General features: G+C 39.4%; 5 protein-coding genes, 1 non-coding gene and 1 pseudogene across 16 annotated transcripts; 4 read left to right on the top strand and 3 right to left on the bottom strand.

Annotated features, from left to right (window-relative positions):
- Nucleotides 1-15,646: 15,646 nt before the first annotated feature.
- LOC120110035 lies at nucleotides 15,647-15,755 on the top strand. Its single transcript, XR_005510812.1, has one exon. It is a non-coding gene; the product is annotated as a small nucleolar RNA R71 (small nucleolar RNA).
- A 20,486-nt stretch (nucleotides 15,756-36,241) lies between these two features.
- LOC103696283 lies at nucleotides 36,242-52,395 on the top strand. 3 transcript variants are annotated; one of them, XR_005510734.1, is made up of 8 exons: nucleotides 36,243-36,541; nucleotides 38,818-40,128; nucleotides 40,216-40,491; nucleotides 41,214-41,373; nucleotides 47,847-48,769; nucleotides 48,891-49,071; nucleotides 49,170-49,270; nucleotides 51,691-52,395. XR_005510734.1 is itself a non-coding variant. In XM_039123681.1 (5 exons), the coding sequence occupies exons 2-5, from the start codon at nucleotides 38,836-38,838 to the stop codon at nucleotides 48,491-48,493; spliced, it is 2,376 nt and encodes a 791-aa protein (XP_038979609.1). In that variant the 5' UTR covers nucleotides 36,242-36,541; nucleotides 38,833-38,835; the 3' UTR covers nucleotides 48,494-48,651. The 3 variants fall into 3 exon arrangements, 2 of the variants coding, with proteins under 2 accessions (XP_038979609.1, XP_026656633.2); XM_039123681.1 differs by lacking the exons at nucleotides 48,891-49,071; nucleotides 49,170-49,270; nucleotides 51,691-52,395 and having other exon boundaries at nucleotides 36,242-36,541; nucleotides 38,833-40,128; nucleotides 47,847-48,651; XM_026800832.2 differs by lacking the exons at nucleotides 48,891-49,071; nucleotides 49,170-49,270; nucleotides 51,691-52,395 and having other exon boundaries at nucleotides 36,244-36,541; nucleotides 40,234-40,491; nucleotides 47,847-48,651.
- LOC103696284 lies at nucleotides 51,637-56,521 on the bottom strand (annotated as a pseudogene).
- A 26,985-nt stretch (nucleotides 56,522-83,506) lies between these two features.
- Nucleotides 83,507-95,803, bottom strand: LOC103697214 (mitochondrial outer membrane protein porin 6-like). Of its 4 annotated transcripts, XM_026801166.2 has the most exons (8): nucleotides 95,461-95,803; nucleotides 92,968-93,058; nucleotides 90,224-90,277; nucleotides 89,341-89,408; nucleotides 87,946-88,056; nucleotides 87,589-87,675; nucleotides 85,842-86,050; nucleotides 83,507-84,033 (listed from the first exon to the last, which is right to left on the bottom strand). In XM_026801166.2, exons 3-8 carry the CDS (start codon nucleotides 90,231-90,233, stop codon nucleotides 83,709-83,711), a joined length of 810 nt encoding a protein of 269 aa, XP_026656967.1. In that variant the 5' UTR covers nucleotides 90,234-90,277; nucleotides 92,968-93,058; nucleotides 95,461-95,803; the 3' UTR covers nucleotides 83,507-83,708. The 4 variants fall into 4 exon arrangements, with proteins under 4 accessions (XP_026656967.1, XP_008777256.1, XP_038979608.1 ...); XM_008779034.4 differs by lacking the exon at nucleotides 90,224-90,277; XM_039123680.1 differs by lacking the exon at nucleotides 90,224-90,277 and having other exon boundaries at nucleotides 92,968-93,039.
- A 1,107-nt stretch (nucleotides 95,804-96,910) lies between these two features.
- On the top strand, nucleotides 96,911-103,712 carry LOC103697213. Its single transcript, XM_008779032.4, has 6 exons — nucleotides 96,911-97,366; nucleotides 99,902-99,999; nucleotides 101,249-101,320; nucleotides 102,159-102,283; nucleotides 102,520-102,592; nucleotides 103,321-103,712. The coding sequence occupies exons 1-6, from the start codon at nucleotides 97,081-97,083 to the stop codon at nucleotides 103,423-103,425; spliced, it is 759 nt and encodes a 252-aa protein (XP_008777254.2). The 5' UTR covers nucleotides 96,911-97,080; the 3' UTR covers nucleotides 103,426-103,712.
- A 1,723-nt stretch (nucleotides 103,713-105,435) lies between these two features.
- Nucleotides 105,436-115,113, top strand: LOC103699033 (lysine-specific histone demethylase 1 homolog 3). 6 transcript variants are annotated; one of them, XR_005510733.1, is made up of 3 exons: nucleotides 105,436-107,581; nucleotides 111,938-112,779; nucleotides 113,677-113,944. XR_005510733.1 is itself a non-coding variant. In XM_008781074.3 (2 exons), exons 1-2 carry the CDS (start codon nucleotides 105,880-105,882, stop codon nucleotides 112,693-112,695), a joined length of 2,460 nt encoding a protein of 819 aa, XP_008779296.2. In that variant the 5' UTR covers nucleotides 105,436-105,879; the 3' UTR covers nucleotides 112,696-113,096. The 6 variants fall into 6 exon arrangements, 1 of the variants encoding a protein (XP_008779296.2); XR_005510732.1 differs by having other exon boundaries at nucleotides 113,616-113,944; XR_005510729.1 differs by lacking the exon at nucleotides 113,677-113,944 and adding an exon at nucleotides 114,307-115,113 and having other exon boundaries at nucleotides 105,437-107,581.
- A 422-nt stretch (nucleotides 115,114-115,535) lies between these two features.
- Nucleotides 115,536-122,392, bottom strand: LOC103714141 (thioredoxin-like 3-3). Its single transcript, XM_008801297.4, has 3 exons — nucleotides 122,168-122,392; nucleotides 122,047-122,072; nucleotides 115,536-115,964 (listed from the first exon to the last, which is right to left on the bottom strand). The coding sequence occupies exons 1-3, from the start codon at nucleotides 122,315-122,317 to the stop codon at nucleotides 115,745-115,747; spliced, it is 396 nt and encodes a 131-aa protein (XP_008799519.1). The 5' UTR covers nucleotides 122,318-122,392; the 3' UTR covers nucleotides 115,536-115,744.
- Nucleotides 122,393-138,526: the final 16,134 nt, after the last annotated feature.

Raw genomic sequence — 138,526 nt, 5'->3', positions numbered from 1 at the left:
TCTTGATCGCAACTTACCAGAAAAATAGATGGAAGCGGGAATCATATAAAAGAACTTTTGCAAAGGTTCAAAAGATTTTTTCAAAATTGATTTATCATGTAAGATCTTCATTCTCGTTCTTGCAAATTTTAGCATTATCATAAGCATCTCTGCGAATCTCATTAAGCTCGTTCAATTGCAATTTTCTAGCTAGACCGGCATCATGTAAATCATTCAATTTTAATTGCCCAATACGATTTATGCTCTATTTCTACAGGCAGATGACATGCTTTTCGGTAAACTTGCCGGTAGAGAGACATGCCAAGAATGGTTTTGTATGCAGTACGATAAGCCTATAATGCATCTGATAGTTTCAAGGACCAATCTTTCCGTGATGGGTTCACTGTTTTCTCGAAAATACGCTTGATCTCTCTATTGGCTAACTCTACCTGGCCACTAGTTTGCGGATGATATGGAGTAGCAACTCTATGGGTGACACATACTTTTTCAATAAGGTCTCGAAAGGCTTATTACAAAAGTGTTTTCCACCGTCACTAATTATAACCTTAGGCATCCCAAATGGTGAAAAAATATTTTCTTTTAAAAACTTCAGGACAAGTTTGTGATCATTGGTCCTACAAGCGACAGCTTCTACCCATTTGGACACATACTCGACACCAACTAAAATATATTCATATCCAAAAGACGGTGGGAATGGGCCATAAAATCGATGCCCCAACAATCGAAAATTTCGATAATAGTAATGGGTTGAAGAGGCATCATCTGCCTACGAGTTAGACTTCCAATACGTTGACATGGATCACATGTCCTGCAGAACGCGTGGGCGTCTTTGAACATAGTAGGCCAATAGAAACCACATTGCAAGACCTTTGCGGCGGTTTTCTTAGAAGCAACGTGTCCACCACAAGCATCAGTATGGCAGAAAGAGAGTATGCTTTGTATATCATGATCCGGTATGCATCGTCTAAAGATTTGATCGTTGCAATATTTAAATAAATAGGGTTCGTCATAGTAATAATTCTTGACTTCGCACAAGAAAATTTTTCTATCTGTCGACCACCAATGTTCTGGCATCTGGCTTGTAACAAGAAAATTTACAATATCTGCATACCATGCATACTAGAAAGTGCAAACAACTGCTCTTCAGGGAATGAGTCCTTGATGGAAAACTGTGGCACTGAATCATGAAAAACTAGACGTGATAAATGGTCAGCAACCACATTCTCTACTCCCTTTTTATCTTAATAGTGATGTCAAATTCTTGGAGTAGAAGTATCCATCGTATTAAGCATGGGTTGGCCTCTTTCTTATCCAGCAAATATTTTAACGCTGCATGGTCTGTGAAGATAATAATAGGAGCACCAAGAATATAAGAGCAAAATTTATCTAAGGCAAATACTACTGCAAGCAATTCCTTCTCGTGGTGGTGTAATTCATTTGAGCATCGTTTAAGGTTTTGTTTGCATAGTAAATGACATATGGCTTATTGATTCTTGCTTGTTCTAGGACAAGCTCCTACGCATAGTCCGCTAGCGTCGCACATAATCTCAAAAGGTAATGACCAATTGGGTGGTCGCACGATGGGTGCAGTGCTAAGCATAGACTTTCAACTTTTCGAATGCCTCCTGACAGGTTTCAGTCCAATTGAATGGTGTATCAAAGGATAGGAGGTTTACATAATGGTCGAGCTATGACACTAAAGTCCTTGATGAACCTCCTATAAAATCCGGCGTGACCCAAAAATGATCGAACATCTCTAACCGTCTTGGGTGCAGGTAGCTCAGCAATTAAATCGATCTTAGCTCTATCTACTTCCATGCCCTTCGATGAAACATATATCATAGGACAATTTCCTTTGGTACCATGAAGTGGCATTTCTCCTATTCAATATCAAATTCTTTTCTATACATCGAGCTAAGACTGCTTGTAAATGTGACAAGCAATCATCAAATGAGTCACCAAAAATGGAGAAGTCATCCATGAACACTTCCCAAAAACTTCTCGTTTCATGTCTTCAAAGATGCTGAGCATGCATCTTTGGAATGTTGCAGGTGCATTACACAACTCGAATGGCATTCGTCGAAAAGCAAATGTGCCAAAAGGACAAGTGAAGATAGTCTTCTCTTGATCTTCTGGTGAAATTTCAATTTGATAATATCCCGAATAGCCATCGAGAAAACAATAGAAATTATGCCCTGCAACTCTCTCCAACACTTGGTCTAGGAAGGGTAGAGAAAAGTGATCCTTTCGTGTGACCAAATTCAGCTTTCGGTAGTCAACCACACATGCACCAACTCGTCGGGACACGAGTTGGAACTAGTTCACCTTGTTCATTTTCTACCACCGTCAAACCCGGACTTCTTAGGAACGACTTGAGTAGGGCTTACCCACTTGCTGTCGGAAATTGGGTAAATAATACCCCACGTCAAGCAACTTGAGGACTTCTGCCTTAACCACATCTCTCATCGTTGGATTTAACCTTCGTTGCATTTGCCTTGTGGTTTTGGCATTGTCCTCCAAATATATCCGGTGCGTACAGATTAAGGGGCTAATCCCCTTCAAGTCGGCAATAGACCATCCTAAGGCTCCTTTATGATTCTTTAGAATACCAACTAATTTTCTTTTCTGGGTATAATCAAGTTCAGACGAGATGATTACAGGAAAAGTGTCCTCGGGTCCAAGAAATGCATACTTAAGTTCCTTCGGTAAAGGTTTTAACTCGAGCTTAGGCACTTGCTCATGGGATGGTACTATCTTTACTTCTCGAGATGGCAACTATTGAAATTTTTCTACTTTTGGTCTCCACCCATTGATCATCATGGCGTTCGAAAAATTCATACTAAGTTTGACCAACAAATCCTCTTCATTGGTGCCATTAGAGCACCAATCAATTAAACTATCGCCGGATGGATCGTTAAATGCTTCAGCTAACAAATATTCCTCCGCGATGGTTTTAACCCAATCAACCTCCTTATTCTCTTCGTGATCATTGGGTTGCTTGCAAACATTAAAAATGTTAAGTTCCAGGGTCATGTTGCCAAAAGAAAGCTTCATGATGCCATTCCTACAATTAATCAATGCATTAGAAGTTGCAAGGAATGGACGTCCTAAAATGACCGGAATCTGAGACTGTGAGTTCGAAGCTGGATGTGTATCCAATACGATAAAATCGACAGAAAAATAGAACTTGTCTACTTGGACCAATACATTCTCGATAATCTCCCTCGGAATTTTAACTGACCTATCAGCTAATTGCAAAGTGACGGAAGTTGGCTTTAATTCACCTAGACCAAGTTGCTCATATACAGAATATGGCAACAAATTCACACTTACCCCTAAATCTAACAATGCTCGCTCTATCCTAAAGTTGCCTATGATGCATGAGATGGTTGGGCAACCTGGATCCTTATATTTAGGGAGAATGTTGTGCTGCAAAATAGCACTCACATTTTCAGTTAAAAATGCCTTCTTCTTAACATTTAATCGACGTTTGACAGTACACAAGTCCTTCAAAAATTTGGCATATGAGGGTACTTGTTTGATTGCATCAAGAAGAGGTATGTTGATCTTTACTTGCTTAAAAAGCTCAAGAATTTCAGAATTAGGTTCAAGCTTTTGCAACGGCTTTCACCGTTGTGGAAAAGGTGGAGGAGAAGGACATTCAAACTTTCTTGGTAGAAGTTGGGACCTCAACTTCTTCTTTTGTCCCCTTTCATCGACTTTGGGAGCATCAGAATTAGAAGTGACCTGCGGTCTCAATGGGACGGTCTGATCAATGACTTTTCCATTACGCAAAGTCCATGATGCTCTTTGCATGTTCTGTATGCGAACTAGAAGGAGCCGTATTATTACTACCGTGCACTTGTGGGTTAGGTTGGGGTTGAGCTGGAAAGCTTACCCTTCTCTTGGGTACTTAGGACGGTAGTCAACATTGACAATTGGTTCCTTTATGTCTTCAAAATTTCGAGTAATTTAAGCATTGATATTAGCTTGACCTTATAGAAAAGTTTGTATGGATTGCAAGGTATCCTCGATATTTGGCTTCTGAGAGGGTGGTGATGCAAAAGTAGGATGTGCAGGTGGAGGAACTGAATGGTGTGACTGTTGAGGATGATCATTTCTCTACTTAAAATTTGGATGATTCTTCCAACCAGGGTTATAGGTATTCGAGTATGGATCGTTATAAGTGTTGACCCCCTAATGGATTTTGATGAATACAAAACACTAGAGTATAATTCCATTTATCTTAACAATTTAAATTGAGGAATTCATGTGATTAATTGAGAATATTGTTAAGAAATGTCTAGGCAAGTTCCCATAATTTTTATGAATTTATTGAAGAATATTTGAATTAAAGAAAACAGATCAGGGACAGCCGAGACGTCTTCGGATAGTTTCAGAGACGTCTCTGGCACAAACAAGAAGAACTGAGACACTTGGAGACGTCTCCGGCACCTGCCGAGTCGTCCCCGTGCTAGCGGAGTCGACTCTCTCTCAGTAGCGGAGTCGACTCTCTCAGTGGCGGCAGAAGGCAATTTTCAAGAGATATGCGCGAGACGTCCCCACTGTACGCGGAGTCGTCCCCGCAAGTAAAAGGAGACTTCCCGAGTCGTCCCCAAGATAGCGGAGACGGCTCTCTCAGGGTTTTCCAGAGAATGGTTTTTTCGGTGATAAGGAAGCGGAGTCGACCCTGAGACAGCGGAATCGTCCCCATGCATAAAGTGCAAACAAGCCGAGACGTCCCCTGAAGGAGCGGAGTCGACTCTCTCAGGGAATTCCAGAGGACATGTTTTTTCAGAGATAAAGAAGCGGAGTCGTCCCCAAAGCAGCGGAGTCGTCCCTATTCAAAAAGTACAAACAAGCCGAGACGTCCCCTTAAAGTGCCGAGTCGACCCCAGACAACGTTAAAAAGTAAAATCTTGTAGCCGAGACGTCTCTCGTTGAAGTGGAGACGTCCCCGGAGCGCCTGGGACGCGACTGACAGCTTTTCAGATTTGGTTTGAATTTCAAATCCTTTTTACCTTGTCTCTAACGGCTATATTTGCTTTTTTGGGCTATAAAAGGGACCTCTTAAGTGCTTCTCAACAACTCTTCACCAACCAAAAGCTAGATCATTCAAGAGAAAAGTAAGAAAGAAAAGTTCAAGGGAGTTGAGTGCATTCAAGTGAAGAAATCAAGTGTTTTCAAGCTTCCCAAGTGATTTCAAGCTCAACCTCTCTCGTACGCTCGGGATTCAAAGCTCACACTCAACCCTACGCGGTCCACATCGGAAGAATCAACATTTCTCACGCTTCCAATGGCAAAAGGATTCTTCCGGATTCTATTGTTCATAATTGTCATATTTGCTTTTTAGAGCTTTACTTTTCCTTTGTAAACTCTTTCATTGTGGTGCTTGTTCCAGTCAAGGGACTTGGAACAAGGGAAAGGCGTCCCAAGCCTAAGTGAAATTGGGGGTTTTAGGGTTTGTTGTGAGCCCGGTGTAAAACAACGAGTTGGGTAGTGAACTCGCAAAACTACCGTACTGTAATCTTGGATTATAGTGGAAATTCCCAAAGGTGATTTGGGGAGTGGATGTAGGAGCAGTGGAAGCTCCGAACCACTATAAAACCCTTGTGTTTGCGATTGACCTTTCTTATTCCTCCTTCTTTACTTTAGTGCATATATTTGTGTGTTTTATTTTTAATTAGTCAAAAGCTTTAAAACAACCCAATTCACCCCCCTCTTGGGTGACCATCTCTGGGCAACAAGTGGTATCAGAGCAGGTGCTCTGTGTATTTCTTGAAAGACCTAACCGTCTTAGCCAAAGATCTAGATGGCAACACCCTTTAACAATGTTCCTGCCGAGGGGCAAGCAACCAATAGACCTCCACTCTTCAATGGGACAAATTATACCTATTGGAAGACTAGAATGAGAATCTTCATTCAAGCACAAGACTATGCCTTGTGGAGGGTTATAGTCAAGGGACCACAAGAACCATCACACATGGTTAATGGCATTCGAGTTCCCAAACCTGAGGAGGATTGGGATGAGAATGATGATAGGATGGCTCAACTTAATTCTAGAGCCATGAACTCATTATTTTGTTCTCTAGATGTAAATGAGTTCAATAGAGTCTCCACATGTACTTCCGCTAAGGAAATATGGGATAGGCTTGAAGTTACCCACGAGGGTACAAATCAAGTCAAAGAGTCTAAAGTGAACATTCTAGTTCACAAGTATGAGTTGTTTAAGATGGAACCCAATGAAACCATCACATGCATGTTTACTCGCTTTACCGATATAATTAATGGTCTAAAGAGTTTGGGTAAATCTTATACTAACCCAGAACTTGTGAGTAAAATTCTCAGGTCTTTGCCGAAAGCATGGGAAGCAAAGGTCACAGCGATCGTAGAAGCCAAAGACCTCAACACTTTGGGATTAGAACAACTACTGGGCTCATTGATGACGCATGAGCTCACAATGAAGCAACATGAAGAAGAGTTGCCGAAGAAAAGGACAATCGCACTCAAGGCTACCTCAAGTGTGTGTGAAGAAGAGAGTAGTGAGAGTGAAGAAGAAAGCCAAGATGAGGACTTGGGTTTGATAGTAAGAAAGTTTAAGAAATTCATGAGAAGAAAGAAACCTTTCCCAAGAAAGAAATTTGGAGGGAGAAATGATTGGGAAAAAGAAAAGGAAAAAGAAAGAGATCCAATCATATGCTATGATTGCAAGAGACCGGGACACGTTCGTTCCAAATGCCCTCAACAAAAGAAGTATTTTGGAAAGGAGAAGAAGAAGGCATTGAAGGCAACATGGGATGATAGTGACACATCATCCTCCGAGGAAGAGAAGGAAGAGACCGCTAATTTGTGCTTCATGGCGTTCGAAGACGACGAGGTATGTCAAAACCCAACTATAAATTTTACTTTAGAAGAATTATATGAAGCTTTTCAAGAACTTATGGGTGATTGTAGTATGTTAGGAGCAAAGAATAAAGAGTTAAAAGCCTCCAATCAAAAACTAAAGGAAGATTTTGAAAACATATTAATTGAAAAGGAGAACGTTAAAAATATTAACACTACTAACCTAGAAATCAAAAATTCAAAACTTAGCATTGAAAATGAAAAGGCAAAAACACTAATTAAGGAATTAAATCTAAAAGTAAAATCCCTACTCGATAATAATACCTCACTTGCACAAAATGTTGAATCCCTTAAAAAAGATAAGGAAGAACTAGTTAAAGAAAATTTGAATCTTAAGAATGAGGTACATAAGTACAAACCAATTGTTGAAAAATTCACACAAAGCTCTGAAAAATTAAATCTTATTCTTTCAAATCAAAGAGCTGTTTTCAATAAAGCCGGATTAGGATATAAACTAACACACAACAAAAATACCTAAAGAATTTCTTTGTAAAAGCAAAAAATGTAAAAACTGAAAAACCTACATGCTTTCATTGTGGGAAGAATGGACATAAAGCCTACTCTTGTATTCAAAGAAAGATCCAAACTAACAAGAGTACATTTGTGAAAGCTAAAAACATAACTAAAGTATGGGTGCCTAAGGGAACCAACCACACTAACCACGAAGGACCCAAGAAAACTTGGGTACCTAAGAGCTTCACATGATCATTTTGCAGGTATGCCTTGCAGCCGGAAACAAAAAGAGAATGTGGTATCTTGATAGTGGTTGCTCAAGGCATATGACCGGTGACAAGAGTCTCTTCGTCACCTTGGAATCAAAAGAAGGAGGAGTAGTCACATTCGGAGACAATGCTAAAGGTCAAATCATTGGTGTTGGTAAAATCTCCATATCACCCTCCTCATTTATTGATAATGTATTGTTAGTCAATGGACTAAAACATAATTTATTAAGTATCAGTCAATTTTGTGACAAGGGATTTAAAGTATCATTTGAATCATCACTATGCATAATTAGTAGTCCAATTGATAATGAGATCATACTCACAGGACATAGGCATGGAAATGTTTACATGGTAGATCTTGATGATCTCACCATGAAGGATGGCCAATGTCTTGTAGCCATGAATCCCAAAGTCAATGAGACTAGTTGGTTATGGCATCGTAGGTTAGGGCATGCTAGCATGGATTTAATCTCAAAATTAATTACAAAGGATCTAGTCAAAGGACTACCAAAAATAGACTTTGAAAAGAATAAAATTTGTGCTGCATGTCAATTAGGGAAACAAACAAGAAGTTCTTTCAAGTCTAAGAACATAGTCTCAACATCAAAACCCTTAGAACTAATTCACATGGATTTGTTTGGACCCACTAGAACTGCTAGTCTAGGGGGTAAGAAATTTGGTCTTGTAATTGTTGATGATTTTTCACGTTTTACATGGGTTTCATTTCTTGCACACAAAGATGAGTCCTTTTCCGCTTTATCAAGTTTCATAATAGGGTTTCAAATGAACTCAATCTTAAACTAAAAGCAATTAGGAGTGATCATGGTACTGAGTTTGAAAATCAGTATTTTGAAAAATTTTGTGAAGAAAATGGTATCAATCACAACTTCTCGGCACCTAGGACACCCCAACAAAATGGGGTGGTAGAAAGGAAGAATCGCACACTAGCAGATATGGCTCGTACCATGTTGTGTGAATCGGATCTACCAAAGTATTTTTGGGCTGAAGCAATAAATACTTCATGTTATATCTTAAATCGTGCTTTAGTTAGATCCATCTTAAAGAAAACACCTTATGAGTTGATAAAAAGTAAGAAACCTAATATAAGTTATTTTCATGTTTTCGGTTGTCGATGCTTTATTTTGAACAATGGAAAGGACAATCTAAGTAAATTTAGTGCTAAATCAGATGAGGGGATCTTCTTAGGTTATTCCTCATCTAGTAGAGCATACAGGGTCTTCAACAAGAGAACTTTCGTTGTTGAAGAATCCATTCATGTTGTCGTTGATGAAACTAATGGAGATTCTTCTAGAAAAGAAGAAGATGGTGATGTAGGTATACTTGAAGACCAAATGAAGGAACTCTCCACTCAAGACAAACAACATGAGGATGAGATCAAAGAAGATACAAATCAGCGAGATGAAGAAGATCAACCTCCATCAAGAAATCAAGATCTTCCCAAAGAATGGAGGTATGCACATGGTCATCCAAAGGATCTAATCCTTGGTGATCCTTCACAAGGTATAAGAACTAGATCCTCTTTAAGAAACACTAGTAATTATCTTGCTTTCGTTTCACAAATAGAGCCTAAATCACTAGAAGAAGCTGAAAAAGATGATAATTGGATGAATGCTATGCAAGAGGAATTAAACTAATTCGAAAGAAATGAAGTTTGGACTCTAATGAAAAGACCCCCTAATGTTTCAATCATAGGAACCAAGTGGGTGTATAGAAATAAACTAGATGAAGATGGAATAGTAATAAGAAACAAAGCTAGGCTAGTGGCCAAAGGATATAATCAGGAGGAAGGAATAGATTTTGATGAAACTTTTGCTCCTGTTGCTAGGTTAGAGGCTATTAGACTACTTTTAGCATATGCATGCTTCATGGATTTTAAACTCTATCAAATGGATGTAAAAAGTGCATTTTTAAATGGTTATATAATGGAGGAAGTTTATGTAGGACAACCTCCAGGTTTTGAAAATCACTTACATCCAGATTATGTGTATAAATTGCATAAAGCATTGTATGGCCTTAAGCAAGCCCCTAGGGCATGGTATGAAAGATTAAGTAATTTTCTAATTGAAAACAAATTTAAGAGAGGAAATGTAGACAAAACCCTCTTTATTAAAAGAAAAAGAAATGACTTATTGCTTGTACAAATTTATGTGGATGATATAATTTTTGGTGCTACTAATGACAGTCTTTGTCAAGAGTTTGCCAAGCTTATGCAGGGAGAATTTGAAATGAGCATGATGGGTGAGCTCAACTTCTTCCTTGGGCTATAAATAAAACAATCAGAGGAGGGCATCTTCATCAGTCAGTCCAAATACATCAAGGAAATGTTGGAAAAATTCAAGATGAAGGATGCAAAGGAAATCAGCACACCCATGGGCTCAAGTTGCAAGCTTGACAAAGATGAAAAAGATAAAAGTATAGACTGCAAATTGTACAGAGGTATGATAGGCTCTCTACTTTACCTTACTGCTAGTAGACCAGATATATTATTCAGTGTTTGTATGTGTGCTAGATACCAAGCATGTCCTAAGGAATCACACTTGCAAGCTGTTAAGAGAATTTTTAGATATCTAGTAGGGACATCTAATGTAGGCTTATGGTATTCTAAACAATCTGACATAAATTTAATTGCTTATTCCGATGCTGATTTTGCTGGGTGCAAACTCGACAGAAAAAGCACAAGTGGCACATGTCAATTCTTGGGTGCCAATTTGGTTTCTTGGTTTAGCAAGAAACAAAATTCAGTTGCCTTGTCCACAGCTGAGGCTGAGTACATTGCAGCTGGAAGCTGTTGTGCCCAAGTTCTTTGGATTAAGCAACAACTTGAAGATTTCGGTATCAAAATGGATAATATACCAATTAAATGTGATAATACAAGTGCAATTAATTTAACAAAAAATCCTGTCCAACACTCTAAGTCAAAGCATATAGAGATTAGGCATCACTTTATTAGGGATCATGTGCTGAAAAATGATGTGATGATTGAATATGTATGTACTGAAAATCAGTTGGCTGATATCTTTACAAAGCCCTTTTGTAAAGAAAGATTCAACTTCTTAAGGAATGCTTTGAGCTTGTATGATCCTAGCAAATGAATTGAACTTGTATTGCATTGTTTTGCTGCGCAAACTAGTAATCAACCTCAAGGTAAACATAAGTGAAAACATGAATTCATGTAAGCTAAATGACGAACTGTTTGACTTTCCGGAGGATGGTTACCCTCCCTTGGACTCTTCATGGAGATATTTTCAGAGCCTATTTCATAGGTATTCGAAATTTGGTCAAACATTCCTCATTTCAATATTAATAATTCAAAAATTATTATCAAATTATTATAGGATGTATCATTAAGGGGGAGGATCACAAACAAATTCACTCTAAGTTTATCAAAAGAGATCATGTTGATTAGGGTGATTAAACAAAAATTGGGAGAAGATAGAATTTAGTCTGAAATTTTTCAGTGCCGGAGACGTCTCTGGCAAATCGCAGAGACGTCCCCCCAGGGGAGACGTCTCGGGGACCGAATGAGGGCTTTTAAAATAGGTCGAAATAGCTCGAGCCGACCCGAGCTTTCTCCTTCATCCCCGACCAAAACGAAAAACCCTAGCCTCCGTTTGCTCTCCACCTCAAACCCTAGCCTCCGTTTGCTCTCCATCACAAACCCTAGCATCCATGGCACCAAAGAAGGCTAGGACGACCCGTGGAAGGCGACCTAGGGCAGCGGCCGACGGTGAGGAACGGCGGGAAGAACCCTCCGCGCCGTCTCCTCCGGTTGCTCCGCCAACCACGACTATTTCCTGTGCAAATCGCACAGTCACGACCGGAAGGTACATAGATTTCTCATTTTTAGATCATGAGGGGTTCTCTATTGGAGAGAGACTCCGAGCCCAAGGGTGGGAGCACTTTTGTACCCTCAATACCTCGACCTACCCCGGCCTAGTTAGAGAACTTTTTAGCAATATGGCCTTAGGGGACATAGGGTACACTGCATATGTCCGAGGGACATTAGTAGAAGTCAATGAAGATGTCCTATCCACTGTCTTACAAATTCCTAAGGACGGTGAGGCTCCAACCTCACATCCCCAAAGGGAATCAGCCCTAAATCTACTTTTAGGAAGAGAGGACTGTGGCCCTCTTGATGTTGTCAATTCCCAGGACCTAAATGCAGAGATGAGACTTCTTTTAAGTATTGTCAACCGGGTCCTATTTTCCAAAACGGGTCGCTTCGATTTTGTTTCGGAGCGAGATTTAGTTATAATGCACCATATCCTACTAGGGATACCCCTAAACCTCCCTAGACTTATGCTAAACTACATTGCCCTATGTCATAGGTATTCTAGGTTTAGTTTACCCTACGGCATGATCTTTACCTTAATTTTCAAACACTTCAAAGTTCCCATTCCAACAAATGAACCTGCAAAGCCCTTGAGAAACACCGACTATTATAATGAGGGCACAATGAGAAGAATGGAATTTCATAAGATAGATGGGTCGTGGGTGAAGGTACCAAAGAGAAAAGCCCAAATCCTAGAGCCCGAGAACCCACATCATGAGTCTGACCATCACTCTCCTCCACCTAGCCACTTGGATATCCCTGATATACCCTCCAGCTCAGCTGGACCTTCCACATCCATGCCACCACCTCCTCCAGTTAGTGGGCCCTCCTTTCTGTCAGAGGATCAGATGCGCACCTTAGCATCTGCCATTTGCCAGCAGATGAGGGAGGAGATGAGATCCATGATTTCTACAGAGTTGGCCCCCATCAGAGCTTCACATGAAGGGCTTCTACAAGAGATGAAGGATATTAGAAGTCAAATTGAAGCTACAACACAAGAAATAATGGGTGTGGGTGCCACCCAAACCATCAGATCAATAGAGCTCAAGGACAGCTTGAGGAGCATTTCCAAGAGTCTCAAAGAGCTGACAAAACCAGATGGCAACGTGGGCACCTTGGTTGCCCAACTCAGAGGAAGAATTGAAATGGCAACCATAGAGTTTGAAGCACTTGTGGCAGGTTTCCACAAGTCACAGGGAGATCAATTTAAGACCCTCATGGATTCCATCAATGCATTCATAGATGCAGCTTGTAAGGTTTATGAACAAAATACAGCTGGTATGGCCCATGAGCAACGTCGCCGATGAGGGACATTTTGCAGGCTCTTCTTTTTGTAAATCCTAGGCTGTTTTGAAACACTTTTTGTATTAGAAATCAATACTTGTAATGATTTCTTCTTTTGACTATGTACTGACTTCGAAGATTTACAATGACATATGAATGACATACAATTTCTTTTGCAACCCTGTGTACATTTCCAACTCTGTATATGTAAATATGAATGTGCCTCTTGATGTGTCATAAGAATCTCATAACATACATTATGTATTCAAATTTGGCACAACTTATCAAAGCATATGAAACAGGGGGAGCACAACCTGAATATCAAAGGGGGAGTAAAATGAATGCTGAACTCTTTAATAAAGATAACTTGAATATCCTTGTGTGGTTAATTATATTATACTATGAATTGAGTTTTAAGCACCTAATGATAATTTGTCCCCTTCATTGTTGATGACAAAAAGGGGGAGTAGATGTTGAATATGGAGATATTGAAAGGGGGAGTAGATATAATTGAAAGGGGGAGTAGATATATAGAAAGAACCAGGAGTAGATATATAGAAAGAACCAATATGGATATTGAATATGGAATGCAAAATTTATAATCATACTCCAAAGTTGATTTAGAAAAGATAAAATTAAAGAATATTGACTTGATTCAAATTCAGCATCAATATTTCATTTTAACTTGATTCAAATTCAGTTGATATGCTAAAATTGCTTAAGAGCTATAAAGTTCAATCCCATGCAATTATGCACACTGTATCTAGCTCTAATTAAAACATTATACTTGTACATCTGATCAAATACTGTGTATATGTTTAAACTTCAAATTTTTGCATATACTCAGTGTTTTGTCATCATCAAAAAGGGGGAGATTGTTGACCCCCTAATGGATTTTGATGAATACAAAACACTAGAGTATAATTCCATTTATCTTAACAATTTAATTGAGGAATTCATGTGATTAATTGAGAATATTGTTAAGAAATGTCTAGGCAAGTTTCCATAATTTTTATGAATTTATTGAAGAATATTTTGAGTTAAAGAAAACAGATCAGGGACAGCCGAGACGTCTCCGGATAGTTTCAGAGACGTCTCTGGCACAAACAGGAAGAACTGGGACACTTGGAGACGTCCCCGGCACCTGCCGAGTCGTCCCCGCGCTAGCGGAGTCGACTCTCTCTCAGTAGCGGAGTCGACTCTCTCAGTGGCGGCAGAAAGGCAATTTTCAAGAGATATGCGCGAGACGTCCCCACTGTACGCGGAGTCGTCCCCGCAAGTAAAAAGGAGACTTCCCGAGTCGTCCCCAAGATAGCGGAGACGGCTCTCTCAGGATTTTCCAGAGAATGGTTTTTTCGGTGATAAGGAAGCGGAGTCGACCCTGAGACAGCGGAGTCGTCCCCATGCATAAAGTGCAAACAAGCCGAGACGTCCCCTGAAGGAGCGGAGTCGACTCTCTCAGGGAATTCCAGAGGACATGTTTTTCAGAGATAAAGAAGCGGAGTCGTCCCCAAAGCAGCGGAGTCGTCCCTATTCAAAAAGTACAAACAAGCCGAGACGTCCCCTTAAAGTGCCGAGTCGACCCCAGACAACGTAAAAAGTAAAATCTTGTAGCCGAGACGTCTCTCGTTGAAGTGGAGACGTCCCCGGAGCGCCTGGGACGCGACTGACAGCTTTTCAGGTTTGGTTTGAATTTCAAATCCTTTTTACCTTGTCTCTAACGGCTATATTTGCTTTTTTGGGCTATAAAAGGGACCTCTTAAGTGCTTCTCAACAACTCTTCACCAACCAAAAGCTAGATCATTCAAGAGAAAAGTAAGAAAGAAAAGTTCAAGGGAGTGAGTGCATTCAAGTGAAGAAATCAAGTGTTTTCAAGCTTCCCAAGTGATTTCAAGCTCAACCTCTCTCGTACGCTCGGGATTCAAAGCTCACACTCAACCCTACGCGGTCCACATCGGAAGAATCAACATTTCTCACGCTTCCAACGGCAAAAGGATTCTTCCGGGTTCTATTGTTCATAATTGTCATATTTGCTTTTTAGAGCTTTACTTTTCCTTTGTAAACTCTTTCATTGTGGTGCTTGTTCCAGTCAAGGGACTTGGAACAAGGGAAAGGCATCCCAAGATTAAATGAAATTGGGGGTTTTAGGGTTTGTTGTGAGCCCGGTGTAAAACAACGAGTTGGGTAGTGAACTCGCAAAACTACCGTACTGTAATCTTGGATTATAGTGGAAATTCCCAAAGGTGATTTGGGGAGTGGATGTAGGAGCAGTGGAAGCTCCGAACCACTATAAAACCTTGTGTTTGCGATTGACCTTTCTTATTCCTCCTTCTTTACTTTAGTGCATATATTCGTGTGTTTTATTTTTAATTAGTCAAAAGCTTTTAAAACACCCAATTCACCCCCCTCTTGGGTGACCATCTCTGGGCAACAATAAGGCTTTTGGTAGGAGTTCATAGCATTTGCTTGATCGTGCAAGACTTCTTTGAATGCCGGTATGGTGGGACAATCTGTAGTAGTATGACCCGACATATCGCAGATACCACAACACTCGTTTCTAAACTCTATAGTCTTGACAGACTCAACCTTCCTAAGCCCAATTTCTTCTACCTTCCTAGTGAGGGCTGCCATTTTAGCATGAAGATCATCCTCAGTTCTAAGGTTGTCAAGGCCTCCCTGTACAGAGCTAGTAGGCTTAGGCAAAGACTTGTTGTTTCTATCCCCGTTATCCCAAAGTTGGGCAGTCTCCGTAAGGGAATCCAAATACTCCCACGCCTCATCAGGGTATTTTTCTAAAAATCTACCATTGCACATGGTCTCTACAAACTGTTTCAACTGTGGAGATAAACCTTCATAAAAGAAGCTAATGGTTCTCCAAGTTTCGAATCCGTGATGAGGGCATGAGAGAAGAAGGTCTTTAAATCTTTCCCAATATTCATAAAATGTTTCATTATCTTTTTGTTGGAAATTGCTGATATGTCTTTTCAAAAAGTTGGTCCTTTGTGTGGGAAAGAACTTCTTTAAAAATTCTCTCTGCATATCTTGCCAAGTTCTTATTGATCTAGATCTCAAAGAGTTTAGCCATGTTTTGGCCTTATCCTTTAGAGAGAAAGGAAACAATGTCAGCTTGAGGACATCCTCGGTGACATTTGACACTCTAAATGTAATGCTCAATTCTTCAAAATCCTTTAAATGAAAATACGGACTCTCGGATTCTAACCCGTGAAACTTGGGCAGCAATTGAATTACCCCGAATTTGATGTCAAAATGTCCTACATTATCAGGAAAAATTGTGCATGAAGGCTGACTAGTCCTAGCTGGTTATAGGTATTGTCTTAGAGTCATAACATGGGGTTCTCGTTCTCGATTGTGGTGACTCCCCGCATCTTCATTTAAATCATCCATCTCACAAGGTGTGAGATACTGCGAAGGAATTTCAGGAGTATGTCCTAAGGGATGATCTAAAGTTGTACGACTTAATCGACCGGTGTCGTCCCTATTCCACTTTAGCATGCAAAATAATTCCCTCTCTTTTTTGTTTTTTTTAAATATAAGTACCAACTAAAGATACCCTAAAACGACACCCTAAAACAAAAATCTATTCACAATCAAACATGCAAAAAAACATTACACCTCAATTTCTAATATTTTTCTTAAATTTCTAGACAGCTCCTAACTGGTTTGAAGAGGGCACCTAAGCCTCCAATCCGGTCTAATGAACCAAGTTGACCAGGTAAGCTCTCAGGTAAGTGGAGGGGTCACGATGCGTTCGCAAAGGTCCCACTTAAAACCCACTTGCCTCGAACAGATGAACTGTCTTGCTTATAGGGACAAAGCTTGCCTAGACATCAACTAAGCCACAGAGCAAAATTGGTGCAACTTTCGGTGGTCTTCATCCTATTGAGCTCGAATGTCCTTAGGGGCCAACGTCTAGTTGATTTTAGTTAAGCTTAGGATATTTATGCACTGGGGTGATTTTTGGGCTAAGGACGAGTGATGAAATCCCGACCTTATCTTTTTAAATGGGTTCAGCCCTTAGAATATTTTATGCTGATGCCTTATACTATATGAAACAATCAAGAGATTTTTTTTAATGTTTTATGACATGACATTAAATTCCGTTGAATAGGTGATCAAGCAAATTATTTTTTTTTTAAATTTTATGACTTGAAGTTTGAAATTTGAATTCTGAAATTTGAAATTTGAAATTTAAAATTTTAGGTTTTTTCTTTTTTTTTTAATTTTTGAATAATCACCCTTGATCTTTTCTTAAAGTTTTTTTTCTTAAATTTTTAATTAGCAACAAGGGCTAATGAGATATGATAACAATAAAATTCTGATTCTAAAAAAAAAAATTAAATGCAGAAAATTTAAAACAGAAAGCAGCAAGGTTTCGTATTAATCTAATGGTCTTAAAAGTCTCCGAATATCAATCAGACCGTTCAGATTATTGAACAATGTGTCTTGCACTAGTTGACCAAATTTGAGTCCAATCAGACGGCTACTTTCTATGATATCAGAGTTTGATGCAAACTATGCAGGGAATTAAAAATAGTAGTAAAGATTTAATTTTATTTTTTTTTTCAAAAGAAAAATACTAACTACTAAGGTCAAAATTAAATCTAAAATTATACTAATAACTCAGCCATTCTCCGGCAACGGCGCCAAAAACTTGGTGCTTTCGAAAAAATGCTCTCCCAAGTGCAGGAGAATCGCACAAGTAGTATAACTCGGAAGTCCGAGGTCGATTCCTCAGGAAACGATCTATGGATTATTAGCGTAATTTTAGATTTAATTAATTCAATAAACTTGTGGATTAAGATAATGTTTTGCAAATAGAAAATAAATCAGTAAATAGAGAATCGAAGTTAGGATAGATTAAGATGGTGTAGGGATCCAGAATCTCCTTTGATAATATCAAATTTATGCGATAAATTCTATGATTTTTTTGTTTTCTTTAAGAATTATAAGCAGATAAAATTTAATTATGGAGTATGTTCTTGATAACATGAATTTTTTTTTTAAGCATTCAACGTACCTTATAACGTCAACGATGAATCAAATAATCGAGGAAGACATGAATCAATAAGCATAAATCATAAAAGAATTTTCAACATATAAGAATCATGACATAATCAAAAGATAAATCGTATAAAGCAAAGGATTAGAATTTACATCATGAACTTGGTACACCAAATGATCTCCCTTCACCCATCACCTAGGATATCAGCCCTCCATCAAAGAAATAAGCCTCCTCATGTTTTTTTTTTCTATTTCTTTTTTTTTTTTGGAAACAGGGGATACCCTGTTTATTCCTTTCTTCCCTTCTCTGTTTTCTCTCTTCTTTTCTTTCAGAATTCGGGATCTCCCCCTCCCAACCGAGAAGGCCCTCTTCATATAGAACCCCAGAACCCATAATCCAGCGATGATCCCCCTGATCACGCGTGGAGAGGAGCTGAAGACGGAGCGGACGCGGTGGGGTGCGACGCTTCACGGGATGCTGAGATCACGGACGGATCCGGCGCTGATGGGTGCGACGCCGAGGATCGTGCGTGGGAGGCTGAGGTCTGGGAGGTGAGGTGATCGCGGGATGATCACAGAGGATTGCTCGCGCTGGGGGGTCTGATTAGCGGAAACGGGAGAAAGGGAGCCGATCGCGGTTGAGGAAGAAGAGGACTGGACGCCAATCTCGACCGGGAGGAAGGCTGATCGTGAACTCCGGAGCATCGTGGATGGCTGGGATGGTTGAGACGCGGATCCGGAAGCAAGGGAGCCGATCGCGGTTGAGGACGACGCGTGGATGCTGCTGGGAGGCAGACAGACGCAGGCGGATGAGGTGGGCGGTGATCGCGGAAGGAAGGAGCGTGGACTCGGAAGCGAGAACCCGGAAGAGGTGGATGCTCTGGGAGGTGATCGCGGGCGGAAGGGCTCGAGCGGACGTTGTGGAGGAAGCTGGGAGATCTGTGGGTGTTGGGATGATGGCGAATCCAGAAGGAAGGAAATCACCACGTTGTGAATGTGGACGGCTGGGATGATGGAGGAAGCTGGGAGATCCAATTGCAGATCTTCTTGGCTTGATGAATTTAAGCCCTTGGATGTTTCATTACGCATTGCCTCCAGATGGCTGCCATGTGTCCCTCGGGTGCAAGTGTGCTTGACCAGGTTCAATTCTGTTCCAGTGTAATCAGGCTTGAAGTCGACCAAATGCACATTTAAACTCTGATTTACGATAATCTGTGCCAAATAAAATATAACATTAATGCAGCCCTTTTATCATTATTTGTTAGCAATAATATTAATTTAAGCAATGTGTAGAACGCACTTTTGTGCTCTCATCAGCTTTGTTCAATTCGGTGTAGTCCACGCACATGCGCCACTTTCCGTTAGCTTTCTTCACGAGGACCACATTAGTGAGCCAATCTGGATAGGAGACCTTCCGGATGAAGCTGGCCTCGAGAAGCTTGTCCACTTCCTCGGCCGCCGCTCGTTGTCGTTCCGGCGTGGAGCTCCGTTTCTTCTGCCTCACAAGTTTGCAGGTCGATTTCACCTGGAGCCGGTGAACCATGATCTCGGAGTCTATCCCCGGCATGTCCGTGGGCGACCAGGCAAAGACGTCCATATTGGATCGAAGAAACTCGATTAGGTGGTCTTTTTTGCGGGAGCTCAGGCTGGAGCCGACCTGCATGATTAGCTTTGGGTAATTTTCTTTTAAGAGAACTTGAGCAAGAAGCTCACTAGGCTTTACCCATTCTTTCCGGGGGGCGTCCCGCACTTCCAGGGTTTTGATGGGCAGCGTCTGATCCAATTTTTGGGTTGGCGCCTTGACCGATTGTTCCGCCTGACTCGATGCTTCAGTCGATCTCTTTGCTTTGTGAGTCGCCATATAGCATTGTTTAGCTAGGGACAGGTTTCCACAAACTTCGCCTACTCCTTGGTCGGTGGGGAACCGTATGAGCAGGTGATAAGTCGAGACCACAGCTCGGAGGGCGTTAAGCTCTGGTCGTCCAAAAAAATGGCATTGTAGGCTGAGGGTAGGCGAACCACATGGAAATCCATCCTAATGGTACTTTCCTAAGGAGCGAGCCCGATCGTGACAAGAAAGTTGACTTCGCCCTCAACCGGGACCGAATCTCCGGTGAATCCGACCAGTGGAGCATTCATTCTCCGGAGCTGACTTTCCGTCATTCCCATTTTTTGGAAGGCATCGTAGTACAAAACATTTGCTGAGCTTCCATTATCAACCAAGACGCGCTTTACATCAAATTTATTTATAATCATAGAGATGACCATAGCGTTATCATAAGGAGTCTCAACTCCTTCTAAGTCCTTGTCCGAAAAGAAAATGGCTTCGAAGGTGCGCGAGCGCTTCGAAAGGGTTTCTCTCTTGGTTGGCTCATCGGCCGAGCTTCCTCCTCCGATGGTGTTGATGGTGCCGGCGATGGGCCTATTATCGTTTGGATTTTCGGGCGGTGCAGCATTATCTACCGCCCTCCTTTCCTCACGTCGGTTCTGCACGAATCGGTTGAGTACCCCGCGGCGAATGAGCATCTCAATCTCATCTCGGAGCTGGAAGCACTCCTCCGTGTCATGGCCATGGTCCCGGTGGAGGCAGCAATACTTCCTTGGGTTGCGCCGAGCTCCTGTATCCCGCATTGAGGGTGGAGGTCGGAGGTAGTCTCGATCTTCTATTTCCATAAGGATCTCTGCCCGGGGTACATTGAGGGGAGTGTAGTTCTCGTACCTCCTCGGGGGCATTCGTGGCTGCGATGGAGATCTCAGTCGAAGCGGGGACCTTGGTCGGAGCTGTCCCCGCTGTCGAGGTGGACTTCTTAGCCAACACAGATTCTTACCTTGTCGGGGAGATCGGCTTCTCGGGCGGCCGTGCTCCTCGCGGCTTTTCTTTTGCTTCTTTGAGGCCTAGTCGGTTGCGCCCTGTCTGGAGGCTACAGCCTCTTCGGCCTTCACATACTTCCGAGCTCGGGCCAACATCTAAGTGAAATCGGCGGGGAAGCTCTTCTTAATAGAGAAGAGGAACCTGTAGGATCGAGCCCCAATCTTTAATGCCGACATGGCTATTGACTGGTCGAGCTCGTGAACTTCCCAGGTTGCAGCAGTGAAACGGTCGAGGTAGTCTTTGAGGGACTCTTCTTCCTTTTGCTTGATGTCAAGGAGGGAGTCCGATATCCGCCGTTGGCATCGGCTGGCAGCAAAGTTGGTGGCGAACTACCTGCCGAGCTGCTCCAAGGAGGATACTGTGCTCGGCCTCAGTCCGGAGAACCAAAGCCGGCTCCTCGAAGATTTGCCGGAAAGGCCTTGCGGAGCATCGCCTTCGAGGACCCTTGCAATGCCATGAGGGCTCGATAACTTTCCAAGTGGTCGAGGGGGTCGGTAGTTCCATTGTAGGGCTCCACTTGGGGTATTTTGAACCTCGGCGGGACCGGCTCATCCTCGATCTGGCGGGAGAAAGGTGATTTGGTGGTGAACTCGAAATCACCCTCGCACTTTGGCTTCCTGCTATGGAGCGCCACGATCTGGCGCTCGAGCTTCTCGACCTTCCTGTCGAGTTCCCTGCCCTAGGGGATTGCCACAGTGGTCTGCTCTGATACGGGTTGGTCCGGGGCTGACTCAGCTTCCGAGTGCTGCGGCCTTCTGTCTGGGCTCCTCCCTAGCGGCTCTCTCCGGGGAGACGCTCGGGCTGAGCCTTGGCAGCAGCATTGTTCTTCATCGTTGGCTCTCAAAGAGCTATGGAGATTTTGGCCTTGAGGCACCGGTCCGTCTGGAGGGCGTACTGACTGGACCTGGGATTGTGGAGGCGGCACAGGTGGGGCTTCCACACGTTGCAGGCCTTAGACCGCTGCGGCCAAGGCTTGAACTTGTTGTACCAGGATATCGAACTGTTTCGGTCGGACCTAGGGGATTGAGTCCGCCGGAGGTCTCAATGGTGAGTTCTGGACAGAATGTCCAGAGCTTGGTGCGGGACACCGGGAGGCATTGGAAGCTCCTTTGCTTCTTAGCTTCATGGCAGCAACTCGGTTCCTTCCTCTAGCGCCAACTATTGCTGGAAATTAGACCCGGGGGCGACCACTTGCTGAGAAGGAGGGGCTCCGGCGAATGTGGCGGGTGGCGGTCCGTCGACGGGCTGTGTCCTCCAGGGGTCCTGTAAGAAGCCGGTGGCCGGGGTTTTCGGCGCCGGCCCTCCGATGCTTAAGTTAGAGAGAGCTATTGAGTGGAGGGAGAGAGATTATCTCCTCCCATTTTTTTTCGAGTCCCCCCTTCCCAAGAGGGAGAGGTTTTCCTTTTATAGAGGAATACAGGATTACCTATGATGTGACGGGGCAAACGAGTTACCGTCATGATTGAGCACGATCTCGTGAGTTAATGCATTGCCGTGGGAGATCAGGCTGGGGTCAATGAGTCATCGTGGGTGATTGGATGTAGCCGTGTAGGTCAACTGGTTGCCGTGGGGGGCCTAAGGTCCGTGGATAACATGCGCATTAATTGTTGAGTGAGCTGGAGATCCGTGGAGGCCATGCGCATTAACTATTGACAGCGGTGGCAGGGCGTGGTCGAGCCGCAGAAGGATGTGGCCGCAGCAAGTGGATGGTGGGGTCGGACTTCCGAGGTCAAGAATGTTGAAGTCGGGTGCCCAGGTCGGGAGCTTTGAGGCCGGGTGCCTTCAAGTCGGACGCCCTGAGGTCGGGCACATTCAGGTTGGACGCCCCGAGGTCGGACGCCCTAAGGTCGGGTGCCTTCAGGTCGGACGCCCTAAGGTCGAGCGCTTTTAGTCACGTGCTATTGATGCGTCCACGTGTTTCTAGGCGATCCATTTTTTCTCCAACACTACCCCCTAACTTTCGAGTTCGAGTTGCTACGAGCTCGGGCGAGGGAAATAGTTGCCTTTACTGTACTAGTGGGGGCTAGTGATGAGAGCACAAAAGTGCGACCTACATGTCACCTAAATTAGTATTATTGCTAACCGATAATGATAAATTCACTGGATTAATATTATATTTGGGTTTGGCACAGATTTTCATAAATTAGAGATAAAATGCACATTAAGTACAAATTTGACTAAAAAAGGATCCCTTCCCAGATCTGGCCCGGTTGAAGATCGGGTCGGGTCCGAGTCGGGTTTGGGTCCGAATCGGGTCCATTTCTTTTGTGCTTTTTGAAAATAATTTTGGGCAAATCTAAATTAGCTATATCATAACTATAAGGTGCTGGGTGACCCATGACTTGAAAGACTTGCAATTGACCTCCAGTCAGAACAGATGACCCGTCCGTCTACCAGCCAAGTTTCATATCACACTATTTTTTATCTATATACTAATTGGATGGAACTTGGTGTCTCCGAGCTCCTTCCAATGCAGCCACCTTCCGTTTCAGCTCCATCCCATGGATCACGCCATCACAGCAGCCTCCTCTTCATCAGCCCGCGTCTCCTTTCATCCCGACGATCCCGCGGTGACTTCCGCATGCGTCCCCACCTTCCATCCGCATCGTGCCAGCCACCGTGCCAGGCTCCAGCTCTTCCCCGCGATCCCCTCTTTCGAATGCCAGCACCTCAGCCCGCGTATCACCCTTTCGGATCCGGCCATTCGAGATGTGACCCCGTGATCCACGACTCCTCCCAGCAAAGATCTCGGATGAATCCACTCTTCCGTGATGCCATCAACGCCACAGCATCCCCATTTCCTCCTCTTCCGGTGATCCCGAAATCCCAGCACCATTTTCGCTCCTGCCGTCCGCGTTTCTCCCACCGCGTGCCAGCAACCCACCTTCCGCTTCAGCTCCCAGCAGCACCCGAAGAAGGAAGCCCCAGCCCCCTCTTCCGCAATCACCGGCGATCCCGCATCCGTGGCCCAAAGAAGCAAGATCGTGCCCACCTTCCGCTTCCATGCCGTCGATCTCGCAACATCCCTAGCCTCCCGCGCTCGATTTCAGCACCCGTCCACGGATCCGCTTCTCCCAGCCTTCGTCCAAGGGCTATAAGAAGGGAGGAGGGCCAAGGGAGAAGAGTGCTCGGTTTTGGGTGGAAACCAGGAGAGCTCGGCTGGGGAGTGGTGGGAGCCGGCTGGTCCAGAGGAAGAAGAAGTGTTGATGCTCTGTTTTCAAACAGAGCCAGTGCTGTGTTTTGTTTTTTTTTATTCTTTTTCTTTTTCTTTTCATGTTTAGTTTTATTTTTAAGGGCAATGTTTTATGTTTATTGTTATTTTAATTAAGAGCAATGTGTTTTGAGTTTGAGTTTTAATTGAGAACAATGTTTTAAGTTTTAACTTTAGAGAATTTTATTTTGGTGGAGTGTTTTACTTTTAAGATTTTATTTATGCTGAAATTTTAATTTCTTTTATGCAATACATTAAATCTTCTTTTATGAAATTTATGTTTGCTTCAATCCTCTTAGTTTCATCCATTTTAATTTTATGCCAGAGCTTTATTTTTCATTAAAAATGCTTTTTGAATCTGAGTACATTTCTTTTAGTTAGTTTCAATTAGAAAATCATATCAACATCCTCAAAATAATGTTTTTCTTTAATCATTCAAAAATCGATTTCAAATCCGAGTGAACGTTCTGATTTTTATGCAACTCCAATCGCCTCCCTGTGGATCGACCTCTTACAACCGCTATTCTTCGAGTAGGAAAGGTAAGAGTAAAATTTAAATTAACTTTTGTTCGTCGGTTCTAACAATGATCTGTCTAGCATATTTTTAGGTAGACAGGAATCGGACGAACAGAATTTTGGCGCCGTTGCCGGGGAGGCAAATCGAGAAGCAAGAACGATCACGAAGATCAAATTGGATTTTGGATGCCCGGAGTGAACGCACTCCGGTAGTAAGTTTTTATTTTTATTATTTTGATTATTTTCAGTTAATAATTTCGTAGTTATTAAATTCTGAAATTTGAAATTCAAAAAAAAAATTCAAAAAAAAAATTGAAAAAAAATATATTTCAAAATTCAAAAATTCAAAAATTCAAAAAGTTGAATTCAAAATTTGAATTCTGAAATTCGAATTTGAAATTTAAATTTTTAAAAAATAAAAATAAAAATAAAATAAAATAAAAAAATCTACATTATTTTTGTTAGTAATTGATAAGGTGCAATCCCCCGAGGTGATCATACCTCTATTGGGGCTCCTCACGGAGTAATCTCCAGAGCTTATTCAACGGGTATTCGGAGATTGACTGACGCATAAGGATTGTGTTTAGTTTACATTCAAGTTATTGCTAAAAAAAAAATTTAAAATAAAAATTAAAAATTAAGAAAAATAAAAAAAATTGCTTGCTCATTTAATCAGTACAATCTAATGACATTGCATAAACTTTAAAAAAAAAATATTGATTATTTGCTGCATTTAGTATTAAGCATTTGCATAAAGTAATTAAGGGCAAAACCCATTAAAAAAATAAGGTCGGGAAGTCATTACCTGTCCTTAGCGCAAAAATCACCACCTTGCATACTTATCCTAAGCCAAATTAAATTAAAATCAAATTAGACGTCGGCCTTAGGGTTTTCGAGCTCAATTAGGCTCTTGGAAAGAAGCGGCTGAAAGCCACTCCAGTGAGGATTTAGTAATTGGTGATGTCTAGGAAAGTTTTACAACAGTGAGAACTGTTACGGGTATTGTGGTATCGGTGTATCCCTTCTGGCACCACTGCACACCCCGAGACTTTCCTGGTCACTGGTTACTGGATCACTTAACTGGTAAGCTCAAGCTTAATCTGAAAGGGAGATTAGGAGCTGTCTAATCTAGAGAGAATTTCAGAAACTTTTTTAACCTGATAAGTCTCTATGCAACTAGATTTAAGAACCTACTAAACCTCACTTAGCTCTAAGACTAATAGGGTCAAATTGTTGTGTGGTGTTGATTGTGGTCATCTTGGTCTAGCCCTTCTTCTTATCTTTTAGGATTTCGTTTAAAAAATTGAGTCTAATTAAGTTGTGGAAAATGTATGCATGGTAGAAGGTCATTAAGGGATAAGGTAACCCCATTTGATCCTGAGATTGACAGAACTTTTCATCACAACCTGCGAACTGTAAACCAACCGTCGATCTCTACAATGGGTGAACATATTAGAACCCTGAATGAATTGTTTGCACCCGCATCCGCTAGTCCCCCTACCTGCATAGTATTACCGATTAATAATGCAGCCCAATTCGAGATTCGGGCTGCAACAATAAACATGTTACCCAAGTTTCATGGGTTCGAGAGTGAACAACCCTACATTCATCTGAACAAATTTTTGACAATCTGTCAAACGTTTAGAAACCAAAACTTAGATGAAGAGGGTATTAAATTAATGTTGTTTTCCATGACTTTAGAGGATCGTGCTGCTGCATGGCTGTATTCCCTTGCTTCAAATTCCATCACATCATGGGAACAACTATCTAAGAAGTTCATGGCTAAGTTCTATCCTATGGTAAAGACTGAAAAAATTAAGGATGCCGTAAGAACTTTTAGAGGCAAATCTGAGGAGGAATTTTCCCAACTTTGGGAAAGATTCCATGACTTGTTGGTCAAATGCCCACACCATGGGCTTGATAAGGCTGATCTGGTCCACTTCTTTTATAAAGGACTACCTCTAGCACATAGAAACATGATTGAGTCCATGCACAAGGGTAGGTTCATGAACCAAACCCCGGATCAAGCCTATGAATTTCTTGTTGACTTAGCTGAAAATACCCAAAATTGGAGTAGCTGTGGTGAGGAAGTAAATAGAGATGAGTTCGGGTCTAGAAAATCAGGTAATTATGAAATGAAAGCAGACCCAGAACTCAAAAATATCATGTCCAATCTGGTGACTGGAATGAACAACTTAAGTAAAAAGTTTGATGCTTTCACTGTTTCCACTAGTTCGAGTTCATACAAAGAGTCAAATCCCGTCATGAAAGTGGATCACGAGTCATATAGTTTGTGTGTTTTGTGTAACAGTCCTGAGCATCTAGTGGAGTGCTGCCCTAATCTGCCCACCATAAAGGCCGAGCAAGCAAATGCTCTAAATTCATATAGTGCCTTTAAGAAGCCCACTCCCAACTCGTTCAGCCCAGTTTACTACCCTGATAATAGGTTCCACCCAAATTTCTCATATAAGCAGAACGAACCTATTCAGCATCAAGGTGGTCCACCAGGTTTTCAGAACAACTTTTCCAGGATAGGGCCACCACAAATGAACCAATCTTTCGTTCCATCTGTACCTCCCTATAATGCTCCTATCCCACAACAATCTTCACCATTAGAAACCATGATGGCTAATATGATGAAACAACAACAAGATTTTATCAAGCAACAACAACAGACCAATACAGCCCAAGCCCAGACTAACCAATTCCATGCGCAAGCAATTGCAAAACTTGAGGTTAGTCTAAGCCAAATAGCAAACTCTCTAGGGGATAGAAAGAAAGGTGAACTACCTAGTCAACCAGTGCCTAACCCTAGTAGGCAACAGAATCCAGGGCCGAGAGGCCAGTTTCAGATTGATTCTAATGGAAACCCTACCCATGAAGTCCAGGCAATTACCACTTTACGGTCTGGCAAGCAAGTGGACAACAAAGTCCAACTTCCTGTGCAAGAAAAAGAAGAAAAGCATGAACCAAACCTCACCCAGAAAAAGGCACAAGAACAAGGAACACAAGGAATAGAGGAGAAACCAATAGAAACTTACACACCTAAGGCTCCCTTTCCTAGTAGACTACAAGACTCAAAGAAAAAATCTCAGTACGATGAAATCATGGAAGTCTTTAAAAATGTTCAAATAAATTTACCCTTCCTAGATGCCATCAGACAGATCCCCTTCTATACAAAATTCTTAAAAGACCTAACCGCGGTGAAAAGGAAAACCAGTATTCCTAGACAAGTTGTGATGGCGGCACAAGCCTCATCTCTTATTCAACAACAGATTGCCCCAAAATACAAGGACCCTGGTTGCCCCACTGTTGAAATTAAAATAGGAGACACCATCATTCGGAGAGCCCTATTAGACTTAGGAGCAAGTGTAAACCTATTACCCTATTCTGTCTACACCGAACTAGGTTTGGGGGAATTAAAACCCACAAACATTACCTTGTCATTAGCAGATAGGACTGTGAAGTATCCCAAAGGAATTGTAGAGGATGTGATTGTAAAAGTTAATGAATTCTACTACCCTGTGGATTTTGTAGTCCTTGAAACTGAACCAGTAAAAAATCCAGAAAGTCACATCCCGGTGATCCTAGGTAGACCATTTTTGGCCACTTCAAATGCTGTGATTAGTTGCCGAAATGGAATAATGACTCTAGCCTTTGGAAACATGACTGTCCAGCTCAATGTTTTTCATAGTAGTAGTCAGTCAACTGAGATGGACGATTTGGAAGAAATTCACATGATTGAGAATATAATTAGCAGTTCTTTTGAAGAATCGAGTTATTCTGACCCATTAGAAAGATGTTTGGCTAATTTTGGTCAAGATTGTGTGTCAAGTCAAGAGGTTAATGCATTGTTAGATTCCATTCCAGTGATGGATACTAGCAGATGGGCCACCAAGTTTGAATCATTGCCTATTTCGGAATCTCAGCTAGTGTCATCCAATGTCAAACCTCCACAACTAGAACTTAAAGACCTTCCCGAAAACTTGAAGTATGCATTTCTTGGGGAAAACAAGACCTTACCTGTTATAATTGCATCGAATCTAACTAAAGAACAGGAAGAGAAGCTGTTAAGTATCCTTCGGAAGAATCAGGAAGCTATCGGTTGGTCTATAGCTGATATTAAGGGGATTAGTCCTTCTGTGGTCCAACATAAAATCCATCTAGAAGAAGATGCAAAAATTTCTAGAGAACCACAAAGGCGACTTAATCCAATCATGAAGGACGTAGTTCGAGCCGAGGTCATCAAGCTTTTAGATGCAGGAATTATATACCCTATTTCTGATAGCCAGTGGGTGAGCCCAGTTCAAGTTGTACCCAAGAAATCTGGAATTACTGTGATCAAGAATAACCAAAATGAGTTAGTCCCAACTCGAATCCAAACTGGATGGCAAGTGTGCATCGACTACAGAAAGCTGAACGCCATGACTAGGAAAGACCACTTCCCACTACCCTTCATTGACCAAATGTTAGAACGTCTAGCTGGCCACTCTCATTACTGTTTTCTTGATGGTTATTCTGGATATAACCAAGTTCCAATTGCACGTGAGGATCAAGAAAAAACCACATTCACCTGTCCTTATGGCACTTTTGCCTATCGTCGCATGCCTTTTGGGTTATGCAATGCACCGGCTACATTCCAACGGTGTATGATGAGCATTTTCTCCGACATGGTGGAGAAATTTTTAGAAGTTTTTATGGATGACTTTTCTGTATTCGGATCTAATTTTAATGAATGTCTCCATCACTTGACCCTTGTTGTAGAACGATGTAAAGAGAAAAATTTAGTTCTTAACTGGGAAAAATGTCATTTTATGGTCCAATCAGGTATTGTTTTGGGACACATTGTGTCACAAAGGAGAATCGAGGTGGATAAAGCCAAAGTAGAATTAATTGCCAAGTTACCACCTCCCAAAACTGTTAGGGAAGTCAGATCCTTTTTAGGGCATGCGGGTTTTTACCGCCGCTTTATCAAGGATTTCAGTAAATTGTCGAAACCCTTATGCGATTTGTTGGCAAAAGATGCTACTTTTAATTTTTCGCCAATTTGTATAACTGCTTTCGAGAGACTAAAGTCTGAACTAACTTCAGCGCCCATCATAAGGAGTCCTGATTGGAGTCGTCCTTTTGAAATCATGTGTGATGCATCCGATTATGCCATAGGTGCTGTCTTAGGTCAGCGAGTAGAGAAGCTTCCCCATGTGATTCATTATGCAAGCAAAACTCTGAATGACGCCCAACTTAACTATTCTACCACTGAAAAAGAATTGATGGCAGTGGTTTTTGCCCTAGATAAATTTCGTCCCTACCTGATAGGATCTAAGGTTCTTGTTTATTCCGATCATGCCGCCCTTAAGTACCTTCTCACAAAGAAGGATGCTAAGGCAAGGCTCATTCGTTGGATCCTATTGCTCCAGAAATTTGATCTCGAAATTCGAGATAAAAAGGGATCTGAAAATGTCGTAGCTGACCACTTGTCCAGATTAATTGTTGAATCATCTGGAGAATCCATGCCTGTGTCCGAGACCTTTCCTGATGAACAATTAATGATGATTTCCCATACCAATGTTCCATGGTATGCTGATGTAGTCAACTACCTTGTTACTGAACAAATGCCCAGCTCTTGGACCAAACAAGAAAAAATTCGCTTCCTAGCTCGTGTAAAATGGTATTTTTGGGATGAACCATACCTGTTCAAATACTGTCCTGATCAAATCATCAGACGATGCATCCCTGAACACGATCAAAGGAATGTCCTTTTCTTTTGTCATGACCACGCTTGTGGTGGTCATTTCAGTGGTAAAAAGACGGCTGCAAAGGTTTTGCAGTGCAGATTCTATTGGCCCACACTATTTCATGACTCACACGAGTATTGCAAAGCATGTGACCGATGTCAAAGACTAGGAAAAATTTCAAGAAAAAATGAGATGCCCCTAAACCCAATCTTAATTATAGAAATCTTTGATGTTTGGGGTATTGATTTTATGGGTCCTTTTCCTATGTTATTTGGGCACCAGTACATACTCCTAGCTGTTGACTATGTATCTAAGTGGATTGAGGCTATCGCGTCTAAGACCAATGATCACAAAGTAGTGATCAAGTTTCTTAAGGAGTCTGTCTTCGCTCGCTTTGGCACCCCTCGTGCTATCATTAGTGATGGGGGGAAACATTTTTGCAATAGAATTTTTAAAGCCCTTGCTAGGAAGTACAACATCACCCATAAGGTCGGTACACCATATCATCCACAAACGAGTGGACAAGTTGAGATTTCCAACAGAGAAATCAAGACCATCCTTGAGAAAACTGTCAATCCATCTCGAAAGGATTGGTCCCTTAGGTTAACAGATGCATTGTGGGCATATCGTACGGCCTACAAAACACCAATTGGAATGTCCCCATACAGGATTGTCTATGGCAAGGCTTGCCATTTACCTGTCGAGTTAGAACACAAGGCCTATTGGGCAATCAAACGCTTAAATTTCGATCTCGACAAGGCGGGAGAACATAGAAAGCTTCAGCTTGACGAGCTTGAAGAAATTAGGAACGATGCTTACGAGTGTGTTAAGAAGTACAAGGATCGAATGAAAGTCATGCATGATAAAATGATTACTCGTAAAGAGTTTTACCAAGGACAAAAAGTTCTCTTATATGATTCTCGATTACATCTATTCCCTGAAAAACTTAAATCTCGCTGGACTGGCCCATACACAGTAGAAAAAGTGCACCCGCATGGTGCAGTAGTAATATGCAATACCAAGGATGGTAGGTCCTTTCAAGTCAATGGACATCGTTTAAAACCATACCTCGAGTATCTGAGTCCAGAAGTCGAGAAGACACTTCTGACTGACCCTGTCTATTATGAGTAAATCAGAATTGTCTGGCTAAAGACATAAAACTTAGCGCTCTTGGGAGGCAACCCAACATGTAAATATCTTCTAAAAAAAAAATATATATATTCAATAAATTACTAACATGCAGGTTTGGAGGATTTAGCCCCAATTTTCAATTCACCCACCCATATCAGGTAACCTCTCCTCTGTCCTCTTACTGCTTTAAATTTTCTTTAACATTGAGGACAATGTTAGATTTAGGTTCGGGGGTATTTTTACGCATTTGAAATTTTATAAAAAAAAAGTTTTTAGTTAAAATTTTTGAAAAAAAAAATTATATATATATATATATATATACAACACACAAGGTATATAAAATCTAAGAGCCCAATGACTAGTTGGAAGTAGTGCAAAGTGAGTTCTTTTTATTAAGTTCCTTTTAGTGAGTTGTAAGCTAATTAGTACTTTGAATTTCACAACACATCTGGCCTGCATTTTCTAAGGTATAGGTTCGACATTGTGTTGAGAATATGGTAGCAACCTCGAATCCTGATGAACCATCTTTTTCTGATCCAAAAAAAAAAAAAAAATGGTGGATTTAGTCAGGTACATCGAAAAGGGCTACCTATTGTCAAAGGTCAGCGGGCTTGTGATGAGGAACCCGAGCATAGGTCCGTAGGGGAGTCTTGATGCCCGACACCTCATGCCAACTGGTGTGAGAATTGTCGACTAATTGCTCGCTACATGGAGGAATCATCACAGGAGTAAAAGTGCACAATATATACATTATCATTTCTCTTTCAAAAAAAAAAAAAAAAAGAGAGAAGAAAAAAAAATGAAAAACAAAAAAATGTATATTGACCTTAAAAAAGACAATAGTGTGAAAGCCGTCGTTGTAAAAATTCGAGTAAAACTGGAATATTACATATAAAGCCCATGAGGTATTAAAGTAAACATCCACAGCTCTCGAAATCCTGCAGAAAAGATGATTTTGAATCAGCAAATAGGTCTTGTCCGACCAATTCTTGGAAACTACTAATATTAGCGATATTTTGGAGATCCAAAACCTTAGCTTGTGCATGGTCCAAACTTCACTGAGCACTCAAGTATAAATAAGTTTTACAACTCCCTAACGGAAAACTTAATGACTTCAACTTAAATTGCATACTAACCTAGAATTTGGGCTACTTAGTAATTAAAACCTTGTGTGCTTTTGAAATTCTTATCAGTCATGTACTTGAAATTAGACTTTCATTTCATAAAACAAATTTTATTTTGGGATTGAAGTTTGTGGGTAACTTTACTGCAAACCCTCACGAGACAACACTCGTTCACTAGGGTAACCTAGGGGTTTAAAGGCTTGTTGCACGTGCTAAGTGCAATCGTAATGCTCTACGAAAATGAGTATTTATCTTACTATTTTTTTTAATAATAAATTACACTTTTGCCCTCTCATTTTATCATTTTCACACTAAATTGCTAGAGACTAGCAATAAGCTAGTTGGGGGGTGTGATGAGAGCACAAAAGTGCGACCTACATATCACCTAAATTAGTATTATTGCTAACCGATAATGATAAATTCACTGGATTAATATTATATTTGGGTTTGGCACAGATTTTCATAAATTAGAGATAAAATGCACATTAAGTACAAATTTGACTAAAAAAGGATCCCTTCCCAGATCTGGCCTGCTTGAAGATTGGGTCGGGTCCGAGTCGGGTTTGGGTCCGAATCGGGTCCATTTCTTTTATGCTTTTTGAAAATAATTTTGGGCAAATCTAAATTAGCTATATCATAACTATAAGGTGCTGGGTGACCCATGATTTGAAAGACTTGCAATTGACCTCCAGTCAGAACAGATGACCCGTCCGTCAACCAGCCAAGTTTCATATCACACTATTTTTTATCTATATACTCATTGGATGGAACTTGGTGTCTCCGAGCTCCTTCCAATGCAGCCACCTTCCGTTTCAGCTCCATCCCACGGATCACACCATCACAGCAGCCTCCTCTTCATCAGCCCGCGTCTCCTTTCATCCCGACGATCCCGCGGTGACTTCCGCATGCGTCCCCACCTTCCATCCGCATCGTGCCAGCCACCGTGCCAGGCTCCAGCTCTTCCCCGCGATCCCCTCTTTCGAATGCCAGCACCTCAGCCCGCGTATCACCCTTCCGGATCCGGCCATTCGAGATGTGACCCCGTGATCCACGACTCCTCCCAGCAAAGATCTCGGATGAATCCACTCTTCCGTGATGCCATCAACGCCACAGCATCCCCATTTCCTCCTCTTCCGGTGATCCCGAAATCCCAGCACCATTTTCGCTCCTGCCGTCCGCGTTTCTCCCACCGCGTGCCAGCAGCCCACCTTCCGCTTCAGGTCCTAGCAGCACCCGAAAAAGGAAGCCCCAGCCCCCTCTTCCGCAATCACCGGCGATCCCGCATCCGTGGCCCAAAGAAGCAAGATCGTGCCCACCTTCCGCTTCCATGCCGTCGATCTCGCAGCATCCCTAGCCTCCCGCGCTCGATTTCAGCACCCGTCCACGGATCCGCTTCTCCCAGCCTTCGTCCAAGGGCTATAAGAAGGGAGGAGGGCCAAGGGAGAAGAGTGCTCGGTTTTGGGTGGAAACCAGGAGAGCTCGGCTGGGGAGTGGTGGGAGCCGGCTGGTCCAGAGGAAGAAGAAGTGTTGATGCTCTGTTTTCAAACAGAGCCAGTGCTTTGTTTTGTTTTTTTTTATTCTTTTTCTTTTTCTTTTCATGTTTAGTTTTATTTTTAAGGGCAATGTTTTATGTTTATTGTTATTTTAATTAAGAGCAATGTGTTTTGAGTTTGAGTTTTAATTGAGAACAATGTTTTAAGTTTTAACTTTAGAGAATTTTATTTTGGTGGAGTGTTTTACTTTTAAGATTTTATTTATGCTGAAATTTTAATTTCTTTTATGCAATACATTAAATCTTCTTTTATGAAATTTATGTTTGCTTCAATCCCCTTAGTTTCATCCATTTTAATTTTATGCCAGAGCTTTATTTTTCATTAAAAATGCTTTTTGAATCTGAGTACATTTCTTTTAGTTAGTTTCAATTAGAAAATCATATCAACATCCTCAAAATAATGTTTTTCTTTAATCATTCAAAAATTGATTTCAAATCCGAGTGAACGTTCTGATTTTTATGCAACTCCAATCGCCTCCCTGTGGATCGACCTTTTACAACCGCTATTCTTCGAGTAGGAAAGGTAAGAGTAAAATTTAAATTAACTTTTGTTCGTCGGTTCTAACAACGATCTGTCTAGCATATTTTTAGGTAGACAGGAATCGGACGAACAGCTAGGAAGCTTTAAATTATTTCGGCGTTTCGCGCGCTTCGGGGCATCCTTAATGAGAGGAGACGGGGCGACGCCCTTTTGTTTTTCGAGTTTGCTTCACGTCGTGAGCTCATGATGATGCTGCGGGATCCGACGAGATGCCGCCTCAATTCCGCTTCTGAGGCGTTGATCCAGGTTGGTATGCCGCTTCGATCTTCGGAGCCGGCACGTGTCACGATCTGGATAGAAGGCGGGATCCTGTCTTGCCGATTTGGGCCATCGGAAAGGTCTATATAAACCCTTATTTTGGCCCTAGGAGCTCCTGTTTGGCTGCCGCTGTTGTTGCTTCTTCTCCCCTTGTTCTCTGTTGTCCAGTTTCTTCCGGTGGCACTCCGAGGCGTTTTCAGGCGATCATCTTGATCTTTCACCTCCGGGTCGTCGGCGCTTCCGGCGGAAATCTCAGTAGGTGCCTCCCCCCTCGTTTGCTCGAAAAGTTTTTGTTCTTTTTTCTTCTTCTTTCTTCTTCTTTTTGGGATGGGTCATGGTCCAGATGAAGTCGGATCCACTTTGGGGGAGGAGGAGTTAGAAATGGTCGCCGAGTAGTTTTTTCCTCAATGCGGGTTTCGTCTTGAACCTACGGGGTCGGAGGATTGGGTGACGAGGCCTCCTCCAGGTCGGATCGGGGTGTACGTAGAGACACTCTAGGCCGGCCTGCGGTTTTCCCTACACGGGTTCGTGAACGAGCTCCTGGCGACATATCAGTTTGTCCCAGCGTAGCTCACTCCGAACGCGTGGAGGACCATCGTCAGTTTTCTGTCCCTCTGCCTTGCGCACGGGATACTGACCTTGGTCAATGTCTTCCGTCGGTGCTTCTTGTTGAAGTCCAATCCGGGGGATGGAGAGTGGCTTTACCTTGCCCTTCGGGGCGGTAGGTCACTCTTCCGGAGTGCTCCTACATCTATTCATGGGTGGAAGGAGAAGTTTTTCTTGCTTTTCTCCGAGCGTTCGTAGGGATTTGACCCTAGGTGGGGGCAGGCCTGGCTCAAGACCGCCAACAAGCTCCCCAGACTTTCAGAGAGCGAGCAGAGGATCCTCGACGCTCTTTACGGCCTCGAGGAGGATATTCTTCTGAACGACCTCGTGAGCGAGGTGGCTTTGGTGAATGTCAGTTTGAGCTCGGCGCGTCCCCAGGGTAAGGACGGTTATATGGCTCTTTTCTGTCGTTTTTCGTCTTGTTTGTTTTACTTTTTCTCTTTTTCTCTCGTCTCCCCTTCCCTTTCTTCTTTGGTGACGACCTGACATCTAGGTTTTTTTTTCGTCTTTTTAGATATTCCGAAAATGGTGACCAGCAATGTGGCTTTTTATGCTCGGTTCAAGAAAAGGGCGGTCGAGGTCGGTGGGGTCCCACCCGAGCTCAGGAAGAAAGCCAAATCTTCGGCCGTTATAAATATGATTTTTATTAATAATGTTAGAAGGGTCGTTATATTAAAGCTATTTGTACAAAAATAGTATTTCATGAGAATAAAAAATAAATATAAATTTTAAAAAAATATTTAGATAAATTTAAATTTTTAGAAGATTATTCATGAAAAAAAAATCTAAAAAAAAAACCGCACCGTTAATTGCGGATCACGTGAGTCCCGGTCCATCCAGTGTATGACCGCATATGGTGGGCCTTCTCGCCCACACCATCATCAATTCGTGGCCTCTCTTCCTCTCCTTTGTCGAGATCTCCGTCCAGCGCAAACCCCCACCGTCCATTCGCTCTTCCCCCACCCACCTCCCTTTCTGCCCTCTATCTCCCTCTTCCTCTCCCTCCTTCCCATCCGGTCGAAGCCCGAGAATCCCCAATCCCCTCCTTCTCCTTCTCTTCAAGGCTCTGATCCCCTCTGATCCAAGAGCTTTCCCCTCTCCAATGCCGCAACTCCTTCGTTCTTCGTGGATCAGAGATCCATAGCTCCTCTCCGAGTGGTGGATTCGTTCCCTTAGCTCCCAGGAGAAAAGTTGGAGTCGTAATCTCGAAGGTAATCGGTTCTGATACGAGTTCGAATTGCCGCCACGCGTAGTTCTTTTATTAACCGTGATCAAAGTCTGTTAATTTTTGAGAAGTTACTTCCTCTTTATTTGCGCTTTTAACTTGGTTGATTAAACAGCATGCACTTTTATGCACGCATGGTGAATACTGTTGGATCGTCTTTTTAAAATTTTGAATATTGATGCGACCTTCCAAAACTTTGATTTTAATGGATGCTTTTGAAGAAGACGTTCTTTGAATAAAGATCGAGTGCTGCAACTCATTTGATCATACCGACTGATCCACTGTCCTTCCTTATGTGTATAGAGAGTGGATTTAATGGATGTTACTTTCATGCATGCTACGTTGCATGGACTCGGGTTTCATGTGTCGGGTGCGGGTGTATGCCTTAATGTTGGGTCCTTGTAGTATCCATGAGTTTTTCTGAGGAACTTGTGCTCTAGTGCCACCAATATCCGTGTTCGGGTGTGGATACCATACGCTAAATTGAAGGGTCCAGGGAACGTAGCATGCTGCATGTGATAAACAGGATACCTTCAACCATAATCTGCAGACAGGCTTATTTGTTACTTTCATAAGCGGTGATTCGGATGTAAACACAGGCGATTGGAGATGGTTATAAATGCTTTGGGAGGTTTTCAATTTTTGATTTAGGAGCTATTTGAAGTTTTGTAAGTGGGGCCGCATGCGGCTCGAGTTGCAAATACAGACTAGTCCATTTGTTTGGTTGCCTGCAACTTAAAATGTAGAGTAAGTTGAGTTGCTTATTAAGCTGCAACTTAGGGCTATCTTGTGGTAAGTCGGCTTTTGGCCAAAAATGACTATAGGGCAAGCTGCAGTCCCTCGAGTAGGTATCTTATTATTTTTTAAAACTATTTTCTTTTCCCTCTCCTTCCCTGTCCCATCTCCTCCATTATCTCACCAATTGCCGCATCTCCACCACCCCTACCCACTCCTTGTTTTCACCCGGATCTCCCGCCCCAACTATTCCTCTGGACTAATATGTGGCACCACCCTCCTTCTCCACTTTACCTCCTTTTCCTTCTCGATCGACGCCCACCTGCTCTATGGCTATGCAGCTATGCGCTGCCTTTGGCCCCCCGCCCCGCCGCTCTCCTTCACCTTGTCCACCCTCCTCAAGACGCGCACCGCCACTCGCTTCATCTCCATGGGCACCTAGGTCTAGGCTTAACCCCTCGCCACCCATGGCTTTGATGTCGACTTCTTCATCTTCATGTACATCGAGTGCTTTGACATGGCATCCGCTTACAGGATGTTCAACGGAATGCCTTTGATAGATGCTTCTCTTGTCCCCAAATTCTCCTCCAAATGCAAGAAGTGAACTTTCTTATAAGTCAACTACTGCAACTTAAGTTGCAATGCAACTTGAATCACGATGCAACTTTAACTACAAGGCTCCAAACAACCCTTTAATTTGGATTGCTTCAATGGCAATATTAGTTTTTAGCACATGAAATTTAATTTCATACATATAAATATTTCGATTCAATTATAACTGCATTTATGGATTGGCATGTGGACTCAAAAGCATAGGTGCAGGTTTAGCATTCATATCATTTTAAAAATAGTAAGCGTGCTTATTTAGCTAGAATCCCATATTTGCTGCTTTGTGAGCTTGCATTAATTCATCTTTCCTACTATATATATGTGTTCTAAGTTTCGTTACTAGACTCTTTCAAATGTTGAAGAAACCTCCAGCTATTACAAAATTTTGATTGCTGAATGTCTCAGACTCTTTCCATATAGTTGAAATATTCACTACCTATGTAATAATCCATGATTTTTTATGAAATGTTTTGGAGTTTTATGACTTATTTGTGAAAGACGTTTCGGTCATCAATCAATGCTGGCAGTTTATCTATTGCTTCATGCATGCTTGTTGTCTATTGCCTGTCCTTGTTTGTAGACTACCCTTTTTCCTTCAATTTTTTAATGTATTTGTATATTCTGATGATATCTTTAATTTTTATCTAATATTATTCAAAAATTTGATATTCTTGACTGGTGACTCAATTTGGGTAAATTTATGTACATTCCCATTTGGGAATGTCAGTCTTAATGTCTTCTATCATTGGCAACCAAGTTTCCACTTTAAAGCTCAAGGTCTATACCTAAAGCCATCTACAAGTCTATACCTAAGGCTTTGATAAAACATCAAACTCCAAATTGCCAACAGATATTTCCAGTGTATAGTAGATGTTTTATTTTGCAAATCAAGCTAATCTGATTTAATTTAACTGACAGAATGTTGTCTGACAGTGGATGCTAAGGATGGAAGATAAATTAGTCCAACGCCATATTGACTCGGAAGACGGCAAAACAGAAGTTACCATTGCTCCCATGGATATCGACCCTTCTGTAGATGAAGATAATAAAATGATGCAAAATCCAGACAAAGGAGAAATAATTGCATCTGGAGGTGATACAGATGCGGAACCATATGAGGGCATGGAGTTTGAATCTGAAGAAGCAGCGAGGACATTCTATGCTGCATATGCTGAGCGTGTGGGATTTCGCATCCGTATCAGTAGGTACACTCGTTCAAGGCGTGATAACTCTATTATTTCTCGGAGAATTGTATGTTCTAAAGAGGGCTTTCGTGAGTCTTGTGCTAATGAAGGTCTCTCCGGTGAGCGAAGACAGCGACAACGAGCAGTCACAAGGGTTGGTTGTAAGGCAATGATAATGGTTAAAAAAATGGGCCCTGAGAAATGGATTGTTACCAAATTTGTGAAGGAGCATAACCATGGGCCAGTGCCTCCAAGAAGAGTGGAGGTTAGGACAGTGCGCAGGAATGATGATTTTCTCGTACAATCATACACCAGTGATGGAGGTGCTGTTCAGGAACCATTTGAGGGGATGGAGTTTGAGTCTGAAGACGCTGCAAAGACATTCTACATAGCATATGCAAGACACATGGGTTTTCGTGCACGTATTAGCAAATATTGCCGTTCAAGACGTGATAATTCAATTATTTCTCGGCAGATTGTTTGTTCCAAGGAAGGCTTTCGTGAAGTTCGTGTAAAGAATGAGATAACAGATGAAGGAAAAATCAAGCGCCCTAGAGTGATAACAAGGATAGGATGTAAAGCAATGATTATTGTGAAGAGGGCAAACTCTGGAAAATGGGTTGTTACAAAGTTTGAGAAGGAGCATAACCATGATCTAAAGATGCCTAATCTTGAATCACATAGCAATTCTGGAGAAGTCATTAATTTGCAAGGAGCAATTATGAAGGCTAATGGGATGGTAATGGATGAATCTTCTGCTAGAACACAAGGAACAAGTCAAGAATCACTGTGTGTCCTATACAACCAGTTATGCTATGAAGCCATCAGGTATGCACAAGAAGGGGCTGCAACTGAAGACAGTTACAATGTGGCGATGTCTGCTCTGAAAGAGGCTGCCGTGAAGGTTGCTGCAGCCAAAAAAGCTGCTGTTAATGTTGGACAACAAGGCCTACATATTGGTGGAGCTAAACAAGCATTTCTTGTTGTCCATCCAGCACAAACAAAAGCTTTGAAAGACTTGCAATGCTTGAATGAAGTCAAGCAGGTAATAACAGCACAAGAACTCAAGCATGTCCACCAGTTCTTTAATTTTTTGCTAATATCATTTACTTCACCAAGTGCTTCAAGTTAGTCCGATCACCCTGTTCAGGTCCCGTTGATCTTAAACATAGCAAACAGTCAGTTATTGCATAATCCATCGGATGTTGTGCATGCAGCCCATGCTACTCAAGTTTTGAACATCACAAATGCTGTCAGTGTACTAAAACAATCATTACCTTCCACACCACCTATGGAAGGGTTGATTGGAAATGGGTTACAAGGTTCTGATTTGCCAGAAGAAATGAAGATGTCAGTGCAGACAGTGGATAAAGATGTGGAGCTTGATTCCACCATCCAGAAATCTCAGGTTTACTTGCACACTGATATATTTGATTTGCATATCTCCTTTATTCTGAAAGTTCTTGAATCTGCATGAAAAATCATCTCACTTTTGTTATTAAGGGGGTACAATTCTGTCAAGAAATTGGGCAGTCCATACCAATTTTCTATTAATGTAAAAGTTATCGGAATTTAGCTACTAATGTGTTCATATTTGGTGGTCATTATCATTCCGCATGCATTTTATAGACAATTATTATGCAGATATGGAATATTTGGCAGCACTTCACTAGATATTTATTCGGCAAGCTAATCTATTCACAGTATAGGTAGTATTTGTTTGTAAAAGAAATTGTAATGTGTCAGTAGTTTGATTTGATCAGGCCCTGAAAGAATCATATGACTCTATACTTTGAGCGTTGGCATGAAAACTATAACAAAAGAAGTTCAGTCTTTTTCATCTTGTACATTGACGACTAGTGTTCAGCAATACCTAAAGTCCGCATCAAGGAATATATGATTTTGAATTCATATCCCCGCCCAATAAATTTTAGATCAATGGTTGCCATTTATAAGCATAAATATAATAGAAGCTTCAACTGCAAGTTTAATCAAGCAATCTTATGATCTTGTAGAACTCTATTTAGGGTTTCTGACATGAATATTTTTCTTTATTATCTTTATTTTTTTTGATTTTTCTGCATTAGTTTCTCTATGTATCATTATCTAGTTTGCATTTTAAATTTGCAGAACTTGGATTCTACTAATGCAGCCAAAGCTGACTTCACTCCAAGAAGTGGCAACAACTTAACTAGTCCAGGTTCATCTGAGGCACAGCCGGTGGCTATTCCTGCAGTGCCAGTGACACTCTACGTGCCGGTGATGGGAAGCTTGCCAACATCTTGTTCAGGTTGTTGTCAGTGATTTTTTTTCATCTTACACACTTTAAGAAACTCTTTGGGAGATATTATGCTTTTTTTTCTGTCCTTTTCTTTTCCCTTCAAAATATCTTTAGTAATCAGTAAACAATGCCATAATTATCTGGAGAAGTTATGAGGACTCACTGATTCTTCTTGATAAGTCATTATATGAATGTAATTTAGCCATTGCTGCAACTTTATTTGAAGTATCTAAAATCCTAATCAAGCAATGCATTTGGGGAACAATTGATTCTATGGTTGTTAACTAATATTTTCTCTAGCGAGTACTAACTATTATACATTCTTCTTGGACTAATGTAAATAACAAAAATAATCTCAAAAGCTAATTGGTTTTTAAGTTTGGGTGAAAGAAGGGATATCTCTTGGGAATATTAGTCATTTAACCTATGCACTGGTAAGATAGCCAAAGTGTTAAACAATATATTAATTTAATTAGCTGTCTAATCACGATGAAAGAGTGTGCGGCAAATTAACACTGCATACGAAGTTTAGAATCATTTGCAATTTTGAAAGATCAGGCTTGGAGATTTATTTAATTGTTATTATTATTAGTGTTTTATATGAATAAACATCAAGATGCATGATGTCAAAAGCTGTTGATAGCTGCTTGAGTTTCATTCACATTTATTTACATCTTCCACAAAATGATATGCTTCAATTAGTTGTCCATCATGGACTTTGAGCATAATTACTTCCTTCACTGTTTATTAGGGGTTCAAGTTTGTAATTTGAACTCTTGAACTAGGTTTGCCTGTGGAGGATTTTACAGTTCTTGTTCATGAGTTGCGATATTCAAGACAGATGCAAGTATCAAATCCAGACACATATCATGCTTCTGTGTTGGCAGTTAGGACGAATGGTTATATAAGGATATTTACAGGAAAGTTGAATGTTATTTATTTTGTTTTAGAGATTGTATAAAGCAAAAGGCCGCAATATAATTTATTAAGGGCTTTTATTATACATTCTTCCCCATTGTTACTCCTGGGTTAGCTTAAGGACATGAGAAGCATGAGAATTTGAAAACTTTAATATCTACATCCTTGGCTGGTGCATCCAAAAATCTGGACTTGGTTAATTTTAGTGCAGGAGGGTCTCCCACCTTTTTTCAAATATTTTAATATCTACATCCTTGACCATGAGAGCGAAAATCCACTTCTTGTTGCATTTCAGTGGGTCAAACTCGCTGTTGAAAGAGTTCAACGCTTTTCTAATTAGTAATGCAACTGATGTGGAACAAGATTAATGCATGCAATCTAAAATTTCTTTTTTTTTTTAATTAGATTTCAGCAACCCAATTCATAAACTATTAGCCAACTCAAATCTAACAGCTATCAGATGATTATATTAAAATCGAATTTACTGTAAGAAACTACCGACAATTGATCAGTTCCTTTAATAAATTTAGAAGACGGATCGTTGTTGATTAGGAAATCAACACATAATTAGGGCACGTTGTTCTACTTTTAGTTTCCTGCTGTTAAGTATAAAAAAAATTTGGGAACTTAACTGAATCCAATAACGACTTACTCAGAATTATAGTGGAAGGATCACACGGACACGATGCTCGAGAAAAAAATCCTGGAAGAGGGAGGCAAGTCCAGGGTCCTGATTCGCTGACGGGTCGCCCTTCGTTGAGACGGATGGAGGAAACCGACAAGATCTGAAACAGAAGTCCTGGGTTAATTGAGGTAGTAGGATGTGTGGAAAACAAAACACGATAATCTATTCAAAGGATAAATAATCCGGACGATGATTCGTCGGATCGAGATGAAGTCCGGAAGAGGAAACGGGAAGCCGGATGATGAGCGCCGCCTGCGCTAGAGGAAGTTGCGGAAGTCAGGGGATGCCGCGTTCACTTAGAAGAGAAGGATTTTAGAGAAGGAAGGAGGGTAGGATCTTGGGATTGGACACCAAACTTCTTTCAGGCAATTCATCAAACAGCTTCTCCTCTTTTCATTGAATTTCATTCCCTTTTACATAACGAGATAAACCCCTTTTATAGGCAGGGCAACCAATTACATGGTAAAGAAGGAATAAAGGGACTCATAAACCAGCTGATACATTGATGCATTGATGGGCAATAAACATTCCAATGAATCGTAGAAACAGGGGAGATTCGTGATGGAGAATGAAGCGTTGAAATGGATCGGGATGGCTTCTTCTTGGTTGATAAACGGCAGCGTTTAAGATCCAAAATTCTGTGGGAACCGGCTGAGATTGTCTTGAAACAGAGCGGTGGAAGACTCCAGCGTTGGATTTGGTGGCTTCTCCATTTGCAACGGCAGGAACCGGATGGGTTTCCTTCAGTTTTTTTTTCTTCTCTTCGTCTTCTTCGGCTGGAGCTGGGAGAGATCCGGCTTGGGAAGAAGATGGCTGGATGTGCGATGGAGCCTTGCTTCGTTTGGGTAGCCGGCTGGCCTCTTCATCTTCTTCGGCTGGAACTGGGAAAGAACCGGTTTGGGAAGAAGAACCGGCCTGGAAGGAAGACGACTCGTTGGCTGGAGAACCCCATGCTTCGTTGGCTGATACCAGGGAAGGCGTGGCCGGCTGGGAGTTCAGGGAAACGTCGGCTTGGGAGGAAGACGACTCGTTGGCTGGAGAACCACGGGAAGTCAGCTGATGGAGGCTTGGATGATGGCTTCTGAAAATCCATCGGCTGAAGCTTCTTTGAAGACGTGGCTGGGAAGAGCCGGCTGGGGAGGAAAGAAGACTTGGAGCTTCATTCGGTTGGGAAGAAGCCTCCTTGGAACCGGTCTTGATGAGTGAACCGCTGATGTTTTTTTTTTTTTGGTGGTTTATTTTGAATGTGGACTTTATTATGACATGGACTCAACACTATTTAGGCTGGACCGACATTGACTTGACTCAACATTACTTGAACTGGACTTGAATTGGATTGGACCTGACACGAACTTGACTTAAATAAATAACTAGAGAAATAAAAAATAAAAAAAACTGGACGACACAAGAAATGTGGACTAGCAGTCAAGCCAAAGTGATACTGGCTCATTGGTGTCCCCACCAGCAACATGATATTTGAGAAGTATCCAACTGTTTGATGTGCATTGAATTTGCCAATATGTATTCAATTTAGATTCTTTGAGTTGGTTACAAGTGTTTGGGTACCGTAACCATAATCATCTAGCCTTATCCCACCCAAGGTTTTAATCTCAGATGAGATCTTGGTTGACATCAGTTTGCATCAGTATCAGGTATCCATCGATACGATAAATCTTATATGTCAGCTTTTAAAGCAAGGTTGTGTAAACCTAAATATCTGAAAGCATGGGTCGATTGATATATGAATATTGGCAGATATTGATAATCTTTTTTTGCCATCCAAGGAAAGTGAGATCACGGCGAAGATAAGCTAGGGAGAAGGATCAACTGTGGTGGTGTGGAGGAGCAATGGAAGTGGGGGCGGAATGCAGAGCAATGCAACAAGGATGAGGGTAGCCAGATCTGCAGCAGGGATGCAAAGAGGAAAGGATGATGGCTGGGCGGAGGATCCATAGCGGGGTGGGTTTGGGGAGACAGAGAAGCATGGGAAGAAGATGAAATCTAGATCATAGTTTTGGTTGATCTAGTCCTTATTTTATACCAAAAAATCCAGATTTTGAATTTTCTTTAATGATCTGTCAAGCCACTCATCTAACCAAAGATAACAGTCATCTCAGGCTTCTCTGCATCGGTCATTCACTAAGATGGTTGAGATATTGGTCTTTAAAGACCTTGATCTCAGTATTTGTGTTTGGTTACACAATTGTTTGGTAACGAAACTTGAGTTGTTTGATACGAGGTTTACTAATATGGTGGTTTAGATTTCCGAACAGATAATAGAAAAGGATTTTCCATAAAAATATAGGAAATGTTGGAAGAAAAGACTGATTTTGCATTGATTGATTGTGTTGGAATCATATTTGACCTACCTTGAAGATAATGGAGCATTTATTTGTCATTTTTTTAATGAATTAAGGTCATCTATGGAAAAGTACAAGTAAATGTCAAGAGAGATGGGAGAAAAAGATAGTACATAAATAATGAAAGGAGAGAAGATAGAAAAAAAATATAGAAGAAACTTAGTAGAAAAATAAGAAGATATTATGATTATACATTCAGGACCCTATCGAGTAAATCTTCATATAACTTAACCTTGCTTATTTTTTGGGTTAGATTAAGGTTTATTGATAATCTATCTTTCTATACCAAATTTCATTTTACGATTTATTAACCAGTTAGGTGATTTGACATTTAATTTAATAGCATTGAAAGAATGAATCATTATCAAGTATTGTTGTGAGGTTGCAAATGAGTTCATTGTCATGGAACAATATACAGTATTGTTCATGATATGGAAGACAACCTATCATTTTGTTCGTAAGAAAAATCATATTAGATATCTTGAAGTCATCTGCATTAATGGCAAGAGAAGATAATTTTAGGGGTGGGGGAGGCTTGGAGCAAAGTTAGTACGAAAAAGATATAATGCACAAAAAACAATTGGAGAGGATTACTTAATGAGACCTTGTATGCATTGTTAACTAGGAAGACAAATACTTCGAATTATATGTGGCGCCTGTATGAGATACATATTGGATATCGATACTTGTCGGATGCTTTTTGGATATGTGTCTCATACTTATGTTAAGTATTCTATTTTTCAAAACTGAAAAAGAGATTTGGATAATTCCTGGATACACTCGAGTACACTTTTTAGATACTTCAAAAGTATGAGGAGGGGTTTTTACTTTATTCTTTTATGAATGTTAATCTTCTTATGGTGATGGCTAATTTTGGAGTTTATGATGCTGATAATCAAATATAGTGTGTGTATGGTGGTCTGTAGATTTGAACAATGACCAGATGATGAGTTTGTGGAGTTCATGCTAGCATATGAAATATGAACTAGAATATATTAAAGATGGTTTTTACTTTTTTTTAATGAATGCTAATATTTTAATAATGAATGGTTAATTTTGGAGGTTGTGATGTTGATACTCAAATATAATGTGTGGATGGTTGTCTACAGATTTGAGTAAGGACCAGGTGATGTGTATGTGGAAGTTCAAGCTAACATATAAAATATGTAACTGGATTATTTTTAAAGCCTCTTTAGCTTTGCAGATTTTTTTTTTTACATATATGTAAAAAAGTACATATATACTTATTGCCGCATCCTTGCACTATCATATCCTACTTTTTATGATTCGCTATATTGACATATCCATATCATGTCGTATCCATTTCCCATATCCATGTTCATGCTTCCTAGGTTGTTAATATGCCCTATTTTGTCATACTGTATCAAGCATTACTTGTAGCTGGTTTGTTTTAGAGAGACTTGTGAAGATAGATTATTAAAAAAGGATTTAAATGCTGGGTCATATAGGCCATAGTGTACCATATCAATACGATATTGGTACCGGTATATCTCTTATGCTGTACCTTATCAACATGTGGCATGCACTTCACTTTAGTTGTGTTGGCACCAATATGCATACCATATGTTGATATAGTATGATATCAGCCCATGTCATACTGGTAAAGTACTGGTATAGGTATTGATATTGGTACTTCACCTGTTGATTAAGATGGATTACAAGAGGCTTGGGAGAGAAGTAACAATAGGTTGAAAGAAAAACAGAAACAGTTTTGTGAGAACCTGGTAGTAGGATGCAAACAAATAGTATCTTTTGGCATTAAATGAATAAACACCCTTGCATAATCTGCCAATTTTATTGTATTCTATCAAGCCGTAATGAAAATTAGTTTGTTTTCTGTCAGTTAGACACTTAGCTGGTCTTTTAGTGGATTAGGTGATTTGACATATTCTCTGTCCATGGTATTGCTAAAGAAATAGAAATGCTAACTGGATTTGGAAAGGTGTATGATTGACTAAGAATCTTATAATATGACTTGAAATGACCTAGCATTTATTGATGGAAGAAATAATTTTGGATGACTTGAAAGCATCTATGTTAAAATGCTGAGATTATAACATATCTTGTCAATAATTTCATCATTAATTATCCTTCTATTCTGGTTGCTAAATTACCTGCACCATTATGTCCATTCTTCGCTGTTTTTACCAATTCCCCCAAAAAATGATTATATGAGGATTTTAGCTATTTACAAGCAGAGCTTTCTTTTTTCAATATATAATTATAACATCGTACAATTTTGTTGCTATTTTAGATGCTTAATGAACATGCACCTCTAAGTTTTTTTCACCTATGCATGAAACACCTTCCAGTTGCTTGTGCGTGTAGCACGGTGTCAGATGGGAGGAGACCTTTGCCGAGCAAGATTTATAGTCTCTATGGCCATGTGGATATAGCATTCCTTAGCTATTATATCTTAGTTCTTTAGCTATTATATCTTAATTCTTTTAGCTAGGAATGTTATTTCTAACAATGTCCCCACTGGTGAACTGAAACAGTTGGAACACCAGGAACTCCAGGCGGCTCATATGCACTTGTGGCGGCTCCCATTGAGGCATTGCCAGTTTCTGCTCGCCCTGCAGGACCGAGCTCTCAATTACAGGACGCATCCTTGCAGCCAGCAGCAGCATCTCAGAGTGGTGCACTGGCTCTGGCTCCATCCACGGGAAATCTATCAGAACACTGCAAGCCATACACATGCCCAAATCCTCAGGTGCATGCAACTGCCATTGCTTGTGGTGCACGTGTAGTGCCTCCCAAGGCCGCTGCTTCACTGATCAAGGCTATCGAGGCCAGGATCGGATCTGGAGGAGCTTCTGTTGCCAAGTCAGCACTTACAGGTGGCTGCAAATTACTTGCCGCCCAGAGTCCTTGCCCTTGTACCATTGAGGATGGTAAGAGAGGGCATGCATCTGGGAATATCATACCTGAAAGTCAGGTAGAACATTTGGAGGAGACGAAAATGCAAAATATTGAGGTGGACCCGAAGGAGTTGATGGTTGATCCTGACCATTCGGTAGTTGAAAATGATGGGCAGGATGGGTCTCTTTTCGAGAGGCAGATGGAATTGCTGGATACAGTCGGGGCTGCTGCTGATTTATCAATGTTTGGGAAAAGAGCTTGGACAGAAATCAAATGTGATTGAAATGCAGATTGTCTCCACTAACCTTGATCTGTAACATACAACCCCAATGCACGTATCGTGTGAATCATTTACTGACATGGGCAAGTTTTGGTGTAAAAAGTACATTTAGTCAAAATAGTAGTTATGTTGCTTTAGAAATAATCACCCAAAATTTGGTGCTCGAGGTGCCCAAATGTGACTGCTGATTTTCACCATTGCGGAGATTGCCAGGCCTTTTGCTGTTATGTTCTGGACCTACAAAACTTCTGCCGACTCCAGTTAACCGTTCACCAACAGGTTATCATTACATAAGTTCATTACATGCCTATTGTACATTGCACATGCTTTAATATTTTAAGAGGGAGCACAGGAATCACTGGAAGCTGATGCATGTTAATTATGCGTTACAATAATGTAGCTGCAGGTGGGAGTAGGTACCTTGCTTGAATGGTTTATATAATGATGAGCAGGTAAGTTGCTTACAGGTTTGAAACATCAGACTTGGAGACTCTATGCTAGCGCCAGCAAGTTTGGAGTGTAAAGCCTGCAATGGAAACATGATTTTAGGATCAACCATCGCCAATGGGGGGTTCTCACAAGTAGGATATTTACAAATTACAGTCCTCCATTCTGTTTCCTATCTTTACGTCCTGACCCTCTCCTCTTGCTCATACCCCCTCCCCCTCGTCCCCTGCAGGTTGAAGTCGCTGCTTCGCATGCTTCTTGGTCCATCCCCTCTGATCATTTTCCGCAAGAATGTGGTATAATGACTCATCATTTGAACAACTAGAATATCAGGTATTTATCAACGGACGCCGCAAAATATTTTACGGGTTGTGGCTGAAGTTTGTATGCTATATTACCCTCGAGGGGTGAGCAGACATTTTGCTCTGCATACAAGGTTCTTCACATGATTGTTAGACTTCATGTAGCATAGCAACAGCTTGTCTTTTATAAAGCCTGGATTGTAGGGCTAAGGTATAGTTAATTAAATCAGGTCTATTGGGAAAGATGGTCATTAATAAGACCTATAAATCTGGTATACCTATGCAGGAATCCATTTCTAACATATAGTTATAAATAAAATTGGACTTGCTTGATGGATAGGACTCATAAAGAGGAGTCTATATATTACTGGGTTCAGGTCCCTCTTCGCACAGCTACAAAATCATAAAGATATTCTCCATCAAGTTCCTGGCTGGGGAGAAAATGGCCTGGCCATTCTTCTTTGAAGGTTTTGACATCGGTATACGGCATCAATAGATATGCTCTATCCTTACTCTATCATCCTGTTCATTCCATAATGAATCTTGACAATATAATTCTTATTTACATGTGGTATCAGAGCTTGGATTAATTTGTGATGGTCTATGGGCATAAAGAAAACCTTAATCTAGTTGCAAGAATACCATTCTTTTTCACTTTACCCTACCCCGCTCACTGCTCCTCAGGCTTAAAAAAATGCCTCCAAGGAGTGTTTAATAAACTTTCCTAATTTTTGGATTAAATAATTATCTAAATTTTGTGACGGCCCAAATCCTACATGAAGAAAATTCATGTTTTATATTTGATCTTGCAATCTGAATTTCTTGTCAGTGATTAATTGTGTAAATAATTTTTCTTGGGATTATTAAATATATTCTGTTTTCTCCATTAGGTTATGATTAGATAAAATCATGATGGCCTAGAATACCCTTCTCCCTCGTCCTTGTTAAATAATTATTTTGCTTCCAAGGTATAATCCGTGCTTTGATTGGTTAGTTCTTGGCTTAAGGTGATGGAATTGAGCCGCTCTAAAGTTATATGTTATTATCTTTGTTACTATCGGATTAGATAAAACCTAATTAAAGAATAGGTTAAACCTCCTTTCTTCCCATTGTTGTTTCTTGATTGCATGGGATTATATGGTGTTGATTCTATTCGGATTGAGATTTCTTAATGCTGAATTTAGTTTTACGTTATATTTACTTTGAATCCATGGTACGAGAGGAAAGAATCAAGAGAAAAATTGAAGGGGTCTTACACAGCCATTATGGTTACCTGATTTAAAAATTTTAGATTTTCGTGATTATTTCCACAGATAATATCTCTCAAACTTATGGTACATGCATTAATAATGACAGCAACATTCCCAAGTTCAGGCTTTTGGGAACTGTTTGGCAGGGATAAGAGATTTGGAAAACTTTGTCGCAAGTTTGGCAACAATTCAGATAAATAAATATTCAGAAAAATTCAGAAGAATTACAAATAAAGATTTATACTATTCTGTCTTTTTTTTATATTTTTTCTTAATGCCTTTTTGATCCTTGTAGTTTGCTACATAGCAGTCCCCTTCTCATGGAATGAGTATTGATTAAAGCCTTTACGGTTCCATGCAAGCAGCATTCATGAAAGAAACTAGCATGAATCTGCATTACTTGGAATCAGTCACAAGTGAAATTTAATTGCAAATTATTAATACAGTTGAATTAATGAAAATTTAAGAAAAGAAAGAATATAAATAAAAGGAAAGATAGAAATTACCGTAAGATGCGGTTGTAAGAGCAAAAAATCCTCTAGTATCTACATTATAGGAAATTACTGGGTAATGCCCGCGCTACCTTTTTGCAACGTAACCCTCTCACATGAATCCTAAATATCATCTAGGGAAGGCCAAATCTTACTAACAAAGTCTCCTTTATCTCCAAACATTCGGAAATCTCTCTCTCTCTCTCTCCCCTCTCTCTGGGCGTATGTTTGTTCTACATTGGTCATTTGTTAGGTAGATGTAGGATACTTATATAGGATCAAAAAATCCAAATAATATTTTTCGGCTAGTTATTTTGGATGAAGCCTTGGATTGTTATAAATGGTATCAGAGCGGATCCAGCCCATAACCTATGTGGATTAGAAGACGCTGCAACACAGACTCATTGGGACTGACTACAAGCCGATTGTAGTGTTTGTGATTAGATTTAAATGGATTTGAACCCTTAGCCTGATGAGGACGTTAGAGCTTGAACAAGAGAGTATGTGAGGATCCGTGCAGACGTGTGTTTAGTCCCATATCGGTTATTCATTGGGTAGATCTTGGGTACTTATATAGGATCAAGAAATTCAACTAATATTTTCTAGCTAGTCATTTTGGATGAGGTCACCCCCGCGTCTCTTGGAAAAAGCCTTGGTAGATTTTATGGAACTAGCATTAATTAGAAGTGTTTGTTAATCCATACATGCAGGATTCTTGAAAGAAACTTGCTTCCGCCAACATCATCATCAGTTGTCTCCATGCACAATCATTCATAAAGTATATCGGCTAGGCGCGGGCGGAGCAGGACCTCCAATGGAGTAGTATTGGGGTAAGGCAACCCAAGGTCATACGCCATCTCCAAAGGCCCACCACCTGGAGTCTCCGGCTCAAAGCCCTGGATCAGCCGAGCAAGGGTCAGGTGCATCACTTGGAGAGCGAAGGAGATCCCCGGGCATGACCTCCGGCCAGACCCGAAGGGGTTGAGCTCGAAATGCTGGCCCCGGACGTCGACGCCGGCATGAGGCGCAGACAGGAACCTCTCAGGTCGAAACTCATCAGGTTCGGGCCACACGCCGAGGTCTCGCTGCAGCTTCCACACATTGACGAGCAAGCGGGTGCCGGCGGGGACGTGGTAGCCACTTATCCGGCAGTCCGCCATGGCTTCATGGGGCACGAGCAACGGGGCAGCTGGGTGCAGGCGAAATACTTCTTTCACGATGGCTTGGAGGTAAACCAGGTTCTTGACATCGGATTCATCGAGGGGCCGATCCTTGCCGACGACCGCATCTATCTCATCCTGGGCCTTCTTGAGCACCTGTGGATTGTTCCCCAGGAGTGCAAGGGTCCAGGAGAGGGAGGTGGTTGTTGTGTCCGTGCCACCCATTATGAGAGCCTTCCAAAGGAAAAAGACTAATTAGGCCCTGTTTGGGGGAGCTGTTGGCAGTAGAGCTGTTAGAAGTAGAGCTGTTGGAAGTAGAGCTGTCTGAAGTAGAGCTGTTATAAAAAGCTGTTTGCTGTTTGGTAACTACATTCGTAAAGTGTTGTGGTACTTTGTTTTGTGTTTGGTAAACAAACTGAGAAAGTACTTTTGTATGACAAAATTACCATAAAGGACATTGCATAGTATTATACAACAGAACATAATAAAACATAACATAAATTAATACATAAATATACGATATAGTATAATATTATTGTAATATAAAATAATATTATGTTAATATAGCATAATAGTAATATAATTATTAGAGTAAATTAATATTTGGTAATTTAACATAATATTAAATTATTTAACATAACATATTAATATATTATGATATAATGTAATATATATTATATTTATAGTATAATACAATAATAAAAGTATAAAATATTATAATTGTTAGTATAAATTAATTTCTCATAATATAACATAATATTAAATTATTTAAAATAATATATTAATGTATTATAATGTAATGTAATATAATACAATATTTATAATATAATACAATAATAAAGGTATAAAAAATTATAATTATTATTATAAATTAATTTTTCATAATATAACATAATATTAAATTATTTAAAATAACATATTAATGTATTATAATGTAATGTAATATAATATAATATTTATAGTATAATACAATAATAAAGTTATAAATATTATAATTATTAGTATAAATTAATTTTTCATAATATAACATAATATTAAATTATTTAACATAACATATTAATGTATTATGATATAATATAATATGATATTATATTTATAGTATAATACAAAAATAAAGGTATAAAATATTATAATTATTAGTATAAATTAATTTTTCATAATATAACATAATATTAAATTATTTAACATAGCATATTAATGTATTATGATATAATATAATATGATATTATATTTATAGTATCACACAAAAATAAAGGTATAAAATATTATAATTATTAGTATAAAATAATTTTCCATAATAATTTTTCATAATTTTTCATAAAATAATTTTCCGCGGTCCAGGGGCTCTTCTTTGTGGTCCACGCTCGAGGAGGACCTCAGCGTGGGCCGCGAGGTTGATGATAAAAAAAAACAATAGATTGATTTTGGAAGGTATGGAAAAGGATTAAAATTTTTTTCTTCTAAAATGTGGTTGAAGAGATGCATACAAAAATTGAAAAGAAAAATACATTTTCTTACGAAAGGGAGTCTGACGGCTAGGGTTCTTGGCTCCAGCAGATTTTTAGGTTTATAAAGGGACAAACTATGTAATTATGTTATTTTAATATGGGCATTTTTGTCAAAAATACAGCTTTCCAAAAATGCTGAAACAGCTTCCTCCCAAAAGCTCCAAATTGGAGCTTCCTCCCAAAAGCTGTTTTCAGCTTCCCGCAAAAGCTGAAACAGCTTTTTGAAAAATTTACCAAACACAGTTTTCCATCTAAAAATACTTTTGGAGGGCCAGAAAGTGCTTTCTGACCCTCCAAAAGCTCCCCCAAACAGGGCCTAAGGCAGTCAGCTACTAAGCTGCTGTTAAGCTAAAACAAAAACCCACAACGAAGGACCAACTGGATTTTGGCTGAGCTGGTTTAGAGACACACAATTTGGCATGTGGCTCTCTTTTCTTCTTCTACTACTTTTAATATTTGAGAAGTAAAATGAGAATCAATTTGTTTAGCATATGGTTGTTAAGTGTTTCAAGGTTAACAATCTCGGTACAGGATCTAGTATTGGTACCATGCTGATATATTGTTCGTACACCAGTACAAAGTCGAGTTAATGTACTAAGATTAGGTGTCCATCTCTTGAGTTTCAGTTTGGTATTGGAACCGTACGGTACTCTCGGTATGGGACAATAGTTTATTGGTGTATCAACCAAAACATCCGGTTGCTGTTTTAATTGAAACTAATTTGTGTCCATGGTTCAGCAAGCGACTTATCCTAATGCTAGTCATTATAAATGAGAAGCATATTGCCTTCATATGGTGTGAAAATCTACTCCTAGGCATGGCTTGAGCTCAAGCCTTTTGTGAATGTTTGACCTAGGTAATTTTTTAAATTATATTTCTTCCAAGTATTTGGCGGTGCTCCAGGTATTCTGTTAAAAAAAATCACTGAAATTTAATGCATATCAGATTTGGTGCTATGACTCCACAATAGATTTGTTGGTGGCCCTGGCATCAGAAATTCCAAACATAATCTCCTACATGGAGATGCATGTAACATTTTCCAACTCAGCAGCTTAATTATGTATATCAATTATCTGATTTAGACACAACTGCTAGACACCGCAGAAACATCAAATTTCATTTAGCAAAGCTCAGGAATTTTGAAATGATAGAGCCAAAAAAACCTCCTCATAATAATCATCTACCGAGCAAATAAATCAACATCATCTAAATTGGGAAAGCAACAAGGCACAACCAAAACAATCCTCAAAATAATTAGCAAATCCAGGATAATTTTCTGACTCGATGCGGACTATCTTGGCTACTACGAATAGGGCTGAACAAGGTTCAGGAGTAAGATTAATCATATTGGAAAGTCGAGTCGTAAGCCAAACTTTCGAAGGCCATAACTTATTCATACGACGTTCGATTAAGATGATTTTTTATTAAATTCGATATTTTTTTTTGAGATCTATTCTTTTCGGTATCTGTAGCAATCAAGCCCTAATTTCAACTTTCGGGGCGTGAAACAGGCCGGTCAAATCAGAGGTTTCTTTTTCAAGTAAGACTTTAATTGAGCGCAGCTCTCTATTCGAGAAGAATCAGACGAAATAACAGACGACAAAATTGATATAAAAGTTGAGATTTATCTTCTAAAAATTTTTAAAGAAATAAAAACAATTAGAGGGAGTTATGAACAATACCAGAGAAGTAGCTTTAATAACGGTGTCCGCGTTCGATTCAGAGAACTCAGCATCTTCCACTATCGATAGCATCACGTCCATGAAATCTTGGGAAGCACCAGTAGCCCTGCCAGAAGGTCGCCTCTGTCGATGCTCCTCGAGCAATCCAGTCATGACAGAATCCGCTTCTTGAGCAGCCGACTTCATTGAGCTCTCATGTCCCCGCCAATCCATCCACTCGAGGAAGGGGAACATGTCAGACGCCACAAACGCATCCAGAAGGCCGAGGATCCGGCTGATGGCCGTCCGAAACCGCCATGCCTAATCCGAGCCTGCACCCGAGCCGAAGTAACGCTTCCCAGCCACAACTCTAACCACTATGTTGTAGGCCAGATCCCCCAGCCATTGTTTCATCTCCACCCTGACCGGTCTTCCGTTGTTCCTGAGCCACAGCTCATGCAGGTCTCTCATGCATGTGTCCATCTCCGTGGATCGGACATACTTGAGAGTCTCGAGACGGGCGTTTGAGAGAAGCTCTACCATCAATATCTTGCGGACCAAGCGCCAGTAGGAACCGTAAGGTGCGAAGCCTACCATGGCATAGTTGTAGCCCATATGCTTCCCGGCGGCGTTGCCGGGACGGGTAGCGAAGACTTTGTCATTGGTAGCGAGGCACTCCTTTGCTGCCTCCCAGCTATTGACGATGAGCGTGCGACGCATACCGAAATGAAGCATAAAGACTGGCCCATATTTATCAGCCATCTCTCCGAACACATGGGCGAGGGGCTTTCGCCTCCTGAGGAGATGAAGGTGGCCGATTATGGGCAAGGCACCTGATGGTTTGGGGGGCTCCTTAACCCTAGTTTTCTTACTCATAATCCTTTCAATCCATAGATGATATAGGGAAACAAAGGCAATCAGCACAACAACAAATTGCAGCTGAAGGATAAAATCCATATGCAGAAACCTGAAAGTAATGATAGATTGTTGGAGATCCTTTTTTTTTTTTTTTTGTGAGTGAGAAAGGAAGGCACCTGCACTATAATTTTCTAGGTTCTAATACTTGAGGATGCACCATCCAGATCTAGAACCTTTAGTTGCTAAACAGAGAGGTATCACTAGGAGTATCATCAGAGATGCATGTAACTGAACAAGAAGACAGAAAGAAGGAAAGGAAAACCCATCACGTCTTTTCTACCACACAGATTCAAAGCTTAATTGTCGTGTCTTTGTTGGCTTTGTCTAAGTGAACGAATCTAAATTCTCTCTTGCAACAGTCAGCCCATAATAATGAGACCTCGTCCACTTGGCTTCGATATAAAAATTAGAGTAGAATAATAAAAAAAAGGGAGCCCTATTTAATTTGGAGCAGGAGACCAGAAAAAAAAAACCTGTTCAACCCTGTTTGACTTGAACGATTATTTAAATACCCTCATACCGACTTTGGCCTCACTGATAGGTTTGCCGATCACCATTAGACCACCATTGGTTCTTTTTTCTCTTGCCTCACGGTATTCGCCAAAGATTTCAGATGAGCGTTCGTCGGAGTTTTAGATCTTAAAAAGAATTGTCGAATTTATTTGGACCTATAATTCGAGTTGCACTTGCAAGATAAGTAATGTAACTCTTTTTCTAGATTTATCGATAAATTATAAATATTTTTTTAATCGAATTATTCTTGATTTATAAACTTGATGCATAGTATTTTATTATTATATATGCCTCTTTCTAGAATATTCTATGATTCTTAATTGAACATGTTGAGCTTGATATAAATTATATTCAATTGATTTTGATGTCGTACGATTTTATCTTACGATTTAGAGCACTGAATATGCTTTAAAAAAATAAATTTTACTTTGAAATAGTGGACTCACAGCCAGACTATGTATCGATATCCTATTAGTAGGGATTATTCGGTGGTATATCGATACCCTGCTAGTAAAAATTATTCGTTGGTATATCGATACCCTACTACTTGCTAGTGGGGATTATACGACAGCATATCGATATCCTGCCAGTGAGGGTTATACGTTGGCACTTTGATGAGCTCATATTTTGGCCCAGCCATAGGGTATAAATGTGGTTATAGTTTATGGTTGTCAAGATGATCTTAATGTTTTGAAAATTTTTGAAAAAAAATTATTTATGAATAAAATTTAAAATGATTGAATAGTGTATAGATTTGGTTTTGAATTGATGTGCTTTACATACTTAATTTCAGCATATTATTATTATTATTTTATTGCTTCATTTATCTAGCTAAAGTATGGGCTATCTAAATCATTATACAATATTTTATTATTTTTTTATAGATTCGAAGAATTAGTTGGACCCAAAAATTTATTATGGAAGAGCGATTAGAGACAAGATTTTGACATCTTTATTTAGACTAGATTTTATTTTAGAATTGATGCAAGATTTTGAAATATTATTGGTCTTGTAAGATTTTAATTTTGTTATTTAAATTAGAATTTGAATGTAAATTATGTAAATCTATTTCGCTGCTTGTTTATGGTATTATGAAGAAATTTCTTGAATGCTTGTGGAAAGAGTTTTTTTCAATTATTTTAAAATATTTTTATATTTTTATAAATTATTTTAAAATATTAGCTAAGCTCTGATTCAGCATTTGTATGATTTCTGAATTATTAGGTCCTGATAATTTCATGTTAGTAGCTAATCTGCTTAACTATTATTGTCAACAAGGTAAGTAATATTCTATATTTCATTGTATTTTATTTAAATTACTAAAAATATTTCACATAAAATATTGTTCAAGTTATTATATGATTTCAAATTTAATTGCATACGAGAATCTTTTTAATTTTATGAATTCAAATTTGCAAGTTGTCTCGATTTATAGTAACATATATTAAATCATATCTTTTTAAAATTAACTACATGGTTTTTATAGGTTGCTGTATAAATTCTTACTGTATTTATGCAAACTGGATCATGCAGGTAAAATTATATTTGTTTGGAATTATACTAAAATTAGGCCATAATTTTGTATGTTAATGTGAATTATGCATACTTTGGAAGATACCGAGTCATTAGAAAAATTCACTTATCTAATCTACACCGTAGAAGTTAAATGCGGTACTTGACCTATAATGCAGAGGTTAAATGTAGTATATGATTTACACTCTAAGCATTAAATAAGAACCCACTCTATATGGATTAAATGTATTATGTCACCTACTCTGTAGGAGTTAAATGCTATACTGTAACCGGCCCTCTAGGGATTAAATACAGTACTTCGACCTAGTCATGGGTATAAATGCAGTCGTAGTCTTATGGGTTGTAGATTTGAAATCAATATGGGATTGAATATTTTAAGTATAAGTATAGTTTTGAATAAGAAATTTGGATATTATATTTCACTCTAGTAAAATGCATTATTTCTTTATATAGATATGTGGAGATAAATTATTTGATACTTGCTTGATTGGGTTATATAATGTAATTACTTACCATGTTGTTAGTACTATTAAAAATTTATTAGGCTGTTAAGTTCATTATTTTCAAATCTCTCTTCTCAGATAATCCTGATAATAGATTTTGGGGCGAGCAAATAAAGACAAGGCTGGTTTTGTAATTAGGCTAGGCCTAGTTTTGGTCAGTTTATATACTAAAGTGTTGCTTTAGGAGGATTATGTATAAATAAATTAAACACTCAAAGTTTAAAGTTATAAATTTAATGAGATACTCTATTTATAACTTTTTGGTGGTATTTATGAATATATTTGAGAGTTTAGTTGCCCTGATATCATATTATATATGTCAAATTTATTAACAGGTGGGAGCCTTGCCTATTTATAGGACCAATTTTTGTGAGTACGGGACGGTTGCCATATTTTTGGATTGTCTTGATCTCCCTCTACGTTCCAAAGCCACCTAACCTTGATCTCCACCATTGGTGGCCACCAGCCAGGGGCGGCTCAATACATTCTGGGGCCTAAGGCGAATCCAATGAACGAGGCCTTTTTTTTTAATAAATTTTTTAATAAATATAAAATACTTAAAAAATATAAAAAAATAGATAGCTATCACGTACACTATTTTAACAAAGATACATGAATCTAACAAAGATAGACAAGAAGCTTTTTTAATTTAATATAATTCTTGAATGGAAGCATATAAAAGTAATTATACTAAATGAAGAGCCATGAAACTGATTAAATAACTGAGATAATGCTTGGCAATACTGTTTACCATGTCAAATAAGAGCCAAATAGAAAAAGGTCATCCTATGGCACTTCATGGGCAAGATAAAGAAAAGAATTTTTTCATAAAGAAACCTCACTATAAAAGAAAGTAGGGTCATTATGGAAAATTCACCCCATCCCACCATCTCCCCTTTAAGTAAGTACCCAAGCGGCAACTACAACATCACAGCACAGCAGCCATTAAACCCCCTCCCTCCTTTTCTCTCTCTACCACCCAAGGGAGAAGAAACCGAGAGGAGAAAACTAAAAGAATCTCCACCCTCGAAGAAGTCCATCTCCAATCCCCCTATCTTTCTTCCGGATGGCCCAGCTGGATCAGGAGTAATGTGAGGGAAGGAAAACCAAGACCAAAACCAAAAAAGAGAAGGGATGAAAGATAAGAGTGGCTTCAGGCGTCTATCAAGCCAACCAAATCCCTCCTCTCTCTCTCTCTCTCTCTCCCCCCCCACCCAAAACAAAACTACTGTCCCCAACATCCCAAATTCCCCCTCTGCAGGCCAGGAAACTCTCCACCTCCTTTCCATCAAGGGAGAAGACTCATAGCCAGCCCCAGATCAAGGCCTTTGCTTTCTTTTGGTCAGCCTCCCGAAGGCCTTTCATTGGCCCGAGACCTTAGGCAACCGTCTCAGTCGCCTAGGGCTCGGGCCGGCCCTGCCACCAGCGCCAGTCTCCAGTGCTCACGACCGCTCAGCACTGATCTCTATTGCCTGTAGCCATCTCGATCGCCATTATTGCTTCAGATCCCCTTCGGTCAGGTCCGATTTTTGGTGATCTCAGCAGTAGGAATGTGCACGCACCCTCATGTGAGAGGCTTTTATACGGACGGCTCTGCACTTGGTCACAGACGGCTCGGTTTTGGATATGTTTTCTCCTTCTAGTTTTTTTTAGCGCTGCCAAATGTCATCGTGTAAAAGGTGCACTTTTTTCTTCAGAAGCCGATAAATCTGACTTTTTTTTCAGCCTTTTTCCACCATTCTAGATCAGACAAATTATATTTCAGGGGTCCAAGAAACACGTAGCTTCTTAAGGGTCGCAAGCTTTGGTGCTGCTTCACTGGCCACATCCTCCATCCGCCAAAAGGCCAGATAAGAATAAGGAGAAATTCTATGAACTCTTGGATCTCATTTAATTAAACCTGATTCCATTTAATTAGAATCCAGATTTGATAAATATCCCTTGGATTTTGTGAATTCTGATTATCATAAGGACATTAATGTCATTTCGTAGTAGTGAAGGGTGGTTACCTTGATGGGGGGTGACTCTTCACGAGTGTATTACCTGCGGCATTTAGTCCCTGGAGAAAACTATAAATAGCCTGTTAGACTCTTTCTCTAATCACGCATTAAGAGTTTTCTCTCCAAAAAGCTCTTCTGCTAATTTCTATTTAGATTAGAGTTAATTTTGGTTGATTGTAATTGCGGATCAAATTGCACGCATCTCAGAGTTCAAAGATGGATTTAGCGAATCAAGGTATGATCTTATTTTATTAAAGCTTTCATCAATGGTATTAGAGCGGGATTAGATTAGATCCAAAAATAGATCAAACCCGTTTTGCCTGAAATTCACACCTTACACAGAGGCTATGTTATGTAAACATGTGAAAATATTTTGGCTGACCGATATGGGACTGAATTCCTAACTTGGGAAAATGTCTCCTTGCCCATGTTACTTGAGGAAGTGAAATTACTTTTGTTTGGGCGATGTGGGACTAAACCCATCCCTTCTCAAAACCCATTTCCCCTTTTGAGAATAGAATAAGGGAGAGCAGGCAGCCACGATCGCTACCAATGGCCGCCATGGCCACCGCCACCCAAGTAGCGTCTGCGACCCGCCATGGCCATCGCGAGCGGAGGGGAAGAGGGAAAAAAAGGAGGAAGGATGGCGGCGCTCCGACTTCCGCCGCCGTACCCTCCTCCCATGAGGTAGCCAAAAAGGCCACCGGTGGCGAGCCGGCTAGAGGCCACGCCACCATGCCACTATAAAAAAAAAGGGGGGTGAAGGAGGTCTTCTTCCTGTTGGTCTTCAAGAAGAAAGGAAAAGAACCGCCGTTTACCAGCAGTTCTCCTCTCGATCGCCGGCGACACGACGGTTGGATGCATGGGAAGAAGGCGGCGGGCCGCCATCCAAGGGATTCTGGCGGCCGCCGCCACCTTTTGGGCGAGAAGGGGATGCCGGTTTTGGCCCCTTCTCCTCCTTTCGGTTGGGGAAGAAGATGGAGCATTGGAATTCGGGTTTCGGGCTTGGAAACCAACCCGAAATCCAAATTCGTCTGGCCAATATCAATAAAAAAAATGAAAGGATTAACAGGTTTCAGGTTTTGGGGTTTCAACCCAAAATCTGAAATCCGAATCCTTTTGACTTAAACTATATTTTTTTGCAGTTAACCCCCTGCAAATATGTTATGTCTAAAAAGAGGCTTCAGAAATTCATATATGATCTCCAAAAGAAAGTTGAGTTACAGAAAGATCCTCAAATATATTTATTTGGTCCCTATACTCAAGTTTCATTATAGAACAGTACTCTAATAATTATGTATTACTCCCTATAATGAATTTATTGCATAAATGATCAATTTAGATGCTTTTTTATGATGAAACATGATTGTTTAAATTATTCATATTTTCATGATAAAAGGGTGATATATGCATGAGACGAGTCAAAGCATCTTATGTAGGAAAAGACATAAAAAATGATTTATTTTTTTGCATATTTGTGGTGACGAGCCAAAGCATCCCATGAATCTCAGAATATTTTAATTTAATCAATAAAGAGTCTTTTATCACCATCTCATGAAATTGAATACTTGCATCATACATAATGAATCGACCCCAAAGGGAAGTCATTATATAAGGTTAATGATAGGATGAAATAATGTAATTAGTGATATTTATGATGAAATCTTGTTACCCAAAAGCTTTGAATTCTTCATTAATATTAAACTACATCTAGTGAAATTATCTATTGAATAACGGTGTTTAGGAAAAGCTTGTCAAAAAGGCCTACATGCATAAGAAAGGCTGTACTTAAGTGAGCTTAGTGCTTCACCACCGATCTGGAGCTGATCTGGCTGTTATTCTTTAGATTTTTCAACTAGAAATCTAAAGTTCATTAATTATCATACTTAATGCATTAGTTTTATCATAAAGGGGTAAATCTTGTAAAGTTAATTCTGATTTACTCACTAAATTGCTAATAAGGGTTAGTAATTTAAATAAGGTTTTAACGTAATTATAGCATGCATATTGATAGTAAGCATATGTTTTGCAGCTTTATTTCCGACAGTTTTTTCTCAATCTACATCATGCATCCCAATACTTAATGGTTCAAATTTTTCGGAATGGAAAGAAAGACTGACATTTACTTTAGGATGCATGAATATTGATCTGGCACTTCGTGAGGACATGCTGTTAGATGTATGCCCTATAAGCCAATCTGGCTGATATATAATTTATTCTGGGATATAATTTTGTACTTGATTTTATTATTATTGAATAATAATGGGTATCTTTATCATTCATATTGTGTATGTGTATATGAATCGTCCAAGAAATTAATAAGATGGTGATGCATATTCTCAAGAGTTAAAAATTTGAGCCATGTATCATTAGTGATTAATTCCTAAATGCTCCTGATCGATGGATCATCATGAGGACGATGATTGATCCGATGAGATTAGTTTACTTTTCTTTTAGATGGATGAGTCTCGAGTCCACAGTGTAGGGACACTAGAGTGATAGTGCAGGTGCTTGTTAGAGAATAAGGGTACCGAGCATGACCAAAGCAAGAAGTCACTTGGATGTCTATCCACTCGTCAGTGACTTACTTGATGCGGCAGTAGTATGACTGGTTCTTTGACCTGCGGTGATTCGGCTATTTACAGTGAGATTGCTATAGTTTGACTGCACATATACATCGTCTTTAGCCATATGGGTCCTTGTGGTGCAGATTGGTTGCAGTAGGTTCACTGTAGGAGTAGAGTGTGCACCTACATGGAATCTATCGATCTTGATAGATAAGGAGTGATCCTATGTGATTTATATGATTGAGTTCGTAAGACCTTGGCTAGGGCAATATATAAAGTAGAAAAGGAGTTTTCTACTCTTTAACTTAAATCGAATAAATCTTGACATATGACAGACGATGGGGTTTGACGAGTTATCCATGACCTCCGTCTTGTAGAGATCCACGATAGAAGGACTGTATCATACGATAACTGCACCTAGAGGTTCATTCATTCCATTCTGCTGGGTTGCCACTACATGCTGCTAGGTGTCACTGGTGGATGGTGAGACTCACAGAGACTATCTTGATAGTCGATGATCTCTGATGAGATGAGTTGGAATTGTTCCAACCCATTGAAAGAAGTTTTCAATGATGTTGTGATAGAGATCACAATATATCTCACTACTAGACAGAATAGAACCTATAGGGTCACACACATTAGAGGTATTGACCGATCCGATGGTTGAATTGTGATTTGGAATTACAATAGAATATGATTATCAATTTGATTAATAATTGGTTTAACCTACTAAGAGTTAGTGAGTTGAAGAAGGAATAATTGGATTGCAATTTGATTGAATCAATTAGACTTAATTATTTGGGTTTGATCTTATTAGATAAGGTTCAAAAGTCCTACTTGGAGTAGGACTCCTAGAGTCCTAATTTGATCAGGACTGTAAATTATTAGAGTCCTACTTGGAGTAAGATTTCTAATGTTCTAATTGGATTAGGACTAAAATTATATAAGTCCTAATTGGATTAGGACTCCTAGAGTCCAAATTAATTTTGATCTAATAGATAAGGATGATTTCTTATTAGATAAGGATTAAGAGTCCAATTGAGTTATGATTTAAAGAAATCTTAATTGGAGTACGATTGGGCCACCTAGTCCTCTTTAGAAGAGGATTCATGCACAAAATAAAAGGAGGGGCGTGCGCCCCTCATTATTTATTTTTATTTTTGGATATTTTTTGGGGTGTGCATGAGAGGAAGCCCTAGGGGTTTGGGGGCAAATCTGGACTGCAAGAAAAAGAAAGAAAAAAATAAAAAGGGCCGACGACTCTCTTTTTTCTTCTCTTGGTGCGTGCGGCCTCCCTTCCCTTCTCTTAGGCATGGCCTCCTATTCTTCCCTCTCTCCTTCTTCTTCCTCTTGAGAGCAATCAAGAGTTGATTGTTCAAGAGGATTTTAGCCATCAAAAGCAATCTCTGCAAGGGAGCTAGCACCCCGGTGAGATCTAGATGCTTGGATCGGTTCTCTTCCTCGTGTGGATACCCGTAGAAGTCGGACACATATGCGGCTTCAAGCGAGCCTTTCAAGATAACCACGATCATCAGATTGCAGTGAACATCTATGTTAGAATTATGCCCTAAAATCCAATGTGGCTGACGCATATTGATCAGTGCTAAATAATGTACAAATTTATCTATTTTACATAGCACTTATTATTATTATTAAGCACATATTTTAAATTTAAATATAAGAAAATGTGTTTTCCCTCATCATTGCATTTTAATAAATTATTCAAGTTTGGTTTAATTATTTATTGATTGAGCCTAATGTATGCAGGTCGAGTCAAACTCGTGGTTGGATAATGCCTAAAATCACACTGCACCATTTCACAAGTCCACAGCCAATCAAAGTCGACTCCACATCTTCCGGAGTCAACTCTAAAAGCTCTCCTCTAAGACTCACTGCATCCAATCTCAGCCTTCTTTTTTATGCACTCACCCATCAAGACTTTCTTTCCACGCATTCAAACCCCCCTGTTTGTAGCTTCAAAACAGAGCCACCTTCCAACCAACCCGAGTGGACCCAAACCACCTTTCTCAATGCATAAAATAAAAATCTCCATCATCCCTCACGCCCGCATAAATCTCCCATCCTCCCCTATCCTGAGCGTATCCTCTGCTTCCGAATGAGAGCTACCTGCCATCCGTATCATCCCCTGTTCCCATCCTTCCCAAATTTCCTCCAAGCCTCCAAGCCATCAAAGCCCACTCCGTTCATCGCGCCCCCGCGTATCCCCTGCTTCCAGATTTCCTCCCGCGATGCCATCTTCCCCGCTTTCGCGTTCAAAAGAACTCTTCCCAGCCGTCCGTGATCAGCCGTCCACGAAGCATCCGCCGAGCATCCGAGCCTTCTCCGCCTCTTCCTCTTCATCCCACGATGCAATCCTCCCAGCATCCGCGAGTTAAGCATCATCTTCCTCCCAGCCGATTCTAGGATCCATCCTCTCCCCACTCCGTTCATCGCGTCCCAGCATCCCAGCCGGGATCTCCTCCGCTTCATCGATCCTCATCTTCACCCGGATTCGTTCCAAGAAAAGTCCCAACATCCCAAACCTCCCAGCCATCAAATCCTCTTCCGATTATCATCCACGGATGAGTCTCCGCGTTCCAACCGATCCGTAAGTTCCTCCCAGCATCTTTCGGGATCCCTCTCTTAGCCATAAACACCAACTTGCAGCCGTTCCCAGCATCCCACTGATTCGCAAGGAGAATCATCCGCATGAGCCCAGCATCCACTTATCTCGCCCAGCATTCAACCACGTTCGTGATCAGCATTTCCGGATATCCTCCCAGCTTCTTCCAATCCAGTTGCAACCAGCGACCGTTCCGAGCAAGCAAAATCCTAGATTCAGCGCGTCCAGCTCCTTCCCTTCCCTCCCCACGCCCAAAACAGGGGAAGATCTGATTTCATCCCATGCTGAATCGGCGCACAGGGGGGCTGGTGAGGCTATAAAAGGAGGAGGAAGCTCTGTTTTAAAGGGGGGAGGCCACGGTTTGAAGAACAGAGGAGGAGCCTCTGTTCGGAAGAGAAAGAAATAAAAAAAAAAAAGAAAGGAGGGGGGGGGGGAGAGAATATTTTGTGATATTTTGGGAATAATGGGAGGTGAAGGCTTTCATTTGAAGATGGGAGGTCGTCCGGAAGCCATGCGCGGTTAATCGTCTAGTCTAGGGCTGGATGAAGCCCTAGCAATGTATCAGGACATTGTAGTTCTTATTTTCTTTATTATTTTGGAGCTTGTTTAAATTATTATCTTCAATGAAATATCTTTTTATGATGTTTAAACTTTGAGCATGCCATTTACTATTCATGTTTGCTAAAGTAGTCTAAGATGATCCATGCCTAGGAAGATGAGGTGTGCTGCATCCTAGATTAGTATACTTAGGTAGACACTTCATGCTACACCGAAGATGGATCTTCCTAACACTATGTATGCTTTTATTTTAAAAGGCTTGTAGCCAAAATTGCATGCCTCTCCAAAAGATAAAAATTAAGAACACAATCCTTGATGCAATGCTATGTGGTGGATTCCAAACCCTAGATCTATTTACTTTGATAAAATTTCAATTCGTACTCACAGATTAATTTAGTTAAATCAAGTTAGCAAATCCTTCTTCTTGATTTGTTTTTAAAAGAAAAATAACTTATTCTCCAATTCCTGTGGACCGACACCCGTAATCACTATCCTACAGGATACGTGCTATTGCGTGGTTTATTTTTGAAATTGAAAAGAACTGATCAAAATTTTTGGCGCCGTTGCCGGGGATTGCTAGCATAGTTATTTTTCTTACTAAAAAAAAACTTATTTAAAAATTAAAAAAAATTTCTTAAATTTTTTTTTTCTATTATTGTTACTTTTCTTATCTTCTTTTTCTCCCTTACTAATTTTTATTTATATTATTTGATCAGGAATCGAGGAAGAAAAATCTGGGATGATCAAAAGGAGAACTGCCGGAAAAGAAATGCTGTAGAGGTTTGCAAAAAAAAAAAATTAAATTGCTGGGGAAATTCCCTTTGGTAACCTCTAAACTTTTCTTATTTAAATTAATTATTAGTTTGAAATTTTGTGGTGATTGTTTGATTTTAATTATAGCAAAATTATGAATGCATGCTTGATACACAAACACAAATCAATTTGCACATAGTAAGGGCAATCACCCCAACAAGATAAGAGCCGGATTTCATCACCGGACTCTTGCCCAACTTAGGTGAACTCAATCTCACATAGTATCATCTTTAATTAAAATCAATTAGACGTTGGCCCCTAGGGACATTCGAGCTCAATAGGACGAAGATCACCGAAAGTTGCACCAATTTCGCTCTGTGGCTTAGTTGATGTCTAGGCAAGCTTTGTCCCTATAAGGGAGACAGTTCATCTGTTCGAGGCAAGTGGGTTTTAAGTGGGACCTTTGCGAACGCATCGTGACCCCTCCACTTACCTGGGAGCTTACCTGGTCAACTCGGTTCATTAGACCGGATTGGAGGCTTAGGTGCCCTCTTCAAACCAGTTAGGAGCTGTCTAGTGATTTTAGGACAAAGACTAGGATTGATATGCTTTTCTCTTTTTGCATGCTTGATTGATCGAGTACTAGTGTATGCACGGTAGTCGTTCTAGAGTACAAAACCTATTACCTTTTGACCCTGAAATAGAACGAACCCTTAGGAATATTCGAGCTAAGATCAAAACATTAGGATCATCCCCACCTCTTAAGATGGCTGAAGAACAACCCAAACTCCTGAGGGAGTACTTTACTCCCACCATTTACACTTCCCCATCTTGCATTCGATTACCTGAAGTAGCAGCGGTACAATATGAAATAAAGTCTAGTGTGATCCAAATGCTTCCATCTTTTTATGGGCTCACCAATGAAGACCCATATAAACACCTAGATGAATTCCTTGAGATTTGCACCACTGTCAAGATTCAAAATTTCACTGATGATGCTTTAAAACTTAGATTATTCCCCTTCTCCCTTAAAGATAGAGCTAAGCAATGGCTGAATTCTTTAGAGGCCAATTCGATTCATTCCTGGGGTCAAATGCAACAGGAATTTCTTAAAAAATACTTTCCCATAGGAAGAACGAACCAGTTTAGACGTGCCATTACAAGCTTCTCCCAAACCGAGAGAGAAGAATTTCATAAAACTTGGGAGAGATTTCGTGACCTAATCCGTAAATGCCCACATCATCAAATACCTAATGGCAGCTAGTGCAATGCTTCTATGATGGATTGACTGAACGAAACCGTCATATGATTGATGCTGCATGCGGGGAGACTTTCATGCTTCGAAATGAGCATGAAGCATGGCAATTATTTGAAAATCTTAATGAAAACTCCCTCCACCATGCTTCATGTTCTCGTCAAGCACCCCCGAATTTTCAAAGAAAAGGGGCCATTTGTGAAATAAGTCATTCTATGGACCTGTCTAGCAAGGTAGATGCATTGTCCCATAAGATTGACCAACTAATGATAGGAGGACATGTCGTTAGCTCTTCCCAAGCACAAGTGTGTGCTATCTGTTCTAGCCCATCACATTCTATTCATGAGTGCCCCTCAGCACCCCAATATCCCGAACTCGTGCAAGAACACATCAATGCTGCCCAAACACAGCCCAGACCGGGTAATGATTCATTTTCCAATACATATAATCCGGGATGGCGGAATCATCCAAATTTTTCTTGGAGGCAGCAAGCTTCTAATACCTCCCAACCCTTCTCCCAAAATTTTCAAAACCCTCAAAATATTCATCCTTACCGTCCCTCGAGGAGAAAGTGTTGAATGCCCTTCAAGGTTTGGAAACCATTACACAATTGGTGCACTCTCACACGCAATCCATCGCCAAGCTAGAATCCCAAATGGGGCAACTAGCTAATGCACTGAACAAGCGAGAGGAAGGAAAGCTTCCAAGCCAACCAATAAGTAATCCTAGGGGACAATATATGGCTCAAGAAAATCAATTAAATGCAATTCATCATGAACAAGCCAATGCTTTGACTACCCTAAGGAGTGGACGTGTAGTAGACAATAAGATTGGGGAAGATAACAATAAGGAAAGTGAAGAAGAGGATAGAAATGTGTCAAATGAAAATCTAAAACCTTCTTCTTCTTCTTCAGCTAGTCCATCTTCTGCCAAAACTCACATCCCAAAGGCCCCATTTCCTGAAGCTCTTACTTCACCCTCTCCATTTGGCAAAAAGGGAACTTCATTAGAAGAGATGATAGAGGTCTTCAAACAAGTTAAAATCAACCTCCCACTCCTTGATGCCATCAGACAAGTTCCCTCCTATGCCAAATTTCTCAAAGACCTTTGTACACAAAAGCAAAAATCTAGGACACATGTGCCTAAAAAGATCTTCCTAACTGAGCAAGTGAGTTCTATTCTCCAACACAACACCCCTCCAAAATTCAAAGATCCTGGTGCTCCCACGATCTCCTGTGTCTTAGGAAATAATTTCATTGATCGAGCACTCTTAGATCTAGGGGCAAGTGTCAACCTTTTACCTTATTCAGTTTATGAGAAACTTGGTTTAGGTGAGTTAAAACCAACCTCAGTATCCCTTCAATTGGCTGATCGATCTGTAAAAACACCACGTGGGATAATTGAAGATGTTCTTGTCAAGGTAGACAAATTTTATTTTCTAGTAGATTTCATTGTCCTTGATATGGAATATGAGCCCAATCCTAATAAACAAATCTCCGTGATCCTCGGGCGGCCCTTTTTAGCAACAGCCAATGCATGCATCAATTGTAGAACAGGGATAATGAACATATCATTTGTGATCCCCGGCAACGGCGCCAAAAATATTGATCAGTTCTTTTCAATTTCAAAAATAAACCACGCAATAGCACGTATCCTGTAGGATAGTGATTACGGGTGTCGGTCCACAGGGATTGGAGAATAAGTTATTTTTCTTTTAAAAACAAATCAAGAAGAAGGATTTGCTAACTTGATTTAACTAAATTAATCTGTGAGTACGAATTGAAATTTTATCAAAGTAAATAGATCTAGGGTTTGGAATCCACCACATAGCATTGCATCAAGGATTGTGTTCTTAATTTTTATCTTTTGGAGAGGCATGCAATTTTGGCTACAAGCCTTCTAAAATAAAAGCATACATAGTGTTAGGAAGATCCATCTTCGGTGTAGCATGAAGTGTCTACCTAAGTATACTAATCTAGGATACAGCACACCTCATCTTCCTAGGCATGGATCATCTTAGACTACTTTAGCAAACATGAATAGTAAATGGCATGCTCAAAGTTTAAACATCATAAAAAGATATTTCATTGAAGATAATAATTTAAACAAGCTCCAAAATAATAAAGAAAATAAGAACTACAATGTCCTGATACATTGCTAGGGCTTCATCCAGCCCTAGACTAGACGATTAGCCGCGCATGGCTTCCGGACGACCTCCCATCTTCAAATGAAAGCCTTCACCTCCCATTATTCCCAAAATATCACAAAATATTCTCTCCCCCCCCCCTCCTTTCTTTTTTTTTTATTTCTTTCTCTTCCGAACATAGGCTCCTCCTCTGTTCTTCAAACCGTGGCCTCCCCCCTTTAAAACAGAGCTTCCTCCTCCTTTTATAGCCTCACCAGCCCCCCTGTGCGCCGATTCAGCATGGGATGAAATCAGATCTTCCCCTGTTTTGGGCGTGGGGAGGGAAGGGAAGGAGCTGGACGCGCTGAATCTAGGATTTTGCTTGCTCGGAACGGTCGCTGGCTGCAACTGGATTGGAAGAAGCTGGGAGGATATCCGGAAATGCTGATCACGAACGTGGTTGAATGCTGGGCGAGATCCGTGGATGCTGGGCTCATGCGGATGATTCTCCTTGCGAATCAGTGGGATGCTGGGAACGGCTGCAAGTTGGTGTTTATGGCTAAGAGAGGGATCCCGAAAGATGCTGGGAGGAACTTACGGATCGGTTCGAACGCGGAGACTCATCCGTGGATGATAATCGGAAGAGGATTTGATGGCTGGGAGGTTTGGGATGTTGGGACTTTTCTTGGAACGAATCCGGGTGAAGATGAGGATCGATGAAGCGGAGGGGATCCCGGCTGGGATGCTGGGACGCGATGAACGGAGTGGGGAGAGGATGGATCCTAGAATCGGCTGGGAGGAAGATGATGCTTAACTCGCGAATGCTGGGAGGATTGCATCGCGGGATGAAGAGGAAGAGGCGGAGAAGGCTCGGATGCTCGGCGGATGCTTCGTGGACGGCTGATCACGGACGGCTGGGAAGAGTTCTTTTGAACGCGGAAGCGGGGAAGATGGCATCGCGGGAGGAAATCTGGAAGCAGGGGATACGCGGGGGCGCGATGAACGGAGTGGGCTTTGATGGCTTGGAGGCTTGGAGGAAATTTGGAAGGATGGGAACAGGGGATGATACGGATGGCAGGTAGCTCTCATTCGGAAGCAGAGGATACGCTCAGGATAGGGGAGGATGGGAGATTTATGCGGGCGTGAGGGATGATGGAGATTTTTATTTTATGCATTGAGAAAGGTGGTTTGGGTCCACTCGGGTTGGTTGGAAGGTGGCTCTGTTTTGAAGCTACAAACAGGGGGGTTTGAATGCGTGGAAAGAAAGTCTTGATGGGTGAGTGCATAAAAAAGAAGGCTGAGATTGGATGCAGTGAGTCTTAGAGGAGAGCTTTTAGAGTTGACTCCGGAAGATGTGGAGTCGACTTTGATTGGCTGTGGACTTGTGAAATGGTGCAGTGTGATTTTAGGCATTATCCAACCACGGGTTTGACTCGACCTGCATACATTAGGCTCAATCAATAAATAATTAAACCAAACTTGAATAATTTATTAAAATGCAATGATGAGGGGAAACACATTTTCTTATATTTAAATTTAAAATATGTGCTTAATAATAATAATAAGTGCTATGTAAAATAGATAAATTTGTACATTATTTAGCACTGATCACACCCCCAAACCTACATTTTGCTAGTCCTCGAGCAAAATAAAATTAGAAAAGAAAAACTCTAACTCACTTTCGCAGGCATCGCGATTGCATTTACCATATGCAACATGGCTTTAAACTCCTAGGTTACCCTAGTGGACGAGTTATAGTCCTTCTTGCATTTTCGACAACAAAAACAGAAAATAAAAGCAACACCAACCAGACACAGTGAGATAGTTTTTGCATCTTCTTTTATGAGGTCATCTATTTTGTCTATCATAAAACACTCAACTTCCCTCGCGGGTTGGTCGGCCGCATTGAACACATTTAATTTTACCTTCATGTTCCCAAATGATATGTTCATTACCCCTGTTCTACAATTGATGCATGCATTGGCTGTTGCTAAAAAGGGCCGCCCGAGGATCACGGGGATTTGTTTATTAGGATTGGGCTCATATTCCATATCAAGGACAATGAAATCTACTGAAAAATAAAATTTGTCTACCTTGACAAGAACATCTTCAATTATCCCACGTGGTGTTTTTACAGATCGATCAGCCAATTGAAGGGATACCGAGGTTGGTTTTAACTCACCTAAACCAAGTTTCTCATAAACTGAATAAGGTAAAAGGTTGACACTTGCCCCTAGATCTAAGAGTGCTCGATCAATGAAATTATTTCCTAAGACACAGGAGATCGTGGGAGCACCAGGATCTTTGAATTTTGGAGGGGTGTTGTGTTGGAGAATAGAACTCACTTGCTCAGTTAGGAAGATCTTTTTAGGCACATGTGTCCTAGATTTTCGTTTTTGTGTACAAAGGTCTTTGAGAAATTTGGCATAGGAGGGAACTTGTCTGATGGCATGAAGGAGTGGGAGGTTGATTTTAACTTGTTTGAAGACCTCTATCATCTCTTCTAATGAAGTTCCCTTTTTGCCAAATGGAGAGGGTGAAGTAAGAGCTTCAGGAAATGGGGCCTTTGGGATGTGAGTTTTGGCAGAAGATGGACTAGCTGAAGAAGAAGAAGAAGGTTTTAGATTTTCATTTGACACATTTCTATCCTCTTCTTCACTTTCCTTATTGTTATCTTCCCCAATCTTATTGTCTACTACACGTCCACTCCTTAGGGTAGTCAAAGCATTGGCTTGTTCATGATGAATTGCATTTAATTGATTTTCTTGAGCCATATATTGTCCCCTAGGATTACTTATTGGTTGGCTTGGAAGCTTTCCTTCCTCTCGCTTGTTCAGTGCATTAGCTAGTTGCCCCATTTGGGATTCTAGCTTGGCGATGGATTGCGTGTGAGAGTGCACCAATTGTGTAATGGTTTCCAAACCTTGAAGGGCGTTCAACACTTTCTCCTCAAAGGCTGTGTTTCTTTGGGGTGGAGGAGGAGTGTGTTGAAATTGAGTCGAGGGACGGTAAGGATGAATATTTTGAGGGTTTTGAAAATTTTGGGAGAAGGGTTGGGAGGTATTAGAAGCTTGCTGCCTCCAAGAAAAATTTGGATGATTCCGCCATCCCGGATTATATGTATTGGAAAATGAATCATTACCCGGTCTGGGCTGTGTTTGGGCAGCATTGATGTGTTCTTGCACGAGTTCGGGATATTGGGGTGCTGAGGGGCACTCATGAATAGAATGTGATGGGCTAGAACAGATAGCACACACTTGTGCTTGGGAAGAGCTAACGACATGTCCTCCTATCATTAGTTGGTCAATCTTATGGGACAATGCATCTACCTTGCTAGACAGGTCCATAGAATGACTTATTTCACAAATGGCCCCTTTTCTTTGAAAATTCGGGGGTACTTGACGAGAACATGAAGCATGGTGGAGGGAGTTTTCATTAAGATTTTCAAATAATTGCCATGCTTCATGCTCATTTCGAAGCATGAAAGTCCCCCCGCATGCAGCATCAATCATATGACGGTTTCGTTCAGTCAATCCATCATAGAAGCATTGCACATATTTGTAATCTGGGGCATAAATTGGTAATTTGACACTTATTAATAAATAAGATTGAGCAATTTGTTTTTCATTCATGTTTGTATGTGTCCATGAATCGTCCAAGAAATTAATAGATGATGACACATATTCTCAAGGAGTTGAGAATTTGAGGCATGTATCCTTAGGAATTAATTTCTAAATACTCCTGATCGATGGATCCATCACGAGGGACGGTGATCGATCCGCTGAGATTAGTGCACAGATCACTTAGTCAGATGGACGAGTCTTGAGTCCACGGTGTAGAGACACTGGAGTGATTATGCAAGTACTTGTTAGAGAACAAAGTACTGAGCATGACCAAAGATAGTAGTCACATGGATGTCTATCCACTCGTCAGTGACTACCTATGCTGCAGTTGTATGACTGGTCCTTTGACCTGCAATACCTCAGCTATTCACTATGAGGTTGCTGTAGTTTAACGAGCATGTGAACTTGGGCCCTAGCCATTCGGATCCTTGTAGTGCGGATTGGCTACAGTAGGTTCATTTTGGAATAGGGTTGCATCTAGATGGGATCTATCGACTTTGATAGATTAGGAGTGATCCTATGTGATTTATGAGACTGAGTTCGATAAATTCCTGGCCAGGTATTTTGGAAAAAGAGTTTTCCATATCTCGAACTGGAAGTCGAATAAATTTGACATATGACAGACGATGGGGTTTGACGAGATATCCATAACCTCCGTCACGTTGGGATCCATGATAGAGGGACTGTATCATACGCTAACTGCACCTAGAGGTTCAGACATTCCATTCTGCTGGATTGCCACCACATACTGCTAGGTGTCACTAGTAGATTGTGAGACTCGAAGGCATTCACTTGGTGATCAGTGAACCCTGAGAGTAGAGCTGAAATCATTTCAGTCCACTGAAAGAAGTTTCAATGATATTAAGATGGAGATCTCAATATATCTCACTACCAGTCAGAATAGAACCTACGGGATCACACACATAGAGGATTTACTTAGTCAGACTATCATAATTGTGATTTGGAATCACAATAGAAATCAATCATCAATATGATTGGTGATTGAATTAACCCACTAAGTGTTAGTGAGTTAATGGAAGAAGAATTAAGTGGAATTGATTGCAAGTGGATTGCAATTGGGCTGATTTAATGAGCCAAATCAAATTGGGTTCGACCCAAATTGATTTGGGTTTATGATTGAGTTAATTTGATTAAACCAAGGTTTGTGCAGATTTTAAACACCACATGTCGTCGTAGGATGAATATGACTTAAGTCATGTTCACACTATGCGGACTTTAAAGTCCACATGGCATCGTAGGATGCATGCTCGCAAATCAATTAATTCTTCTAATAAGATTAGGAATCCTAATATGATTAGAAAATTAATCAATTGATTAAGTGGACACATGTCATGCATCTATGAGCACAAGAATTTGGCACTTGGCATTAATCCAAGGGTGGGTTTTAGTCTCATACTCCTAATAAGATTAGGAGAAGCCCTAAACCCAATCTATAAAAGGGGAGGCATGTGCATTGAATTGATAATCCTAGATCCCCACGCCTCCTCTCTCCCTCTCTTCTTCCTTCCTTCGCCACGGCAGCAAGGGGACCTCGTCTTCTTCTTCATCCACGGAAGCAAGGCAAGGAAGATCCACGCTTAAAGCTTCATCCCTCATCTTCCTCCATTGCGAGCAAGGTTGAAGAAGAAATCGTTCTTCTTCAAAGAAGTATGCTGTAGATTTTTATCTTCCAATATTATGATAGTCATAAGAGGTCTTTGCAAGGAGCTAGCACTCCGATAAGACTTATTCTCATATGATTAGATCCTCGTGTGGATACCTGTAGAGGCCGGACAATTTTGTGGCTCAAATAAGAATCTAGAATAGATCATCAGGCTGCGGTGTTCTACACCTGCAGAATTTTTGAAGATGAGATCTTCAAATTTATAACTTCTGATTTTTGTTTCAGTTTTATGAATCTTAATCAACCCTCCTCAGATCCTAATCTCCCCTCCCTAATGAGTTCAAAGATCTTCTGGATTTGAATCTAGAAATTTTTTTGAATTCTATGATCCAAGGCGCGTTCATACGATGAACGACGTTCCATTCGAATTTCGCTGCGAACGTCGCATCGAACAGGGCGTAACTCATCAATCTATCCACACAAGGTGAAGATCTAATTTTTCTTATCTAAAGTAATTAATTATAATCTATCTACGAACGATTTTAAAATATGTTCATGCGATGAACGGATCCGTGCATGCTTCTTCCGTTGTGGATTTGATTTTCTGCGGCATGTACGGTTTTCTAACACATGCCACCTGTCCCCACGGAGGAAACTACGCCGGAGAAGAAAAAGTTGTATTAGAGGTGGGAGCGGTCAAACCGCTTAAGTCTTTTGCTCATACAAAATCATATCTCCAGAAAGATAAGGGGCTCAATTTCTGATTGCAAAACTGCAAAAAAATTCTTAACAGCAGTGGAGGAGCAATTTGTGAGTTCAAAGAAAGCCCTTGCTAGCACTTTAATCTCAAGGTTTTCTTCCTTAAAGTATAATGATAATGGTAGTATACGCAAGCATATTATAGAATTACGTGACATCGCTGCCCAGTTAAAATCATTGGAAGTAGACATATTAGAGACTTTTCTTGTACACTTTGTTCTTAATACTCTGCCTATTTAATATGCACCATTTAAGATCTCATATAACACATATGCAGAAAAATGGACTATGAATCAACTTCTAGCTATGTGTGTTGATGAGGAACAAAGAATAAAGCAAAAGAGGCAAGAGAGTGTTTATCTCTCCTCTCATAAGAGAAAAGGACATAAGGAGATCGGTGGTACCAGTCATCATATTTCTGTCAAGAAAAAGGAAATGAAAGTGCTAGCCAAAATGATTGAAAAAAAGCAAATAAAGTGCTTCTTCTGTAGAAAATAGGGACATTTGAAAAAGGACTGCACCAAGTACAAGAAATGGCTCGAGAAGAAAGGTATTTTTCTTTCCTTAGTATGTTATGAATCAAATTTTGTTGGTGTACCTCATAACACATGGTGGATTGACTCTGGTGCTACTATCTATATATGTAAAACTTTGTAGGAATTGTTGAACAAAAGAATTCCAACGGAAAGTGAATGGAGAATCATTATGAGAAATAAGATGCGTTCACAAGTGGAAGCTGTTGGAACGTTCAAATTGACCCTAAAAACTGGCCACAACTTATACCTAGAAAATACCTTTTATGTACCCGGATTTTCTAAAAACCTGATATCTGTTTCTAAGCTTATTCTTTTGGATATACTGTTTCATTTGGACTGTCATTCGTAAACCTTTTCTTGAATAATATTATTGTTAGTAATTGCTTGTTAGAGGATGGTTTATTCAAATTAGACCTTGATACATCCTTTGAGCTATCCCTTTTATCCCTGCAAAATAAAGAACATTATGGATTAAAGCGTAGCATCATAAATGAAAATTTCTCTATGTTATGGCACCGAAAATTTGGTCATATCTCTATAAAACGAATCAAGGGATTCGTAAATGATGGAATTTTACCAACTCTTGACTATGGTGATTTTGAAACTTGTTTAGACTGCATCAAGAAAAAGTAGACTAATAAGTTTAAGAAAGGTGCCATAAAAAGCACAAGTTTATTGGATCTCATACATACAGGTATATGTGGGCCCTTTTTGACCCCATGGTTTACAGGTCATAAATATTTTATCACCTTTATTGATGATTACTCATGCTATGGGTATCTCTACTTATTGTATGACAAGGCTGAGGCATTAAATACTTTTAAGCTTTTCAAAACAGAGGTAGAGTTACAACTTGGTAAAAAGATTAAAGTTGTGAGATCAGATAGAGGTGGTAAATACTATGGTAGGTATACTAAAACTGGACAACATTTAGGTCCATTTGCTAGGTTTCTTCAAGAGCAAGGTATAGTTGCACAATACACTATGTCCGATACTCCTGATCAAAATGGAGTTGCAGAAAGAAAAAACCGAACACTAATGGAGATGGTAAGGAGTATGATTAGTCACTCAACTCTTCCAATTTATCTGTGGGGTGATGCCTTAAAAATCGCTACGTATATTCTAAACAGTGTTCCTACTAAAACTGTCCCAAAAACACCCTATGAAGTTTGGATAGGTAGAAAACCTAGTTCAAGACATCTACACATTTGAGGATGTTAAGCTGAGGCTAGGGTGTATAACCCATAAGACAAAAAATGGACTTTAGAACCGTTAGTTATTTTATTGGTTATCTAGAAAAGTTCAAGGGATACAGATTTTATTGTCCTAATCATACTTTGCAGATTGTGGAGACAAAAAATGCTAAATTCCTTAAAAATGACCAAATCAATGGGAGTATAAAACCTTAAGAAATTAATTTTGAGAAAAACTAAACTCCGTATGGTGTGCAAGACTCAAATGAGCAGCTAATGATTCCTCCACTTATCATTGATAATGATTTAGAGGAGGATGAGTCTACTATTAATGTTCCACTTGAATCTGTGCCAGTTATCACTGAGAATGTTGCTCCTACTATAAAACCAGTGGATCAAGAAGCAACTTAAGAAGGTCATTTAAGAAGATCTCCATTTCCACCAGATTATATAGTATACCTTCAAGAATGCGATTATGACATTGGAAATGTTGATGATCCAATATATTTCTCACAAGCCATAAATTCAATAAATTCCTCCAAATGGCTAGATGCTATGAAAGATGAGATAGATTCAATGGCTAAAAATAAAGTTTGGAATTTAGTTGAACTACCTCCTAGGGCTACTGCAGTATGCTGCAAATGAGTTTTTAAAACCAAAAGAGACTACAAGGGCAAGGTCGAGCGACATAAAGACAGACTTATTGCCAAATGATTTACTCAAAAAGAGGGTATTGATTATCATGAGACCTTCTCTCTAGTTTCAAAGAAAAACTTTTTAAGGATAATTATGACTTTGGTGGCTCATTTTGGTTTAGAGTTGCACCAAATGAATGTGAGAACTACTTTTCTTAATGAAGATTTAGAGGAAGAAGTTTACATGAAACAACCTGAAGATTTTGTTTCAGAAGGCCAGAGTCATAAGGTTTGCAAGCTAAATAAGTCTATATATGGACTCAAGCAATCATCCTGGTAGTGGTATCTTAAGTTCAATAATATCATTTCTATATTTGGTTTTGTAGAAAATGTTGTTGATAGATGCATATATCTTAAGATCAGAGGGAGTCGATTTATTTTTCTGGTCCTATATGTAGATGATATTTTGCTTGTTAGTAGTGATTTGGCATTGCTTAGAAAAACTAAGCAATTTCTCTCCAACAATTTTGATATGAAGGATATGAGTGAAGTCTCATATGTCATCGACATTGAGGTTCATACAGATAGATCTAGAGAAAAATTTTGTCATCTCAAAAGGCTTGCATTAAGAAAATGTTGGAGAGATTTGGTATGGAAAATTTCAAACCAAGCCCAGTGCCTATTAGTAAAGGCAAAAAGTTGAGCAAATCACAATCTCCGAGAAATAAAATTGAAAGGGAGCATATGAAAGCATTTCCATATATTTCACTGATTGGGACTTTAATGTATGCTCAAGTCTGTACCAAATTTGATATAGCATATGTTGTGGAATTACTGGAGAGATTTCAAGCTAATCCAGGCATGGAACATTGGAGAGCTATTAAGAAAGTATTGAGATATCTTCAGGGAACTCAAGATCATATGCTTACATACAGCAAATCTGATCTCTTGGAGATAGTTGGATACTCAGACTCAGACTTTGCGGGATGTCCAGATAGTAGAAAGTCAACATCAAGTTATATCTATTTACTAGTTGGTGGTGCAGTCTCGTGAAAAAGTTCGAAGCAAAAGATGATAGCTGCTTCAACAATGGAGGCCGAGTTATTGGCATGCTATGATGCAGTTACACAGGCTATTTGGTTGAGGAATTTTATCACAGGCCTACAGATCGTGGACACTATTTTAAGGCCCATAAAGTTATTTTGTGATAATTTAGCAGTAGTTTTTTTAATAAAGAATAACAAGATATCCAATGGAAATAAGCATATGGAGGTGAAATATCTTATTATAAAGGAAAAATGTGATGACCATAAAGTTTCAGTTCAATACATCAATACTGTGCTTATGTTGGCAGATCCTTTGACCAAAGCAATAGCCTCGGGATTGCATAAGGAGCATGTCGGTCAAATGGATCTTTCTGTATAAATTGATTGATGTACTATTGTGCACATTTCGGATGGTTGTAAATCATATTTATTGTATTTTCTGCTTTAATGAATTTATATGGTTTATGCATACTATCGTAGCAGAAATTGTTGACCAAAAAATAAATTTCATGAGAAGTTCATTCATAAGGGTTTGGCTATGATAGTTTAGTGATATAATGATCATGGAAGGTTATACGACAATCAAATAGGTGTTATTTTCGCCATGATTCGTATTATTATTCTCAAAGTAGTCAAATATAAAATTTGTCCAAATTGATATCAGAATAGAAAGAATACGCGTATAAAGATTATAAAATTCAAGTGCTAAGAATATTTCATTTGTCAATATGGTCAAAGTAGGAGAATGTTGGGATTCCGTCAAGTTGTGGCCCACATTGACAAATGGCGTCAATATGGTCTAAGTGGGAGAATGTTGGATCCCGTTTAATTAAACCCTGATTTCGTTTAATTAGAACCCATATTTGACAAGTGTCCCTTGGATTTTGTGAATTCTGATTATAATAAGGGCATTAATGTCATTTCGCAGTAGTGAAAGGTTACCTTGATGGGGGGTGACTCTTCACGAGTGTAACTATCCGCGGCGTTTGGTCCTTGGAGAAAGCTATAAATAGCCTGTTAGACCCCTTCTCTAATCACGCATTAAGAGCTTTCTCTTCAGAAGACCCTTCTACTAATCTCTGTTTAGATTAGAGTTAATTTCGATTGATTACAATTGTGAATCAAATTGGACGCATCTCAGAGTTCAAAGATGGATCTAGTGAATCAAGGTATGATCTTATTTTTTTAAAGCTTAATTTCATCATGAACATCTTGAGGATTGGGATAGAAATCTCCAGATTATTACTTGGTCTCAAAATACCTCCATTCCTTTCATCCTTACAAAATAAGGAAACATGCTCGAATCATTCTGTTACAAATACAGAAATCTAGTTAAAATTTGATATTGTCTCTAATGAAAAAAATAATAAAAAACTCTAACAAAAATCTCTGAATTCTATGTTCGTCGAAGTCTTTACTTGTGAATGATCCATTGACTCTTGTGAAACTTGGTATGATCCAGCTGGTTATAGCAGCTGCTGCCTCTACCCACATCTGTGAGAACAGCCCCCCTCAAAAAAAAAGGGCTGAAGTCGCGAACACGATTCTCTGCTCGTGCGTTACGGGGCCGAGACATCGCGGCCTCTTGAATGGCCTCCGATCTCGCTCAACCGCTGCGAGCATCACGGCGGTGAACGAGCAACGACCACTTCTCCACTTCTTCCCGTGGAGGGTTAGAAAAACAAACAATACCCGCTTGGCACGCTAGTAAAGTCTCTTGGTGGTCGTAGGATCCCAATTTGGTTCATGCTGGGGGAATTGCAAGGTACCGGATAAGGGCTTCCCCTGTTGGGTACATCGTAGCGATCAGCGGGCATGTTTCTACCTATAGTATCAATCTACCCATTTTTCCGTAGACAAAAAATATCCTTACTTTTTATAACTCTTAAAGGTATTTTATGTCTTTTTATAATTCCACATTAACTCACCCTCTCAACCTTCCAATTAATACCCTTTCTCTCTCTCCTGTATATATATACACATACATATGTATGTATGTATATATATGTATGTATGTATGTATCTACATATATGTACATATATACATACATACATATATATATATATATATGGGGATTGATAATCTACTCTTTGTTATGGTAGGTTATCAATTTACCTATTTTTCATCAGACAAAAAATAATAATCACCCTCTCAACCCTCCAATTAATACTCTCTCCATCTCTCTCTCTCATTCATCTATATATATATATATATATATATATATATATACATATATATACATGCCGTATATATGGCGTGATCCTGTTATAAGATAGGAGTTAAATGCAGCCGCGTGACATGACCTATGCTACAGGGATTGTATATGGACGTAGTCATTAATTATAAAGTAAAAATTAAAAATTGGGTACCCAGATACAAGTATGTATATAGATTTGTGTGTTAGTATATAAATACATGTATAATGTGATCTTGAGATTTGGATAATTATTTTCTCTGAAATCCATTCATTTTGTGTATCATAAAGTCTATGAATATTATGATCATAGAGTTACTCGTATAATTATATCATGTTTATGTAATTTGATTAAATTATATTATATACTGTAGCTTGATTTAATTCTATAAAATAAAATTGTTACTTATTAATCCATGAAGCTCACAATTTTCATATATATTTTTCAAATCTAAAAATCAAGTTTTGGTAATATCAGCATTTTTACAGTATGTATAAACAGGTAAGGAATTTGTAGTTGGTAGATATAATTCTTTTGATCAGTTGGTATATTAAGATATTGTATGTAGATTATATATGAAAATTTTAAATACTAAAGTTTTGAGCCGTAAGTATAACAGTTAGCCATTTTGTGAACCATACTAACCATACTATCTTGCAAAGTATATTGGGCTATTTGACGGACGGAATACTTTGCATTCTTATGGGACCAATTTCCGTGGGTATGCAGCGTCTGTGTTCATGAGAGCCAGGGGCGTGACAGAACAGCCACACACTCCCTTAATAAAGCTCATCTAAGTTGCTTCTTTCTTTCTTCCCAAGAATTTACTCAAAAGGGACATTAACTTAACGATTCCAGTGTACGACAGACAAATAACGGTAGCAGAACGAAGATGCATCTACACGAATCAAGCCAGAACCATAGAACTAAAGATCACATTTAAGAATAGCATCAGCCCAAAGCTAACCCAAACTGATCATGCCAACCTGCCCTTAACATCAAATAAAAAACAAAAGAAATACGTGAGTGCATGTAATAACATAACGAACTGTGATGCCCATGACCAAGGAGACTACACTGACTCATTTCTGAATTAACCGTAATCCCTGGAATTATAATCACAATGTGATATCTGATGTAACTGTAATTGAAACCTACGAAGTCTGAATATCAATAGCAGAGAGAAGCTGCCAACTACTGAAGCAACAGGAGGTTCACATGCAAAGACCATGCAAAAAAAGAGAGAATTAAAAAATAATGTTATAGGAACTTGCATCATTATGATGAATTTCCATCAAAATTGAGTATGGACACAGCCACTTGTTTCGAAACACATTTGAGAAATATATCTATCCATTTCTTTAGATATGACCCAGAAGCAAGCTTTGGTTTTAAAAAAAATCATAATGATATTAAAACATGAAACAAGCTCGTCCAGGTCAGGAGAGCTCATTAAGTCGAGGTTTGAGCGCAAGTGCAAGACCCACCCTTGATGGTGCACTTATATTCTTGGGATCATACTCAGCCGAAAGAGTAATGAATGATTTTGGCCTCCATTCATGCTGACAGAGGATAGAAGCCTTGCCGCTGTTGTTAAACCGTGTCTTCACCGTCGTTAGGGGATTAAGAGAATGACAGCCTCCAATAGTGAAACTATTCTCGTATTTGTTGAACCTGTGGATTATTTCAGCAGCCACTGCAGTTCCAGTGATCGGATTCACCACATGAACATAAGAAGCTTTTAAGGTCTCTCCTTTGTCGGCCCTAAAATCAGAAATGTGAACATATTTAAATTACAAGAAAAATTAGATAGAAAAGGAAAACAAACAACCAAAACTGATGACACAAATGAACCAAACTTCAAGGACCAAAATAAACTAGATTATGTCTACTGTCGTGCCAAATAGTACACACATCTAAATTATCCAAAATCCTTAGAAGACAAAATCAACGTTTTGAAGACAAGCACCTACACATCAAGCAGCTGCAAGAGGTTTGTTCCAATAACATAAATGATTTTTCTGATGCATTATAAGAAAGCATTTAGTTGTCTGATTAGGCATAGAGAATAATTATGCTATGAAAAACACCGCCCTCCTTTGTTTTCTTTCTACTTCTTTTCTTGGGATTTTTTGTTTGTGTGTGTGTTTGTCTTTTTTTTCTGTTGGAGGTGGGGGTGGGCTGGGGTGGGGGGGGTAAGCCTCCTGAGTCTTGACCCAGATCAAAGCCTGAATAAATAAATATATAATTTACTTCTTAAATACAATTTATATAATATATTTTATATTAATTTTTGATCTAATCTTAGCCATTCATCTTAAGATGATAGATGGTCAAATATTAGAAATCATTATCCCTATCCCCTATTCCCAAAATCTTATGTACCTTTCCTTGCCTCTCCTCCCTGGCTCCTCTCAACTCTAGCTAACGACACCGTCGAGTTCCTTGGCCCCTCAGCCATCGCAACATTAAGGAGCACCACCCCTTCAGCCCCTCCCCATCTCCTCTGCCTCCGATCTCAACATCTTGGTCTTCCCACTACACACTTAAACAATGAGTCCATCACAGTGACGCTTGCCATCTCTGCCACCAATGACCACTACCTAGGGCAACCACTCAGGTTGAGGAGCAGATGCATTGAAGCAGCAAGCCTGTTCAAGCTTCAGGCTGGGCTTGGGATCAGACACAGATTAGGCTTGGGAGCCTTTCTCTCTAAAATTTACAAGCCGAGGCCAGACTTGAAGCTCAAAAGATTTAGGGCCGAGCTTGGGCAATAGGTAACTCAACCTGAGCCTGGCTCATTTCTGTCCCCAGGAGAGGAGTGTCGAACAAATCCGAGTACTACATAGCGAGGTGCAAGGTGACGATGACAGAGCTGGGATCAAGTTTATAGCTCTCACTTTCTCATTGTCTTCCATGGCTTGCAGTACTTGGAATGAATCTTGGGTTCGTGTCAGTTTTCTGCATTAGTTGAAATCTAGTAAATAATTGGTTAAGCATGTCTTGTCAGGTAGCCCAGTAGATATGCTGGGCTAGTGTTTGAACTTTGAATACTTGACCTACGTGAGAAAGGTTGGATTTACCAGTTTAGATGGACTATTATGGTCAAGCACAGCTGACTTGATACAAGACACATTGCCAACACTATTTGTGTGTTTTTTTGTCACCTATAGAATTAAATGTTAATGTAGATGCATTTAGAGTGCAAAAAGTGATTGAAAACATACATTGGTCTAATGTTTTCATCACGAGCTGAAGTAAATCATACCAAATTACATATGGCACAAATATCAGAGAATTGTCATTCATATAGGATAGACTGCTGACATAGATCATGATGATACTTCTCAAAGATGGTAGAATTTTCAACAATCATAGAATTTAGGACTAACCAGCAAATAAAAACAATGTTTTAACTTTGCACACACTGAATATGAAAAGAATGAAATGTTACAATTAATTGGCAAGAAAATAATTAAAGCCAATATGAATTGATATCACTAGGCTTTTGATATTAAGCAGTTAAACAAGAGGATCAAGAACAACAGATACATAGATAACTAAGCACTTACAATATCAGCGCAGCAGAGAAATCATGCTTGTTAAAGCCAATCCCAGCATTGTATTTGGTGAAAGATGCAGAAGCACTATCAAACCCAACCTCTGCACCTAGAGCAAGTTCTTTGCTGCCAACTGCAGCTGCCAGCTCCAGCACAGGTGTGGGTGTTAAACCAATGCCAGAATTAATTGCTGCATGGCCATGAAGGTACTGTACATCAAGCTGTAAAATGCATAGAAAATGATCAGAATCCTTTTTCCAGCATCAAGCTGATCTGTAAAACAAATGGTATTTTTTTATTTAATAAAAAATGAAAGGATATTATGAATGCAAATCTGATTGTCTCACCATTCGCGCTATTATGCTGCAATTTCTTTTTGAGTGGAAGCCCAATAATCAGTAATATGACTAATGTAACTAGAATGCACTATCCTTGTATGAAACAGATATACAAAGCAGATTTCTCCTTTGATCAACTGAACAACAAAATCTTAGCGCACACAAAAGGAATTCATGATAAAGAAAAATTTTAGCCCTTAATGGATTTAAATGAGATCCCAGAAACAAGGACCCAATATAAATTTAATATTACATTGTTCCACTACAACAGGTAACTTAGTCAATAGCCTCATATTCACCCGACATTATACTAATAAAGCAAAAGCAGGCATCACATCATGCTCGATGATAGTGATGGTCGAAGAGTTGAGAAGTGAGTCTAAATTTGGAATAAAATTTTATAATGAGGACAGGCAAGCAAGAAAATTCTAGTTTAATTGACCAAAATTTTAGCTGTACTTAATCAACACATCACTTTAAGAAGTTAAATTACAGTTAAAGAAGAGCTAGTGAACTTGGGGAAAATGACGATATACATATGGACTTGGATGATTGTCAATACTAGCATTCCAGTCAGTATATACATAAGCTGGAAAGAGAATAGAGATATTTCCATTTTAATTATAAGTTCTGGGTTGTTTAACCAAATATTCTTGAAATCATTAAAGACCCACAAGATTGCATATTCTATGTATGATGCAAAAAAAAGCATCATGACGACTCTAAAATTGGGATAGGTTCCTATATAATTGTAAATTGTACCAGGAAACCATGGGTAGGGAAGATAATTCAGTTCTATACTTTCTTGTAACATTAGGGTTTTGAACCTTCTAGATAGATCTTCAATAGCCCATGAAACCAATAAGACTGAATTTAAGGTTCAGATGTCCTTTTAAATGAGGTTTCACAAGGAACTGAAGTTCGAATAGTCTTTCTTTATTTCATCATCTTAAAGAGCTTTTTTGCTAAATGATTATTTACCTTTTCCAAGTGATAATAGGAGCTCTTACTTGTCCCACAACTGAAGCCACTTCTTCGCCCAAACCCAACTTGGTTAGGGAATTGGATCTAGATCCAGAATGCCAGTCAAGATTTTGGTTTGCATCAAAACCAAATCAAAATAGGTCCACTCATATCAATTCTACCCATCTAATCAGCTTTCTTATGCCCTAAGTGGGGCCACAGTTATTCATTTTGATGGATAAAAACACAGGATATGTTTCTTTTACAGATCATTTTTTCTCCATTTAAGGTCATGGAAGCATATTTTGAAAAGATGTCCAAACAATCACTTAGACTTGAGGGCTATATTTTTATCAAATTAGAATATTCAAAAGCTCTATTGAATGAAAACATACATACAACTACGACTAAACTAAACAAGTACTCTGTTCTCTCTCGTAAGTTGCTCATTTACGAACCTTGCCGGACTTTTGATCAGGTATCTTGAAGCTGAATGAAGTCTTCACACCAGCAACTAATTCATTAACTGTAACTGTACTTGAGACCTGTAACATGTAAGATAATACTTTTGAGGCTAAATTTCTCATGTTCACAAGCATATGCAAATGAAGAAATATATCTGGTCAATAAATACTAACTTGAGCACATCCATATGCATAATGTAAAAAAATCATGCATGCCCCACAGGAAAATATAACATATTTATCTAATCACAACAGTAGACCCATGCCAGCATCGAAGCAGGCTTGAGATTTTCATAAATTGAAGATGACAGAAGATTAAAAAGCTTGAATGATCCAAGATCCTCCACTTACATTGGAATTGGTATCAACTTTAACATCAACAGTTGCTTTCCCACTTTTATATTGTGTGCTTATATCGCCAATAAATAGCTGACCTATATTCACGCCTGTAGCTGCAAGCCCCTGTCCATATAATCCGCAGGGTTAGAAGAATACAAAACGATATTGATATTGCACACAAGAGAATTACCATTTTATACAAAACTCCAAACTTCCTGTAGCATGGCATGTTCCTAGATTTGCATAATGACTATCACAGTGTAAAAGGCCAGTCCCAAGAGAAGTTGACAGCCAAAGTAATATACAGGTCTGCTGTCAGATCTGATATAAAACCAAGATGCAACGAGGAAAGGAGTAACACAGAGGAGAAAAGAAGAAAATGAGGAGAACGCAAATAAGAGGATTGGATGTTGAGAAGCAGAGGTGGTAGAACCTGTTTTCAGATTTGGATGCGGAGACAACAGAGGAAGGAAAAAGAAGAAAACAGATGATGTGAGAGGGGCAGAGAGAAAAGGGTGAAGGGGAGGAGGGAGGGAGGGAAGGACTATCGAGCAAGAGTGGGGCCATACATGATGCAATTTTTTTCAATAAGTTAGCATAGGAGCACATCATATACAAGTCCAATACGGGAAACTAAACATGGGGTATTGCTATCAATATTTATTTCTTTATATTAGATACCTAGGCTTCATGTATGGCCCCACTCTTTCTCGATAGTCCTGTTAGTTAAGGATTCAGCACCATGCTCAAAACATCCGGTCAAAAGCCAGACTTGACATGCCAATATAAGATGGATACTAATCTGATCTATTGCTTGTTGGATATATTTAAAAAAACATGTACTGTCAGTACCTGCTGCACCTTGTTAAGAATAAATGGAAAACTTTAGCTGAATCAAGTAAAACAAAAGGAGAAAATATCAAGAACAATTTGCTTACCAGGTAAACAATCTATAGGTCAATTTGTTTTATTGTCATATTGAAAATGTCCGGTACTCTTAAACTTTTGATTTTAAATTGTTAGTTCTTTATTCCTTTCTCTTAATCATTTTGCTCTTTGCCATATTTGTTAATTTTATCCTAAATCCTGGCCACAGTCAATTCAGTGCAGAAATTAGACTGTGATTATGGTATAAGCTAGTCAAAAAAGATCTGTGCAGCATTTTCATAAATAATTTGTAATAAACAATAAATAAAATAAATGTTGGATGAAAAAAAAACAATGGACATAGTATCACGATCACATATATCATGCTAGAACATCTGAAAGGAACATTAAACAACAAAACATTGCCTAAAAACCGCACTCCAAGAGCAACTTTTAGTTATTCTCTAATGGATATCAGTGGACATGAGATTACTGAGAATGCATAAAGAAATTTACTCAGTGGGAAATCTCTTTTCTTACCAATCCATTATCACTTAATGTTGTCAAAGTGATCTTCTGATCAAAGTTGTAATCTTTTGTCAAAAGATCTGCAAGGAACAATTATAAGAATTTTATCAGCTAACTTGATAAGAAATACAAAACAGATTATCAAATTGATACAAATAAGTACAAGCATCAAAGAAAAGATCACATTGACATGCAGGAAGCTTGTAAAGCAATACAAGATACACGAAGGCAAAAATGATTCAACAGCACATATTATATCAAATCAGCACTCTGTTTCAGTAGCATTCTTTGAATTATCTGCAATCATATGTTCTCAATATAATACCTTTTGTACTAGTTCAGAGCCAACAGTATTAAAAAGACTTGCTCTGCATAAAAATGGGAGCACACTACCTGAAATGTCATTATGTAAAATAAACCAGTCAACCCAAAAGGGAAGAACAAAATGCAATGATGACAGCAACAGCAGGAGTACCAGGATTACCCATATCCCTGTACTAACCAAAACTACAGCCAGTTCAAGGTAAATTTCAAAATAATAATTATGTTCAACTCCTAAATCTGAATTTACTCAAACATTTAAATATTTATCTCCAAAAAGCAACCTACAAACAGGCATTCACATGATATCCAACAGACATTATTCCTTCATACAACCACCCTACTTATGAAAACGGAGTGCACGGTTTAATCTTAACATTTATTGTCGAATAGGTGTTCAATGTATTACTTTAGAAGGAAACAACATTTATTAAGAGGAAAATTTCCTAAGTTCCACCACTTCTAAATGACTTGCATTCAACAATCTCACTATTGCTAGCAGGCCAGATAAATGGATGAACCATGCATGGCAGAATTCTTCGGGCCAAAACAAGTTTTATAACCCTGGACCCACCTTTCACCATAAAACTCAAATCTCATGTATCTACTGCCTTGAGAATAGCCTTCTCTGCAGTCAAATAGAAAGGAAATGAGTCCCAGGGCATAATACTAAAAAATATGATATCTTGACAGAGACTAGCATTGTCAATACATAGTAAAAAGTCATTTAGCAGTGCCATGTCCATGTCTAAAAAAAAAGTCTGTGCAACCACCACTGGTTTTCATTCCACAAACTTTATCCCATATGTCAAGGAGGCCCTCTTAGCATCCAATATAATTTTATCCAAGCAAAATCCTTCTATCTTTCTGATGCAGTTTTAATCCCTGCCAGAATTTTAAAAGGGTAGAGACAGCATAGAGAGAGTAGCTGGAAATATTGAAAAAGGATGGTCGAATTTCTCAATCCTCTGGGAGCAATCCATCCAAGGGGTATTCTTAGAAAGATATAAAAGGAACATTTCTATATTTCTGTATCCCAACTCCATACCAAAACTCTAGTGCACATTAAGTTCATCCTTGTATGGAGGAATTAAAATAGTAAGCTCTGTATTTGATAGTAAAACAAAGATCAAAATAAAAGGAACATTTCTATTATTTCTGTAGCCCAACTCCATACCAAAACTCTAGTGCACATTACATTCATCCCTATATCGAGGAATTAATAGTAAGCTCTGTATAAGGATAATGGTGTCCTCGCCCACTAAACTCACAACATTGAACATAACATGTCCAGCCATTAATCAAGACACTCTGCTACTGTTTTAAAAGGTAGAAAAGGCAAAAACAAAGGCCAAAGAGAAAGGAGAATTTGTGTGGAGATTTCTGCAACTTGGAGTTTTGACAGCCCGAGCTTTACTGATAAGTTGTTTTCTTCTTCTTGTGCATGTGATTGTGCCTTTATGTGTATGCGCACCATGTCAAGGTCGGCAAAACCGTCCCAAATCGGGCGGTTCCGGTCATACCGAGCCGTCCTAGTGGCGGACCGAGACAGTTCCAACAACGAAAACGAAACCCATTGCCAGAGGAGAAGGAGAAGAAAATAGAGGAAAAGAGAGCGAGCAGAGGAGGGAGGGAAAGAGAGAGGGAGAGAGAGAGAAGGATGGCGGAGGCCGATGCCCGGGCAGGAGGCAAAGGCCGCAGTCGGGTTCCCGGTTTCGTTCGAAACAGGGGTCCGGGCCCCTTTTAAATATCGCAAAATTAAAAAGGGGCCCGAAACCTGTTTCGAATGAAATAGAGGACCCGTCGCGGCCTCCGCCTCTCGTCCGAGCGCCGGCCTCCATCGGCCCTCCGTCATCCTCCTTTCTCCCTCCCTCCCCCACTCGCTCTCTCTTTTCTTCTCTTTCCTTCTCCTTCTCCCTCCTCGTGGCCTTTGCCTCCTGCCTGAACGCTAGCCTCCGTCAGCCTTCGTCACCCTCCTCCCTCCCTCCCTCGCTTGCTCTCTTTCCTTCTTCTCTCTCTCTCCCTCTCTTCTCCTTCTCTCTCTCTTTCTCTCTCCTATTCGCTATCTCCCCCGCTTTCTCTACTGTGTCAGTACAAGCCCAGCACGGCACGGCGCGGGCTCCAACCACCCCATGCTGCCAGGCAACCGGTCTGATGCACGGTACCAGCACAGCAGACCATGCACCATGCGTTTGTAGGTTGTGGGTGTGACTGCATGGCTTGTCAGTTTGTGCATATTGTATGCTATGTGCATGTGACTTGTCTCTGTGTATGCTATATATATATATAGTGTTTAACCAATACTTCATGGCCAATATGGATAGCATATTTTACAACTTCCCTAAGTGCACACCTCACTTTGTGCCTTGCTCCTAGGCTCCAGGAGACCCTAACACCTTTGTGCACCTTGAGCCTTGTAATAAGTTTGATCCTTGTTCCAACACGCAACAACTAAATTTAAGTCGCAAAAACATTAACTAGAGCAACATCAGCTCTAACTACTAATGTGTACCCAGAAAGAATTTGAAAGCCTTATGTTCAGCAACCATTACTCAGTTAAATTCCCTTGTCTCTCTCATATCAACTCACAAATGAACATCCTAGGAGTGCTCTTTAAATGGATTGTCAAACGGAGTAAGCTTAGAACACACATGTACACGATCAGGTGAGTCTGAAACACATAATCCCTAGTGTAAAACCAATCTGATTAAGCACATGGCATCACATAAGCCGGTCAATGTTGTAATAGACATAACCTAACTGAATCAGAATCCAAACAATTAATAGCATAAATGTAGTAATCATGAAACTATCAGGTTTACATATGTAAATGACACAAGAGGCCAACCAGATTCTTACTCCATATCAGCTCAACTATAGGCTTTCAAAAAGATTTAATAGAAAGATCCTACATGGTTCAGGCTATATCAAGACAAAAAATTAAAATAGCAGTTGTGAGCAAAGCTATCTCTATTCTCTAACAATAGCATTCTATCTAAAAAACTGAAGGAGAAATAAAATAAAAATGGCTCAAAAAAGAATCTAGTCTATGCGCTTATGAAAATTAGAAGCTGAAAATAGCAATGGATCCTCTGGATGAAATACTTTATGCACCAATTTTCTGATAAAATATACTCCTTATTAAGTTACAAGGAACTTAGAACTTAAGAGTATAATAATATCATAATATCCATGTTGAGATAATGCAGTAAAGCCACATCATATCAGCCAATAAAACTTTCAGTTTCACAAATAGAATTCTGGTTGTTGTTTTAGAGCTTTTTCCTTAGAATAATATAGATGAACGCAGAAACTTGCCTCTTGCCCTCTTCCCAATATCAGAGAATGGAGCTGGACCGTCGCCCATCTTTGATCCAAGCAAAGACCCACCTGCCCAAATGCCTAAGTGCTAAAGGAGTTTTAGAAAATAACAGGATTATGAACAAAAAAAGATAGATCAAGACAAAAGAGGACAAGAAAAGTTCAGGTTCCAAAATCGGATCAACTCCTTATAGAGCTAGCTACATTCTACAAATTGCCGTCGCCACCATGAATAAAGCTTAGACCATGAAATGGTATTATTGTGCATTATATGTTAGTTAAAAAGTGAAATTCAGTTTTTAATATGCTGAATTTACCAGAGTTATTTCAATGCAACATACTCCCAAAAAGTGCAAAAAAAAAAACAATTTAGTGTTCAATACATTTGCAGCTAAAACCACTTAACAAAATGAAATTTGATACCCATCTCAGAAAAATGAAAGATTTCAATAACATAGGAAATGCATTATCATAAAGCTCTATTTTCTCGCAAACCAGAAAAACACTCAAGAAGACCTTTGACAATTTGCATATCTAAACAACTAGTTAAAAAACTATGACATATTTGGGCAATCTAAAATTTCATCACTTACTATTACAGCATCCTATCTCTCTGAAGACTCCTAAGGAATATGAAGAAGGATAAAAGATATTACATCAACATGGTAATGAAGCAAATGTGCAAAAAAAGTCAGAAATTACAAAATAACAATAGCATGATATCAATAAACCTATAGAAAAGAAAAACAAATGGTAAAGGATTTTTTTAAAAAGAGAGTTCAGGAAAAAGAATAAAATAGTATTTCATGCAAGGCAAATCTCACTAACAATCATTTAGTGCACCCAATGGATAAAGGAAGAAGCTTTTAAATGAAAATAACTTTAAAAAACTAACAATCAAGGATTGCCCTTTTGAGATAACATTGGTTTACTTAGCTCATAGGCTAAACCTCCACAAAGCTACAAACACTACCCTATGTATGAGGCATCGTTGCCTCCTAGGAAAAGAGGCAGTATCAAAATTGACACTTGAAGGTTCCTTCTAACAAGAAAAATGGTTTATATCAAGTTCTATTTCGGCCCAGTTTTTACATCCCACAAGGATGTTTCCTTCTAACAAGAAAAAAGCTTTATATCAAGTTCCTTCTAACAAGGATGTTTCCTATATCAAGTTCCTTCTTAAAAAATGCTTTATTTCGGCCCAGTTTTTACATCCCACAAGGATGTTTCCTTCTAACAAGAAAAATGCTTTATATCAAGTTCTATCAAGTTCTATTTCCCTGCACTGGCATCGCCGTGCTTGCAGCCACTAGGCCACTCGTCCCTGTGGACATGCACCGTGACAGGCACTTATGAATGGGGCTCACAAAAATGAGCAGCTTTAATCTAGCTATATGCTACATGTACTACAGAAAATAATTTCTCCCACACCCAGCCGGGCCGAACAAAAATCATATGGTGCAGGCACCAGAAAAATACTATAAACTTTTTATTTTGCCTCATTTCTTCTGATGCTCATCATAATATATATATAAATATATATATATATATATATATAAGTTATTGACTTTTTTTACTAATGGAGTTATTGATCCCGTATTTAAAAAACCAAAAAAAGAAATGAAATTGGGCGAGCCTTTGAAAGGATTATCCGGGATCCTAAAATCTACAAGCAGCTGTGGAGCTTCGTTAGTTCTTTAAAATTTCAAAGACAGACATAAATTCCAATCAAACCTTTATTTCTAAAAAATCAGAAGTGATCACGTCACACATATCCTTCAACATCTGTAATATCCCCTACCAAATAAAAGGCCAGGTAGAAACACAGACCCTGTGTTAGTGATGTCAAGAACATTGTAACACTAAAGGACCCCAAATTTTTCCAATACCATCTTAAACAGAAGAGAAGCAGCCATATACTATACATTAAACATAAGCATATGCAAATTGATGTATTTTTACGCTAAACTATTCAGATTCAACCCACCAATGTTCGAGCAAATATTTTTCTGCTGATGATCCACAACTCTACGACTGAACAAGAACCCACAAAATATGGAAAACATTCTCTTCGAATAATACTGTCAGCTTAACAATTAAAAATCCACTACGTGAATCTCTCAAAGAAGAAAAAAGAAAAGAAAAGAAAAATAATCACCACTTGATGCTCTCATTTGCCAATCTGCTCAAGAAAAAATTTCATCTAATTAAAAAAAATCGCAACTTTATTCAACTATCAGTTAAATAACGAAACATTCACTACTTGATGCTCTGTCATGGCCAACATGATCAAGCGAGAGCTTCATCGGATCAAAAAATAGCAACTTTCTCGGAAAATCATGCAACTGAACGAATAAAACGGGCTCTATAACATGATCAAACCCTCTGAAATCGTACAAAAGGCGGGAATAAATTCGAAATCCGGCCTACAAAATATGAGATATCAAAAAAAAAAAAAAACAGAAGGGACAGAGAAGGGAGAATCTGTACCTGGAATCGCACACCGACGTTGGGAACGTAGGGTGGCCGGAGACGGAGGAGGCTTGCTGGATTCCTCAGTGTCCGAAGCCGCCAAAAAAGAAACCCTAGCTTTTGAAGCAAGAACACAGGAGGGTTTGGAGGCGCAGACAAAACCCCGATATTTTTTACCAAGGAATAATGGAAGGAAAAACTGGGCCGCTACCGCGCCTTTTCCGACCACAGATCATGAGTCCAGCGAGTCAATTTCCGTGACTCGGCCCTGGTTAGCCTGAACCATCAGCCAGGCACCCGCATGCCGAAAAATTAGGGCCTGCACCGGCATCGCCGTGCTTGCAGCCGCTAGGCCGCTCGTCCCTATGGACATGTACCGTGACGGGCGCTTATGAATGGGGCTCACAAAAATGAGCAGTTATAACCTAGCTATATGGTACATGTAGTGAAAGAAATTTATTACTCCCAAAACAAAAATCATATACGGCAGGCACCATGAAAAAACAAATAAACTTTTTATTCTGCTGCATATCTCCTTGTGCTCATCTTAATATATATAAGTTATTGACTCTTTTTACTAATGGAGTTGTTGATCCTGTAATTAAAAAACCAAAAAAAGAAATGAAATTGGGCATGCCTTTGAAAGGATTATCCGTGATCCTAAAATCTACAAAGAAGCAACTTAAACTACTAACGACATTGATAGCTCTAGCACATGGCATTGATAACTTAATTGGCCAAAATATTCTTCGCCCCAACAACAGCTGATGCAATAGGAGGGATATTTAATCATAATAAAAGGATTTTTTTACATGATATTCTTCTAAATATCGAATTTTGTATTAATATTCTTCCAAAATAAATATTTACATGTATACCTTCATAAAACACTTGTTTTGTTATTTTATCCTTTTTTTAATCCTTGTTTTTGCGTATGTACCCACTCCATTTAATACTATTAAAAAATTAACGGTTTCAAATTAAAATGACTAAAATGTCTTTACTGGGTAGATGTGCAAAAAGAAGTAAGACGATTGCGAGAGGGGACAAAAAAATAATTTTTCAAAATTTTATTTTATTTTTAATTAAAATAAATATGGTAGTTATTAATGGTATTAGAAGAATCGTTATATTAGAGGCATTTGTGCAAAAATAATATTTTATGAAGATAAAAAATAAATATAAGTTTTAAGAGTATATTCACACAAATTATTTGAATTTTTAAAAAATATTTATTAAAAAAATCTTAATAAAAAATTATTTTTTTTCTATTCAGATATGAAAAATCAAATTTTTACAGATAATTTATTAGAGCTTCCAAACATACAAACCTCGAGCCAGTTTTGTAGGGTTTGGCCTCCTTCAGGATCCAAGCCCAAACGGTAACGTGGACCCAACGAGACCACCATTCGAACTTTCCCCACGATAGGGTGGGAGTGTGGAAGCCAAGCGACACCCACGCGACCTCCAATCCAGTTGCGTTCATCATCCTGCCATCAGCCTTGATGCACTTGGCTTCTCTTCTTCCACGCTCTCCGAGTGAACGCCCTTTGCCCCTTCTACTCTGTGTTCCCTTCTCTTTATTATCTCCTAACGCTCCCAAGATCAAGCTCCATCAGTGCAAGATACCACGAAGAGATGGAAATGCTGACGGCCAGCTCCACTCTCCGCCCACTTCCTACCAAATTCCAGAGACTAACTCCTCCCCCTCTCTCAGGAACACTCATCACAACTCCCTCTTTGCTCGGAAGAAGTACAAGGCCTCTTCCTCTCATTGTTGCTGCCTCCTCTGCTGCTAGGAAAGAGAAGGGGAGGAACTTAGGAGAGGTGGAAGAGAAGGAGGAGGAGGAGGAACGTGGGGGGGAGACGCTCCTGTACTCGGTGGCGCCTTATCCTCTCCTGCTGGCTGCCTTGCTCCCCGGAGGTGAGTAGATGAGAGTTTAAATGATGATACAAGTGCAGTTAATTTCATTTTGATTCGAGCGCTTGGATGCAAGATCGGACGGTTCTGCATCCTTGTGTTCTTCTTTGAAGCATATCTATTTTAGAGAAGCTTGGGTTCCTTTGGACCTGTAGACCTGGACCTGGACCTAAGAACTTGAGTCTGGTAGGTGTTGCTTTTATTTTCTGTTTTTGTTGTCGAAAACGCAAGAAGAAAAATGAAGTAGATTGAATAGTATATGATGAAACCCTGTTGCTTTTTTAGATTGCTTGAAAATCTTTAGAGCTTTTGGTAGCAAATAATTACTGCTTTCAAAAAGCGTAGAATAAAAGCAAGGAACTGCAGTGGTTTTTTTGCAAATGCTATCTTCAACATCAATCTCCATGTGCTATTTCGCTAATTTGTAGAGAAATAAAAACACAAAATCAACAATGGCCCAAACGCGAAAGCCAATATTTTGATAAAATAATATCTGGCATTTCTAGTCCGTCATTTAAATTTGTGTTTCTCCAGAAGAACGCAAACTCCAATGGTAAAGTAACATTTTAAGTATTGCTTGCATGAAAGGCCAGCATACTCAACCTTGCAACAGCTACAGTTTGCTTTCTTCTTCGACCGATTAAAACAGACACTATAGGTCCTAATATTGATTATTAAACAGAGTGCTAAATCAAGATACATGCAATCAATCTTGACTTAGAAATTTCAATCCAGAGAAAATGCAAACGAAAAGTAGGAAAATAGTTAAGCAAATCGTTGGCTTATCAATTTATATTGCATATTATAGTCTAATATGGATCTAGGATTCCAATAATTTGGTGCTTGAAGTTGGTTTCTGCTCCTTCCTCAGTGTGATAAGTAAAGCACTCGAGTATTAAGACAATTAGTTAACACTATCTATCCTTACCCTTTGGAATCTTTGTACTCTTTATTATTCCAACAGTGATGGAGGATGCTAATTTTTCTTTGATTGTTCTCTTGGTGTTTGCTTCTTCCATCTGATATCTTCCAAGCTGTCATTTCTTGGGAACGATTCCTTTATTTTTTCTTGAATAGATGAAAATAAAAGATCATCGTGACAATAGCTTTGGTATGATTTTTGCATTTTTTCCTTTTAGTCTCAGTAGGTATAGTATAAGATACAAAAACTTTGAAGGAGTGACATGTGGATCGAAAGTGGGTGAGGCATTAATGTTTTGATGGAATGTGAGAAGAGAACATGTGATTCATAGGCTTTACAAGGACTTCACACGGGCAGAAACATGGATAGATTCCAGTAATTATATTTTTCAGAAGGTTCTTAAAGGTAGAGGATGAATCTAGTCGAGTTGGTCCTCGCCAAATCAATCTATAGGTTTTGTTTCCATAGATGTCACAAGCTAATTTGGAAATGAAAAATTTGATAAGGGTATTGGTGATTTGATGCATTGCAAGAGGTCTAGCTGATACTCATGTTTGCAAAGAATTGATTCACCTTGAAAGGTTTCTATAAGATTCATTTTAGATTTTTTACATTAAAGGATGATTCTAGTGGAGTCTGTCTTCATTAAATCAATTTATATATTATTGCCATAAATCTCCCAAGCTTATTTGGAAAGATAGTTATTGGTGCTTTAATGCATGGAAAGAGGCCTAATGAACACTGTTGTATCAACGAGAGTCAGGATCAGGTTGGGGGTTGAACCAATGAGGTCCAATCCATACTCACAGGCCATCCATGTATCATGCACAGCAAATGTTTACTGCAATTGCTTGTAAAATGTTTTGAGCTTTTTGGTAGCAAAGGTTATTGCTTTCAAAAAACAGCAAAAACAAAAGTGGATAGCAAAAATTTTAGGACAATGTTATCTTCAACATCAATCTTCATGGTATTTCACTAATGTGTAATATAAAAAGAATAAAAACTATAACAATATGAAACATGACCTTAATTACGGGCAAGATTTTGGTCCTATGAACTTACAAGTTACACAAGCAGAGTCACTGCTCCCAAAGCACCTCACATAACATCTCTGATATATTCTGTTTCTTAATATTCAAATTTCCTATATAACAAGATTTTTTTAATAAATAAATAGTCTGTATGCTTTGGAAGACATTCCATACAGCATTATGTTTGTCATGCATGCCATGTAGTTCTCTGTAACCAGATTAGGTCAGACTTCTCTGCCCTCTGGCAAGTTTTTCTTGGAATATTGGGCATACCTTCTGGCAAGTTATTCTTGGATAAAAGCAGTTCTTTGACAATCTGTATGATGTCTGAGGCATGTGGACTGTTTCGCACAATGTGTTTCAGAATCTAAGGCCTAAAAATATAGGTTCTTATTTTCACAGGTTATTTTGTTATTGACACATAAACACATTTTACAGTAGGTATCACATTACATTATATTATAGGTATGATCAATTTATGTTAAACTGACATCATTTTCCAATTTTAAACCATATCATCCCTATTTAGCTTTTTCTGCTAGTTGCCACTCTGAACAGATAGAAATGATGTTATGTAAACAACAGCTGGGACTGTGAGATCTATATTTGATCCTTTTGTCGAGCTTATAAAGACATGGAATCTTCCTGATTGGCTCGTGCACTGGGGTCATCCAGGAAACATGGTAAGTCCTGTGAGCATATTATTAATGTTACTAACTTCAATAATTCTTATTTCTTAAATTCTTTGATTTCCATAAGTAAACAAATATTCTATTTTCCTACACACTCCTTATAAAAATAGAGTAATTCTTTTCTCGACCTCAATTACTGGAATATCTTTCTAGTAATAAAAAAAATTGTATTTGTGTCGTATAAACAATGGCCAACCAGCCATAGCTCAGCTAGTTGGTATTTCTCTCCACTTTGGAGAGATTCAGGTTTTGAATCTTAGTGGTGACAACCGCTTGATATTTCTCAAATAGTTGTATAAACAATGATAAGATGGTTTGGTTCACCAGGATTCCACTATTTTATAGCAGAAATGCAAGTGAAGGTGGCTAGGAATTTGAACCATCTATAGATGGCTAGTATCACAAGTCATTGGTGTATCTCATTATGCACTTTCTAGCCTTCCATAGGTAGATAAAATGTCAAAATTCGAAACATTCTGTAGTTATATGAAAGTTATGCCATGACTCAATTTTTTTCATGATTTAGTATCATATATGTTTTGTTTATTAATATGCCAAAGATACAATAAGATAAATGCCATGTTAAAAGATTATAATTGAACCAGTTTGCTAAATTCGGTTTTTATAAGTACTCTTTATCCTTGAGTTATTTAATGTAATTGAATTAACAAAAGAATTATTTTTGATCATTTATGCTCAAATGTTTCTAAGATATGCTTAAACAAATGATTGGCACATTATTTAAAATTAAAACATGGCCAAGATTGCTTTCTAAAACGTTAATTTTGCATATTTTTGTAAAATAAAATAAAATAAATATTTTAAAACAAATACTAATATTAGCTAACGTAACCGGTAAACCATCCATGCATGATACATTATGAATGTTTGAAGTGTAACAGAAGGATTCCAACAATTTTATTTTGCATGAATGATTACTTGGAGTTTGGACCAACTTATAAATTTTTCATAAATATAAATTTCACGGACATCTAATCCTTAACTAATTTACATTGTTTTCATGATAATAGAGAATCAAGAATTTCAAAAGATAAAGCAAAGTACTCAAACCACCTTTCATTCTGCTATGTATTTGTAGAAATGCATCAAATTCTATGAATATTAACTTGGAGGGACCTCTTTAAAAAGGAGAGATTTCTGGAGTGTTGGTAACCTTGACTATCGGTATATTTTAATTGATCAATTTTGTCAAATAACTTGTTTTTCTCTTGTTTTTCAGGCTGTGGTACTCTTTGCAATGGGTGGCTATGGAACATATTTGGGATTCCGAATAAGATTGTCAAAGGATGCAGTGAGTCATTTGTCTATGAATTAGGTTATCATGTTGATAAAAATTTCTGTAAAACAACAATTTTTTTAGCAAATGAATTAATACAAAATGCATTATTAATTTAGCTTTTGTGGATAATTATTTGTAATGACCAAGGTACGTCATACCGGCCCAAACCGGGCGGTACAGGATGTACCATACTGTACTGATTCGGTACCGATATCCGGTACATGCAGTGTACCGACACTCGGTACATTAAAAATATTTCATACCGTACCGTACCGATGTTGTGCTAGTATGGCACCGGTACGGGATCCGGTAGCAAGACGGCGAACCTTGGTAATGACTTAATGCTTTTAAGAATAATCATTTATTCTATTCCGTTTATGTTCCAATAGTTTTCTTATCATTCTTCTGTTAACCAAATCATCCAGGGTTACTTGACCTTCAGCCAGAATTGCATGTTAGATGATTTCTTGTCCGATAGAATAAATAGGTATATCTCAGGTGTCCGTAGATAGGTCATAGGTGGTCTTCTTAGTAAACTAACAAACTGAAATAGTTGGTCGTACACCACAGAATCATTTAAACATCTCAAGCTTGAAATTGACTCAAAAATTAGGACTATCATGTCAGGCTGGTTGTTCCAGTCTACACATTGATTCTCAGAGTGATCTTATCATGTAAGACTCATAATGAAAGAATAAATGGTCAACTGACTGCACACAAATTCTAAAATAAAATGATAATTTCTTCTGAGCAACATTGCAAATTTTATATTTCAGTACATCATCTTCTAAAGTTTTTCTTTCTTTAGATAATACAGAGTTATTTGTCATGCTTAATTTTATTGTTGAAGGATGAGAAGGCCAAGGCCAAAGATCTGCATCCTAAGCTCCTTGGTGGCATGTTCTTCTTCTTTGCTCTTGGTGCCACTGGTGGAATAACTGCTTTGCTCACTTCTAACAAACCCATTTTTGAGAGGTACCTAGAAATGTTTATCCATATGACCATTTTAAGTATTATTAATCATCTCTCCGAGAAAAATGCATGCGTTTCTTCCTGTCTTCCTTTTTCCTTTCATTATTTATGGAAAGCAGGGGTAGTACTTGTATTGAAAACTATGCTCTTATATTCTGAGTGCATTACCCTTAAAACCTGAAGCTATTACTCTGCTCATAATCTCAGTTGTACTAATCTGATGATTTTTACACTTGCAGTCCTCATGCTGTCAGCGGTTTCATCGGTCTTTCCCTGTTGACAGTTCAATCAATTTTACCAGTCCTGTTTGAGGTAGAAATTTTGACAATTAAATGGAAAGCCTTATGTGTTATTTCCACTTTTGATGTTAAAGTCGAAATGCCATAGCTCGAACAATATCTGTTCTCTTTATGATATTCAAGAGTTCCAGTTTTGTAGAAAAGAAAAGAAAAATGATTGTAGGGACAGACCAAAAACAGAAAACTACTAGAAAGGATAATGTTAAAGAAATGCATATGTGAATGGAGGGTCTCCCAATTTTCTTCTTTAGATGTTTTAATTTTCTTCCCAGGATCTTTCATGTGCACGGAGCATCCAAACGCTAGTCTTTCTCAATGAAAAGGTTAAAGCCATGAGAAGCGTGATTAGTTACATATCAATTCAATTATTAGCTGTTGGTTGCACTATATCTTTTGTTTAAAATGGTGAGGCGATTAAATCACCTCCCAGTTGGTCACCCTATGTCATTGACTGCTTATGGTACAAAATGTTCTTAGAATCTTATTTCATGCTGAATGCTATATGATCAATAATTTTCCATTGTACAATGTCTAATAGTTTAGGCAATCAATTCTTCAGACAATGCCACCAATAATATATTCTTTTTGCTATTTTGGTCTGGTCTTTGTTGGACATACACAAATACTCCCTTTGTAATTCAGGATCATATGGTGATACCTTTATGTATGAACTTTTACAAATGAAATATTGTTAATCTATATAAAAGGATTTTGATTTCAACTCTTTCTTGTAATATTCAGGAAAATCCAGGAATGAGGACTGTACATGGCCTCCTTGGTAGCAGTATAATGACCCTATTCCTTATCCATTCAGCACTTGGACTTCAGCTCGGTCTCAGTTTTTAACCATCATGATGTTATGTGGTAGCCAATCTCATGTCAATGATTCCCCAAATAATCCCGAAGCAATTTTCTGTTCCCTACAAGGAGATGGATCATTGCATCAGTTTTGGTATAAACAATTCTTCAGTATCAGCATGCACGCTATTTTATGTAACTTGCTCTTTCAATGGTGCCGTATAAAACTAAGGCTATAAAATAAATGCTTATGTGATTGCTGAAATTAATCCTATGGTAGGTAAGGTTAACTTAAATATTACCTTCATGATGAGAAACTTCAATAAAATTATTTTTATTTTGCAAAAACAGTGATCAAATTTATCAATGCAATTCTATTATTTATCTATATCCACTAGCAACAACCACTCTAGAATTCGAGAAGCCTGCACTACCCCTCCTGTCACCGTCTAGTACGTATCCGTCGAAATTGATCTTGTGGAAGCTTGGGAGTAAGGGCTCCCAAGTGAAGAACATCGTCCGTAGCGCTACAAGAGTAGATGTAGAACCTCAAATACTCTAGTTGCTCCGAGATATTAGGGATATAGTTGGTGGAGACGTCGCTTTTCGGGCCAAGCTTGTTTATAGAGAGCCAATGGAGCTGAGGTTGGGTAGCTTTGTATGTGGCAGGCCTTATAGGTTGGTGCGGGGGAGTTACCTAGAGCACTTTATAACTTGTTATGTTTTAATTTTTTTTGGATGTATTCACACTAGAAATATATGTTATATGTTTTCTTTTGCTATGTATAATTATTATGTGGACCACCATTGTGTCAAGGGACGATCAGCCCAATCTGAGTTACAATAAACAAGTAACTTTAATGAACGGCCACCAGATGACATGATGCCTCGACTCGGTGATCCTTTCAAATACTGCAATAAACAAAGAGTGGCTTCCACATGTTGTTTGCGAGGCTGATGCAAAACTTAACCTCTTAATAGTGTAAACAATATCCAGCCAAGTGATGGTGTCGAGCTCCAAATGGTGAAGACCACCAGTCTCCCTAATCAATCTAAATCTCTTCTTCATTTGCAGGTCCTGAAAATCACAATAATTAGGAAGAAAATGTGACCAAGCAATTAAGAGAATCGGAGATTTAACTAATTGGAAGGAGATTAAAAATGAAACAAAGGTGCATGTAAGCCATCATGTAGCAGTAGTTCATTACCAATATGAGAAACATGAGTAGTTTGACCATTGGGGTGTTTGATTGGGGACGGAAGAAACAATTTTGTAGGAGTTCAGCAAATTTGGACGAGAGTCGGTATCAACAAAATCAATAATCCAAGATTGATTATTTAAGAAAGAAGAAAGACAGAGATATTTACTTGCAAGATTTGCCAAAGAATGTCAGTTACCAGCCTAGATTAATTTTAGAAAATAATTGCATTGTTCTAGAGTAGTTGCAAGGGCGGCCGCCTAGGAGTCATTAGATATTGTAGCAACAAGTGGTCTTGAATCATGAGTTGGTGCACCAGTGCTTGTTGGATTATATAGGTTTCTATCAATCAAGATAATTGCAACAACTCAAAATCCTACAAATGCTTAATGAATTATATAGGTTTCTATTAATCAAGATAATTGTAACAACTCAGAATCTTACAAATATCACAATCGGCTTGTGGCCAACCCAAATGAGTCTGTGCTGCAGTATTTTTTTATTCTACGAACCAAAACTTTATCCTAAAAATTAGTTAGAAGATATTATTTGAATTTCTTAATCTTGCATAATTACGTAAAATCTATTCAGCGAATAATCAATGTAAGACTAAACACACACCGCATGAATCCTCATAATAATAGAATCTAATACATAGGTGTTAAATTAGTAGATGCTGAAGCAACCAATATGTAAGGTAAGATAATAATCTAGTAACAAGTGAAGGATGAGCGGGGATGCTAATGCTGGTTTATAATCAAAACTTGTGTTTGGATGTGTGATATATGTGACCAGCCCATGAGTAAGCAGTGACAATTTGAAAAATGACACTCCTAAACATTAATCCCATCCCATTTTGGGATCAAGATGGTCGACCTGCATTGCTCAAATCTAATTTGGTCCCAAACGAGACACGTGGATTTGTAGGTTGGGTAGAGTTGACAGGTAAATCCATGAATTTTTCCTTTGGATCCCAACATAAATTTTATTTGTTAAAATATAGATTCGATTTTGTGAACAGATAAAATCGTAAAACCCCAACGGCACTGGCAAAGTAGTAACCTTCCCGTCTTTGCTGTTTCTGGGAACCGGATTCCGGCGGCTGCGTGAATCCTATCCGGCGACGGCAACGGAATAATGCCGGGGAAGCGGCCCGAGCTCAGCCACTTCACTGGCCGACTCCTTTCTTCCGCCCCAACCACCGCTGATTCTTGGGATCCTCCCCGACGAAAGCCCTCCTCATAACAGTAGCGATCAAGAAGAAAGAAGAAGAAAAGAACGACAGACGGTAGCAGAGAAAAAAATGTGCGACCAAACTCCTCCAGATCCTCTCCCTCCTCTCCCCACCTCCCTCTCCCAAATCCCTTCTTTCTTCCCTCAACCAAACCCTAACCCTAATCCGGACCCTAACCCTGATTCTAACTTCCACATCCAAATCTCCTTCCAAGGCAAGCGCAAGCGCACCGGCGTCCGCCGCAAGGCCTCCCAGCTTCCCTCCCTTCACCCCACTCCCCCTCCCCCTTCTCTTCCCCCTCCGCTGCTTCCCGGCGACCCCAATCCCATCAAGAACCTGCCTGAAAACCCCAACCCCGCCGCCGATATCTCCGAGGAGATCATCGTCATCAACAAGGAGGCCACCACCGAGGCCCTGACCGCCCTCACCGCCGGCTTCCCCGCCGACTCCCTCACCGAGGAGGAGATCGAGGCCGGCGTCGTTTCCTCCATCGGCGGCATCGAGCAGGTTAACTACATCCTCATCCGCAACCACATCCTCTCCAAATGGCGCGAGAACGTCTCCAATTGGCTCACCAAGGAGATCTGTTCCTTTTCGATCCCGCCCCACTGCGAGACCCTCTTGAATTCGGCATACAATTTCCTTGTTTCGCATGGGTACGTGAACTTCGGGATCGCTCCAGCGATCAAAGAGAAGATTCCGGCAGAGCCGACCAGGCCAAATGTGATTATCATCGGAGCTGGGCTGGCGGGGTTGGCTGCCGCGAGGCAACTGATGATATTTGGATTTAAAGTCGTCGTCTTGGAGGGGAGGAAGAGGTGTGGGGGGAGAGTGTATACAAAGAGATTGGAGGGGTCTAACAAGTTTGCTGCTGCTGAGTTGGGTGGGAGTGTTTTAACAGGGACCCTCGGAAACCCGCTCGGGATCATTGCCAAACAGCTTGGTTCAACACTCCATAAGATCAGAGATAAGTGTCCCTTGTATAGGCCCGATGGCGAGCCAGTGAAACAGGAGATAGATATCAAGGTGGAGAATGCCTTCAACCGGCTGTTGGACAAGGCGAGCCGGCTGAGGCAGTGTATGGGAGAGGTTGCTATGGATGTGTCACTAGGGGCTGCTCTGGAGACCTTCCGGCAAGTGTACGGAGATGCCGTGACTGAAGAAGAGATGCAATTGTTCAATTGGCACTTGGCGAATCTGGAGTATGCAAATGCCGGGCTTCTCTCCAAGCTTTCGCTAGCATTTTGGGACCAGGACGATCCATATGATATGGGTGGTGACCACTGCTTCTTGCCTGGAGGGAATGGACGGTTGATTCAGGCTCTTGCTGAGAATGTTCCGATCATTTATGAGAAGACAGTGCATACGATCCGTTATGGTGGGGATGGAGTGCAGGTTGTTGCGGGGGGGCAGGTTTATGAGGGGGATATGGCATTGTGCACAGTACCACTAGGAGTTTTGAAGAATGGGTCCATAAAATTTGTACCGGAGCTGCCTCAGAGGAAGCTTGATGGCATAAAGAGGTTGGGATTTGGCTTGTTGAATAAGGTTGCCATGCTATTCCCTTATGTTTTCTGGAGCACAGACCTCGATACATTTGGGCATTTGTCAGATGTTTCAAGTCGTCGAGGGGAGTTCTTTTTATTCTATAGTTATGCTACGGTAGCTGGTGGTCCACTCTTAATTGCATTGGTTGCAGGGGAAGCAGCACACAACTTTGAAAGTATGCCTCCAACAGATGCTGTGACAGTGGTTCTTCAGATTCTAAGGGGTAAATCTCTTTTTCCTTTTCTCCTTAGTTCTCTTTGATATTTTTAATTACGGTTATGACTATTAAGTTGTTCTGACAAGTCTGGTAATTATGAAGGATCTTATCTCCTTAAATTTGGATTAACATGTCACAATGTGCACATCTGTTTTACGGTTTACGTGTTTGTGCCTCCTATTGTGAACTAACTACAAAAGTGGACATAATTGCATTAGCATTCCTTATTAACTTGAAATATATACTTATGAAACCAATTAATTGTTTTTTGGATATGATGTTCAGTTCTTTATGGTCATTTTGAAAAATAATCGAGATTTTCCTTCTATTGAAGCTACTATAGATAAATTGGATATGATGTTCTTGGAAGATGAAAACCCTTGCCATGTGTATTATCAAGGTTTCTTCAAGGATGTTCCTGCTCTTCTATTAATTTAGGGTAAAATATTGACTTATCTTGGTGGAGGAGGTTCTTCAAGGGTGTATTTGGGTGTGCAATTATGTTTCCATGAGATATTTTGGAGATGAAGAAGAGTGCACTGGAATGTTGTGGGGCATTTTCACATTGTTGTTGAGTTGGAGGCTTCAAATAAGTCCATATATTCTATATCAAGAACTATCTTGTCAAAATAATCTTGGGGTTGCATGATAGTGGTCTCTCTAGTTCTCCTTCCTAACTTTGTCTTTTATGTTGGTTGATTGGAGTTGTCCTTTTATATAGAAGCCTGCACAACATATGGGGGAATATGGAAATTGGTGAGTAAGAGACAATCATGATGGCTTAGAGTTGCAGGAATCTTTGCTAGCAATTTCCATTGTGGAGTTGTTGATAGGTAGATCAGCCTTCATAAACCATTTGACATAGAAATAGCTTTGATGATCTCTCTAAAGTTGGAAGCTTTTTAATATAATATGAAGGGGATGTCCAGCCATGGACAGAACTACTTTTGAAATTGTGGCATTTAGTTTGTCCTCCACAAAGATACTGTTGCAGATTATTGAATTTGTTCACAAAGAATTGGAGCTAGTGTGCTAGTATGATACTTCCTGAAGGTGATAGCTGAGCTGCTAGAGAGTAAAATGAGTCTGTGGCATACAACACATCTGTGGGTATATTGCACTCTGGTCTTGAGTGTATCCAATATGGACATGTGGGTATCACCATGTCGAAATGCCAACGCTTCAACAACCATCATCCCACTCCTTCCTATTTGGATTTGTAGTTTGTACTAGGGACATGCCTTTTCTTGGGAGGAAAGGGGGGCTATTGTTTATGTTGGTAAAATTATTGCCCTGAGAAGTGGAAATACTGCATCATGAATGGTGAAATTTATGACAAGTGACTTCTAACATTAACAAAATGAATTTGTGTTGTTCGTACTCATCAAGATCATTTTATACTCAAGATCCCAAATATTGATTTACGTGCTCTTAGATCTTAATCCCTTAAATGATTCTATGTGATTAAGTTGAATATTGAATGATAAAGTGGTTTAAAAGTTTGAGATGTTTGAAGTTTGAACCAAGCCATTCTATATGTAATCACTCAATAATTATTAGAAGTACATGATAATATATAATAAATCTATTTCAGTCAAGATTAAGTACAATTGCTTGATGAATTGTGTTACTTTTTCTACTGGATTTGGGCCAAAACGTTATCAGTTCAATTGTAATGAGAGATGGCAATTTAAATATGTTAGATATATGAAGACAATGATAAAATTGATGGGGGAAAAAGGAAAAGGAGATTTAGTTGGATGTTCAAGATAAATAATTCGTAAAAAAGAGCTTAAAGGGAAAAAATGAAAAACAAAAAAAAGAAGATAAAGTGTGTCAAGGAACATGATTTGGTGAAACAACAATTGGGTGGAATGAGCTCTCTTCATTGATACTTTGATATGAAAAAAGGAACAGACTGCTTACTATGAGAGTAAGCTAGAGTAGATGCATCTAGAATGTCAGACAAATTTCCATATACTTAGCATTCTTAGATGTAGTTACGTACCAGACTCATGGTTATGGATGTGCTGAAATGTAGCAATACTAAATAAAATGAAAACATGACCGAATCACTGCATTGTGTTGTCTAGTATTTCAGACACTTTTATTAATTAGACTAATGATTAAAAATGTTAAGTACTGGCTAAGTGCTTAGATCAATTTATATATCATCATTTAAACAGATGAGCAAATTAGAAGCATTTTCCCATGGAGATGGAAAATTCGTCGTTCTCTGACCAATTAGCTAACTATCATCCAGAAGCAACGAAAGGAAGGAGAGAGATAGGAACAACCCTTTCCAAGGCAAGGGGTTTGGATGATCAAGAGGATGTTTTAACTAGGGTATACTGTGGGTTGCTCTGCATTTAATTGACTCCTACCTAAACGGATAGTCACTCATAGCTGCAAGAAATTATGTTCTCCTAACAAGTATAACTTTGTCAATTATATTTTGTCAAGTTTAACTCTGTATTGATTGGAAAGTTAAGCTCCAAGGTTGTTGGCAGAGCCACAGAGGCTTGTTTATTTAAATATATGATACTTAGGAAGACCATAAAATGAGCACTTATGAAATGCTGGACCTGCAAACATAACAAAAGAGTGAAAGCTTTTCAGGTACATATTGAAGAGCATTTTAAGAAGGTTGTTTTAATCCTAGGATAGTCGGGACTTGACATCTTCAGTGGCATAAAATTTAAATGTTGCTTATTTTGTAATCCTAGTTATAATGTGGGAATAGATGCTTTTACATAGCTTACAAGTGTTTCTACACTATGTTGAAGTTAAGGAGCTCAAGTTATCTTGTTCTGAGAAGTCTTGCCATTTTCTTCGATGTAATTTTATGCTTGATATGTTGCCAAAAAACAGGCTTTTTCTGAGGTGGCAGACTGGATGATAGTCATTTTTATATGGCAGTTTCAAAGGCAAAATGTTGCAAGATGATGTCATTGTTTGGGCTTGAAAGTCAATAATGGTTCCTTTTGACTATGTAGGTCTTCTTTTAGATTCTTCTGTCACAATATGGATGATACGAGCCTATCCTGATGATCATTGTTTGAAGCTAAAGCTATCTCTTGGGGTTGAGCTATCTCTTCTTAAATATAGGACATCTATCGAATTGCAAGAAGTATGTATACTGAATTGGGGATGTTTGTAAATCCTATTTGAAATTAAACTTAGCCCTTCTGGGATTGCTTTAGAAGGCTAAACAAGAATGACAAGTCTCTTTATTGAAATGTGGCAAGGTATATTATCACTGGATGATAGAACTTAGTATATAGATTCTGATGCCTTTTTAGCTTTTTGGAATTCCTCAGCTGTGGGAATTCTATAGGTAGGTTCTGATATAAGGTGAGATTTTTGTTAGCTGAAGCAAGAGCATGCAGAAGTTGGGTGCAAGAAAGTGGATCTTTCAAACAAATTTTGAAGAAAAGCACATAGGAAGTGGGTGTGGCCTCCTACTAGATGCTTTCTGCTACGAAGGATGGGATAAGTTGGTGGCATATATTTCAGATAGATAGATGGTGATTTGAATTCTTCCATGCTTAAAGTTCGCCTTTAATTTCATTCTGATAGAAGGTTAAACTGTTATATGGAATCCTAGCTCTTGTATATTTGGTATTCAATCCTTTGTCAGTTCTTTGTGGACAGAAAATTTGTGAATTTGTTTGAATTCTTTGACTATCTGAAGGAGGTTGAATTTCAAGAGAGCACTGTAGTCTGACAATATGTACTCTTAGTCAAATACTATGATGCTGTTTTGGCAGATGAGCTTTTACATGATTTCAGTTCTCACTTCTCACTATCCTTAGACTTCTTACTGTATCCAGGTTTATTTAATGCCTTGTTGCTTGTAGGTCGCCAGTGCTTGCACCTTTGGGGTTTACTTGTGGCTGATGTTTGGGGTTTCTTTAGTCTTTGATAATAGCTCTTTACCCAGGGTATCCAGGAAGTCCTTCCTTACTTTAGACACTTGGGCTTGTTTCTTTGGTACTTAGTGATCATTCTGCAAGTTGACTTTTTGATATGCTTCACTATTTAGCCTTCCTCCCTACAGAACTAAGGATTCTCTGTTTGCGTTAAGTTAGAAAATAGGCAATAAGTGGATGTGTCTTAAGCAGTATTTGAAGTATATATTGGACCATGAGAGTGAAATCACTAACCATGCTTGATGTATAATATTTTCTCTATAAATGAAAATCTTTCTAGATAATGCTTATTGAGATAAATAATTCCCAGTGTACAAGGTGTCTTTTCCCTTTTCTTTTTCAGTTGGCAATTTTGCTAGTATTTCTCTAATTTGGTAGTTGTAATTTTTTAAAATGGTAACTGCTTTCTAATTATGGACTTTGTGAACAGGTATCTATGAACCACAAGGAATTGAAGTTCCAGACCCTCTCCAAAGTGTTTGCACTAGATGGGGTACTGACTCCTTCAGTTTAGGTTCCTATTCTCATGTTTCTGTGGGAGCATCTGGAGATGACTATGATATTTTAGCAGAAAGTGTTGGAGATGGGCGGCTCTTTTTTGCTGGTGAGGCCACCACGAGGCGTTACCCTGCAACCATGCATGGTGCTTTCATTAGTGGCCTGCGAGAAGCTGCTAATATGGCTCACCATGCTAATGCTCGAGCATTGCAAATAAAAGCGGAAAGGAGCCCATCAAAGAACACTCAGGCATGTGCTGCACTCCTAGCAGATTTGTTTAGGGAACCTGATATAGAATTTGGAAGCTTTTCTGTTATTTTTGGCCGCAAATCATCTGATCCCAAATCTACAGCAATCTTAAGAGTTGCATTAGGTGGTCCAAGAAAGAAGAGTAGTAATGAGGGAACAAAAGCAGACCAACAACATTCAAATAAGTTGCTATTTCAGCAGCTCCAATCACATTATAATCAGCAGCAGCAGCTTCATGTCTACACATTGTTATCCCGGCAACAGGCTATGGAGTTAAGAGAGGTGAGAGGAGGGGATGAGATGAGGCTACATTATCTGTGTGAAAAGCTTGGCATAAAGTTGGTTGGTAGAAGAGGTCTGGGTCCAGCGGCTGATTCTGTTATTGCTTCCATCAAGGCTGAGAGGGGCAACCATAGAACCAATTCAGCTTCATTAGACTGAATGACATACATGAACAAGAGTTTCATCACTTACGAACAGAATCATCATCGGACAAGCTAAGCTGATCTCTCTTAGGTTTTGCTGGTAAGTGCAGTAGCTTCCAAAAGAAATTTACATTCTTTATCATATTTTCTGATGCTCCCTCTTGTTCAGGTAGAGTTTGGAGTTGTTTCACAGTCTGTAATTCTAATAGATGAAAATGCTGAATGAAGCTAGTCGCTGTTTCCAGAAATATCTTTGTCAAATTCAATTTTTGTTTTCCTTTTTTCCTTTTTTATTTTTTAAGGAGAGCGGAACCCAGCAGTTATTACATCTGTGTCAGATCTATATATGGAAATTTCTTGACTTGAAAAGAACAAAATGTCTTTATTCATGATTTTTGTCTATTTTTTATGCTTATAGTACATTTAGCTTGTTAAGTGGAATGCATTTTCATGGCCTTAGATTTTGAATCTCACCAATCATAAACTCCGTGCTTTAATAACAAGGATGGATGGCTGTATGCTTCATGGGCTAACATCACCTTTTCTTTTCTCCTTTTCATGCACTCGTGTTTTCCTCACACATTTATTCATTCAATCTTAGTGCATATCATTTCCCACTAATACTCCTTTTCCTCTGTATAGAGTATCCATTATGCCGCCGTCAAATAGAAAACAGATTATCCGTTATGCACTCTTATGACATAACATGAGATGATTTTAATGATGCTGCCTTGTTGATAAATCATATTCATGTTTGAATTACTAACAATCTTCTTATGATTATCTTTCTGCCAAAAAACAAGCCCTTTGCATTTTCAGGTTTGAACCAACTTTTGGATACTTTGTTCGATCAAGCTTCTGTTAGCTCTTCTTCTGCTTTGATTCCTCACGTTATTCACCAAAATACAATTGTCATTTTTGCATAGGATGTTACAGTCAAATTCTTAACTTCTAGCCGGTTGCTTCCAGCACATGAAGCATAGTTTTTCACTTGCAGCCAATGTGAAGATCGTCAATGAGATTGGATTGTTGAAAGCTCTAACAGGCATCTCCACCTATCAGATGCTATTTCTAATTGCTCAGTTGAAACCAAGTCATAGGTCTTTTGGAAGTTGAAGCTGCTTGTTAAGATTTATATTTTGTTCAACAGCATGCTTTGTTCTGCATTGGCACATAAGAGGCATTGAAGCTGGTACTTGTATAAACCTGCAAAGGATGATAACCATAAGTTAATAGAAGCGGTTATTGACTTTCTAAGAATCTAATACCTTTTTGTTTCTGGTAATGTCTTTCTTTTCATATATCAAGGCTTGTCTCAATGAAAGTTCATTTATCAACCTAGTCAGAAGTCTCATGATGTTAAGTTGGGGAGTTCGACATCTGTACTGATTCGAGATGATAACAGATTTTTATCTTACACAATCTATAACTAGTTTACAGGGTTAGTTGGCCACAATTGATTACATATATACATTGCTACCAGGCATTGCCAAAAAGCAAATTAGGGTATTCTATTTAGGATTCGTGAAATTTGTTAAATAAAAAAGTTTCTTATATATGCTTTTTTCTCTATGAAATGTTCGATTTTTCTCTTTGAAGTCTTCAAACCTTGTTTATCATGTTGCAGCTCGTGACAATGTTAGGAGGGCATCCAAACGTACCAGCAATGGGGGATTTAAGTATCCATGTAAGCTTGGCTTCTTTTGTGGCAGGCAACTTTTTCGAATTCTTATAGCTCGTACAAATTGTATGCGTGGAAAGCAGATATTAATATGGAAATAAATACAATTGGATATGGAATGCTCTGCAGATCAAGGGAAAGGAGGGAGCTTCAGAAATAAACTCAATCCAATATAAAATTCTATGCAGATCAGAGAAGAGATAAATACAAACGTATTTCTTCTCTCTCTCTCTCTCTCTCTCTCTCTCTCTCTCTCTGAGTGTAGAAGACAGACGTATTTCAGAGGGTGGGTCAACAAAATTCCGAAATCCAGAGATCTGATGCCACGGCACTATACGGAATGCATATCAGCTTGTTCTTTGAAATCTAGACATTTGATGGACCTGGATGGCTGGATACCATGTGTACTACACCCGATTGCTGGTCATGATCAACAAACCAATTAGATTATAGCCTGCATTTCTGAAATGTCTGCAACTGTAGCCTCACTTTTTTTTCAATGGTTTTCTTCTGATATATACGCCTCCCAGGTCAAGTTATAAGCCCAAAGGAGTTGAGTTGTTGAACATGTCTTTCAGATCCAGATTCCCCTCACTGGTTTCTTTTTTTGTGTCATCTGTCCCAGTTGATTATCCAGGTTCGTGCATATGCTTTCTGCGCTACTGCAGACATTAGCAATTTCTCATCCTCTTTCATGTCTCAGAAGTCGGAACAATTTCTGATCAATTAGCATCATATGGAAAAGTTTCATTTGATCTGTATGCAACTTGATAATAACTTAAGCTGGCCTCCCCATCTAGTGACCTGAATTTGCTATTTCCCACCTGCTATATGAACCAAGCCTCATAACTACCCATCTACTGCATGCTTGATCGTATCAAACAGCATTGCATGAAAAATTACCCACCTCAATTAGGAGACGAGCACTAACTTGCAAGCCATGCTGGCACTTAATAAAATTATGAATCAACTTCATGACATGATGCGTGCTATGTGAATACCTGGTGTAGCCCCCTAAACCCTTTTGCCGGGGGTGACTTGGACGATTTCCTTGAACAAGGAGAGACAAGAATAACTTTCTGGAGGACAAAGCCAACAATAAAATTTGTCAATATTTCAGACTTTCGGCAGTATATCTAAACAGGTTCAGCCTATAAATGCTATAACAATCCAAATAAAGAATTCATCTGTAATCATTCATAGATTGTATAACTAAGCTGCAACTCACAGGATTTGATGCACTTGTCCGCACCCATAAGTCTTACTTAAAACATCGAGCATTTCAGCAATATAAGCATTTAAGAAGAAAAACATATATTGAGGTACAAAATTAGATGGTCCACAAAGGATGGTACTCAAACTTTATACATTATGGCATTCATTCTTAAGAGTGCAACCAGAGCCGATCATGCAGCCTCTCTTCTCCTGCGCCAAGCATCTCGTCGACCCGTTCTCCATCACGATAAAAATGGAAAGTTGGGGTGTACCGTATACTCTGTGTTGTTTCAGGGCATTCATCGATATCAGCATAGATGAAAGAAAGCTTTTTGAATTCATTGCTTAACTGGCAGAATGCAGGAAGGATCTGGCTGCATACACGGCACCTGAAAACATGTCAAGATAAATATAAATCGTAGTTTAGCATGTGTATTTTCTTATCTCATTATACCAAAAGAAACAATGACACAGAACTAAGGTTTGCAGAAGTCTCAGTCATATTAAATTGTCAGTGTCATGCATGACAAATCGAAGTGCCTTCCTCCTTTCCCTACTGTGTCAGTCTTGAAACATTTCTTTTTCCCGATATCAATGCCTCTTGTTCCCAAATATGTGAGCATTCTGTCAACCATCACCAAATCGATTCTCCCTACATGAAGACAAACTTCTGCAGCTCTTTTTTTTTTCACATCAAGTTCAGTATTCTTTCAGAAGTTGACCACAAGTTCATTTTTTGAGACTTTTATTCGGTGTCCTGAATATCCCACTTCACAAAACACTTGACTTCTAAGACAGGCTGTATTTACCTCCAAAGAACACAACCGAAATCCATATGCATGCCTTAATGCATAAATTTGAGAGTTCCTTTGTGTATGGAATAGTATGTAGGTTTCTTTTTCAAGATGCAGAACTTTGTGATTGATGCAAAAGAAATACAGGCCATAACTTGAAATTGACATCAAGTACAGATAGCATACTCTTCGAGTCGAGAAAGCATTATATACAAAATCCAAATTCATGGCATACAACAATCCAACAATAAATGGCAATATGCATCACACACTTATGACCAAACTACAGATGCAAAATCTGAATAGCTTAATAAATATTTTGAACTAAAATAAATAACCTTCCCATTTAAATATACTATGCAACATATTTCCACTTTCAAGATTGCAAATTGTCTTAATGATGTCAGTCATATTAATGGTTTCTCAAGGCTCAGTTTTGCTGAAATGCTTATAAAATGGCAGAGTGAGATCTATTTCCTTTCAAAATAAGCCACTTCTAAGAAACACATTGGAATGCTTGCTTGACACCTCTTTCCAAAAGTTATATGCTCAGATTATTACAGGAACCCAGTAGTAGAATATGCTCACCCCAAATTTGCTGCAGTTAGGGGCTTAAGCAAAAGGATTTGGATCAGGGTCAGAGGATTTATGTTGGGAGAAGGATGAAAGAACAGGTGCAAAAGATTATTATGATGCTTAAGCATTACATAATATATATCATGGCATTATGTTTAGAAGAAAACATCTAAATACTCTTGAATTGGGGCTTGGGCGCATGTGCCAATGTCATGTGCATGCAAGTGTTTGTACATGTGAATGAACGCCTGTGTGTACATGTCTATGTTTTTTAAAACTAAACTATGACAATTTAAGCACATTGGCGACAATGCAGCAGACATGCTCCACTGTCTTCTTTAGATATATGATAGTGCCGCTGCTATTGCATGAGTGCAAAATCTATATATCACCACTTCAATTGGTATAATGGACCATCAACACCGACATAGACAGAGAACGTGGAATCAAGATAACAAGGGGCATGATGGTTATAATTATGGATTTAAAGTGCCAGTTGGCAAAGCATAGCATGGTGCAGTACATATGCCTTGCTGGCATGCGACATTGGCATGCTACTGGCTGTGCATGCTGGTACTTTGCATGCTGCCAATAACAGTGTTTGCCGAGCACTGATATAGTGAAACACAACACGGAATTACTACAGGAGTACTGGGCTGGCATGCCACTGACATGTGTTCATCCTTCAGTGATTAAGGAGACAATACAAGTTTTGGAACTCATGAAATGAGACCTTGAAAGCAAGGAACTGCAGCACATAAGTCTCAACCAATAACAGTTGATGGCTAAAACAATATGTCAAACAACAGAGAAAGTTCATAATAGGAATGACTGACAAAATAAATGTTCCATCAAGCTGAATAAAAGAGTAGGAACAAGTAATCGTGGCTAGGTTATGGAGGGATAAGTGAGTCTGTTAGACCTCAGGATCTAGTATCATGATGTATAAACATGAAAAGAGAATTTGAATTTGGAACATCAAAACACAAGGTACTTGCTAGTTAAAACAAAAACAACAACAAAAAAAAATCAAGAAACCCCACAATGGATTTAAACTTCCATTAACGGCTGGCTCAGCATATCCATCCACTTGAAGTCAGAAAGGCAAAACATACACATGCTTGAAGGTATAGACTATTGTGTGCAATTTCCTTCCCTTGAATTAAATGCGAACTCAGAAAATATTAAAAATCATAAAGCAAGAGATAAAGCAAGTCCTGCACTAAAGATGGCAGAAGAACAAGACCAAAAACCTAAAGCAAATTAAACTTTTCTTCAACCAAAAAATAACAGCATATGGATTTCAGAGAAAATCTTCCCTTCACCATTTGCCTTATCCTTGAAGTTGTTTGAGTTCCAGTCATTTCAAATCACATGCCACATAACATATAGAGTAAAAAGTTTAATATTTCTTCACCAGTTAACCTTCTTATGACGTACATGATTTAGAGCAACTGAAGAGGGTTAAATACGATGTTCCATTCAGACGCTCTAATTGAAACACATTCCACAATCCAAATGTGGATCATTAGATTGCACAAGGTGCATCTTTCAACCTATAAGCACCAATATTTTCCCCCCTCCATCCCTTACCTTTTCTTTTTAGCTGTTGATAGTTGTTTTTATGAGAATGGGAAGTTATTTCCATGATTATACTAGCACGCAAGCTTGGGCATTGCTGGAAACAAAAGGTCTATAAAACCTTCATCAGGAAATGCTTGGAAACCAATTTATGGAACCCAAACCATGTGACTAGTGATCAAGTAATAATCTTATCTGCTAATATCATGATGATGAAAAAGGTTGTGTCACATAAAGTATTGAATTTTTGAGGGCTCCATGAAATAGTTTTGGTAATGGTTATATCTAATCAGTGATCAAAATGTTATACTTGCAGAGGTTCATACATTTCTATCCTGTTCTACTTTAATTCCTATACTTTTTTTTCACTTTATTCAGGTATATTATGATCTATCTTTTTAAGCAGTTTTTCATGTCTATTCTTACATCTAATATTTTCACTTCCTTTTCTATTTTCTTTTGATTCTCTTTGCAGGATTATTATGGGAATCACTAATCTGCTGAACTGATTGGAAAGAAAGAAAAACTGATGCAAATAAAATTTTCAAGAAGAGCCAAAGTCACTTAATAGTTAAATGATAATGGCCAGATATTGCCGAAATCTGTGCGGCTATCAAATGATCATGACCTTAATAGTCATTAGATGAAGATAACCATATATTCAGAAGATGCCTTTAAGAATAGCTCATACTCTCCTACTTTCTTTTACTTTCTTTTCTATCTTATTTTCTTTAGATGTTTGTTAATAAACTTTATATTCATAGTTGTTTCTCATCATGTATGATAAGCAACAATGTTTCTTTTTGTTTTCCTCCAGCATTCTAGTAAATGGATAATGCATAGAATTTCCATAGTTCTTGGTATTCCTATAGTTTTTTCATACTAGAATTGGCAAACAAGCTAATGTGTTCCTCCCAAACCCCCCAAGATTCTGCACATTGTGCTGGGTGAATGCTAGTTTTACACTATCGCCGAAATAATAACAAGTTTATGTACCCCAATAATATTTTGCTTATGTTACCTTGTTTTTTAACCTCTTTTCCAACACAATAAGAGATGAACTTTTGTCATTGTTAAGTCTAACCTATCACCCAAACTTATTGTGCTTGAAAAAGATCCTTAAAAAATCAATAAAGAAAAGTTCCATACTACTCGAGAAGAAACAAAGCTATTAAGGATGGTCAGGCACAAGTTTAAAGTTGGATGATTTCACAGGTTGACATTACTATGATGTGCCAGTAACTAGCTGGTTCAGTAAGTATCATATACACAGTATGCAAGGGCAATCACTTTAGTTCTTGAATCAAGTATGCATCTCATGAGCACTCATGTGGACTGCCAACATAATGTTAGTATTTCAATTGGGTTCGTTGTCTAATCTTCTCCTCATAGGTGAAGCTTTTCACAGCCACAATATAATTTTGAAAGGATATATTCAAACTACAAATTTCCTAGATACCAGCTCAGTTGAGTTGATACATCCTCCCCAGGTTGGCCATACCATTTTGCTTTACTGTCATTTTTCTAATTTTCCACAAAACAGTCAAGTTTTCAGAACATAGCCAGAATATGGAACATGTAAGCATCCCCACCACCAGGATAGTAGAAGAAGGCAACACATTTTTCCTTTAGCTTATTGAACAATGATCAAAACTTTTTACAAAGTACAATCATGTTTACTTTTCTCTGAAAAAAGAGGCAGCCTTAAATACTCAAACAAGACTTCAGTTTTACAACCAAGAATATCAAACATCTATAAGCAACTGCTTGTTGAAAATTTCATTGCTAACAGCACTGTGATAAGTTATACCTTCCGGTAGTGGACTCCTCAAAGAAATACAAAGATAGAATATGTGTTGACATGATGTCCCAGGCAAGCAATCTACTACCCCATGAGCTACTTCCAATTTGGGAAGCAAATTATGCCCACTTTGTCAGGATGCATCTTATCGACAGCCTATATTACAATGGTAAATAAATAAGGATATACAATTGTGGACCTTTATTTTGACATTTCTTCCCATGAATGTGCTTGCATGAATTCTATTAATGCATACAATAAAATAATGTGACACTTGCATTGTACAAAACTTAAAGGGTTCTCTTTTTTTTCCACTTTTTTCATACTTCAACTTCCTTTTTTTGCATTAAATAGAGAGAAGGCATTATGTAAGTATTTCATAAACCTTAATATTTTCTTGAAACACTCCAAGAAGGTCTAAAAACCTTGTTGTTTCTTGATGCAATGATGATGATGATGATGAGGAGGAGGAGGAGGAGGATGCATTAGTACTTAATCAATCATATAAGATTAACAAGGACCGGCATACTCCCCCAGTCTTCTTATATGATTTATACCACTAGAACTCTAATTCCAGAAGAAAAAAAGGTTCGAGTTGTTAATATTTGAAGATTCACTTAAGCAAACTTAGTTTTGTTAGTGTAAACATCTTTTAGGTTTTTCTCATGTGGTCAAATGATCCGACAACTAAAGCACATGCCAAGTGCCTGATCACGCTAACCAAGTTCTGCAGCAACAATGTTCAGATCTCTCAATGTGTAGGAATTCTTGATACAGAAACAAAGAAAAGGGCAACTGTCGAATAGTTTTCTCAAGTAAAAACATGAGACTGTTAGATCCATACAAGACAGCATCTTGACAGCATTGGGTATCTGAACATTGAGAGAGATTTCGATAATTGCACCAATTATCCAAAACAGCTAAAGCCAGAGGAAAGGCTAAAGCGCCGAACAAGATACACCACAGTAGCGGTCATCCACAAAAAAGAGAGAGAAATTGGGACAGAACTGAAATCAATAGCAAAAATCTGCCTAGAGAGCTGGAATTCCCCAAGCCAAATGGTGCTTCATTAAAAAGTCATATGGTTCTTATACTCTTCAAAATATCTTATATTTTTTTTTTGAGAAATATGCTGGTTATTGACCACTGCTCAGGTCTGATCTGAGACCTCTTCTATGGAGATGGTTGCCAACCGAGCAAAGAGCTGTAAGCCAAAATAATTAATCCTTGAACTAATTCATCTTCATCAGCAAACAAACACCCAAATTCAATAACTATTCATCGATTCTCACATTATATATGACAGCCATTTTGAAGCGAGATGGCATCATATTTGCAAATCAAGATCATTTTATCATTACAACTACACATCCAAATCATATACTGTTTATACCTTTACTCCATATAATCATCTTATAACCATATTTTTGTATTTTTTTCTCGATTCTATACTAGTATACCTCAGAATAAGAATCAATAATTAAGTCCAGGCTCATATTCAAATCAATGGCAGACACGCAAATAATGTACCAAAACAAACATTCCCAATCATCAACTTGGTAAGAGGAAGTTGCTCTTTCTAACGTGACACCAATCAAGAATAAATGCAAAAACATGCCTAAACTAAATCCACATCAGAATTTAACTACAAAAACATAAATATCGTTCAAAGAAAAGGGCCTAGAAGTCAAAACACGAGTGTGAGAGACCGTGGCTTACCAAGAAGCACCATAATTGATGACTGCCTGCAAACAGGTAAATAATTCAATTTAGAACATTTTACCAGCATTTTTAGAGAGAGAGAGAGAGAGAGAGAGAGAGAGAGAGAGAGAGGAGTTACAGGAGCCTTAGAGGATCTGATGTTATGGAGGATTTCCGTGAGATGGGTATCGCCGGAAGCGCTGCTGAGGTTGCCGTGGCGATTTGGGGGAAGGCTGAGGCCCGTCCCCTCGAGTCCTCTCTTCTCCTCCTCCTTTCCTTCCTCGCCCATCTCTCTCTCGCTCGCTCCCTTCTAACCCAAGCTGGCCGACTGCTGCTTGAGCTCCGGAAGCGAACTTCCTGGAAAAAGGAACCCGCCCCGAGCCCAAGCAGGTCAGGAGCGGATTCGGTTCCAACTCGACCGATCCGACCCGTTCTTTTTCTTATCGGAGCCTGAACTCTGCCCGTTGCCCAATGCCCAAACGGCCATCAATTCCGCGGCTTCTGGCTCGATTACCTTCGAGTGGCTGCTTAGCCTAAAATCCCATGTCTCCCCACTCCCTCTCTTCTTCTTCTTCTTTAAAGATGCGTTGTTCTACCGCCTTCCTGAAGAGGCGCAATGGACGATTCCCTCAGCAACCAAGAGCGCCCTTAAATTGAATTCTTTCTTTAACTTCTTTTATCCTTCCTAGCGTCCAGAATGATTTTAATTTCTAGTGATTACAGAGTAATTATTATCCGGTAGACTTCCATTCTAAACAGGAGCTAAATATGCACGAAGGGGGCTATCAGGTGCATTTGGTGGCCTGGGAGAGAGTCTGTATACTACCGAGCGAGGGAGGCTTCGGGGTGCAGTTCTTTTTTGACATGCATGAGGCGCTCCTTGCTCATCATGCGGTGAGGTTCATCCTTGAGCCATAGGACTTTTAGAGTCAAGTCATGGCAGCGAGATATGGTCGTGTGGGGACTGCTGGGGTGGTATCGGGCAGCCGGAGATGTTCCTACATGTGGCGAAAAATTAGGAGGTATCTGCCATTTGCTGTGGCGAACACTAGATGGTTGATCGACGATGGACGAAGCATCGATGTGGTGGAGGATCCATGGATGGATGCACTCTCGTTGCGACTCTAGCCAACCATGATCAGTGTTGAGGCGGGCGGACTCCAGGTATGTGACTCCTCAGGCCTGGGGAGGTGGAGTGGGACGGTGTCAGACTTGGCCAGTTGTTTAGTGGGCACTTAGCAGATTGGGTCCGCTCGCTACCAGTCCTGAGATCCGCGGGCTCGGATGTCAGGGTATGGAGCATGTCATGCAGAGCCAGTGTTAGGGTTGGGGATGTTCTCCGGACCATCCAGCAAGAGCACGTGCAGGGCCCGGATTGCGGTTGGATTTGGAGATTTGGACTCCACCCGAGGGGTTGCCTTATTCCTATGGAAGGTGGCCTGGGAGCGCCTGCCGACGAGATCAGTGCTGAGCAGACAAGGGATGAGCATTCCCCCCTAATGTTCGGCATGCCGGGTGGACGAGACGATGGATCACGTGTTGTTCCAGTGTGTGTGGGCAAGGGGGCCTGGAGATTTGTTGTGGTGTCGCAGGATGTTTGGAGCTGGGGGGATTCTTTCATACATGCTATCTGGTGATGGTCTAGTACCCCTTAGATGCGCCGAGTGGCCATAGGAACGACTTGCATAGCTTACCAGATTTAGCTGGCAAGGAACGCTCGGACTTTTGACGAGCACGGTCTGTCCCTGAGGTTTGTGGTGGAGCGCACCTGAGCACAGACAGCTGAGATCACTCAGGCAGGCTTAGATTACGGGCGTTTGATAGCTCAGGACACCTAGGGTCCCCATATTGCTCATATAGCGCTTCGTAGGGTGTATTTTACCTGAAAGCCCCCATCCCCGCGTTTCTTCAAGGTCAACTTTGTCGTTTTGGAGGGCGGCAGGAGGAAAGGTGCTGGTTTTGTTATCAGATGCCCGAGCTCCAGGATGGTGGCTACTGGTGGCTGCCAGATCTTTGACACCTTGATTTCTGGAGCAGAGCTGCCGACGGCATGGACCGGACTGTGTCATGCTAGGCGAGTGCTTCGGGCTACCTCGATCATACTGGAGAATGACTTAGCCACTGTAATCAGCTAGGTCCAAAAGGGCCCATGCAGAGGTGGAGGGGTTTACCCCTTGCTTCGAGATATCTGAGCGATGGTGAGTGATAGAGTGTCCTTTCAGGCTAAACATGTGTATCGAGAGGACAATGGAGCGGTGGATTAGGTGGCAGTATATGTGGCGAGCCACTCTGGAGGCATCGTATGGGCCGAAGAGGAGGAGTTGTCTAGAACACTTTGTGATTTATTGTTTGTTGATTTTATTAGATGTATCCATACTCGTAACGTATGAAATATTTATTTAAAAAAATAAAAAAAAAAGTTAACGCAGTAGTTTAGAAAAAGCTCATCATGCGGTAAATTTAGGAAGCATGTACAAGCAGGACCACTGAGTTGAAGACAAGATGATTTGGCAGTGGTTTAGACGAAGTTCACGTATTTATCGGGATTCCATAAAAGAATTCTACCATATGCAGCAACCGTAGAGTGGCAATTGTATCGTCCAAGCAGCCAGCCTCTCAATAACGAGACGTGGCACAGCATATCTAAGGATGAGCATAAAAAAGAAATAGGACTCTCATGCAACTTCTCAAAATTTAGTTTTCCCAGTCCTCCACAGGTCCAATGGTCCGTACGTTATCTTGGAGAACTCACATAAAGACATAATGACGCTCCTTTTCTTCGCGGCTCAATGTTCTATTTTCTTGTAGCTCTCGGCATCGAGAGGAGGATTCTGAATTTTTTTAACAAAAAAAATTCACCATTTAGTTCAGACAAAACAGCTTTTTGAATTCAACGGCCGCTCTACTGGACTTCTTAGAAAAGGTTTAAAAGATTTCAACGATCCCTATTTATTTTTATTAAGGATTTTTATCTAGTTTCTTTGAAAGACTGGCTGCAGTTTTTTTTTTTTTTTTTATAATGTATCGGCTGCTCATATTGCTCTAATATGAGCACTGACATAGAAGCAAAAAGATTACACAAAACAAAAGAAAATGAGAACTATTGAGTTCAGAGAAACTCTTCTGAATGGTGAGTAACAAATGAGACGACCCAGTCAGCAGCTTGGTTCGCCTCTTGAAGAACATGCCTGACCTACATAGCCCGACACTCTATAACATCCATTGCATATCGCCCAAAAGCGGGTGCTTCACATCCTCCCGCCCCTCCTTCCGAAGACGCATGATCAACGAGGATGAGTCCCCCTCCAGAATGATGCAACCAGCCTGTAGAACATATCTCGTATAGAAAAGCCCCTCTCATGCTGCCCCGAGCTCTGCCCCAAAAGTTGAGGCCTTCAAGGAACGACACCCCCCGCCGCAATCAGTTCATCTACTTCTCACAGGCATAGAATTGTGCAAGAGATGGGGCAAATCAAATGTTGAGCATGTCATGCTCTCAACAAGATTACAAGCCGGAGGTCGCGACAACCGCCGCATACTCATAGAAAACTCTTCCTACGAGCACGTAAAACATCTCATTATGATATCATAATCAAGCATCAAAAATAATTTAACTAAAAACGTTTAAATTCTAATTAAATGATAAAATTACAAGTCTTACAAAACTAATAATATTCTAAAATTTTGCATCAACCTTAAAACAAAATCTAATCTAAATAAATATGTCAAAATCTTGTCTCTAATCGCTCTTGCATGATAAATTACCGAGTTGAGCTAATTTTTCGAATCTATAAAAATAGTATTAAATTGTATAATGAGCTAGACAACCCAGTAAGTAATAGATACCTTGACAATTCATGCAATAACATAAAATATAATTACAAATTACAAAGAATCAGTATAAAGGCATAATCAATTTCATTTCAAAAGACAAATTCATTAAAAATCTATTTCTTTCAAATATTCATATACATAATCATAAATTTAATTCGAAATAAATCACATTTAACTCAACAATCTTAGACTATAACCACACTTATACCCTATGGCTAAGCCAGAAATAAAACCGTACTTATATCTTACAGAGTGGGTCAAAATACCATACTTATATCTTGCGGAGTGGGCCAGAATACCGTACTTATATCCTGCGGAGCGGGTCAGAATACTGCACTTATATCCTGCAGAGTGGTCAAGAATATTATACTTATATCTATAGAGTAGGCAAGAATAGCACATTTATAGTCAGATTGAGAGGTCAAATCTGATACATATCAAAATTTTTTTATAAAATAATATATATATATATATATATATATTATAATCCAATCAAAATATGCATATACGATGTAAGATCGGTAAACAATATAACAATAGTCCGAAAAATATTACTCCAAATTACATATCTATTTTTCATTTAAAACACTATCTCATAAAATTCATGATTCACATGTAAATTGATTAATACTTTATTCGATGTAAAAATAATATTATATAAATAAAAAAATTAAAAAAGGCAAATTATTACTTACTTTGCAAATGTAATACAACTAATAGATCTAATTAATCCCAAAAATTTTTCTCAGAGCCTAATATTCCAAAATTATACTTTTTATTAAAATTTCATCATAATTATTTTAAAAATTCTAAATTTCAATATCCTTACAGGGCTGACCAAGCAGAAATGCTTGACATTCGGATCGGTCCGATTAAGATGATATCATCGAATTATGCTCAGATTAGGATACAGATGGTTCAACAGAGGTCGGGATTGATCAAATTTAACAGTTTTGGTAAGGACCAGGGTGGAGGCTGACACGCTGTTCGACGATCCTGGATTAGGACTCTTCACCTAGGTCGATCCAAAATTACTGAGAATCGTACTTACGGGGTCCAATCAACTCCAGAGAGGGAAAATCCAAAAAAGAGAGAAACTTATAGGGAGGGAAAGGATGGAGAAGAGAGAGAATCTCAGTTTTGGTTCAATTATAGGTCTAGGTTTGGTTGTTAATGGCATGGGTCAACCTGGATCAATCAACATCTTTGGTCCATCAGTCAAAAGAGAGAAACTTTATTGAGAGACAAATAAGGGAGAATAAGAGAGAGAAAGTGGGGGAAGAGAGAAAGGAGAGACGAAGAGAGAATAGAGTCTCTCTCTAGCACAGAAAGAAGAAAAGAGGGGAAAGGGTGGCTGTGGTTGGTGCATTGGGTTAGGGACCCAGGGCCGACCAACAAGTGTTCGACAATGACTAGCGGTCGGCGGTGCCAAAATTAACAAAACAGGAAACCAGAGCTTCTTTAACATTTTTGGCCATTGGCCGCTCATCAGCGACCATTGCTTTGCCGAGAAGGGTCAGTGAGAGGTTGGAGGAGTCGATCAAGGGTCCGACATCAAGAGGCGGCGACACTGGTTGCCGGAAAATGGAAAGAGGCACCAATTTTCCCAAAAATAGGAAAAAACAAGGCAACCGTTTCTTCACGAAAATCCAGCGATCATTGGCCGAAATCAAAGCTTTCGAAGACCACAAAAGAGGGAGAGAGAGACCAATCAAAAGTTGCCGGGTTCTTATCTGGTTCCGACGATAGTTGGTGACGGCAACAGCGTTGTCACAGTTGATGATTGCGGAGGAAATTGAAGAGAAATCCGGCGATGGCTTCGATGAGAGATCTAGGTTCTAGTGTGGTGGAAGAGGGATGAGGAGGGAGCTCTAAATAGAGCTCGGATGCTACCGGAGTCTAATTTGGAGTCTGATTCCATCTGACCAACTTGCGGGAGTCCTCTTCTTCCTAGCGGCCCAGATATTGGGTATCACAGAGCATGTCTAAATCTAAATAGTATCTGATAACATTTTTTAAAAAGAATAATAATAGGGACCGCCGAGCATTTGCTTGAATGATGTTATTTTGGCCAAGAAGATGAGATTTGATCCTGAGTGGGGTCAAGCTGTTGCTACACCCCACAATTAGCAAAGTCTTGATTTTGCAAGTTCTAACTCTGTCTGTGAAACTTAAGACTCCGGCCTAAATGAGACGAGATTGGTATGAGCAGCAAATGGATAGAGCTCTCTTCTTCAAAGAATAAAAATTATTAAATTTTATGTTTGGAGAAAAATTGTGAGAGCACAAGTCATCTTCAATGGACACCTAATTCTTCGCAAATAGAGTTCCTTTAACTCGAGCCTTGGATGATAAATTCCTGGATGTTTGAGTCTGAATAATGATGATGCGGGTGAGTCTCTCTTCCTTTCTTTTAAAATATTTAGATTAAAACACTTTTCAAGCAACATGGCTGTTGTGGTTGATGAGAGCACAAAAGTGCGATCTACATACCACTTAAATTAGTATTATTGCTAACAAGATAATGGTAAAATGACTGATTTAATATTATATTTTTGTTGGGTGCAGGTGATCGTAAATCAAGGTTAAGATGTGCATTTAGTATAAATTGGGTTTAGAAAGATGCAAAACCCAAGCCGCGCACGTTCAACTTTGCCATGATCTGGTCAAAACCACCATTCATCAAGCACACTTGCACTTGAGTGACGCATAGCAGCCATCTGGGGGCAACATGCAATGGAACATCCAAGGGCCTACATTCATCAAGCCGCGAAGATCCAACGAGAATCGAAATACATAATCAGCGGATCTGATTCCCTCTCGTTAGGAAAACAAATATCAACCGTGAACCGTGCGAAAACAGGGGAGAAGTTCGCGTGCGATCCAGCCATCCGCAGTCAACCCCCTGATCCCAAATCGGCGACTTCCCAAATTTAGTATTCCTTTCCCATCTTTGCGTTCCAGAATCCAGCTCTTCACGTGCGGATTAACTTCATATTCACCTTCAGCGCCTCAACCTCCTGAATCAGTCTGGATTAGCTATGATTTCGGATCGAGCCAGCCTTTCCCCCCGATCGCGTTCAGTTGTCCATCTTCAGCCACTTCTTCCTTTTCAGCAGCAAATATAGTTTTTTTTTTTCATTCAACGGATCTCTTCCTGGCGTAATCATCTTCACCGCATGGAGGACCCCTGATTTCACACAACATCCAAGCCCCAGCTTCTTTCCCATATCATCCCATGCATCCATTTGAAGGAAATTATTTCAGCCTTCCGGCCTTCATAGGATCTGCGTCCGAACCTCCCGGACTCCGCGTCCGGGTATCCCGCGGCCAGCCAGAACACGCATCCCGGACGACCGCTCCTCCCAGAAAAGTTCCAGCATGCTTAGTTTGTTTTTTTTTGTTTTTATTTTTGGGGATGTTTCCTGGAATGAAAGGAAATGAGAAGATTGTTATGAGAGGAGCTCTCTCGGGAGGGGGGGATGGCTCTTATTCAAAGAAAGAAAAAAACAGAGAGGGGGGAGAATAGAAAAATAGAGAGACTGCTCTGTTTCCCAAAGGAAAACGAAAAAAAAAGGAAAAGAGAGGAGTTAATGTTTTTAATGAGAGGCTAAGTTCCTTGGTGAAGGGTGATGGAGGAACCTTTGATGTACTGCTTTTCCTGAAGTAAACTCCGAACCTTTGCTTTTATTGATTTATATTTTTGATGTATCATGGATTCTTGCATAATTATTTTGCTGTAGTTCTTTAATGGTTTATGTCTACTGATACATGAACTACTTTAGTATTTGATTTATCGTTGATGTACAGGCACGATGAATGCTTAGAAGTTGAGTTCATATGTTCTTGAAACACATACCATGATTAGATCTATTCCACTGTTAACATTCAATTAAGAATCACAAAGTTTATTTCTTGAATACAGTATCATCAAAGGGGAATCCGGATCCCTAACCATCTCTTCTTTACTGAATTTTATTTATCTGCTTATTAACCTTTACTTCTAAACTTCTAAAAACCATCTTTAATTACATCTGAAATTATGCTAATAACATATAGATCGTTCCCTGAGGAATTGACCTCGGACTTCCGAGTATACTACTTGTGCGATTCTCCTGCACTTGGAAGAGCAGTTTTACTTTTGCACCAGTGGTTCAAATTTAGCTCGAGGGTGACCACGCTGGAGGAGTCGGGGGAGCTACCGGTCGGGATGGAGAAAGGACGTCACTTCCTGCTCGCCGGCGGACCTGCACAAAGTCTCACCGGTGGGGTTCCGATGAGGGTCCTTCGATGATTAAGTTAGAGTGGATCTTAACTGGTCCAACCAAAAGGTCCTTAGGTGTTACCTAATGGGACTATTTATAGTCCCCGCGGATGTGCCCAGGTGGCAGAGGTATGGCCCATTCTCATCATGGAGGAAATGTCATAGGCTATGTGGCGCGTGGCCATGGCTTGCTTGGGGCACATGGTTTCGAGCTATCCCTGCGTACGGTGTGGCGTGGCGGGCGTTAACAGGGTATGGCCCTTGGTTGCAAGGTATGGCCTCTGATCGTCATGTCGTTGAGTGGCCAACAAGCAAAGCATGACGAGGTGACGTTATAATGTATGGCCACGTATGTGGGCTTAGGCGTGCATATAGGCACGCGCATGAATGCGGCCGTGGGCGAGGTCGGGCTCGTTTGGAGGCCGCAGCATATACTTGACGAAGTCAGCTCGGAGAGCATTGAGGTCGGGCCAGCTTGAAGACCACGACATGTTTGGTGTGGTCGGCTCGGCGGGCTCGCTTAGAGGCTGCAGCATATACTTGGCGAAGTCAGCTTGGTGAGCACTAAGGTCGGGCCAACTTGGGGGCCGCGACATATTTGGTGAGGTCAGCTTGGCGGGCACTAAGGCCGGCCTAGTCTTCTTGACTCCGAGGTCTGCTCGGCAGGGTACCCCGAGCTCGGGTCGGGGCGTCATTGTGGTACCTGCGATCGACGGGGCCTCTTCGGCTCTTGGTCGATCTTGCAGGGTGCCCCGAGCTCGGGCTCGGGATGTCATTATATTATAGACGGTCGACGGGGCCTCTTGGCTCTTGGTCGATCTTACGGGCTCATGGCAGCGGAGAGATCTGGCCGAGGTCGGCTTGCTTTTGATGAGGTCCAGGGTCGAACTGGTGCTCAGCGGGACCGAGGTCTAACTTGCTCGGTACTGAGGTCTATTTGGCTGAAATTGGATGGTCCCTGAGGTAGGACGATCCATTTTGTATCCCATCAATGGCCAACAAAATTTAAATATTTTAAATTGTTATGAAAGAATAGTTTACGAGGCTTTTCTCACAACAAATAGCTAATGTTAACTCTGAGTGAAGTCTGGTGGCAGGAAAGTCAGTCTGAAATCTGAATGCAGAGGGATACCCAAATTCATGATCAAATTAGAGAAAGAAACATATGGGCAAAATATATGATCTAATAGTTCCTATAAAATTGTATTTATCCACAAAGAATCACTACAGGAAATATGGGTTTTAACGACGCTTTTTTGCCGACGCTTGTTCCAAGCGTCGATAATTTCCGAACTACCGCCAAAAATAGCCGACGCTTGTAAAAAGCGTCGGCTAATTACGACGCTTATTAGCGTCGTCGTAGAGTTGGGATAAGACGACGCTTATGCGCGTCGTTGAAAACCAAATCTCATCAAAACCCGCGGCCGCCCCCCTTCTCCCTCTATCCTCGATCGATCAAGCCTTGATAGAGCTAGCCGACCCTTGTCCCGTCCTTCACCCTCCTCTCCGGCGCCGAGTGACCTCCTCTCCTCCTCTCTCCTCCCTCCTTTTCCTCCCCCCAAAAGCTCGGGTCCAAGTATTGGCCATGGCCGGCGATCGAAGAGCTTTTCCAGTTCGTTGCCTCTTCTTCTTCTGGATCTCGTCTCTGCTCTCGATCTCGCTCGCTTACAAGCCGGGAGACATCGTGCCAATGAGCAAGGCGGGCCAATACCACGGGGTAAAACTCGAACTGAAACTCTCGTTTTATCTGGATCCGTTCTTGATCCACTTCGATCTGATGTACTTTGGAAAATCTCAGTCAAGAACTGTCTGGAACGATGTTATTGGCCGCCACTACCCTATTTTTGCTGTTAATCGGGAGGTAAGATCTTTTGTTTTGTTCTAAGGTTTTCCGCCCTCATGATTTGTTCTTTATTTGTTTGTTTTTCTTTTGATTTTTGTGCACAGGTGTTGATTCCGATACCAAAACCTACTGGTTTCACTGGTGCCAATCCTTACAAGATGTAAGTCTAATTGAATTTTTGTGTTTTTCTTAATTTGTCTAACATGTCATTTGAATATGCTTCTCTTTAGTCAATTTACGGTATCTGTGCAAGAATTGATGTCTGTATAATTTTTTTTATAAGATTTGTTGAACTTAACGTAGCGCATATTAAGCATGAAAGAGATAACAGCTTCTGAGTAGGATTGAATTGGAAACAAGCATGTGAATGTGTTGTCAGTTCCATATAAGCCCTCTTCCTGCTATGCTCGGACCATTCAGGTTCAAGCGCATTTTGTTTTGTGATTGCAATCTTTACTCCCAAGCCACTAGGAATCTTCCTGTTGGTATGCAAGAAGGTATATTTGTCCATTTTTGCTCAGGCGGGATGAATTTGGGATCCTGGGTGGTTTTCCTTGAAAAGAAATCGACTTCTCGTACACAAGCTATGAAATAAAGTTATCCTTTTTACTGAAATTATCCAAAGATGAAAAATAGAGGAACTTAGATGTAAAGTATTTCTAAATTCTGAATAATTGGCAACTTTTGTTTCCCTGCTATACATATCAATGCAAACATCAAGAGTATAATGTTTATAAACACATTGGGCTACCACATTGCTTAGGTAGGGAAAATAATTACCTTATGTGTTCCTTCAAAAAAATAATTACCTGATATGCTGCTACTACGATTTTCTAAATTGTGGCTCCTATTTTTGCTTTCATGTCTCAAAGGTCAAAAGGTGGTGGTCCTTATGCATTATATGGGTTCTCCTATCCTTATGATGGCCTTAACTGATCCAACCATTTAACAATTTTGTTTACTATGTACGACGGAGGAGTTGGTCATGAAAGAGTACGTTTGCTTGAAGGACACAAACAAACAACTAAAGGAGCAGGTTTGGTCTGTTTGAAGTACATGAAGTCAACAGAAGATGCATGAGTCAAATATTTTTCTAATTATAGTGCAATGGTATAAATTTCTCAAAAAATTTTACACTCTGCAGATCGCCAAGACAATCGAGTGTGAGGTTGGAACAAGTGCAGAGACCATGTCCATGCAGGTGGAGATATCATCTTCGTCGACTAATCTCCCACCAATGATTTATAGCAGACTGCCTTTGGTGCCATATGCCTGGCCTCTCTGGCCTTCCATCTCTCCAAATGCTAGACCTTGTCATGATCATGATGATAGTCCTAGTATGTTTAGTGGATCAGTGTCACAATTCTATTTGCCACCCTCTGCTTGGTTTTATCCTTTACTACATGAAGTATCTGGATCCTGCTCTCAACATTCTTGCTCATTTAAAGGAAGACATGAAGATCCTGTCAGTATACTGCATGCTTCAGGACAGTCTTACGTACAGAGCACTGGACTATGAAAAGAAAGCAATGCTGCCTAGCACTAAGGAAATAAATGTTTCTTCGCCACAAATAATCGCTGCTGAGAAAGAGGAAAACACTGCTACAAGCAACCAAGGGTTGCAAGGAACAATCCAAACAGAGCATCAGATGTTCAAGTCCTTGTCCAGATGCTAAAGGATGAATCGGCGATAGGTCAAGACAATGGAACTTCACTGGAAAAATCAGAAGGAGATTGTTGTTACCCTCGAGAAATTATCGGGTGCAGCTGCAGCAGCACAAGCCCAGAAGAGGAGGAAATAACTCATGAGCTTCAAATGCTCGCAGATATGATGATGATGGAGCTGAATTCCGTCCCTGATACTTTGTAGATTGTTTTTTATGGAGTTTGATATGTATATGTTTTTTATATTTTCAAAGTACATTATAATTCATAACTTTTTATGTAAATTTAATCAGATATAATAATATAAATATTTCGAATAATCTGAATGTTTGTGTCAATATTAATGTAATTTGAATGTTTGGTTCATATTGCATAATGTGTGTTTTATGATATATGTAAATTTATGGAGTTTGATATTTTTAATTTTTTTTAAAATAATTACATTTCCGGACGCTTTAAAGCATCGGCAAAGAGCGTCGGCAAATCTCGGTTTTTGGAAAGCGTCGGCAAAAAATTTTCCCACTCCGGTATCGCCGACGCTTTTGCGACGCTTTGGTTGGCTCGCCGGATCTTTAGCCGACGCTTATAAGCGTCGCTAAAGGCCCTAAAAGCGTCGGGAAAGGTAAGTTCTCCTGTAGTGAATGTTCTCCATCTTATCCTAAAATATACTTTTGTTAATGTGCTTGAAATTATGTAAACTTCCATGGGGATGATGGATTTGTGAGAACAACACGGATAGCCATCTAAACACTTTGAGCTCGCTTATTCTTGAAACAAATTTCGGTTAGTCATTTCGCCAGTGGCTTATATTACTCTTTTTTTCTTTTGGGCTGAGGAGGGGGGGGGGGGGGGGGGGGTGTACTTATTGAAGTGTGAGTTTGCTACATGGTTGACATTGATGATTAGCTAGATAAAAAGTTTAAAAAGGTGAATCATGGATACTTGATGCTTTTATAGATTTCCATGCCTAAGTATTTGGATCTTAGAATCATTACTTCTGACCGATCTCTAAATCTCACCAAGATATCATAACTTCTGACCTATATCTGGATCTAATCCATAATGGTTGGACGTACATGATGTAAACCATTTCACATGGAGTGGGCCATAGAGGAAGCATACCAAATAAACAATGGCATGTTAGTTTAATCTGTCTCATATCTGGTAGTCCAGGTGGCTGTGATACCAAAAATCCCTCACAGCCAAAACGAAAAACTGCCTTTTGATATCATGTCAGATATGTGATTTGTGCCCCTTGTCATCATCATCAATATCCCGGAAATTTATCTAAACCTGCAGCCATTAGAATATTATAATAATCTTTGACTGTTATAATATTACAAAGACTGTGATAATAACTTGAGAGAGCAATATAAAGAGTACAATAATGATAATGATAATGATAATGATAATAATAATAATAATAATAATAATAATAATAATAGTAATAATAAAAAATATTTAGTTATGTATAATAATATATATACATGCAACTTTTCACTGGTCATTCTAATACAACGTAGTTTTAAAATTCAAATTCTACTAATTACTAACATAACTTTTTTTTTTCATTGGATTAATCCCTTATTTAAATCCAAATATGATAGTAGTTTTTAAATCCATCCATGATTTTCTCAATGAGATACTTAGAGTGTGTTTGGTGATTTTTACAGGAAAAAAGTACTAATAATGTTTGGTAGCATCTTCTAATGGTGCTTATCTAAGAACAAAAAGATTTAAAAAATATATTTAGACGAAGCCAAAAAATCTAATTTATAGTTTTATTTGTTTTCTAAAATAAAAACAATTTCGATTCACATATACTATTTAAAGTACCTGTACAAGTTGCATGGATGAAAAGAAAATAAATATAAAAGAGAAGAAAAGTTTAAGTTCGATCTAGATGTTACATGTTTGAGACTTCAAGACTTTGAGCTAGATTGTAGAGAGATCAAAAAGAGGTGTTTTTTTTTTAAATTTTTATGTGACTTTCATTTCCACTCAAAACGAGGGTTCTCATGTGAATCCCAGGCAATCCTAATCCTAAGAGCTCGTTTGATTCGCGGGAAGCATTTTTCCTTTTAGAAATATGATTCCTGAAAAGCAGATTCCTAGGAAGAGAATGTCCAGGAAAGTACTTTTGGCATGTTTGGTTGACCATGAGAAAGTGACAGATTTTTAGAGTGCTTATGTTTGGTTGACCATCCACTGTCTTGAGAAAGTTATATATGATGACCCAAAGATTGATTTAAAGATTGATTTTGATGATCACAAAATCTTGAAGTATAAATACTAATGTTTGTGTTGCAAGGAGAAAGATATTTATTTTGCAAGGAACATAGCAAGTTGGAAGAATGCAAGAAGGCCTCCAAAGCTCTCAAGAAAAGTTGGAAGAAAGCTACAATTTATTGGCCCAAGTTTCAAGTTTAAAGTATTCAAGTTGGAGGAACAAATTCTAAAGAAAAATTCAAAAGAATAGTTCTCGAGTCGACTCCTCGAAAATTCGAGTCGACTCCGATACATGCCGAGTCGACTCCCAACGTTTCCGAGTCGACTCAACAGAGTAATAGAGGAAAGACAGAACAATGAATTTTAGACCCTGCAACCGAGCCGACTCCAGAGGACCACGAGTCGACTCCGAAGTCAGGCGAGTCGACTCCTAACTGTGCAAAAGTCGACTCCCAGAGAAAAGCAAGGCAAAAAGTCAGAGAGACAATTTCGGACACTGAGAGCCGAGTCGACTCCCGCAAAGTCCGAGTCGACTCCGAGGCAGTTCAACTCCAAAGACAGAGGATCAGTTTTCGGGCTCTGAGAGCCGAGTCGACTCGAAGAGAATCCGAGTCGACTCGAGTAAGAAAATCAGAAAGTATGTCCTCTGGATTCCTGAGAATGAGCCGACCCCCAAGTGCCCAAATCGTCTCCAGCTATTGGCGAGTCGACTCCAGTTTGGTCCGAGTCGACCCGAGGACAAGGCATGCACATTAATTCAAATTTGGAACAGTGGCCGAGTCATCTCTAGTCAAGCACGAGTCGACTCCTGCAACAGGCGAGTCGACTCCAGATCGCGCGAGTCGACTCCGATCCCAACGGAAATATTGTCAGGAGGTACAGACTGTGTCCAACGGCTCTATTTTCGTCTCTAACGGCTAGATTCTTGTTTGCACGCCATCTAAAGCTATAAAATCAAGAGGAGAGCTAGGGAAGAAGGTATGGAAGTAGGAGAGAACATTTAGGGAAGAGATTTCAAAGAGATTACAAGGAAAATCTTCCATAAGCACAAAAGGGCCATCCAAAGCGAAATAGAGAGAAGAAGAGCATCCAAGTAAATCCCAAAGCTTCCTCTCCATCCGTGTGCTGCCTCAATGATCCTCTACCTCGTGCCTAATCAGAAGAGGGTCAAGTAAAGAAGAAGCCGAGTTCCTTCATCTTCAAAATTCGTTTGAGAGCTTCTCTTTACTCCATTTGTTTATATTTGCTATATTTGCTTAGTTAAGAAGCTTGTATTTGCTTTAAATTCTTTGTCTAATATCTTGTAACTTGATTCAATCAAGGGATTGAATCAAGGGGTTAAGGTTTATTGGTAAGCCAAAGTAAAAACCAATGGTGTTAAGGTTTGTTGGTGAGCCAAAGGGAAAACCAACGTTGTAAGGTTGTGGTTGGTGAGCCTTTGGGGGAAAACCAACTGGGTTGATTGTGAACCCGAAAAACAATCGTTGTAAGGTTGTGGTTGGTAAGCCTTTGGGAAAACCAACTGGGTTGGATTGTGAGCCCGTGAAAACAATCGGTTGGTTCTAGTCGGTGAGCCTGTGAAAACCGACCGAGTTCGTTGTGATCTCGCAAAACAACAAGTTGGGTTGTGAGCTTGTAAAACAACCGGCTGTAATCTGAGGGATTATAGTGAAATTCCCAAGAGGTCTTGGGGAGTGGATGTAGGTGCTGGGATGCACCGAACCACTATACTTTTGTTGTGTTTGTGATGCTCTTTGTTGTCTAACCTCCTTCCTCACTTACTTACTTAGATACTATGCTTGCTTAACTCTTCTCCGTGCATCCTTTAGTTGCAAGCATATTCAATTTACTTAATCAAGTCTCATTCAATTGAATTGCATACTTGGGCAAACTTAGACTAATCTTTTATTGAGTCCGCTGCTTAATAGTTGATTAGATTAGAATCATACTCTTGCTAAGTTTAAATTCCACTAAGCATCCATACAACTTAGCTTAATTAACTCTAAAAGATTAGAAGTAGTTAAAAAGTTTTTAAAAGACCCAATTCACCCCCCCTCCCCCTCTTGGGTTGTCACCTTGGGCAACAAGTGGTATCAGAGCAGGTGCTCTAAGATTAATTATTGATCTTACGATCAAGAGCCAAAGATCATGACAACTCAAATAGATAGTTTTCTAGGAGAAGGACAATTAATTGATACACCTCCACTATTTAATGGGATAAACTATACACATTGGAAAGCACGCATGCGCATTTTCATACAATCACTTGATTATAATTTATGGAGCATTATAGTCATTGGAACACACACAAACACTAGTCATAATGAGAAAATGGTTCAACAAAATTCAAAAGCCATGAACCTATTATATTGTGCATTAGATAGGAATGAGTTTAATTGCATATCTTCTTGCATGACTGCTAAAGAAATATGGAATATGCTTGAAGACAAATATGAATGCACTAACAAATCTGAAACATCATGTGTAGAAGAAGAGCAGTATCATATTGCAAATCCATGCTTCATGGCATATGAGGTACATGCTGAAACTAAAAGCAATTTTACATTTGATGAACTTTACGATGCCTTTTCTGATTTGTATTTAGAATATAAGAAACTTATTTGTAAGAACATAAACTTGAAGAATGAAAATCAAATTCTAAT

Source organism: Phoenix dactylifera, chromosome 2 (assembly GCF_009389715.1).
Source record: "Phoenix dactylifera cultivar Barhee BC4 chromosome 2, palm_55x_up_171113_PBpolish2nd_filt_p, whole genome shotgun sequence".
Classification (NCBI taxonomy): Eukaryota; Viridiplantae; Streptophyta; class Magnoliopsida; order Arecales; family Arecaceae; genus Phoenix; species Phoenix dactylifera.
Note: the sequence above shows the minus strand (reverse complement) of the source record. Positions and strands in the feature narration are given on the sequence as shown.

Excerpts from the sequence above, each read along its gene's own strand:
- LOC103697214 (XM_008779034.4), bottom strand. The coding sequence starts at position 93,016 with ATGGGCGACGGTCCAGCTCCATTCTCTGATATTGGGAAGAGGGCAAGA. Across the intron at positions 87,676-87,945 it reads AAGTTGATACCAATTCCAAT|GTCTCAAGTACAGTTACAGT; the intron begins GTAAGTGGAGGA and ends TACATGTTACAG. Across the intron at positions 86,051-87,588 it reads CTGATCAAAAGTCCGGCAAG|CTTGATGTACAGTACCTTCA; the intron begins GTTCGTAAATGA and ends TGCATTTTACAG.
- LOC103699033 (XM_008781074.3), top strand. The coding sequence starts at position 105,880 with ATGTGCGACCAAACTCCTCCAGATCCTCTCCCTCCTCTCCCCACCTCC. Across the intron at positions 107,582-111,937 it reads GGTTCTTCAGATTCTAAGGG|GTATCTATGAACCACAAGGA; the intron begins GTAAATCTCTTT and ends CTTTGTGAACAG.
- LOC103696283 (XM_039123681.1), top strand. The coding sequence starts at position 38,836 with ATGCTAAGGATGGAAGATAAATTAGTCCAACGCCATATTGACTCGGAA. Across the intron at positions 40,129-40,215 it reads GCTTGAATGAAGTCAAGCAG|TCCGATCACCCTGTTCAGGT; the intron begins GTAATAACAGCA and ends GCTTCAAGTTAG. Across the intron at positions 41,374-47,846 it reads CTTGCCAACATCTTGTTCAG|TTGGAACACCAGGAACTCCA; the intron begins GTTGTTGTCAGT and ends GAACTGAAACAG.
- LOC103714141 (XM_008801297.4), bottom strand. The coding sequence starts at position 122,317 with ATGGGCGAGGAAGGAAAGGAGGAGGAGAAGAGAGGACTCGAGGGGACG. Across the intron at positions 122,073-122,167 it reads TCAGATCCTCTAAGGCTCCT|GCAGTCATCAATTATGGTGC; the intron begins GTAACTCCTCTC and ends ACCTGTTTGCAG. Across the intron at positions 115,965-122,046 it reads ATCAATTATGGTGCTTCTTG|GTGCCGTGTATGCAGCCAGA; the intron begins GTAAGCCACGGT and ends ACATGTTTTCAG.
- LOC103697213 (XM_008779032.4), top strand. The coding sequence starts at position 97,081 with ATGGAAATGCTGACGGCCAGCTCCACTCTCCGCCCACTTCCTACCAAA. Across the intron at positions 101,321-102,158 it reads TAAGATTGTCAAAGGATGCA|GATGAGAAGGCCAAGGCCAA; the intron begins GTGAGTCATTTG and ends TTATTGTTGAAG. Across the intron at positions 102,284-102,519 it reads AACAAACCCATTTTTGAGAG|TCCTCATGCTGTCAGCGGTT; the intron begins GTACCTAGAAAT and ends TTACACTTGCAG.